A 144,179-nucleotide genomic window follows, 5' to 3' on the forward strand; every position below is an offset into this window, starting at 1 on the left:
GCTCCTTCTCCCACGGCACTGTCCTGTCTTGTTATTGCACACACCTGGTGTCCGTTCCCTCATTAGATCGCATATATAAGTTCCTGTGTTTCCGGCTGTCTTTGTGTGGTATTGTTCTATGTTCGGTGTTAACATTTGTGTAAGCTGTCTGCATGCTTGTTTTGCGCCTGTGCGCTCTGAGTTTTTTATGCGTGTCCTTTTGAGTGAAGAATATAGAGATTTTAAACTACCTCCCTGCGTTGGCTCCTTATTCACGCACCTCGACTACACCGGTTACAATTTCAGACCATATATTCGATAATGTGTATATTGTAAAAGCTTTCCGTTACCAGCACCGATGATTTATTCGCATGTTGCACTAATCTGATTATAGGATATGTTTTTTAAGTGTAACATTGTCTGATCTTAAGAATTTATTGGTTCATAATATCACAGAAAATGTTATTACAAATGTATGGCACATTCTCATAAAAAATTACTTTGATTATAAATTATATTTTTGTGTTTGATATGGTAGCCTACGTTAGTTATTACAAAACATGACAGATTTCCAAGATCAAAATTGTAAGACTAACTTACTCTGAATGTCACCTAATATTAAAAAATAATTCATTTGAGAATCCTGCAAAATGATTTAGTTAAATGGTTTAGTTGTAGAGACAATTTTAATGTGGATATCAAAACTGTTGCCCTCCCACCCATCTGGCTATCTGGTATTGCTAGCTGTGTTATACCAGAGAATTCACAAACCAAATCTTCAGTCCACTAGGCCGAGATAATATGCACAAGTTACTAAATGAATAGCACTCACATAAATCTCCTTATTCCTTTATATGTTTGAAACGCTGAGAACAACATGTTTTCAACTTGGCTACATGATAATATGTTAGGAATGGTTTCCCAAATATTTTGGGCAAGCCTGTTTTAATGTGTTATTGTGAGAGAAAGTTTTTAGGCCAAGCTCACGGGTTATGCATAACCTCTATTTATTATATTCATCATTGGCATTTTTAGACAGGAGTTCTTCATAGGATCCGAAATTAATATTCGAGTCAAACTGTATCAATTAATCACCCATGAGATCCGTCAGTTCTTTAAGATAATTACCCAGAGTGCGATCCAAGGTTGGTCCGAAAATATGCAAGAGATGAGGGTTAAACGGATTGAAATTATTTAGGACTGTCAAAGCAAAAGTATCCGAAAGACAGAAAATGTAGCCTATATATGTTATAGTCCACATAAACCCGCCAAATTAAATTAACATTTCTGGCAGTGAACATTAACTTTTCACATGCATTTTGTTTACAGCTCGGCCGATCAAATACATGGTTTATGCTATACTGTTTCGTTTTTTTCATTACGTCATCTCTAATTTAATGAGACAAGTGGTCTGTTTTAAGAACGCACTACGCATCTCTTAAGGCTGGGTGTCTCTGTAAAAGCACTTAGTGACAACTGCTGTTGTTAAAAGGGCTTTATAAATAAAATTGATTTAATGATTGATTGATTAATTTGTGTCTAACTATAGCTATCTGGCTAAAACCTTTCTACTATGCAACCAAAACTAGGAGCACAGAAATGGAAGGACAAGTCTTAAAGAGAACGTCTAAATATGTGTAGCAGTTCAGTAATGGCTGATTGGGCCTGAGTAGGTTAAGAATTGAAAAGATGTGACATAATTAATTACCTGTGTTGAAAACAAAGGGATTTGAACGAGGCCTAGTTAGGAATTAAAGCATTAAACAATAAAATGTTTGACTTATTTTTTGGACAGTCATTTAATTACTATTAATACATTTTATGGCCCGTAGTTTGGGTCCTAAATGTTAAATTCTGTCCCGGACCGTGTCATTCCTGTCGGCGTCCCTGAACAGATTATGCAATGACAGGATCACCAATGTGGGGCTCCAACACCTCCCAAATCCCAAAAATGAGGCCACCTGTTTTGGTCAAGCATCCTTAATTAAATGTCCATCAATCTGCGCAAAAAAGTTGGGGATTTAGCAAAGCAGCTGATGCAGTCAACACTCATTGTCCGCTACTTTAGGTTCATTGGCGAGTTTTCCTAGAAATGTAATTAATCAAAATAGACTATAAAATATAAATAAACTATTCACGAAACCAATATAATCTACTCAAAATAATTTATTACAAGCTTGTAGGTGATACAACAGTTGTTACACAAAGTGTTCTGCAACATATGACATCAATGTACAACCTCAGTGAAAGAGTAAAGGGTATCACCATGAAATACTGCTTGGGAATTATTTTGTAATGAAACATGAACCAACTCGAGTTACCTCCCCTGACCTCTCCACTGAACATGAGTGTGTCTAGTCTTGGCTTAGGGCCCATCTGACAAGTCTAATTCAGCTTACCCATACCTGCCTAACCTCCTCCCTGTGTGTCTGATCACATGCCAACACGGAAATGTCAAAATTACACAGATGCTTCTGTTTTCTCCATACAGGTTCTAAGGTTATGCCTTAATCACCCTACCTTGAGTCATGAATAGATCACTCTGTCATACAGTATGTTGTCAGGAAATAAAGACTGTAACATGTCAATGATCAAAACTCTTGGAAATTGTAGACAAGAGTGGCTACTCAATACTAGTCTTGTAATTTTCAGGTTAGTCTTCCACACAGCCACAATCTCAAATATCTTCCAGAGCTGAAGCCCAAAACATGGGTCCCTGAACGTTTCAATGGTCATATGCATTGAAAAGCCTACTACAGAATGGAAACCACACAATAACATTTTTTAATTGCAGTTTCCTATGTGACTAGGCAATAGCAAAGCAATAGTAGCCTAGGCAACAATAGCAGAAATAATAATAATAACTAGACTATACTTTAACTTTATTGTTAAAGTGCCTGCCTTAACTCTTTGAATAAAAAAAATATTCTGTACTGTTAAATTGTTTTTCTGAGCGAGTGCAAGAACGAGTGCCCAATCCCAGTCTAGCATGGTATGTTTAGCCTATGTGGCCAGGTTTTAGAAGTGTGATAGCTTACCCATATAAAGTCTACGAGCTATAGACCCTATGCTCCCATACATTCCCTGCCTAGCATATGGTACGCGAATTTACAGCGCATGACTGCGAGATGGGTCCTTGACATTGCTTCGTGCTTTTGTCTGGCATTGTTTCCGATTGAAGAACTGAATGGGTGGAAAGATCGCTCCAGTGATACATTTACGATACAGTTGTAGTAAAGCTATGTATCTTTTGACAACCCTGGAGATGGACCATGGCGAGTTCTCAGTTATATGGACAATAAAGGACTCTCTATTGCGCCCCCGTTAATGCAGCCCCGTTGGTGCGCGTACCCTCTATACAGAGCAGAAGCGTTGCTAGGATTCCAATAAATTGGAATAGCTTAGCCCAGAGTCCACACCTAAAGTAGCGTGGGTCCGGGGGAATTCTTCCCTGGATGAAAAAGGAAAGAAAAACTGATCTGAAGAATTTCCAGCCAACAGTAACGTTGGCTAGCTAGCAAGCCAGACTTATACACTTTCAATCAGACATCAACTCTTTAGCTGTAATTCTGATTTTGTTTTTGTAATATTTTAATTAAATCTTAAATATCTAGCTTAGCTATAAGCACTCACATTGTATTGAAAAACACCCTAACGTCTACCTTATGTCTCTTTGCTAGTTTCATCTTGATGCTTAGAAACACATTGGAAAGCTATCTGGATACCTTGCCACATTCAACGCCATTAGCTGATATAGGAGGTCCCACTCCCACCAGTAGTACTGAGGTAAACAGCACACAGGTTTTCTAGAAGCAGCAACCCTAGAGCAGTGCCTCCATTTGGGAGGACCCAAAACATACTAAAGTAAAATGTATATAAGATGTGAGACACTGTGCTCTAACTAAAGGTTCCAGTCAGGCGTGTAGGCTGGCTTTCAAAACATTAAATTAAATAAACAAAATTAGCACAGTAATTCAACTTCATTATTAATTTTATTTTCAGCAGGAGTAAAACCCTAAGTAAAAATAAGAGCCTTGGCGTGGATGAAGCAGTCGTATGCTAGATGGTATGTTGCCAATGCTTTGTTCAATTTTGAAAATTGACCAACCCTGGTCTCTTAGCTTCTGCTTCTACAGTATTGTCTGACAGGGGCTCCTTTTGAACTCTGACAAATTTGAACTTTGACAAACTGTGTTAACTCTGTGTCTTGCCAATCTCATACTCTCTTCTTCACTTCTCCAGTAGTTCTTCTGGTGTCTCATCTATCTGTTGCCCTCTTCATCTCCTCTGCTCTATCCTGCTCTCTTCTCCCCTGTCCTGGTCATATAAAGGATGCAATCAGAAAATGCCAATCCAAAATTCAAATTTTTTAAACACGTTATTTATTATGGCAAACCATTAATGCACTATTCCATCCCACAGGGGCTAAGTTGTAATCAGTGCTAATTAATCCATATGGGCTGACAGCCACACAACAGAGCAATACTACTGGATGCAAGCTACAGGCCAATATTCAATCCAGCAACAGAAGTACATTAATCAGCATTATATTGCTATTTATTACTGCAGTGTAATCAATGGATTCTGTGCTCTCTCCATCTGATAACATCTATCTTTAAGTCCTCATACCTTCTTCTTTTATGCTCTTGTTGCTCTTTCAAGTTCTCTCTCTCTCTCTCTCTCTCTCTCTCTCTCTCTCTCTCTCTCTCTCTGTGTCTCTTCCGTATTGTATCTGTTAACATTGTTGGTCTATGTCTTCTCCATATCTTTCCACTCCACACAACTTCTTTGTTATCTGTTGGTGTCTCTGCCTTTTCATGTCATGTCTTTCCATCCCCAAAATCTTTATTCTTCTATTGTACTCTATATCCTCTCCTCTCCTGGCCATTGTACTGTAGTGTTCAAATATATTAAAAAAAATCCAGGGAGAAAGCATCAGGGTGTAGCATCTTGATTTCAGCTGGGCGAATGTGTCAATTACTCTGTCATCATCAAGGCCTCCAACCAACTCTCTCTCTATTGACAACACTGCAAGATCATTGAGCCTCTCCTGGCCCATGGTGCGTATGAACCAAATATGTAGTCGTAGAAGAGCACTAACTCTCCCAGTAGCTGCTTCTGACCAGTATGGTAAGGGCTACCTGTTAGACTGCCTTCAATGATGGGAAGATCATGGGATCAAGGGGAACACTCAGAATTTCTTGGGTGTCTTCTGGCCCCTTCCTGCTCAAACTACTACTCTTCTTGGAGTAGATGGAAGTAGTAATGCAAGGCTAATATCTCTAGGGACTGCATTTACAGGAAGGTTTCAGAGGCTGGGTGACATGCTTGGATGCCAATCTTGACCTCTGCCAACACTGGAGAAACAATTCACCAGCTAACCAGGGGTAGAAAAGCCTCTGCTTGAGATGCTCTGAATCATTGAGCGGGACTGAGCTGGATCTACAGGACACCAGAATAGTCTTCCAGGCTCTTCTTTTTCCTTCTCGGACCGTGAGAGGACTCCTGGATGTTTTTCTCCTCACATGTTTTCTTTTCCATTGCAAATATGCCTTCAGCCACCTGTGCAGTTTTCCTGGCTGACCAGTGTGTCATGGACAGCACTTTTGTAGTACACAACCCGTGCCAAGTCAACGATTTCTATCGGAAGAATCTTGTGAAACCCTTCAGTGATGCCAAGCAACTTTTTGAACATAACCAACAGGTAGACCACAGGGAGTTTGGATATTTTTGAATGTAGACCTAGTGCTGTTGGTGTTTTGATCGGATGAAGAGATTTCATGACAGCAGGAAAGTTCTTCAGGATTGCATTACCAGAACGCAATTGACATGACCATCGGATGTTTCATATTTGTTGAAGCTCACACTGCTCAGTGTGGAATTATTTCTGAACAGCAGCAATGGCTTCAGCAATGGCCTTGCAGGTGAGGTAAAGGACCAGGTTTTTGTTCATGTGCATACCAATATACAGACAGCCTCTGGATTTTTTACCTAGAAACGAACTTGCACCCCTCAAACAGATCCACTCATCACTGCTGCACCGTCATATTTTTGGGCCACAACTTTCATGTCATCAATGTTGTTGGACACAAGATCCTGCTCGAATGCATTTCCTTCAAGCAAAGGAAACGTTCCTTGATGTTACCTTCTGGTAGAACATAACACACACATAGTGAGTTGTTCTGTATGCCCATCCTGGCTTCGTCTGCCATTTCTGCATTCATCTTTTACTCCATTATTTCTTGAATTATCTGTGCTGTGACCTCTGTGGTCACATTTTGAGAAACAGGTGAGAGGTATCTAATATTAGCAGGATCTTTGTATCTCTGCAGGAAAGGGTCAAACTTTTGCAGCAGCTGCATACATTCAAGGAGGTTCCCTTGGTTGGGGCTGTCATCCATGTCACTGTGGCCATGAAAACAAATGCCCTCTTGTGGCCATGAAAAGAAATGCCCTCTTTGGCCAGAAAGGCAGTAACCAAAACAATGCGGCAGTGATACTCCTTTCTTTCACTGATCTCGGCTACACTAGCAGTTTGAAGTTGCTCAGCTACATCACCATGGACCTGGCTTGTTAGTGTCGTGGAAAACCCAAGTCCACAACGAATAAAACAAAGAGCACTTCAACTCAGAAACTTGTGAATCCAATCGACTTTAATGAAAGATCATACAAGAATGACAGACATTAAAGCCAGGTCCTTCTGCAGATACACCCCCTTCTTACTGAGCTCAGGACCGTGGCTTTTATACAAAAACTTCTACCCAGAACGCCATCTGACCATCTTTTAGGAGTCCCCTGAGGTGGGGCCCTCTTCCTTGTTCTCTGTATGTTCTTAATTAAGATGTGCTTACTCTTGACAAACTTATGGTTCATTTTTGGGTCGCCCCTCCAATGAACTCACAACCGTCGTAAATTTTCAGGTTCGCAACTGTCCGTGTGCCGGACATGTACAGAACTTATCCTTTTAGGGAGTCTTCCTGTGGCGACCCCTGGGTCAACATGTACACATGTGCACACCTCATGGTAAGGGCCCGGCTCACTGTTCAGCTGCGTGGGTGGGTGGAATATGTCACGTGGGAGGTTGCTGCCGGTATGTCTGGGCTTCACATTGGTAACATTTCTTAGGCAGCAGTGTATTAGAAGCTTGAACTTAAACATGTATAATGATATATTCATAATACAAGAGATTATAAAGCATTTCATAAACTTAAACTTAAACATGCATAATGATATATTCATAATTCGTGGGATTATAAGCAAATAGATAGAAATTCTCTCACATTAGCTCATCCACGCTGCCATGGAGGCCTTGTGTAATGAAGTCTTCTCATTGTCCCTATGAATCCTGAGCCCTCCTCCAGTTGCTGTAGCCAGTAGTAGAGCCTAGACAGTCTATTTTGTGCCTAGATTGCTGCTTGCTGAACAGTCTGCAGCAGAAGCAGAAGGCGGAATCTTGTCTGATTGAATATTCTGGGCAGTTAAGTGTTGTACCAGCCCTTCTGAAAGGATCTCTTCAGAAGCCCAAAATGTTTGGTAGGAAACTGGATATGTTTTACTTGCTTTGGACCTGTGTCTGTGCTTCCTAAATCTGTTTCATTAGAGCCGTCTCCTGTCTTTCCCTCATCTGTCCTCCCTGGCTCATCTTCGAAGCAGCAGTAACCAACATGTTTTAGCCCTCTACTTTTACATATCCATCACAAAACTCACGTTAACTGTCTCACTTGTTCTGTTTTTTCCTAGTTAACATTTTCCTTTTATAATTACACATTTTACTAATCTGTTCCCTTTTACAGTCTCCTATAATAGTCTACATTTGATTTATTTCACACCTGTTATGCCATGTGTCTAATGAAATCATCAGCATGTCATTTTTACGCCTCCTATTTCCTCCTATATGAAATGTTTTGAACAACTTTTTATTTATTAAATGTGAAACATCATACAAATAAAGTTATTATTATTATAAATTCCTTATTGTGCACACACATACATTAACTAGTCTATGTAGTGTCTTCAGATGTCCAATAGATATCATTAGTCCCCGATGAACAAGTAGTATAAAATGGTACGTAAAATATTATCTTCATAATGGCATACTTTGAATACACATGCACATCTATGAATGGCACACTAATATGTAGGGGCAAATTACACAAAATAATTGGTAGATCTTTTTCTTCTATGTAATAAAAAATTACACTAACTGAGGAGACGTTTTTTCATGTAGAATGATGGAGTAATTGAATATAAATAATATTCATATTATAATAATAACAATAGTAATAATAATCATAATAATAAGTGATAATAACCAGCCTACCTTGCTGCTGGCAATGGAAGGATGTAATGACCTGTTGCTATCTTGACTGCTTGCTATACAGAGTGACATATGGTAGCCTTGAAGTTATCTGGTTAGCTTCCCCTTCTGAGTGGAATACGTTTCAATCACCAAATCAGTTGCAGAGTTGCAAATGAGTCATACATACAGGGGTGTTTCTAAGCATAGGCAAACTAGGCAGCCGCAGCAAGGGGAAGGGGGGGTGGCACTGTTTTAAAGAAGAAATGTATCAATCTATTCATCAGTCATTCTGATCATGCATTAAAGCCCTTGAAAATAATATGATATCGCTGATCAAAAACGCATGTATGTTTTGGGTCCTCTGTGTCATTCAAGACGCAGATCTACTTCACACTACTTGGGACATCCACATTTAATGAAAGGGGGGAAAGTGAGAGCACTCTGGTTAAAAGGCTTGACGTTGTTGGGATCTGGTGGTAGCTAATTCTCTAAGGCAAGACTTGAATTGAAGGGCGACTATGGATATTAAATGAAAAAGGATCTTTTTTTTTTCAAAAAGTAAAAGGATTATGAAGGCAAGGAGGCTCAGGCGGTGCTGGAGGAGGTGGAGGACTGTAGATGTAGCAAATGAGTCAGAATGTGATAATGCCACGTCCTTATCTAAAGTTACAACATCAGGTTGGGGAAGAGGGCTCTTTACAGCTAGCTGGTCTAGCTCAGTGGCTCTGAAATGTTTTTGTCACAAGGCACATCATTTATGAAAACAAGTATTTCCAAGGCACCCCTTTACATATGATTATAGCTATGTAAATCATCATTGTCAGGTCCTGGCTATGAGGATGCCTCTAGCCATCTCTACCCTGTCTGGGGGCCATAGTCAGGACCTGGCAGGGAACAGATGCCTCTAGCCATCTCTACATTGTCTGGGGGCCATAGTCAGGATCTGGCAGGGAATAGATACCTCTAGCCATCTCTACACTGTCTGGGGGCCATAGTCAGGACCTGGCAGGGAATAGATGCCTATAGGCATCTCCATGTTTAGTGTCAGGTGTTGCCAGAGGCAGCTGGCCTGCGTTGAATACTCCTGGATAATTGATAGGTTGTAACTGAAGAGTTGTCCCAACTTCCTCAAATGTTTACATCACTATAATACTACTACTAATAATAGTTCTAACAGTGTTTCTTATCAGTCCAGTATGAATGCAGGTATTTGTATTTACATCCAGCAATACTAGGAAAGGCCAGTATGTACTGTACACTGTGCGGGTGAAGTTTTTGTAATAAAAATGAGCATGGTGCGATCTCATCTGAAGTAATCTCCACTGAGAACCATCACAAAGTCGGTCTCAGAATAGAATTGCCCTTTTTATTTTCATTTTTCTCTTACATATATATAATTATAAAATATGTGCCACTATAATAGCTTTACAAGAACAAAAAGCTCTAAATAAGTACAGTTCAAAATGCGAAAGAACTACTTCAAAGAATAACCCAAATATATCAACCAAAAAATCAACCACGCATTCTATTTGCCATGGTCGACAAGCATACAAACCCAATAAAGCAGATAGCATCAGAACTCATGTCCACTGTGAAATTTAATGAATTTGCGTGTTTCTTTAGTGAAAAAAGTATTAGTATTAGATGGACCATCAGAACTACACAGTCTAATAAGGACTCTGTACCGTCACTACGAGCACCAAGACATACACTCACCTAAAGGATTATTAGGAACACCATACTAATACTGTGTTTGACCCCCTTTTGCCTTCAGAACTGCCTTAATTCTATGTGACATTGATTCAACAAGGTGCTGAAAGCATTCTTTAGAAATGTTGGCCCGTATTGATAGGATAGCATCTTGCAGTTGATGGAGATTTGTGGGATGCACATCCAGGGCACGAAACTCCCGTTCCACCACATCCCAAAGATGCTCTATTGGGTTGAGATCTGAGATCTGGACTGTGGGGGCCATTTCAGTACAGTGAACTCATTGTCATGTTCAAGAAACTAATTTGAAATGATTCGAGCTTTGTGACATGGTGCATTATCCTGCTGGAAGTAGCCATCAGAGGATGGGTACATGGTGGTCATAAAGGGATGGACATGGTCTGAAACAATGCTCAGGTAGGCCGTGGCATTTAAACAATGCCCAATTGGCACTAAGGGGCCTAAAGTGTGCCAAGAAAACATCCCCCGCACCATTACACCACCAGCAGCAGCCTGCACAGTGGTAACAAGGCATGATGGATCCATGTTCTCATTCTGTTTACGCCAAATTCTGACTCAACAGAATGTCTGAATGTCTCAACAGAAATCGAGACTAATCAGACCAGGCAACATTCTTCCAGTCTTCAACTGTCCAATTTTGGTGAGCTTGTGCAAATTGTAGCCTCTTTTTCCTATTTGTAGTGGAGATGAGTGGTACCCGGTGGGGTCTTCTGCTATTGTAGCCCATCTGCCTCAAGGTTGTGCGTGTTGTGGCTTCAAAAATGCTTTGCTGCATACCTCGGTTGTAACGAGTGTTTATTTCAGTCAAAGTTGCACTTCTATCAGCTTGAATCAGTTGACCCATTCTCCTCTGACCTCTAGCATCAACAAGGCATTTTCGCCCACAGTTAACTAACTGTATGCTGGATGTTTTTCCCTTTTCACACCATTCTTTGTAAACCCTAGAAATGGTTGTGTGTGAAAATCCCAGTAACTGAGCAGATTGTGAAATACTCAGACCGGCCCGTCTTGCACCAACAACCATGCCACGCTCAAAATTGCTTAAATCGCCTTTCTTTCCCATTCTGACATTCAGTTTGGAGTTCAGGAGATTGTCTTGACCAGGACCACATCCCTAAATGCATTGAAGCAACTGCCATGTGATTGGTTGATTAGATAATTGCATTAATGAGAAATTGAACAGGTGTTCCTAAGAATCCTTTAGGTGTATAATTTAAAAGAAACTTACAATTTATTGTATGTAGAGTGCGTTGAGAATGGACATAAAAAACAGGGTTTAAAACATTAAAGAGGGAATTCATTGATTTAACTGGAAAAAATTACATTGATTTTTTTATGCAAAGTGGCTCCTGATTGGTTGTTAGATTTGTAGATTCTTTACAGGTTGGTTTAATAAATTCTAGGATGGTAGCTTTTGGCTTGCTCTGTAGTTTGAGTGAGCGTTTTGCCTGTTTTCATTCACAATGGCTTACGTTGTCCAGTAGAAGATAACAGGTATGGATTGCAAACACTGTTTTTAGAAATTGTAGACGAATGCAAAGTAATGTGATGTCCTATATTCTCATTAGTACAGTCCCAGATTTGTGTTTAATCACAAAAACAACCACATAAATTAAGAAAAAAGAGTCATTTGATTAAATAATATTAATCTCGGAAGCAATCACCCTACATCACAATAAATAATGAAAGTAAAATGTCAAGGAGAGGCAATAAGAGAGGCAAAAATGTAAGTTACAAAACAACAATGACACGAAGAACAACGTTTCTTGCTTTTTTTTTATAAGAAAGAATCGGCACCACACAGCAGACAACATAATGAAAAATGAGGAGCAGGTGTGTGTGAGGTGCGCTTGCTGCCATCATCCCCTGCCGGCGGTTAGTACGCTGGCGAGGTGGGGCGGCGGAGAGGGAGAGGGCAGGCATGCCACACAGAGCAACCGTCACAGGGAACAACATAGGGGTCAGGTGTACACAAGCGTGACGAAGTCAAAGTGATGCAGACAGTGGTGGAGTAAGTTCCTTTGAATTGTCACAAAAGGAAATAACAACTGCCACCACTATTCCAACACCTGTGTCTTCGTTGTTTGTGTTGTTTGAGATTAAGGCCTCCCTTTGAACTGATTCCATGGTCAAAAGCTTTAAGATTAGTTGAGGATTCAGGCATTGATTCAGGCTTTTCTGTTCAGTGTTAAAAAAATATGAAATGTCTCGGGAAGCCAGATTAGAGGTTTGCAAAAACCTTTCCTACCAAGCGAAATCAGGTTTTTCAATTTAAAGTTTTTAAAAAGAAGAATGTCTCGTAAGTCCTGAGTACAAAGTCAGTCTGCACATAAAATGTTGCGCCCCACCCTAACTACAACAACTGAATGAACAATTGGCTTGATATTTTAATTACCATGTGAAATGGAATCTGCCAGAACAGCTTTTTTTAAAAAGCATAAGAAACTAAATAACATGTTTCTGCATTCCAAGAATTACTTCCGTCCTGCTGAAAAGGAGGTATCCTGAGTGACTCTGCTGGCCACTTTTTGTACTAGGTCATTTTGTATACTAATGGTATAGTTATGTTTCACAATGTCTTTTTAAAGGGGCCATTTGAACTACTAGCATGAGTGACCAGAACACATCTGCAAAGAAAGTTTGAAGCTAATAATTAAATAATTATTGGACATGAGATATTCACCATTAAAACTTTTACATCAATCATTGTGAATTCTGTTATAGTCTCCTCATAATCGCTTATAAAACATCCTCATGACACCACTACGATTGTCAATGTATTATTTGGATGTTGGATTTCCATCAGTTATTCTATTCAGCCAGTAGCTGTTGGGCTGTAGTGGCACAAGCACTTGGAACAATGTAAACTCCACCCAAAATGGATCAGAATTTGCAGTGTGAATAGTAAGGTTTTGCATTAGATTCAGGTGAGCAGAATTCATAATTTATTGACATCCCTGCACCAATTATGATTGATATAAAAATACACTGCATATCTATGAATAATGGTTGAGTTCTCTGTTGTCATCATAAATATCGGAAATGTAGTCATACAGTGCATAGATGCCTATTCATGTTTTTATGAAGACAGACTCTTGGATTGATGATTTATTTATGGATATGTTGATCTGTATAATTAAAGACAATAGACTGTTCAATATAAAAATGTTACTTTATAAATAGGGTATTGTTAAATATTATGAAATACAGTTTATTGGTGCAACACATCATGTCTTAATCAAAGTACTAAAGAGGATACTGTAATCTGCCCAGCAGTTTTAACAGCATTAGCATTAAGTAGCATGTAAAAATAGGTTATTATAGTTTGAGCATACTCAATTTGCTTCATATAATATCACATCAGTGAACCACCGGGAATAGAAAATTGGAATCAGAAAATGGAAAAAAAACATTGTACAATTTTGATTTCTCCTCTGGAAAATTATAAATAAGGCAGGCAGTACAACTTTCTATGTCAATTTCCATTAGTCTTCACTTTAATATAAATAGTGTTGTTGCTCTGTTAATGTCTTTTAATTCACAATTCAAGAGACCATCTTGTTAGCGTAGTAAAGAGTATGGGTAGCCAAATTGCAATCCACCTGTTGATTGTCAAGGTGTTGACTCCTGAGTTACTGGCCACTGAGGCTGGACCTGCTGTAGTTGGGGCTGTAGTTGAGGCTGTGATGGTAGCAGTTGTTGTGGCTAAATGGGAGGAAAAAGTGCAACAACATTAAGATGTATTACTTTGCTCAAAACAAACTGTAGGAATAGCAATAAAGACAGCAACAGGAAAAGGTATACATTTTAGAACTACAACAGACACCATTACTTACATGCACTAATGGAGGTTGGATCAACATTTAAGAAGGTGTGATCATCAGCCAGAGACAGGGCCAATCCCTGCTTTACACTTGTTACATTGGGAACCACTGTCTGGTTTACAAAAACAAGGGTCATGTTGACAATAACAGAGCCACTCCTGTAAAGAAAGGAAAATATAATTTTTTTATACATTTCTTGCTTGTCATTGGAGGTCATAAGTGTCATATTTGGAACGTTATTCCACTGTTCAGGTGTCTTGGTTGGACCAATCCCCTCTTAAAATATAAAACAACTTAAAATAAACAAGTTATTTGTCATGTTTATTTAAATTTCAACTTGAAATGACCATGTACAGTACCTCACAAAAGTGAGTACACCCCTCACATTTTAGCAAATATTTTATTATATCTTTTCATGTGACAACACTGAGGATATGACACTTTTCTACCATGTAAAGTAGTGAGTGTGCAGCTTGTATAACAGTGTACATTGGCTGTCCCCTCAAAATAACTCAACACACAATCATTAATGGCTAAACTGCTAAACGGTGGCCAAAACCATACAGCGGTTTAACAGAACAGGTTCCACTCAGAACAGGCCTCGCCATGGTCGACCAAAGAAGTTGAGTGCACATGCTCAGCGTCATATCCAGAGGTTGTCTTTGGGAAATAGACGTATGAGTGCTGTCAGCATTGCTGCAGAGGTTGAAGGGGTCAAGGCTTAGACCATATGCCACATACTGCATCAAATTGGTCTTTATGGCTGTCGTCCCAGAAGGAAGCCTCTTCTAAAGATGATGCACAAGAAAGCCCGCAAACAGTTTGCTGAAGACATGCAGACTAGGGACATGGATTACTGAAACCATGTCCAGTGGTCTAATGAGAACAAGATGAACTTATTTGGTTCAGATGGTGTCAAGCATGTGTGGCGAAAACCCGGTGAGGAGTTTAAGACAAGTGTGTCTTGTCTACAGTAAAGCATGGTGGTGGGAGTGTCATGGTCTGGGGCTGTATGAGCACTGCCTGCACTGGGGAGCTACAGTTCATTGTGGGAACCATGAATGCCAACATGTACTGTGACATACTAAAGCAGAGCATGATCCCCTCCCTTCGGAGACTGGGCCACAGGGCAGTATTCCAACATGATAGGGGTGTACTCACTTTTGTTGCTAGTGGTTTAGACATTAATGGCTGTGTGTTGTGTTATTTTGAGGGGACAGCAAATGTACACTGTTATACAAGCTGTACACCTACTACTTTACATTATAGCAAAGTGTCATTTCTTCAGTGTTGTCACAAGATATAATCATATTTACAAAATGTTAGGGGTGTACTCACTTTTGTGAGATATTTTATATTGTGTTTCAGACATTCATACACGTACAGAAACATATTTACTTACGTGAATTGTAGGATCCTAGACCTTAGGTAAGTTAAGGGGTATAATATTTTGTAACCACGATTCACCTGTAATGAAAAAAATCTATTAGTATTCATAATGTCACTCAATAGTTTCAGCAGTGAAATCAGAGGAAAACCATTCTTTAATGAAAAGCTGCTTACCTCCGTAGTAACATTTGCTGCCAGTTCCTGATATGCTGTGGTAGAAGAGTTGGAATAATCATCCATGAATGTACGGATCATTCTAAATCCTAATTCCACTGACCCCTCATTTGCTGTAGGCTTTGCTGTTGAGTCTGTAGTTGCAGTTGTGGCTGCAGTAGTTGGGGTTAGTGCTGTGGTTGACGTGGCACCTGCCAAGTTTGTTGTTGAAGGAACCGTGATTTCTGTGGTACCTGCAGTGTTTGTTGTTGCAGCAGTTGTTAATGTTGGAGTAGGTGTAGTTGATGAGACAGCTGTAGTGGTTGATGTTTGAGCTGTTGTTGTAGTTGTTGAAGCTGTAATTGTTGTTGGAGCAGATGTGGTTGTTGTAGTGGCAGATGTGGTTGCTGTGACACCTGCCATGTTTGTTGTTGCAGTTGTTGTTGATGTCGCAGTTGTTGTTGGTGCAGGTGTAGTTGATGAGAAAGCTGTAGTGGTTGATGTTTGAGCCGTTGTTGTAGTAGTTGCAGCTGTGGTTGTTGTAGTGGCAGATATAGTTGTTGTGGCTGTATCTGTAGTTGACGTGGGTGCAGTTGTTGTTGATGTGGCAGGTTCTGTGGTTGTTGTGGCAGTTGTAGTTGTTGAGGGAAGTGCTGTGGTTGACGTGGTTGCCGATGTTGATGTTGGAGCAACTGTGGTTGTTGTGGCACCTGCCATGTTTGTTGTTGCAGTTGTTGTTGATGTTGGAGCAGGTGTAGTTGATGAGACATCAGTAGTGGTTGATGTTTGAGCTGTTGTTGTAGTGGCTGCAGCTGTAGTGGTTAGAGCTGTAGTTGTTGTTGGAGCAGGTGTGGTTGTTGTAGTTGTTGTGGCTGTATCTGTGGTTGACGTGGGTGCAGTTGTTGTTGACGTGGAATGTTCTATGGTTGTTGTGGCAGTTGTAGTTGTTGTGGGAAGTGCTGTGGTTGACGTGGTGGCTTCGGTTGTTGTTGGAGCAACTGTGGTTGTTGTGGCACCTGCTGTGTTTGTTGTTGCAGTTGTTGTTGATGTTGGAGCAGGTGTAGTTGATGAGACAGCTGTAGTGGTTGATGTTTGAGCTGTTGTTGTAGTAGTTGCAGCTGTGGTTGTTGTAGTGGCAGATGTAGTTGTTGTGGCTGTATCTGTAGTTGACGTGGGTGCAGTTGTAGTTGATGTGGCAGGTTCTGTGGTTTTTGTGGCAGTTGTAGTTGTTGTTGTGGGAAGTGCTGTGGTTGATGTGGTTGCTGCTGTTGGAGCAACTGTGGTTGTTGTGGCACCTGCCGTGTTTGTTGTTGCAGTTGTTGTTGGAGCAGGTGTAGTTGATGAGACAGCTGTAGTTGTTGTTGGAGCAGGTGTGGTTGTTGTACTGGCAGATGTAGTTGTTGTGGCTGTATCTGTGGTTGAAGTGGGTGCAGTTGTAGTTGATGTGGCATGTTCTGTGGTTGTTGTGGCAGCTGCAGTTGTTGTGGGAAGTGCTGTGATTGACGTGGTTGCCGATGTTGATGTTGGAGCAACTGTGGTTGTTGTGGCACCTGCCATGTTTGTTGTTGCAGTTGTTGTTGATGTTGGAGCAGGTGTAGTTGATGAGACATCAGTAGTGGTTGATGTTTGAGCTGTTGTTGTCGTGGCTGCAGCTGTAGTGGTTAGAGCTGTAGTTGTTGTTGGAGCAGGTGTGGTTGTTGTAGTTGTTGTGGCTGTATCTGTGGTTGACGTGGGTGCAGTTGTTGTTGACGTGGAATGTTCTATGGTTGTTGTGGCAGTTGTAGTTGTTGTGGGAAGTGCTGTGGTTGACGTGGTGGCTTCGGCTGTTGTTGGAGCAACTGTGGTTGTTGTGGCACCTGCTGTGTTTGTTGTTGCAGTTGTTGTTGATGTTGGAGCAGGTGTGGTTGTTGTACTGGCAGATGTAGTTGTTGTGGCTGTATCTGTGGTTGAAGTGGGTGCAGTTGTAATTGATGTGGCATGTTCTGTGGTTGTTGTGGCAGCTGCAGTTGTTGTGGGAAGTGCTGTGGTTGACGTGGTTGCCGATGTTGATGTTGGAGCAACTGTGGTTGTTGTGGCACCTGCCATGTTTGTTGTTGCAGTTGTTGTTGATGTTGGAGCAGGTGTGGTTGTTGTACTGGCAGATGTAGTTGTTGTGGCTGTATCTGTGGTTGAAGTGGGTGCAGTTGTAGTTGATGTGGCATGTTCTGTGGTTGTTGTGGCAGCTGCAGTTGTTGTGGGAAGTGCTGTGGTTGACGTGGTTGCCGATGTTGATGTTGGAGCAACTGTGGTTGTTGTGGCACCTGCCATGTTTGTTGTTGCAGTTGTTGTTGATGTTGGAGCAGGTGTAGTTGATGAGACATCAGTAGTGGTTGATGTTTGAGCTGTTGTTGTAGTGGCTGCAGCTGTAGTGGTTAGAGCTGTAGTTGTTGTTGGAGCAGGTGTGGTTGTTGTAGTTGTTGTGGCTGTATCTGTGGTTGACGTGGGTGCAGTTGTTGTTGACGTGGAATGTTCTATGGTTGTTGTGGCAGTTGTAGTTGTTGTGGGAAGTGCTGTGGTTGACGTGGTGGCTTCGGCTGTTGTTGGAGCAACTGTGGTTGTTGTGGCACCTGCTGTGTTTGTTGTTGCAGTTGTTGTTGATGTTGGAGCAGGTGTGGTTGTTGTACTGGCAGATGTAGTTGTTGTGGCTTTATCTGTGGTTGAAGTGGGTGCAGTTGTAGTTGATGTGGCATGTTCTGTGGTTGTTGTGGCAGCTGCAGTTGTTGTGGGAAGTGCTGTGGTTGACGTGGTTGCCGATGTTGATGTTGGAGCAACTGTGGTTGTTGTGGCACCTGCCATGTTTGTTGTTGCAGTTGTGGGAGCAGGTGTAGTTGATGAGACATCAGTAGTGGTTGATGTTTGAGCTGTTGTTGTAGTTGTTGTACCTGTAGTGGCTACAGCTGTAGTTGTTGTTGGAGCAGGTGTGGTTGTTGTAGTTGTTGTGGCTGTATCTGTGGTTGACGTGGGTGCAGTTGTTGTTGACGTGGAATGTTCTATGGTTGTTGTGGCAGTTTTAGTTGTTGTGGGAAGTGCTGTGGTTGACGTGGTGGCTTCGGCTGTTGTTGGAGCAACTGTGGTTGTTGTGGCACCTGCTGTGTTTGTTGTTGCAGTTGTTGTTGATGTTGGAGCAGGTGTGGTTGTTGTACTGGCAGATGTAGTTGTTGTGGCTGTATCTGTGGTTGAAGTGGGTGCAGTTGTAGTTGATGTGGCATGTTCTGTGGTTGTTGTGGCAGCTGCAGTTGTTGTGGGAAGTGCTGTGGTTGACGTGGTTGCCGATGTTGATGTTGGAGCAACTGTGGTTGTTGTGGCACCTGCCATGTTTGTTGTTGCAGTTGTTGTTGATGTTGGAGCAGGTGTAGTTGATGAGACATCAGTAGTGGTTGATGTTTGAGCTGTTGTTGTAGTGGCTGCAGCTGTAGTGGTTAGAGCTGTAGTTGTTGTTGGAGCAGGTGTGGTTGTTGTAGTTGTTGTGGCTGTATCTGTGGTTGACGTGGGTGCAGTTGTTGTTGACGTGGAATGTTCTATGGTTGTTGTGGCAGTTGTAGTTGTTGTGGGAAGTGCTGTGGTTGACGTGGTGGCTTCGGCTGTTGTTGGAGCAACTGTGGTTGTTGTGGCACCTGCTGTGTTTGTTGTTGCAGTTGTTGTTGATGTTGGAGCAGGTGTGGTTGTTGTACTGGCAGATGTAGTTGTTGTGGCTTTATCTGTGGTTGAAGTGGGTGCAGTTGTAGTTGATGTGGCATGTTCTGTGGTTGTTGTGGCAGCTGCAGTTGTTGTGGGAAGTGCTGTGGTTGACGTGGTTGCCGATGTTGATGTTGGAGCAACTGTGGTTGTTGTGGCACCTGCCATGTTTGTTGTTGCAGTTGTGGGAGCAGGTGTAGTTGATGAGACATCAGTAGTGGTTGATGTTTGAGCTGTTGTTGTAGTTGTTGTACCTGTAGTGGCTACAGCTGTAGTTGTTGTTGGAGCAGGTGTGGTTGTTGTAGTTGTTGTGGCTGTATCTGTGGTTGACGTGGGTGCAGTTGTTGTTGACGTGGAATGTTCTATGGTTGTTGTGGCAGTTTTAGTTGTTGTGGGAAGTGCTGTGGTTGACGTGGTGGCTTCGGCTGTTGTTGGAGCAACTGTGGTTGTTGTGGCACCTGCTGTGTTTGTTGTTGCAGTTGTTGTTGATGTTGGAGCAGGTGTGGTTGTTGTACTGGCAGATGTAGTTGTTGTGGCTGTATCTGTGGTTGAAGTGGGTGCAGTTGTAGTTGATGTGGCATGTTCTGTGGTTGTTGTGGCAGCTGCAGTTGTTGTGGGAAGTGCTGTGGTTGACGTGGTTGCCGATGTTGATGTTGGAGCAACTGTGGTTGTTGTGGCACCTGCCATGTTTGTTGTTGCAGTTGTTGTTGATGTTGGAGCAGGTGTAGTTGATGAGACACCAGTAGTGGTTGATGTTTGAGCTGTTGTTGTAGTGGCTGCAGCTGTAGTGGTTAGAGCTGTAGTTGTTGTTGGAGCAGGTGTGGTTGTTGTAGTTGTTGTGGCTGTATCTGTGGTTGACGTGGGTGCAGTTGTTGTTGACGTGGAATGTTCTATGGTTGTTGTGGCTGTTGTAGTTGTTGTGGGAAGTGCTGTGGTTGACGTGGTGGCTTCGGTTGTTGTTGGAGCAACTGTGGTTGTTGTGGCACCTGCTGTGTTTGTTGTTGCAGTTGTTGTTGATGTTGGAGCAGGTGTAGTTGATGAGACAGCTGTAGTGGTTGATGTTTGAGCTGTTGTTGTAGTAGTTGCATCTGTGGTTGTTGTAGTGGCAGATGTAGTTGTTGTGGCTGTATCTGTAGTTGACGTGGGTGCAGTTGTTGTTGATGTGGCAGGTTCTGTGGTTGTTGTGGCAGTTGTATTTGTTGTTGATGTTTGAGCTGCTGTTGGAGCAACTGTGGTTGTTGTGGCACCTGCCGTGTTTGTTGTTACAGTTGTTGTTGGAGCAGGTGTAGTTGATGAGACAGCTGTTGTTGTTGTTGGAGCAGGTGTGGTTGTTGTACTGACAGATGTAGTTGTTGTGGCTGTATCTGTGGTTGAAGTGGGTGCAGTTGTAGTTGATGTGGCATGTTCTGTGGTTGTTGTGGCAGCTGCAGTTGTTGTGGGAAGTGCTGTGGTTGACGTGGTTGCCGATGTTGATGTTGGAGCAACTGTGGTTGTTGTGGCACCTGCCATGTTTGTTGTTGCAGTTGTGGGAGCAGGTGTAGTTGATGAGACATCAGTAGTGGTTGATGTTTGAGCTGTTGTTGTAGTTGTTGTACCTGTATTGGCTACAGCTGTAGTTGTTGTTGGAGCAGGTGTGGTTGTTGTACTGGCAGATGTAGTTGTTGTGGCTGTATCTGTGGTTGAAGTGGGTGCAGTTATAGTTGATGTGGCATGTTCTGTGATTGTTGTGGCAGCTACAGTTGTTGTGGGAAGTGCTGTGGTTGACATGGTTGCTGCTGTTGTTGTTGGAGCAACTGTGGTTGTAGTGGCACCTGCCATGTTTGTTGTTGCAGTTGTGGGAGCAGGTGTAGTTGATGAGACATCAGTAGTGGTTGATGTTTGAGCTGTTGTTGTAGTTGTTGTACCTGTAGTGGCTACAGCTGTAGTTGTTGTTGGAGCAGGTGTGGTTGTTGTAGTTGTTGTGGCTGTATCTGTGGTTGAAGTGGGTGCAGTTATAGTTGATGTGGCATGTTCTGTGATTGTTGTGGCAGCTACAGTTGTTGTGGGAAGTGCTGTGGTTGACATGGTTGCTGCTGTTGTTGTTGGAGCAACTGTGGTTGTAGTGGCACCTGCCATGTTTGTTGTTGCAGTTGTTGTTAATGTTGGAGCAGTTGTGGATGTTGTAGTAACAGATGTGGTTGTTGTGTCAGGTTCTATGGTTGTTGTCATTTCAGCTTGGGTTGTACTGTTATCAGCTACCGTTCTCTGCATTGCCATTGCCATAATTACTGGATGGAATGGAAATAAACAGATATTTATTGGACTGTTTTCTGCATAAAATCCTTTACACTTTACATCTTTCTATGAGTTCAATAAAAAAATTATTAAAAAAAACATTTGCTTTGACTTTATGTTTAAAAAAAAATCATTGCCTTACCTATTAGGAATAGTAGAGTAGCTCTTCTCATGATTTTGGCCATTTATCCACCAACTAAGATAGAAGAATGACATCAGGTTATCATTTTGTTGCATGACAGGACTAATTGTTATGGAGACTGTTGTTGGATTATTTTTCATTAATTTTTTAAACTGTCACACCCTGATGTGTTTCACCTGTTGTCTTGTCCCCGCCCCTCACCAGGTATTCCCGGTTCCCTATTAGCCCCGTGTATTTAAACCCTGTTCTCTGTTTGGCAGTTGCCAGATCGTCTTGTCCCGTACAGTCGTTTCCAGCGTTCTATGTGTGCATCATCCAGTCTACCTGTCCTTCCATTCCGCGGTTACGACCCTTGCCTGTCTTTCGAATTACGAGCCTGCCTGCCCTCTCCTGTACCTTCGACCATCTGACCGCCCGACAACAAACACTGCCTGTCCCCCACCACGAGCCTGCCTGCCCACTCCTGTACCTTCGACCATCTGATCGTCCGATAACGAACCCTGCCTGCCCACTGCCTGGTTGTTCAATAAATACTTTGGACCGCCCTCCTCTGCCTCTGTGTCCGCATTTGGGTCCCCACTCGTTCATCGTTGTGATATAAACAAGTTTGATATTTGCTATAGTGTTAAGTATTTTGATAAATAAATTGATCATCTATATATATATAATATTACATTATTATTCATGATTAAATACATGTATTTATACTTTTTATAAATCTTTGTTTTATTTTCCATTAAAATCTAATTTCATTATTTGATAAGAGAATACTTTTTAATTTAAAACAAATCTTAATTGACTTAACAGTTGAAATCAAATGAATAAGCATGTCTGCTCAAGCATCAGTATTGTTTGATTGAACAATATTGATCTCTGAACAGTACAGAAAACTATGAACACCCTCTGGATGGTTTGTTAACTTCAAAGACATAGTGCCAACAAAATAACAAAATGTTAGAGGGATATTTTGATATACATTAATATTTTATTTGCAACTACTTGTTTAACCATATTATCAAATTAATAATTTTCTGACTTACCTGCTCGCAAAACTGTAATTGTATAACCTCCCAATATTGAACAATAAACACTTTGTTTTCAGAATTCTGCACACTGATTCAGTTAAATGTCTTAGGTGTTTGTGAAGTCACCTTTTTATGTGATTCAGAACTATGCTGCCCTGCCCATGTGCTTGTGGCTCTTTCCAATGCACAGTCAGAATCACATTCTCTGACGTATGTACAGTATAACGTCTGTTCATGTAGGAGTGTTTTTTGAGGTGAGCACAAAAATCTTTGGATTGTTTGTCCTGATAACAGCATAGGGGTAATTTCTCTGCTTACGTATAACGGCATGACAGTAAAAATGACGCAGAGAAACCATCTTTGGACCAGTAGATACATATTTGGGCTAATGAACAATCCATGTAATTTGGTAAATGCCAGAAATCTCCCATCCCCATGGAGGTTTTAGATGGAAATAGATGGAAAAGGTCCTTAGTATTCAGTGATCAAATAGCAACACAGGCATTTATTTTAAGGAGTAAGGAGTGATGAAAATGTTATTGGTGGTGAACTGAAAGGAACAACCGCCAAAGGCAGCATTAACATTAGGAATGACCACTGTGAGGTATCTACGAAAGCACAGCTTTCTGTTCTAAATTTTGAGGGGCAAGTTCATGGGGAATTTGCCAAAAGGAGGGTTTCATTTAACCTGCTATCAGTGAATCTGGCGCCTTGTGTGAAGGGATGGCCAATGTACCTGAGTGTAAAGATTACAGAGATTAGGATTTTAGTAAGCACGGGTGACAAAGGCACTGGATGTCGTCTTATTTATTGAAATTATTATTAGACAAAGTATTACAGGTGACCTTCTCTGTGTTATACATCGATCAGCCGTAACATTATGACCACCTGTCTAATGTTGTGGAGGTCCCGCTTTTGCCACTAAAACAGCCCTGACCCATTGAGGCATGGACTCCACTAGACCTCTGAAGGTGTGCTGTGGTATCTGGCACCAAGACGTTAGCAGCAGATTCTTTAAGTCTTGTAAGTTGCGAGGTGGGACCTCCATGGATTTGTCCTCTTTGTCCAGTACATCCCACAGAGGCTCGAATGGACTGAAATCTGGGGAATTTGGAGGCCAAGTCAACACCTTGAACACGTTGTTGTGTTCCCCAAACCATTCCTGAACCATCACACTGCCTCCCCTGGCTTGCCTTCTTCCCATAGGGCATCCTGGTGCCATGTGTTCTCCAGGTAAGTGACTCACACGCACCCGGCCATCCACGTGATGTTAAAGAAAACGTGATTCATCAGACGAGGCCACCTTCTTCCATTGCTTTGTGGTCCAGTTGTGATGGTCATGTGCCCAATGTAGGCGCTTTGGGCACCCTGACTGGTCTGCGGCTACGCAGCCCCATACGCAACAAACTGCGATGCAATGTGTGTTTTGACACGTTTCTATCAGTACCAGCATTCACTTTTTCAGCACTTTGAGCTAGAGTAGCTTGTCTGTTGGATACGACCACACGGACCAACCTGCACTACCCACGTGCATCAATGAGCCTTGGCTGCCCATGACCCTGTCGCCGGTTCACCGCTTTTCCTTCCTTGAACCACGTTTGATAGGTACTGACCACTGCAGACCGGGAACACCCCACAAGGGCTGCAGTGTTGGAGATGCTCTGACCCAGTCGTCTATTTTACCCTTGTCAAAGTCACTAAGATCCATACGCTTGCCCATTTGTCCTGCTTCTAACACATCAACTTTGAGGACAGAATGTTCATTTGCAGCGTAATATATCCCACCCACTGACAGTTGCCATAATTATGAGTTTATCACTGTTATTCACTTCATATGTCAGTGGTCATAATGCTATGTCTGATCGGTGTAGTAAAAGGTGGAATTGTCATAGGATTGGAATTTCAAGAATGCTGTCTGAACTTCTGAGGCAGTCTCATAATAGTCACTTTCCCAAGTGACTCATGAGTGCCAACTCATACATGAGGAACTGTATTGCATTGCTGTATTTGTGTTCTCTACGTAATCTGTTGTAACACATGCACGTCTCTCAGATTCGGAAATGCGTAGGTTTATAAAACACTAAAGTATGTTATGGGATGTTTTCACATAGATACTCAGGGAGAAATAGGTTGGATATCTCTGGGGTACCTCTGTTACTTCATTAAATTCAGTTTGATATGAAATCAGGAGGCCCTATCTGGGTAAAAAAGGGTGTCTGCTGAAAGCTGAGAGTATTGCCTTTCCAGCGTTGCCTTCTAATCTTTGGTGTGAATTACTACCATAGAAATCTACATTTTTGTTATCACACAACCTATTACACAATTAATTGGGGTTATTGTGGATATACCTCTGAATCGGTAAAATAGTTGAGCAGGGTTTTGTTTTTTCTTTTGCTATTGCCATATTAATTGAATGTGTTGTAGTTTATTAAATCTGACTCCATAATATGTATCAGTTATGTCAAATGTTTTTGCTTCAACATACGTATGTATAATTATGGGATTAAACAACATTTAACATGGAAGTCTGTGTTAGTAGCTATATTTCATGGTCTAAAACTCTACACAGTATACCATGAGTATAAACACTAAGGCATCTACTCGTGCCAAGAGAACATGTTAATGATAATCTCTGTAGAAGTCTAATGAGTAAGACATTGAGTTCTGTAAAACCTTTATGTCCTGCTTTTTAAGGGTGAACTCTAATCTCGCCCATAGCTGTACATTACCATGGGCAACACATTTGCATGAACACACTGAACACACTGAACACATTGAACACATTGAACACACTGAACACATTGAACACACTGAACACATTGAACACATTGAACACATTGAACACATTAAACACACTGAACACATTGAACACACTGAACACACTGAACACATTAAACACACTGAACACACTGAACACATTGAACACATTAAACACACTGAACACACTGAACACATTGAACACACTGAACACACTAAACACATTAAACACACTGAACACATTGAACACATTGAACACACTGAACACATTAAACACACTGAACACACTGAACACATTGAACACACTGAACACATTAAACACACTGAACACATTGAACACATTGAACACACAGAACACATTGAACACACTGAACACATTGAACACACTGAACACATTGAACACATTGAACACACTAAACAAACTAAACACACTGAACACACTAAACACACTGAACACACTGAACACATTGAACACATTGAACACACTGAACACACTGAACACACTGAACACATTGAACACATTGAACACATTGAAAACATTGAATACACTGAACACATTGCACACACTGAACAAACTGAACACATTGCACACACTGAACAAACTGAACACATTGAACACACTGAACACATTGAACACATTGAACACATCCACATTTGGTCTGGTTTCTCTGTAAGTAGTCTTGCCCTATGGTAGATAACTGCCCGTAGGAAATCCTACATGAAGGTACAGTCCTTTTAAAACATATTGAAGGATTCATCCCTTTATGGGACACACATAACAAGTCCCAAGACAACAGTTGAACCGACAGCAGAAACATAATTGACATAGAGGAAATTGAAAGATACAGTCAAACAGCTAAACTATGGGAAGGCGAGAGACAGAAAAAGACTGAGAGGTGAGGTGAAGCAGGAGAGACAAGATGAGGTGAAAGAGAAATCACAGTTGGCCAGGAAGAGAAACTTAGAAATGCAGTCTAGTGATTTTAGTGATGCTCAAATGTTCTTAGACCAATGGAAGGAACCGCCAGGTTTAACCAATACAATGATCTTGTTTGTTGGGAATTACTTACATATGTTGAAATTAGATAGGACATTTAGAAAGTCCCTCTTTGCCATGAAAATGAACTTAATCCCCCCAAAAAAGATTCCACTGCATTTCAGCCCTGCCACAAAAAGACCAAGTGACATCATGTCAGTGATTCTCTCGTTAACACAGGTGAGATGTTGACAAGGACAAGGATGGAAATCACCCTGTCATGCTGACTGAGTTAGAATAACACATTCTTGTAAAAAGGAGGGTGGTGCTTGGAATCATTGTTCTGTTAACCATGGTTACCTGCAAGGAAACACGTGTCGACAAAATTGCTTTGCACAAAAAGGATATTGCTGCTAGCAAGATTGCACCTAAGTCAACCATTTATCGGATCATCAAGAACTTCAAGGAGAGAGGTTCAATTGTTGTTAAGAAGGCTTCAGGGAGCTGTGATGGCAATTTCTAAAATCCAAATAGTTCTATGAAAATGGTAGGCAAGACAGGAGAAATCAATTGCGCAATAAACGGTTTTAATCTTGCTTGCAAGGAGAAAGTATGCAGGTTACAAGGTAACGGTGAATAGTTTCTAAATAAAAACATCATTTCGACAGTATTTATTACATAGGAAGAAGGGGTGTGGTAAGATGCTGCCATCTGTTTCATGTCAATCAAACACCTTTCCCTTTGTTCTATCACACACGTCAAATGCTATCTTCCCCCACCTTATCCTTCCTGCCATAATGTTTACTGTAGTGTTTACCCAAAGGGGCCAACTGACCTTACTGCCCCCCTTGCTGTATCTTCTCCTATCCTGTCCTAAAACCCATTGATCTCCATCTGGACAGACAATAGATGTCCCCTATGCAAATACCAGGTCCCACACATTCCTGTACCTATCTTAACAGTGGGACTCAATCCTTTACTCAGTGAGAATACATTGTATAAGAAATTTCCACAACAGAGCCCAAGAAAGTCAAGCAAGCGCCAAGACCGTCTCCTAAAGTCGATTCAGCTGTGGAATCGGGGCACCATCAGTGCAGAGCTCAGGAATGGGAGCAGGCAGGTGTGAGTGCATCTGCACACACAGTGAGGCAAAGACTTTTGGAGGATGGCCAGGTGTCAAGAAGGGCTGCAAAGAAGCCACTTGTCTCCAAGAAAAACATCAGGGACAGACTGATATTCTGCAAAAGGTACAGGGATTGGACTGCTGAGGACTGGGGTAAAGTCATTTTCTAATTTTCTCTGATTCTCTGATCCACTTTCCGATTATTTGGGGCATTCAGAAAAAAGCTTGTCTGGAGAAGAAAAGGTGACCGTCTCTGGCGCAACACCTCCACCCAGTGTACCAACTGCCGGCCGGAGACGATGGCAAACGCACCCCTAACACCCACACATAAACCTGTATTGAGTTAGTCATTATGTTGTCTATTTTAGTTTTTACCTCACAAAATATGTGTTCACAGATTTGGCACAAAATGTATATCCTTATCTTCTTGAATTGACCATAGATAAATTCCAAATTGACAGTCTCTTGTAACGTGACTCTCTGAAGTGAATAATTGTTCAATATTCATCTTGGGAGCATTTTGTATTGATGAGTGATTAAAGAGCGTTAGTTGTTCTCTTAGATAATATTTTGTCAAGAGATTATTCAATTTAAATAATTTGGAAATAATTATAAAATTCTGAATAAAGGCTTAGATTTCAATGATGGAACCATATTTCTAGGGTCGTAGATAATGCCTTGAAAGCTTATCATCAGTTGCTTCCAAGCACACATCAGATGAGAATTGCAGGAATGTTGTGGTTTTCTATATGTAAATTCTATACTACTGCTGACTAACGACGCACCGGTTTGAAAGGGATTGACAATTGTCCGGTTGAGTCTAAGCACAAATCCAAATGACTAGTACTACGGTATTCTTCAAAATATTTTGGCCAGTTTAAATTGACTGTGCAGTTGGAGGGACTTTATGTAGAATATTTGTGCCCCTGTACCACGGACCCATTGAACCCTCAAGTATTTTTGTAGTGCCCGGCACTCCGTTTGGTTTTCTTTAATTTTTGTTTAATAAAAAAGGGGAAACCCTCGAACTTCTGCGCCTGCCTCCGTCTCCAAATCTACAACCGTGACACCTACTGGATGTTTTTCCCTTTTCACACCATTCTTTGGAAACCCTAGAAATGGTTGTACGTGAAAATCCCAGTAACTGAGCAGATTGTGAAATACTCAGACCGGCCCGTCTGGCAACAACAACCATGCCACGCTCAAAATTGCTTAAATCACCTTTCTTTCCCATTCTGACATTCAGTTTGGAGTTCAGGAGATTGTCTTGACCAGGACCACACCCCTAAATGCATTGAAGCAACTGCCATGTGATTGGTTGATTAGATAATTGCATTAATGAGAAATTGAACAGGTGTTCCTAATAATCCTTTAGGTGAGTGTAACTTGGTTATTATGTCGCAATTTAATACAATTGATCAGAAATCCCTAGGAGAAACAGTTTGACATCTAAAAGCTTCCACATGTTGTCTCGACACACTGCCATCTGACTTTTTTAGATCTCATTTAGACGGCCGGAGTTACTTTGTCACCTTTGGTAATCATGAATCTGATAAGGTGGCTATGACATGCAGAGTTAACCTCTTTGTTCAATCTCTATATGCTACCTCTGGGTCAAATTCGACAGAACAACTTTAACTACCATAGCTATGCAGATGATACTCAAATATATATGGCTCTCAAACCATATGACAACAGCTCAATAGACTCTCTGTGTCACTGTATAGAGCACATGAATACCTGAATGGACCAAAATAATCTACAATTAAACCAAGATAAAATAGAGCTTATTGTATAAGATATTATAGAATATATTTATATATTTCCCAAAAGCTTTAATTCACTATTTTTATATATATTTAAAACAGTTCTGACCTGGGGCCCGGCCGGGCCCAGCCTGAACGAGCGACATGGGGCCGCCCTCCCGTGGGCTCACCACCCACAGGAGGGACCATAAGGGGCCGGTGCAGGGAGGATCGGGCGGCAGTCGAAGGCGGGGGCCTAGACAACCCGATCCCTGGACACGGAAACTGGCTCTAGGGACGTGGAATGTCACCTCGCTGGCGGGGAAGGAGCCTGAGATCGTGCGTGAGGTTGAGAGGTTTCCGACTAGAGGTGGTCGGGATCACCTCTACGCACGGCTTGGGCTCTGGAACCACACTCCTTGAGAGAGGATGGACTCTTCACCACTCTGGAGTTGCCCATGGTGAGAGGCGGCGGGCTGGTGTGGGTTTGCTTATAGCTCCCCAGCTCTGCCGCCATGTGTTGGAGTTTCGGTGACCGAGAGGGTCGTTTCCCTGCGCCTACGGGTCGGGGATAGGTCTCTCACTGTTGTTTGTGCCTACGGGCCGAACGGCAGTGCAGAGTACCCAACCTTCTTGGAGTCTCTGGGAGGGGTGCTGGAAAGTGCTCCGACTGGGGACTCTATCGTTCTACTGGGGGACTTCAACGCCCACGTGGGCAACGACAGTGACACCTGGAGGGGCGTGATTGGGAGGAACGGCCCCCCTGATCTGAACCCGAGCGGTGTTCAGTTCTTGGACTTCTGTGCTAGTCACAGTTTGTCCATAACGAACACCATGTTCAAGCATAAGGGTGTCCATCAGTGCACGTGGCACCAGGACACCCTAGGCCGCAGGTCGATGATCGACTTTGTTGTCGTTTCATCTGACCTGCGGCCACATGTCTTGGACACTCGGGTGAAGAGAGGGGCGGAGCTGTCAACTGATCACCACCTGGTTGTGAGTTGGATCCGATGGCGGGGGAGGAAGATGGACAGACTTGGCAGGCCCAAACGTACTGTAAGGGTCTGCTGGGAACGTCTGGCCGAGTCTCCTGTCAGAGAGATCTTTAACTCCCACCTCCGGCAGAGCTTTGACTGGATCCCGAGGGAGGCTGGAGATACTGAGTCCGAGTGGACCATGTTCTCCACCGCCATTGTCGAAGCGGCCGCTTGGAGCTGTGGCCGTAAGGTCTCTGGTGCCTGTCGAGGCGGCAATCCCCGAACCCGGTGGTGGACACCGGAAGTAAGGGATGCTGTCAAGCTGAAGAAGGAGTCCTATCAGGCCTGGTTGGCTTGTGGGACTCCTGAGGCAGCTGACGGGTACCGACAGGCCAAGCGGGCTGCAGCCCGGGTGGTTGTGGAGGCAAAAACTTGGGCCTGGGGGGTGTTCGGTGAGGCCATGGAGAAGGACTATCGGCTGGCCTCGAAGAGATTCTAGCAAACCATCCGGCGCCTCAGGAGAGGGAAACAGTGCCCTACCAACGCGGTTTACAGTAGAGGTGGGCAGCTGTTGACCTCAACTGGGGATGTCGTCGGGCGGTGGAAGGAGTACTTCGAGGATCTCCTCAATCCCGCCGTCACGTCTTCCATTGAGGAAGCAGAGGATGAGGGCTCAGAAGTGGACTCGTCCATCACCCGGGCTGAAGTGGTTAAGAAACTCCTCGGTGGCAAGGCACGGGGGGTGGATGAGATCCGCCCTGAGTACCTCAAGTCTCTGGATGTTGTGGGGCTGTCTTGGCTGACACGCCTGTGCATCATCGCATGGCAGTTGGGGACAGTGCCTCTGGGATGGCAGACCGGGGTGGTGGTCCCTCTTTTTAAGAAGGGGGACTGGAGGGTGTGTTCCAACTATAGGGGGATCACACTTCTCAGCCTCCCCGGGAAAGTCTATGCCAGGGTTCTGGAGAGGAGAATACAGCCGATTGTAGAACCTCGGATTCAGGAGGAACAGTGTGGTTTTCGTCCAGGCCGTGGAACACTGGACCAGCTCTATACCCTCTACAGGGTGATGGAGGGTTCATGGGAGTTTGCCCAAACAGTCCACATGTGTTTTGTGGATTTGGAGAAGGCATTCGACTGTGTCCCTCGCGGCATCCTGTGGAGAGTGCTTCGGGAATATGGGGTCCTGCGTCCTTTGCTAAGGGCTGTCAGGTCCCTGTATGACCGAAGCAGGAGCTTGGTCTGCATTGCCGGCAGTAAGTCAGACTTGTTCCCAGTGCATGTTGGACTCCGGCAGGGCTGCCCTTTGTCACCGGTTCTGTTCGTAATTTTTATGGACAGAATTTCTAGGTGCAGCCAGGGGCCGGAGGGTGTCAGGTTTGGGGACCACACGATTTCGTCTCTGCTCTTTGCGGATTATGTTGTCGTGTTGGCCCCTTCAAGCCAGGACCTTCAGCATGCACTTGGACGGTTTGCAGCCGAGTGTGAAGCGATGGTGATGAAAATCAGTAACTCCAAATCCGAGGCCATGGTCCTCAGTCGGAAAAGGGTGGCTTGCCCACTTCAGGTTGGTGGAGAGTGCCTGCCTCAAGTGGAGGAGTTTAAGTATCTAGGGGTCCTGTTCACGAGTGAGGGAAGGATGGAACGGGAGATTGACAGACGGATCGGTGCAGCTTCTGCAGTAATGCGGTCGATGTATCGGTCTGTCGTGGTGAAGAAAGAGCTGAGCCGCAAGGCGAAGCTCTCGATTTACCAGTCAATCTACGTTCCTACTCTCACCTATGGTCATGAGCTTTGGGTCATGACCGAAAGGACAAGATCCCGGATACAGGCGGCCGAAATGAGCTTTCTCCGCAGGGTGGCTGGGCGATCCCTTAGAGATAGGGTGAGAAGCTCAATCACCCGGGAGGAGAGCCGCTGCTCCTCCACATCGAGAGGGGTCAGCTGAGGTGGCTTGGGCATCTGTTTCGGATGCCTCCGGAACGCCTTCCTGGGAAGGTGTTCCGGTCCCGTCCCACCGGGAGGAGACCCCGGGGAAGACCTAGGACACGCTGGAGGGACTATGTCTCCCGGCTGGCCTGGGAACGCCTCGGTGTCCCCCCGGAAGGGCTGGAGGAAGTGTCTGGGGAGAGGGAAGTCTGGGCATCCCTGCTTAGACTGCTGCCCCCGCGACCCGGCCCCAGATGAAGCGGAAGATGATGACATGATGATGACATGACAGTTCTGACCTTCATGGGTGCCACCCAGTGCACCCAGCTCATCTTATCCAGGCAAAGGGTAGCTATCTGATGATTACTGACATGTTAGCTCTGGGAAAGCTGAAGGGAGCCTGCCTGTCTAGCCACACAACCCTAATGCTCACCAGGTGATATACACCAAGTTATAAGAAATCATGATTTGAATAGGTTGACGATTTAAATACGAATGCCAATTAGAATTCTTTCCTCCAAAACCTTGTTTTTCCAAGCCCTAGTCTTAGCTAACAGCTTTGATGATCTCCATATGTTATAAGTGCACCCCTGAATTTGCCATTTGTGATTCTTAAGAGACACTAAAACAGGCAACTAAAAGCATGCTAAAGCCATGTCCTACAGGACTCTAGCTTTCAAGTTATTTATGTTTGTTATATTTCTCCACAAATGTATTTATTTTCATAATTTTACCTTAGTTGAAACAAGCAAGTTAATAACTAATTCATATTTACAGCAACAACTGGGAGAATCGACATACCTGAATGAACTTGTGATGCAGTGTTAGTAGAATGGAGTCAACCTGTTGGCAATTAAGGTGTTTCACATTATTTCATGTTAAATACACCTGTCACTGTGATGTTCCACATTTGATTAGTACAATGCCTAAGAAAGAATACATATTATCAAGACAAATGGACATTCTAAGCAAATGCAGAATAACGTTATTCAAAAGCAGCAATTAAGGATAGGGTACAAGATCATTTCCAGAACACAGTAAAGTTAATTATTAAGATATGGACAGATTATGAAACAAATGTGGACCTATATAGAACATAACTTCCTTTGTTTTCATGTACATCCTATTTTTGTGCACTCGTTTGACTCTCCAAACCACGCAAGCAGATTTTGGAAGGTTTTGGAATGCAAATAAGTGGAAGAATGTGCTTTTATTTTACAATCCAGTTGTCCTGAAATTATTTAAAAAATGTAACAAATGAATATAGAAATAATTGTTGATTAGAATAATCAACAATAAGTGCAACATTGTTATGAAATATTTTTCATAATGTCATTTTAATTATATACTGTATATTATGTTTTATATTGAGACACAGTTTTCCCCAATGCTCATGACGGATGGTTTCAGTAGCAAAGCTCTGGCACACTCCACAATGCTAATGGAAAACAAAAATGTTCATCTAATAGGATGGAGTACAGGTATGATGCAAATCTTATTTGTTCAAAATGTACATATTGGTGATAATGTCTTTACATATAGGTTAATGTAAATATTCCTATTTACAAGGATTATTTCTTAGGGTAAGCATACAAAGTAAGGAACATTAAACCAAACAGTGTGGTTTAGGTTCTGAATCTAATGATATTGCTATTTGTTGTTCAGTTATCCTTTTAAAAACTTTATTAGATATACATTTAGAACTTGTAAACATAAAGGGCACTTTTCAACTTTTCTGATAGCATTAGTTTAATCATTGCCTGCCAGGTTGACTGGCAGTGTCTCATGTTTGAATGTGTACCCGAAAGAACAATGTATTGTCCCGCCTGTAAATTATTCCACTAGCATAATACAAAGTACAGCACACAGTAGCAACATCAGTAACAAGCATTGTGTACTCAATATATTCAAAATGATATTCAAAATAATGACTGGCTGTTGTTTATCCACTGCAATTCAAATTAATGTGAATCTATCTACAGAATCTATCTAGTCAGGATGTTCTTTACTTTCCACAGGCCAGCATAACTAACGTTTCAAAAACTGAGTATCCAGGTGAGAAGGTTGCTTGTCAGGGTGGCCATCAAGATGCCTATGGCAACTCTAAATGAATCGCAGTTTTCCATGGCCAAGCTGGGAGACACTGTGAACAACAGCTTTGCCTCTCAAAAGTGGCCTCTGTGAGAGAGTGACAGAAGAAAGCCACTGTTGAAAAACCTCAAATCATAGCTAGAGTTTGCCAGAAGGCATTTGGGAGACTCAGATCAAGGGGAAGAAGATTTAGTAGTCTTATGAGACCAAAATAAAGCTTGTTGCCCTCAAGAAACAAGCTCTATTTTGGTCTCAAGCCTAACATCACATCAACCTAGAGGGCCAAATGGATGCAACAAAGTTATGAAAAAACCTGCTAAAATCTGCAAGAGACCTGGGACATAAGATTCATCTTCCAGCAGGAAAATAACCCTAAACATACAGTCAAAAATGAAATGTCCAGGGGTGGCCCAATCAAAGCCCTTTCTTCCGTTCATTTGAGAATATGTGAAAAGAGTTGAAATTAGGGTTCAATCGATATTCTATGTGGATGCATTTCCTGGTCCTGTGGGTCCATGCTACTCATGATTAGAACTCCCGCTACTACACCCAGAAACTCAAGGCTGAAATGCAAATGAGTGGCACAACAGGCTTTTGTTTTACAGATCAGTTGTTATGAGAGTGATATTATTGGCTCTTGTGGGTTTGACTTATTTCCATCTTACATTCTTCCTACAGAAGAAAGTCTCTACACTCCTCAAAATACATCAGTGCCTGGAGTTTGCTAAACATCATTGGAACATTGACTGGAACCTGGTTCTATGATACGGTGACAGATGTAGCGTTGACCACAAACCCCAGAGGTTTGGTCAGGCACTGTGACGTATGGTGGTGGAAACACCCAGGTTAAGATACAGGGCATCATAGATTCTATGAAGTACCTATGCCTCTGCTAAGAGGCTAAAACTAGGTGGTTTTGGATCTTGCAGTGCAACAGTTATGCAAAGAATTTCACTGCATTCACAAAAAAAATATCACAAAATCAAGCTTTTGCATTGGCCATCCCAGTCCCCGAACCTGAATCCTATAAAACTAAAGGGAGTCCACAAACAAGAACCAGTGACTCTGATTAATTGGGAGATTCTCCATGAATTAATGTTCCCAGATCCTTTGCTGAGTTCTCTGAACTCCAACAAGAAGACTCTTAACTTGGCAAGGAAAGGCTGCAGGTGTGTGGGTGACAATAATCTACGTGAGAAAGAATATTTAGTTATTAAGTTAAGAATATTATTTTCTTTAGTTAAGATTTGAACATGAAATCAAGCTGACAAACAACATTTTAGCATGTCAATTTGCATATCTTTACCAAGGGTGCCATGCATTCTGGGGGGGTACTTTTGAGTATACAGTATGAGCAACATTTGATATTTCTTATGTGAAATTCATGCTCCAACAAATAGAGAAAAATAATGACAAATAACTGGCTTTAACATTAACAACTGCGAGAGAACAGCATCCTTACCCTGAGTGGTAAGGTAGGGTAGAGATAATTCAACACATCCGCTTTTCTAATTACTGTCTTGTCTCTACCCTACTTAAGCAACCTCAGGCTGAAATTTAGTTTGAATCCTAAAGACAAAGATTAGTTTGAGCAGAACCCTCAACCATAATAAAAATGCAGTTCATGGTCCAGAGGTCTGATTATAGCCTAGGTTCAGTAGACTTAGTTATTGTAGATTCTCTGACTGGATCCAAAATGCAGTATGAAATGTAGAGATCAGCCTATTGTTCTGTGCCAGTGTGTATGTTGTCTCACGGTCTAGGACTTAAAGATTTTTCTGTATCACAGTGCTATTGATTTAAGTGAGTGTATACAATGGGATATTATTGTGCAATCCTTTAAATTACCACTGCATATTTGAATATTTTTTGGCCCAGAAAAGGGAGTAAAACACTGACACTGCTTTGAGCTTGCTTGCGCACCTGTGTAAGTATGAAGCTGGCAAAATAAACATTTATACCTGCCAAACCCAAACAGTGGAAGACCTGAAAATTATATAGAATTTAACCATTAGAGCACTTGGCTTTCCTCTTAGCAAGCCTAATGACCTAGCTTTTACAAGTGCTTTCCCCTAGGTTAAGCCAGAAGCAGTGCATACTGACTGGGATATTTATTACACACATAACTAGCAAATTCTGTGTATAATATAAGTAGCAAAATGTCCCTTTGCTGGGGCCTCTTGTTAAGTGATGCTGGAGAAGACAGCCAGGTTTAAACTAGCTTCAGCAGTTTGGTAAGTGTCCTAACACGCTATCCCAGCTCACTTACACAGTAAGCCACGTCCATGAAAACCAAACGAAACCAAATAATACAGTGTCTTACTCTTAATTTCCTTCCTCAGCTTGTCTCCTTATTGAGATTCTATCCTCTGTAAAAGCCCCTGACTGGATTTCCCTTCCTTACCTGCATCTAAAGTTGGCACGACTCACAGCCGTCTAATGCATACCCAATCCATTATCCACCGTTATGCTAGTATCACAGCGATGAACGAGTGGGGACCCAAATGCGGACACAGAGGCAGAGGAGGGCGGTCCAAAGTATTTATTGAACAACCAGGCAGTGGGCAGGCTCGTAGTGGTGGACAGGCAGGGTTCGTTATCGGACGATCAGATGGTCGAAGGTACAGGAGTGGGCAGGCAGGCTCGTGGTGGGGGACAGGCAGTGTTCGTTGTCGGGCGGTCGGATGGTCGAAGGGACAGGAGTGGGCAGGCAGGCTCGTGGTGGGGGACAGGCAGTGTTTGTTGTCAGGCGGTCAGATGGTCGAAGGTACAGGAGAGGGCAGGCAGGCTCGTAATTCGAAAGACAGGCAATGGTCGTAACCGGGGAAAGGAAGGACAGGTAGACTGGATGATGCACACATAGAACGCTGGAAACGACTGTACGGGACAAGACGATCTGGCAACTGCCAAACAGAGAACAGGGTTTAAATACACGGGGCTAATAGGGAACCGGGAACACCTGGTGAGGGGCGGGGACAAAACAACAGGTGAAACACATCAGGGTGTGACAGCTAGCCCACATGAATATGCCAACATCTTCTGTAGGCCTTCATTAATAATGTTTTGGGGGGGATATACCTTTGATTCTAAAATGATTTATATATTTCTTTATATGTAATTAATTATCGTGTAGTGTAATGAAAGACGTGTTTTGGAAGGTATGTGTAGGTGCCATGTTGTCTGGCATCTCAACTCAGTGGGACATCTTTATCTCAGACCAATGGGCCTATTTGCTTCCTGAAAGGAATGGACTTACACGGTGGGGGTCAAGGTAGCCCCATCTGCTCAGACAAACCAGATGTGAGGATGGACAATTCAACAAACTATGACTTCAGTTGGATTAACCGCACTGATGTTTGGTCTTTTAATGTGTGTTTCATAAAGGGAGGAAACCTGCAATAGGTTTCAATGCTGTACATGGTATGGGTCGTTTGTTACAGGTACATGTTTACCAGATGGAGAATCCGGCAAGACCAAGGGTCTAGCTTTGGATGGTGCTAATTGAATATATGTAAATGTATTGGTTTCGTTGTTTTCATTGTTTTAGCCAAAGTGAGGTGATCCTTTTATAGATGCATTGGGGGAGTTTGGAATTGGTCTGTCTGGGTGGGATAAATAGTGAAGATTGAATTAGTTCTGGGAGTCTATCTTTAACAGAAAGATAGCAAACCTTTGTGCTATAGTGTCTTAAACACTTATGGTATACTTAGTAGACTGTTAGGCTAGTTGGGAGGATGTTGAAACTATGTTTTGTATTGTAACCTTATTACTTATTAATCTAGGCATCCCTGAGTCGTAGGTTTCGTAACATTCTGTGTAGCCTTTCGAAGGGGTTTACTTTTATTCCTCCATACTACAATCGGGGCCCCTAGCAACCGAATGGGTGGCCTTAAGGAACAGCTTATGCCTGGGACCGCCCCGTCTGTGTGACATGTTGTAAGAAAATGTAATGTGGATGATGCTGGAATCCTCATAGAAAATGTGTTCTCTCACCAGAAAATAATGTCCCCACTGTTTTAGTTATTATATATTTAGAATATTCACAGTAGCTCTTTTTTGCTTCATCATGGGTCCCAAACATTGGCACCTGACTGTTTTTAGATTTTATGTTCAAATAAAACAAAAAGTGTAAAAAAATAAAAATAGCAATTCAACATATTTAAGCAATTTTATTGATGGTAAGAAATTGATGAATTTGACTATGAACGGGGAAAAAACAACTTTTCATATTTCAATGGTCTTAGGATGATGAACAGCATGATATCATTTTTGGAATAACTTTTGAGTAAGAAACCTTGACATACCAACATGGCATAAGTATGTATATACAATGCAGTACGATAAAGAGCATAATATCAATGACAGTTCAAAAAAATTGTAAAAAAATGTGCACACATTTGCCCAGGTAAGTGTTGAGGTAATGGTTTGAAATACAATTCAGATGACTGGGCAGAGAATATACACTCATCCATACAAGGAAAACAAGAAGAAGCTAGCCTGGTTCCCAGATCTGCTGTGCTGTTTTGTTAATCCCTATGGTCACTGATAAGCCAAAATGTACCACCAAGTCTGGAACCAAGCTAATGAAAAACGTTGGATATGACACGTATGGTCCCAGGGCCCATTGGATTCTGGTCCAAAGCAGTGTACCAGTCTTGGCACAAAGCTGGTCTTAAGAAGCTTTCAATTTCACTCAAATGTATGACACAGTAGGAGTGGCCAGGTAAAAAAATAAATAAAAGAAAGCATGGATTACATTCATACCTTATGAACAGAGTTCTATTAGTAAAACAACTTGTAATATTTTTATTTGGGAAATAATCTCTTTGACCACAGACACAATAGAACTTACGAGACCAGACAGTATGTGCTTTGAAAGAATGACTCCTCTTCAATTGCTAATCAAACTCTCTTATTCTATTCTGTTTTCAGGAAATACACTGCTGTGGATGAATATTTGCCCCCTGTATGATTTTTTTACACAGTTGAACATTTTGACTTTAAATGTTTTTTCTGGGGTGATCTAGAATATAAATTCGGAGAAATAAATGACAACGATATTAGGTGCATTTTTTATTCTTTTGGTGAAAAGATTTGGTAATCAAACAATTAAAAAAGTTCTTCCCATCTAGTTAATTCAATTAAATGAAAGGGTTTATTAGGGTCAGGTGTTTGAACACCTTGGTAAACAATCAGCCTTAATTTGGGTAAACCCCAAAATATAAATCAGATTATACTTGGCCCCTGCCAACAGACTAAATTCCTGAAAACCTTTGGACAACAGATACAAATCAGTCTGGAATGGGTTACAAAGCAATCTTTAAGGCTCTAGGGGTTAATTGAACCACATTCGGAGCCACATTGTTCAAATGAAGACAGTTTGGGACACTAGTAAATCTACCCAGGAATGGCTGTGCTGCCGAAATGTCTCCAAGAACAAGGTGTCAAATCATCCAGGAAGTTACAAGGAAACCTAGAACATCCAGTGACCTGCTGGTCTATCTCACATCAGCTACGGTCCATGTTCATGACCTTCTTCAGAAAGACAGAGGGTAAAAATGGGATTCATGGAAATGTAGCAATGCATAAATCACTGCTCATCATCAATATGAATGTTCATCTTAACCACCTGGATGATTTTCAACAGTTCTGGCACAATATTCTGTGGACAGATGAGACATAAGTGGAACTTACGGGTTACAAGGGCCCTGTTATTTCAAAAACCAAACACTCTACATTAAGGATCTCATAACAATGGTCAAGCCATCCGTCCATGAGCTGAAGCTTAAGTATAGCAAAACAATGACCTAAAACACAACCGAAACTACATGAAACTAGGAATGGCCTAGTCAAACTCCAGACATAAACCCCACTGAGATGTTGTGGCAGGACCTGAAATGACAAGTTTGTGCTAGAAAACTCACCAAATGTCACAGAAGGAAAGCAGATCTTCATTGAGCAGTGGGTCAAAATCCCTCCACAGATCTGTGAGACATTGATCAATAACTACAAGAGCCTGATTGGTGTCATTGCTGCTAAAGGTGACTTTTTTGAGTCTAATGAGGCAATTACCTTTTTACATGGGGGCTTTACATCTCTTTAATAATTATATGAAATTAATATCAACATTGGGTTGTTTGTTCACTCAGGATCCCTTTTAACCTAATATTAGGTTTGGTTTAAAGATCTGATAAAATTCCATCCAAAGAATAAGCATAAAATGCAAAGAATCTGACAGGGGGAAAATACCTTTTCACAGCACTGTACATATTATTTCAGCTTGAGTTCTTTTGTCAGAAAATAGATCTAGTTGAGAAGCTTTTAAACAACTGAACACAACTATATAAATACTCGCCAATACCTAGTAAAGATCATGTGAGCATAAGGACATGTTGGCGTAAATTAACTTCAAAAGCACTTGGAATGCGGTTAAACCACATAGATAAAGGTTAAACCAAATAAGTTGACAGCCAATGAGAGAGGTATGATGGATGTGACACATAAAATAGGGCCTGTATTGTATGACACTCCATTGCCATTGGCTACTGGTCATAAAGTGTGCTACCTTCTGGCCTCTCATTGGCTACCATTCAGTTTAACCAAAATCAACATGACCATGTACAAGAGCAACTAACCAATTGCTTGGCATGACAGAGGAAACCATGGAAACAGCATGATGATATTGACTGGCTGAAAAGTATACATTTTTCATAATGTTACAGAACCCCCATGGGCCTCTAAAAGCGCTCTATAAAAAGTGCATTGTAATAGGTAAAATACTGAGAAATAGCGTTTTAAACATTAAAAACTGCACTCTATTAAACATCAGTATTATCTTATTTTTTTCCGACTAGTGCAACAACAGACTTCTTAAAAATAAAATACAGCATAAACCTTTGCAAGCAATCTTAAAATCTTTTTAACATCTACTTTATAATTATAGCCACTACAGCAGAATACAAGAAAGGCAACGTGATGATTAATGCATGAACACAAACATGCCCACATTATAGACATCTCTTTTTATAGAAATAAATAGCTCAAATAATCTTTATCCTTTCTTTCTTAAATAATTTCCATCTCTATAGCACACTGTCTCATGAACATGGAATATAAAGTATCTATAGTACACAACTTCAAATGTCAACACTACCGTTATACATAGTTAATATAGATGTACCTTTCCTTTCCACTTTGGATTGAAAACGTTACAGAATTGACGTTTTCTCTATATTTTTAAGATCCCCATACTTATGACCTTAATTATAGAACACCAAATGTTTTTTTTTTCTATTATGAAACCACTTTATGTACAGTGTTTAAAGTCTAAAAGGAGACAAGATTGTCAGGAACTGAAAAACTCAGATAGGATGCATGAGTGCATCCCAAATGGAACCCTTCGTAGTGCGCCACATAGGGGTGCCATTTGAGCGCATTTTAAATAAACAAGTGAATTGTTTTCTCGATTTGTGACAGTGTCATTAAAACCACCTTTTTGATCTCAGGAGGGCAAATCTTTCAAGACCATATAGTCTTGACAAAACCACCAAAATCCCATATTCAGTATAGGAAAAGCACATGGCGAGACAGGCAACCACAATCGCAAAAATTGTATTGTCTAGGTGGTTCACTTGCTCCTTGGTGTTACACATCTGGCAGCACCTTCCTTTCCATCATATTTGCTGTTCCTCAATAGTCTAAAATCACTGTCCTTATTTCATTTCCTTGATCCAAACTGACAACGATTGTATTACCACATTATAACCCAAAGTAGACTATTGAGATACATCTCTGGCATGCAGGAATGGTTTGGGTGACTGGGCATTCTTGCCCGAGCTCAACGACTTCAATGCTCGAAGTGATACCGGTACAGTAATACTAGGCGGTAGCGACAGACTTTTCATTCAGATTAAGGAAAAGACACAAGAAGTGGATGGTTTCAGGCAATTGAGATTTATGTCCCAAATGGCAGCCTATTCTCTATAAAGTGCACTACTTTTGCCCAGGGCCATTAGAGAATCGGGGACCAATTTAGGCCATATATTTTGATAGTGAATCCTTGGATCCAAAAGCTTGTTTTTGCATTGTATGCACTATTTTAAGGAATTTCGCAACTTTAAAGTAGTCGATTAGTTTTGACTGCCTGGATTAAGGAGGAATCACATAAATCAGGTCATGAAAGGCAACAAGCCAAATCGTTTCATTTGTGATTAAACATGGCTGCAGATGGCATTAAATGACCAACTTTGCCACACAACACATTCCAAGTGGCATTGTGCACACTTTCATTTGTTTACCAACATATAGACGTCGTAAAAGAAATTCAACTACTAAAAAATTGAGAACCTTAATAGTGCTGCCCGTGCTTTCATAGACTGCATAATGGGACAACAATGACATGAGAGAATGTTTTGTTTGCCTCTAGACCACAGGAGTCAAACTGATTCCATGGAGGGCCTAGTGTAATCTGGTTTTAGTTTTTTCCTTTACATTTGTTCACAGTTCTGACCTAAACAGCCAGGTGAGGGTAGAACCAATAAGGGACCAAATTAATCAATCAAGTCCAGTGAAAACCTGCAGACACTCAGACCACCGTGGAACCAGTTTGACACCTGTGCTCTAGACATTACTGTTTATTTCTTGTGTGAAACCTGCATTATCTATTATGGGCAGCAGAGGGCGCCAGAGAGACAGCAGTCGCACACTGACTTCAAACTGAGTTGGGCTGCCAGTTGGGAATGCAACAAAAGATATGTCATTCAACTCTTTCCACTGGGCAGAAATTAAAAAGTCCTTGCTCTATGCGTATGACAATGTTACGTACAGTCGTGGCAAAGGTATTGGCACCCTTTAAATCTAAATCTAAGTTGAAATTATACAATGTATTTTATCTCCACAATACTTCCTCCCTGGTTAATTTTACAGAACCTTTTAAATCAGAAAGTGAACAGCCATGGCTTTGACAAAATTATTGACACCCTAAACTCAATATTTTGTAGAATAGTTTTTGGCCAAAATAGGTGCAGATATAGTAGGAGCTTCCAATAGCCATGGAAGTACAAACTCCACCATTCTCCCAGATTTGAAGTTTGCCTTCCAACTGCTGATTCCAGATCTCTCCAAAAGTTTTCAATATGATTTTGGTTAGTCCAGCATTTCATGTTGAATCATTCCTGTGTGCTTTTTGAAGTGTGTTTTGGATCATCGTCCTCCTGGCAGACCCATGACCTTCGATTAAGACACAACTTTCTGACACACTAAAAGGCCTTGGTATTCTCCTGATTTCATGCAAACATTCAAGGCACCCAGTGCCCAGAGGCTGCAAAGCAACCCAAAAATGGCACTGAACCTCTTCAATATTTGACTGTTGGGAAGTTTTTCTTAACGGTTTCATTTTGTTTTCCGTAAACAGGAATGTAAAACAGGAATAGGAACAGAAAGATTGGGGCATGTTCAGGTGTGTTTTCGCAAACTTCAGGCTTTCTTATCGTCCTTGCAACAACGTCTCCTAACATACAAACCCCTTTTTACGGATTTGGCGATAAATGGGACTAGCTCAAACTATCATACCTTGGGCCTGAAGGTCAGCTAGAATCCATGTGCCAGTTGATCGAAGCGATTTCTCCACCATTCAAAAACTCTTTTGTTGCGATTTCCCATCAAGTTTTCTTTTGCGGCGAGGTCCATGGAGATTGGCACCAGTGGCATGGGTCTAAACCTTCTCTGCAACATTACATACAGTGGAAATAGGAACATCAAGGTCTCTGGTAATGAGACTTGCAGCCTTGAAGTTGTCCACGCTGGGCTATAATCTTGTGTCTGACTTCCTCATTCAATTCGGTTTCTTTTCTTTTCTCCATGCTCATTGCGGTAAACACAGTGACACAAAACATTGAATGAGTCACGTTCTTTAGTCAAACTGGGATAATGACTGATTTTCATATTGCACACACCTGCAATCCACCACAGGTGAGTTCAGTGACAAAGTAGATGAGAATGATTTGCTTGACATTGAAGTATCTCTAACTAATTCTAGGAGGTGCACATAATATTGTCCAGACCATTTTAGGATTTGTTTGTGGAATTTAAAATGAAAACCAAATAAAAAAATATGTGGATACCAAAACATGTTTTAAGCTAAACCGTTTTCTAGAAGAAATGTTGCATTATTTGAAGTTCGCAGGGGTGACGATACCTTTTGGCATTACGGTATATGTCATAAAATAAACAGCTGTACCATGTATATTACTCAAATATACCTGGGGACACAATTGCATTCTGTCAATATATGATTTGATTTTTTGTTTGCATTGTACTGTATGTAGGCTATGTAAGATATATGTAACCCACTGAATCTTACAGAGCTAGTCAATGGTCATTTAAATGACTGCTGCCTTTATAGATTTGTGGCACACTGGAGAAAACACTTGACAACATGATCTAGCAAGCACAGCTACAAATGGCACTAGTTGAAAGAAAGGCATAATGAATTGACTGGCAACCCTGTTTAAAAACAAAGAAAGGCCGATAGTATTAGAGTTCAGCAGACAGAAATAACTGACCGCAGGAAATCCATGAGTTTGTGAGATAAAGAGACGGCGCCCTGCTGTGATGAAACTGCCATGTGGGGGAGGAGCCAGCATCCACTTATAAAGACCCTGTAATGAACATGTAAAAAGATGCATTCACGTTTTTATGTGAGACCTAGTCTGAAGTTGGTATGTTTCCATCATGGGTCGCTCTCCCTTCCGCAAGCACACACACACTTATAGTAAGAGTGGGTGGGGATTTTTGACCTATCTGGTTCAAGGCAGGATAAAAATGATAAAACACAATGCATATCCCCACATCTCCAGACAACCTCCTTGCCTGTTCATGTGCATTAACACAGAATGTGCTCTCGGTTTAGCGTACTGATAAAAATAATCTTAGACCGTGTTCCTAAAACGCTCTCAATAAATAAAGGAGATAAAGAAAGCTCGCTCCACTACGACATCAGTCCTCCTGATTACAACTCTGTTGCTTTGAAATAAAAATGGCCGCCAACATTGCCGTCTATGCTGACCAATAGTCCTGTTGGGTTAATGTTTCAAATCCCCTTCGCAGTTCACAGACGTGGATCCCTGTTTGTTTTTGCTTGGACTTACCTGCCGGATTATGTCTTTACCACACTGTAGAGTTGGATTCCAGGACACACAACTGACTTCAAAAAAGCATCAGTGCAAATGGATGAGCTATCGGGTACATCATTTCGGACGACCTCCACTGGCTTTGTATGCGATAGGATCAGTTGCGTGAGGGCTTCTCGCTTTTCTAGCGCCTGTCCTTAACTGGCTTTCAGTCTGCGTGTCAGTCAGCCGGTCGGTCAGTCTGTCTGTGGTGTCCGTTTGTCGGGGCTGTCGGCACAGTATGTGGTGTCTGTCTGTGTCCGTCTGTCCGTCAGTATACTTGTGCGTCTGTGGTTCCGGAATGTGGTGTCAATCCATGGGGGTCTGATCTGCCCGTGGCGTTTGCCTGTGGTTACAGTCATTGGTGTCCATCGGTCTGTCTGTACTTACGGTCTGTGGCGTTGGTCTGTCGCTCAGTCAAGGCTACGGGCCTAAAAAGTGTAGGTTTTTTCTTTGAAAAAATCTGCCAGCTAGATATCAACTTTGTCTTTCTGCAGGAGTTGCTGAATTCCCTCTTCAAGTAGTATGTGTGTCTGACTGGTACTTCAGGCCACTCCGCCCTCGTGCCCTGTCAAGGGGTTATGAATGGCTAGATCGGTTCTTTTGGTGTGGCTGGAAACAAAATGGCCGACACTTCTTCTTTGGGGGTCCTGAATGGTGGAGTGGGCTAGCAGAGGATGTCTGCCTTCACGTGCAGAATTTTGGAAAAACCTGGTCTCTTTTTCAAGGCCTGTAGTGGAATGGAAGGATGGTGGAAGGAGAGAAAGAGGCATTAGGCCGCTGCATGCACTTATACATTTACACAAATAAATGAACAAATGTGCTGGTTCCTAGGCTGAAACAACTGATGTTTCACTGACTATACAGAACAAATCAGAGGTGGGGGACTCGAGTCACATGACTTGACTCGAGTGTGACTCGAGTCACAATTTTCAGGACTTGTGACTTGCTTGATTAAAGTATGAAAATGACTTGACTTGACTTTGACTTGAGAACAAGTTACATGAGACTTGACTTGAAGTGGAAGACTCGACAATGACTTGAACTTATAATAAACAAACAGCAATAAAATTATTTTATATGTTGTGACATCAGCACCACTAATCAGCGTATGTGCCTTTAACGCTGCACAATTCAAACCGCGGCAGACAGTAACGTTAGTCGAGCTCCACAAATAGTATCGTTTGGATACAAGGACTTTGAACTGGACCGTGTGAATAAAAAAAGATTTGCCAGATGCTAAATATGCAACAACGTCAAATTTCATTCGTTATTTTAAGAACCACAAGGAAAGGTAAGAAAGTAATCTCTTTATATTCAGTTTCACTAAGATCTATAACGATTAAGTTACTAATGTAATGAATTAATCTTTTGTTTGTCATAATTTGGCCTTGGTTGCATATTATGTTTGTTTTTTTCTTATTAGAAATGTGACCATTATCATTACTGAATACGTCTGGTAAATAGATGTAAGGGAATTTGACTATAACAGTGGCATAGTATAATTAGTTTATAAGGTTGTTATTATTAGCCCTTATTACATGGATTGGCTGAATTCCAGTGCAGAATACGTGCTATTTCTTGATAACAGACCGTTGCCATGAAAAACAGCGCGTTGCTATGGACGCAGCAGGATTCTAACCAGAGACGGAACGGTATTTGATTTTGAAATCGAGCTTCGCACCGAGCGCACGTCAGAAACCGAGGACATTGTGTGTGTGTGTGTTCATCTCTTTAGTACTGTGACTTGACTTGACTTGACTTGAAACTTATAAGGACTCGACTTGACTTGCTTAGGGTGAACCCTTGACTTGACTTGACTTGCTTGATTTATCTGAACTGTGATTTGAGACTTGACTCGAGACTTGATGGTTAAGACTTGAGACTTGCTTGGACTTGACCATGTGTGACTTGTCCCCATCTCTGGAACAAATACATAACTCCTAGGTTCACCCAGGACAAATAAACAGAGCAAATTTCTCACAAACACACACACTTTTAGCTCTCTGGAGTTAGTTACCTAACGGATTATGAGCAATCTAGCGCAGCATCCGCCAATGAGCAAGGGACACCCTCCTCACTGACTCACAGAAGAAGAGAAGCCTTCCACTCCCACACTATTCACTATTTAGTGCACTACTTCTGGCTAAGGCCCATAGGGAATAGGATTTCATTGGGGACACAGTGCCTGCTGTGGGCGAGTGACGGCCCTCGCTTCCTCCTTTCCGGAAGCGGCATCCTCGGAGGTCCCGCTGAACTGCCACGTGGAGTTGAGAGCGGTCGAGCTGTAAATATCGACTCCATTCGCTCACCCACCTTAACGGCGGTTACAGGATGTTACGAGAGTCAGTCATCTCCAAGATAAGGGTGGGAGAGGCGGGCAGGAAACACCCGGCTTCCTTCGAAGAGGATCTGGACAGGCTTAGCCTGAATTGGCTGTTGAAGCCACGACCTAGAGTGAGCAGTATTGGGAGGCCTCCATTTTCAAGAGGATTGAGATTTCCCCTTTCCCTTTTTATGAGCGGGCGAATTCCATTGGGGGCGGGTCGTGCGGGTGTTTGCGCGGCGTTTGGTCGCAGCTAAAAGCGCGGGGGACAATCACCTGGAGCTTGTTCACCATCTCGTCAAAGAGCTTTCTGGCTTCCGGGCTGTTGGGGTCCTCGAAGTAATCTTCTATACCGATCTGCACCACGATGGACTTCAGATTACGGCACACACCTGGACAGGAGAGAGCACACGGACTGTCACGAGGAAGCAGCAGACCCACTAGGTCCAAGGACTATACCCTCTCTGTTAGCCAGATCTAAAACCATTGACTAGATGTGAAACATTTGAAATATTCAGACAAGCACAAATGCTGTGCTGACTTAACACTCCAAGCGGTTGCTTGAGCGGCAAACAGCCAAACAGGCAGAGTTTTGCACTTTTGCGATTATTGACGGCGTGCAAAATCCCGATTAAAAACAGCCCATCTCTGCGGCCTCCAGTGGTCTAAGCTGCTGCGTACCACGCGTTTGTATTGCCGCAGCACGGGTTCTAATCCCGCCCTCATTCAGCAAAAAAACTCTTTCCCCACTGTGTCTATCAATGACGCGCAAGCGCCAAAAGAGGTTTCTTTCATTACAACACACGTTTAATATAACCCGGGCCTGATGCAGTTGCATACTCACTGTTAAAGTGGAGCAGGGCCTTGGGGGTGACGGGGGTGGAGGTGAGAACCAGCATCTCCAGGCCTTTCAGGCCCTCCCTGCACACCTCAGCTGCCACTTCCTGGTTGACCTCGCTGACGTGGTCCAGCTCAAGCACCTGCAGACGCATGCAGTTTCTCGCTAGGGGAGGAAAAAAAAACAACTCAGTGCCCGCGAGCTTGTCGGTTTTATTTCCGTACAGCACGCAGGTTTGCTGAAACGGGCTCGTTTGATCTGAATAAAGATGTGTGAGAAAGCCACCTAGTTTAGAAGAGAGTTTTTTTTCTTTTAAACACTTTTTTTGACACCTGTTTTCTTCAAGTTGTTGTGATATCCCCCGGGGTGTTTCTTCACACGCAGTGAATCACTATCTGAGTACACTGTCTGGTTGCAAAAAAACTAAGAATGATCTGCTCGGTCCTAAAACACGAACTGTAGTTTCTGTCTGATTCTGCCCAGAAATGTGTGTGTGTGCATGCGTGTGTATACTGTGCATGTATATATATATATATATATATATATATATATATATATACACACTCACCTAAAGGATTATTAGGAACACCATACTAATACTGTGTTTGACCCCCTTTCGCATTCAGAACTGCCTTAATTCTACGTGGCATTGATTCAACAAGGTGCTGAAAGCATTCTTTAGAAATGTTGGGCCATATTGATAGGATAGCATCTTGCAGTTGATGGAGATTGGTGGGATGCACATCCAGGGCACGAAGCTCCCGTTCCACCACATCCCAAAGATGCTCTATTGGGTTGAGATCTGGTGACTGTGGGGCCATTTCAGTACAGTGAACTCATTGTCATGTTCAAGAAACCAATTTGAAATGATTTGAGCTTTGTGACATGGTGCATTATCCTGCTGGAAGTAGCCATCAGAGGATGGGTACATGGTGGTCATAAAGGGATGGACATGGTCTGAAACAATGCTCAGGTAGGCCGTGGCATTTAAACGATGCCCAATTGGCAATAAGGGGCCTAAAGTGTGCCAAGAAAACATCCCCCACACCATTACACCACCACCACCAGCCTGCACAGTGGTAACAAGCCATGATGGATCCATGTTGTCATTCTGTTCACGCCAAATTCTGACTCTACCATCTGAATGTCTCAACTGAAATTGAGACTCATCAGACCAGGCAACATTCTTCCAGTCTTCAACTGTCCAATTTTGGTGAGCTCTGGCAAATTGTAGCCTCTTTTCCTATTTGTAGTGGAGATGAGGGGTACCCGGTGGGGTCTTCTGCTGTTGTAGCCCATCCGCCTCAAGGTTGTGCGTGTTGTGGCTTCACAAATGCTTTGCTGCATACCTCGGTTGTAATGAGTGGCTATTTCAGTCAAAGTTGCTCTTCTATCAGCTTGAATCAGACGGCCCATTCTCCTCTGACCTCTAGCATCAACAAGGCATTTTCGCCCACAGGACTGCCGCATACTGGATGTTTTTCCCTTTTCACACCATTCTTTGTAAACCCTAGAAATGGTTGTGCGTGAAAATCCCAGTAACTGAGCAGATTGTGAAATACCCAGACCGGCCCGTCTGGCACCAACAACTATGCCACGCTCAAAATTGCTTAAATCACCTTTCTTTCCCATTCTGACATTCAGTTTGGAGTTCAGGAGATTGTCTTGACCAGGACCACACCCCTAAATGCATTGAAGCAACTGCCATGTGATTGGTTGATTAGATAATTGCATTAATGAGAAATTGAACAGGTGTTCCTAATAATCTTTTAGGTGAGTGTATATATATATATACACATACACACACAGTGCTCCAAAAAATTAAGGGAACATGTAATCGTCACAGTATAACACAGGATTAGTCAATTAAACTAATTGACAGGGATATCAATCTGTCCAGTTAGGAACAGGTAGTCCTGCTCCTACAGGATGACACATCCATACATGCCATCGCAAGAAAGTTTGTTGTGTCTCCCAGTACAGTTTCAAGAGCATGGACTCAGAGTTGGACAGGGCCATAGAACCCAGCTACAGTACCAGTATCTGCTCCAGGGCACATGTGATAGACATGAAAGAGACTAGAGATGTCGTGGTGAATGTTATGACCTCCAAAGGGCTACTGGTGTGCATGTTGTTTACCAAACTGTCAGAAACAGACACCATCCAAAAAAGTTGAAAATAAAGTTTTGAGTGAGGAACAGAAGCGTTTAATTTGCAGTGCTATCTTAATTTTAACCCTTCTCTTCCTCACTCAAAACCTTCCTTTTTGGCACACAGTTCTCCAGATAACAGGGGCTGATATGCGTTTCATACAGTAGATCTTGATGAAGAACTATGTATAATGATAGCAGATGGTAGAACTATGGGATCAAAGACCAGCAACCTTCTGTTTAGATTTACAAGGGATGCCAGTTAGCCGTGACATACACTGGTCAAATAGACCAACTTAGAAAAAGACAGCTTCTGCACTTCATAAAATTTAATTTCAAGTCAAGCACTGTCCATATTTAATATTAAAATGGGTATATCTTTAACATAATGCACTGCTTTTTAAAATGAAATGTGTTTATTCATTGTCAAAACATTAAAGTGTGATTAATTGCCATTTACAACTGAATATTATGCAATTAATCACAATTAATAATTGTAATAATTGGACAGAACAATTGTTTTGGTAATTGATACTTTGAGGGTTGTACAGAAGAAACATCCAAGAAATTTGAATGAACTAGGCCAGTTGAAGACAGAAAATGCAGCGCAAGACTGAAAATGATGTCAACAATCTGATAAGCAGTACTTCTTTGAGTCACCGAAAAAACTGCAGTGAAGTGCTTGCTCAGCATCTGGCATCAAAATGCACGCTTCGAAACATGATTAGTCTTACATGTAACGGCAGTTTTTGACTGGTTTGCAGAAACATATTTTTTATCACGATAATGAACTCATATATACTACCCTACAAATACGACTAAGACCTATTTTGGAGTGGAAGTCGGCAGACTGAAAACACAGAGCATAAGATTGGGAACCTCAGAGCTCCAACCTCAACATGATTGAATCTGTGTCAGTTCACTAGGGTAGGAAAAAGGATAAAAACAGCCAAAGCCTACAAAAGAGTTAGGGCAAATCCTGCAAGCTTGGAAGAATGTACCAAAGCACTACAGATGGACTACAAAAGCACTACAAAACACTGACTTATTTAATCACAAGAAACTTATTATATTAAATTAGATTGATGTTTATTTGTGATTACAATGTTTAACATTGGTGTTTTTTCGTACAAGTAAACCCTTACTGTTCAGACAAATAGCTTTGAAAAATGTCTAGCTGGCCTAAGACTATTGCCCAGAAGTAGATGATTCATTGGGACAGAACGGGCATAGTGTTTCATAATGTATCGCTCTAGGTGGCATAATGAGTGAGAATAGCTTATTCCCAAAGGACACCTAGGTCCTTTTATAGCACTCTACTTTTGTTTGACCAGTGCTCCTAAGAACCACAGTGTGTAAGGAGTACCAGATAGGAGGCACCATAATGCTCTTTCCTATTTCCACACCTCATCGCACCCCAGCTGACGAGTGGATAAAAAGACAAATCTATTCTCTGTCTCTCAACAGGACCACTATTCCTTATCAGTCACAACAGTCATTTACCCCCTTCTCTCCCCGCATGCTGTGAATCGTGTGTAGGAACTCAATAGCGAGGTTACACAGACTTCTAACTTGGAGCGTATTTTGCGGTTGCACACATCCAGTCCCTCCCAAGAAATCACGTATTTCTCAGTGAGAGAAAACATTTAGAAGAGAAAAGCGATCCACCAGCAGGGTACTGAATAAGGTAGGGGAAAATGCTCCCTAACACTTCTTAATAAGTCTATGGACTAAATAAAAGTACATATACTCAGTATGTGCCAGTGTGCAAATGTGGCTGCGGGAATTGGAGATTTGAATTGGCGAGCAGGCATGCTACTTGGTCTAAGTTAGTCACTGTGTGTTCCAGCTTTTGAAATGAATCCATTTAAGAGTAAACACACTTTTGCGAGATTCTGGATGGCATGCTTTCCCCCCCGAAGATCGCCAGTTAGGATTTCACACACAGAGATGAGTGCCACACACATGCAAACTAAATAACCGCGGCAGCATTCGAAGTTACATGCACTCTGTTTTATTCTTTAAGCAGTAAAAGTATCCCGAGGGGGTCTGAAATGTAACTAAATATAGTGAGTTGGTTGACTGGCAAAAACAAATGCACCAGCTTATACTTGGTGTGAAGGATGAGCGATTGTTTTTTCCTTCAACCAGGGATTTGTTTTAATGTATTACCAAAATATTTGAGCCACACAAATGGGGTGTATCCCTGGATCTTCCTAAAAACACAGCATTTCGCCTCGCCTACATCTCAGTGGGCGTGGGATGTACATTACTCACCCAATGAGGCTAGCCCCTGAATGCCACACCCTGCGCCGCCCACTCCCAGGGCTCGAAGGTGTGGCCAGCATCTGCCAATCGTTTGCAGGCATCGGTTGCTGAAGCGAGCTGGTTGTTGGCTGGGAGGGTTAGAGAAAAACAGTGAGAGGGAAGATAAAGAGCGAAAGCTATGTAACAACAAATGCGGCGTCACTATTTATAAAATAACATTGTGTGCCAAGAGTTGCCTCTCACCATGGATGCAGTGGCGCCACCTGGAGGGAGATAATATCTCTACAGCCTGCTCCTAGAGCCCATATCACTTCCTGTCCAACTGGGTCTGTGGCACTCCTGAAGAAAAAACACAAAGTCACTACGCTGCATAGATCCAGATACCCATTCTTAAGTACACATCAGGAGTCTCAAACACACAGCCTAGCGGGCCAAAAGCGTCTCGTCAGACGAGGTGATATGTTGGACTTAATATTAGAGACTAATGGACAACGACCTGTAAGGTACACTCCCAGTACATACTGAAAAACGAAAAGTCATATTTGTTAAAATAATTCCGTTTGGTATGCAGTTCATTGGCGTGTGAATAGTTTGAGCGCTCCGTGGTGTTCCTCCAGGACGGTACCTGTATGTGACGGCCTGCAGGGAGCGGCAGTAGCAGCTAGCCAGCCACAGGGAGCGGTCGGTCAGGAGGTTGGGACAATGAGACACTTTGAGGATCAACAGGTTCCCACCTGTAGCCTTCAGCAAGGACTCCAGACCCTCTTCCAGACAACCACTGGGAAATAGAGTGAGGACCGAGAATGAGCAAAGGACAGATAGAGTTAGGAACCACAGCCATTATTACGGAAGAGTAACGGTACAGTGTTGTTCCTAAATTAAACAAGGCACTGCAACAGTGTGTCTGGATTTGTTTGTTCACACGGTAGAGAGGTAACAATGCCATTGGGCTGTTCTGAACAAGACAGTTGCGAGACGTTCAGTATTAAAACATCAGTTTTGCGTTATGCTTAGAGAACAAAACGCCCCTTTAAATTCGCTAAGGGAGGATAGCTGAAGGGAGCGAGCATCCCGCTGCACAATTCCAAGGGCACCGCAAGCGAACACGCACACCCACTTCCCCCACGCGCATGTGCACAGATCGAGCCCAGGTCTTTCTGACCCCCCCCCCTTACCGTGTCGCCCAGAAACGCTCCTCCTCGTCCTCCCACTCACCGTGTGCTCTTCAGGTACTCCTCCTTGGTCTCCTTCTTCCCCCTCTGTCGCGGTTTGAGGTTCTGGAGGATGAGGGAGTGCGTCTGGGTGCACCACTGGGACATTGTACTCAGGAACTGTCGGGGGGGAAAGGGACACATCGGGGGGGGGGGGTCATTTGGCTGACCTCAAGGCCCTAACTGGAACACAACGTCCAGGAAGTCGGGAAGGGAATCCGTCTCCATCTGAGCGCGCGAGCGGTGTCGCGGCGTGTTTGTGTGTCCGCTTGATGCGCGCTAGGTCCGGGCCAGCCTACCTTGGAGGACACGCGGGCGTTCTCCAGCAGCACGCGGGTCCACACAGCCGGGTGACGGGCCACGAACCTCCAGTCCCTGCAGACCTCGGCAGCCCTCAGCAGGGTCTTGGTGTCCAGGTAGGTGAAGATGCAGAACAGAGCCGCCCGCATCTTCAGAACCTCCGGGCTGATAACCTCGTTGTTGGACCGGGACGGGCTCTTGTCGCGGCGACACGGCTTGTTGCGGTGGTAGCACCCGTCCGAGCGCCCTGCCCCAGTGGGGAAGAGGGAGAGGGGGGGACCGTAAAGGGCAGGAGAGAAGAAAGAGACAGGTTTACCTGAGGAAAGTAGGTTTGCCTGAGGGTTAAGGCAAGCGATGAGAAAGAGTAGAGGGTCAGGTAAAAGTCAAAAAGAGGTGAAATGAGGTTAATTTAAAACAAAAACAAAAAGAGCAACCATCGTCAGCCGGAGAAATAGTACAGTGACATCTCAGGTGCTGTCCACAAGGTGGAGCCAACGATCCACTGGAGAGGAATGGCATTCACTCTCGCGCACCGACGCAAGCACCACAATGATCCGCCGTGGTAGGCATGTACTGTATTGGCGATTGATTCGAGCACATCAATTCCATCTCTCCCAGCAGGCTTCAGTCCAAGTGATGAGTCACTGCCCGTATCATCGTGTTGGCCTTGGAATACAAGCAAAGGAGGCTTTAGAAGCAACAGGCCCTTGCAGCCAGAGCCACCGCGCCTACGCTAGCTAGCGCTTTAACAAAGCTCACTTTAACAGCCCGATTCTGAGAGAGATACTGTGATACTGTGTTTATTTGTGCCATTCCACACGCAGAAAGCCTGCGAGAATCCATCATGGTGGACGAAGACGGAGCGAAAAATGCAGATTACATGACGAACACCCTCTTGCCTATTTGCCGCACCAGGGCTGCAAAGCTCCTTTGCCAAGTACTGTTGCTTCGGCCAAAAGGACCAGAGGAATGAGTGCTGTGTTTTGCCAGTCATTTGTAAGGGAACACAGGCACGCGTTCCAGTAGCTTCTGTACTACTTTTATGTCTGCATCCAAAAATATTATTTTGTTATCCCATCACAAGCATCCTGAAATTCATTTTATTTTGATTATATTTTTAATATGGGGCAATTTGGGTACAAACAATGTGTTCATGAATGAAACGGAGGCCGCAAGCCAGAAATCACAGGTTGGAGAAGGCAATCAAGTGACAGATTGACATTTGCTGTATCGTAACCAACAGTGGGGAAGGTAAAGAGTTTTTGGTAAAGAGTGTCTGAATCCCAAATGAAACACTATTCCCTGTATGGTGCAGACATACGATGTAGTCAGGAGGATATGTGGCTTCTTGGTTCAGTAACCGAAAGGTCGCTGGTTTCGAATCTCTGTGCCAACAAGGTGAATAGTCTGCCGATTTGTCCTTAGGCAAGTCATTTAACCCTAATGGCTCCACTCAGTCCCTCTGGATGGGTGTCTCCTAAAAAAGCATAATGGCTTTATACATTGAGCCACACTATCAATTATTGGTATAAAGGCTGGGGAACGGTACAGTTCATGTAAGCACCCACACACCCACACACGACAACCCACTAGGACTGGTTTTCAATAGTTACGGAGTGAATACGCAGAAACACAAAGGATGACCACAATGGGGGCTCGAGTTTGACTCGTATTTCTACGCCTTAAATTTGCATCCGATCAGGCAAAAACCAGGTAAAAAAATGTCCCCTGCAGGAAATGTGTGATCTGTCCGGGGGCAGGGTGTGTGAGTAGAGCAGTCTGTTGATTAGTCATCGCCCTGTGACAGGGCAACCCCGAGGCTGATCCAGAGTCAGTCTCCGGAGCGCTTGGATCGTTAGTCATCTCTGGGTGACACAGCCCTTCCCTGGTATATGGACGTCCTCACACAGGAACAGCTGAGACCCAATTTCACACCAGCCACCGCCCATCTGTCTTTCCCTGAACAACCTGACTACTTCCGCGTGTGTGTGTGTGTGTGTGTGTGTGTGTGTGTGCGTGCAGGGAAAAACCGCGGCTCTGAACTGTGCGGAGCACTCTCTTTCCCTGTATTATAATGGTGCCATTGGCAAGGACATTCTTACCTTAACTGTTGCCTTAACTTAAATGCGAGGTTACGGGTTCTACAGGCAAAGTACAAATCAGCACTGTGCAAACCATGACTTTGCCCGGATCGCACACACTGATTCTAATCTAATGGAGTGAGTTGACCATGTTGTAAATGGTTGCCGTTCGTATAAGTGCTTGGAAATTGCCGGGCATGTCGACTCGGCAGCTACTGAGACGAAACAGGCGGGCTTCCCAACTACGACCATTCACAGACTGCTGTGAGAAGAGCCTGGTTTGGCGCTTACAAAACGTTTATTTTAAGGTGTACCAAATATGGCGGATATTTATATTTGGGGGATAAGCCAGATGTGCAGGTGCTTATCTTGGAAGTGGCACACTGGTGTTGACTTACACATTTGGTACTCTGGAATCTCAGGCTTGCTCACAGGCTGACAGTGTGTGGCCTCCAGATTGCAGGTCTAAAATCCAAGTAGAGCCAAGGTACTGCTCAGTAAGTCTAGTCTAGCCTACCCTCCTACTGTAATTCCAGTGGAACTAGACACGGACAGGATTGGCAACATAGCGTGGCGCCCTGCTATAACTGTAGTGTAAGTAAACACATCATTTATATAATTTAGCAGACACTGTTACCTCGAGTGACTTCTGTTGGAGAGTGTATATATATATATTTTGTTTCCCATACCTGCCCCGTGTAGAAATCAAACCCCCAACCCTGATGTTGCAAGCACCATGCTCTACCAACTGAGCTACACAGGGCTCGGAGAAGGTGTGGATTAGCGCTCTAGCGTCTCCCGTCTGGTCCTACCTGTGCCAGGCCGGTATCCAGACTGTCTCGGTGCGCCGGACTGCTGCGTCTCGGCCATAGTGGCCCTCCTCTCCTGCTGCTCCCACATCTCCGCCTCCGACTCGGTGGTCCTGGAGCCCATGTCCGACACGTCGCCCTCCTCGCCCTCCGTGCTGTTCCGGTAGGGCCGCCGCTGCCAGTTCTGGATGGCCTGCTTGCGGAGCCCCCAGCTCCGGGACACCCCGGCCCGCTCGTAGCACTGTCCGCCGCCCCCGGGACCGCCGCCCTCCCCCAGCCGACACTGGACGTGGTAATACTGGCCCTCGGGGCACTCTTCCATGGGGTGCATCTCCACGCTGTCGCCGCTGTCGTAGCCCCCGCCCGAACCCTGGGAACAGGTCTTGACCCTGCCCGAGGCTCTGAGGACGGTTGGAAGGATCGAGAGAGGATGAGTTCAACGCGTCTTGAAGACACCCTTAAAGCAACTTTAGTGGACCCTTCAGTTACAGCCAAGCCTAGTAAGTGAGCAAGCAATAGGTGCTTAAATGGATAAGGGACATTGGCGAAAGGTAATGTCTCCTCGTCTGTCCTAACGTAACTTAAAGATCATTTTGCAAGCCAATGCAACCATTGCACACTGACTGGAGTAAAGGCTAGCATATACTAACGCTAGGAACCAACTACACTAAAGGTATTTGGAAATGATTCTCCAACTGCGTAAATAATGAATACCATCAAGTATGAATTGAACCGTTCATGAAATATTTCAGCAAGCTTCTCAGAAAACACAGAGGATTACTGCTTTACAGTCATTCTATTTATTTAAACTTATTGCAAATGACCAACAGCCATTCTATCAATTGTTTTAGGGTGTGACTATCAACAATGTGACTGTAACCCAACTCCCTTAGGTAAGGACCACCGTAAAAAGAAAATAGAAATCAGTGTAAGATCAATATAAAATATGATACAGGAACAGAGTATAATACTCACACAAGACCTGTAGACAACCGCTTAAACATCATTATGTCTTTTAGTGACCCGTTAAGTAGAGTATAACATCCTCCCAGAGAACTGTGGACTCAACAGTGCAAGAGAAATTTGAACTTTAGAGAAAGACATGGCTCTAAATCGAGAGGGAGTGTTTACATTATGCAGTGTGTGCTAGACAACTCATCTGTATAGTGAATGATATTGGGGTGTCTACTGGTTTTCCTTGGGCATTTGTTTAGTAGGCAAAGTATCTCCACACTGCACACATTCTCTGTGACGACCAGCGCGCGCTGTTGAGACGGTTGAGTTGTTGCCCTTGGGGGTGATGATGGTGTCTTTCTGTTCTTCTTGCAGAGGTATGACATCATTTTGGTACGTATGCGGTTATGCTCTGGTACAATCTGTGTGCCTAACCTTAGATTAACATGTTCGATCACACTGAGAACATTGTTTTGGTATTCTCAATCCAAGATGTACTTTTGGTGCAGATTTCCTTTCAGATTTTCCAAAACTCACATCCGTGTTTAAATCACTTCTGCTTTTAAGGCCACACAAAGTACGGGCTAGGTTCTAAGGGTTGAGCTACGCGGTGAAGGACTGAGGGATCAGCCAATTCAGAGTGACGGGTGGTTCACTCACAAGGCATCTCTACCCTGACTCCATTTTAAGGAGATCTTAAACCAGATGGTTCTACAGAGGAGGGCACAGAGAAATTAGACTACAAAATGCTATTCCAAAGTAAGCCAGAAAACAATTGGATTAATATCATCAAAACCAACCGTGAAGAACTGCTGCTTTAATGCTAGTGGCCATTTTCACGGATATTCATATTCGTATCCATCTCCTGTGTTCTGGAGTATTACTGAGTTAAGTGGAGATCCCATGCATGTGATCAGCGGAAACATAATATTAGCCAGGGTACAGAATAGGACAGACATCATTACGGACAGTGACCTTTTATGAAGAGCATCCGTTACCCAGTAGAAGAGTATAGTATATCACAAATCCCTATTCAGTCGATCAGCAGAATGTATTCGTAGGCGTGCTCTCGAGGACCACCGTTCCTGGAGTGCCAGAATATAACATATCTAGCAGCAGGGCCTCGCAGCCAGCACAGCTCTTAGCACAGAGGCTTGACTGTGTTGCCAGCTGACGGGTGGCTGGGAAGCCTGGTGGGAGATGAAGATTGGCACGTAGCGACTACTTCACGCAGCTCTGGCGCCTGCTAAAGCTACAGTAACTGTGGTTGTCAGGTGAGAGAGTTGACCCATCCACGTGACTTCCTGGTTGGTTGACCAGTATGGAGGGAAAATAAGTGGTTTGGTGCAGAGGCTTTTGAGGAAGACCAAATCCAGTCTTTGTTGCCAGATGGGAAAGTTTCCTGCCCAATTGGGCTATTCTTACAGATGGGGTTGTATAGAAAAAAGAGCATTTGGGTGTTTTTTTGTGGAATCCGCACACGGTTTACTGTCAATAAAATATGACAACCCTGTTAGGAGTGGTTCCAGTGACACAGGCCTGATGGGATACAATGGGACATATCTTATTTGGGGAAGGGAATATGAATATAAAAGGCAGTATGCGAATATAAAAGCACTGAAATTATTTCTAATACTAAGTTTTTACTCAACTGAGAGGGGAATTTTGGAGTTCAAAAGCTTCTGTGCAACATTGAGTGTATAGTGACTTGATTTGTTTTGGTGCTGACTAGATGCTTTTAAACAACAATTTTGGACTGGATCAAAATGTTGCCTTATAAAAATCAGTTCAGGGTAAAACAACACTGTTTGGGTTTCTGATGCAATTCCAACTAGACCAATTTAGATCATGAGAGGAAAGGGATTGCTTTTGGGCCAACTGCGTGACTGCTTCTTGAAAAAGCTATTTTGTGAGGAAGCAGCCAATGTGAGAGAGAGAGAGAAGAGAGAGAGTGATAGAGAGAGAAAGAGAGAGGGATGAAGGAAGAGGGAAAGAATGAATAAGCCGCTAAATTACTGTACCGTTAACTTTCCCCCACACAATAGAAAAATAACGAGGAGTTTCGAACAGGGAGAATCATTCATCATTCTCCTGCTTGTCTAAAGACTTGCAGGGAGGCAAAAGCACGACAAAAAACCCCCAAAGACTTTGACATCCAACACAAACGTCCTGTGGTTCAGCTAGCTAATTAGTGTCTGTAGCCAGTGTGTCCTGAATTCAGAGTGAATGTAAAACAGACTAGGTGATTATATCACGCTGCTTTTCAGCTCCAGTAATGGACTGATCAGAGCATGGTATGACAAGGAGATGAGGTGAACCTGTAAAAATCTACATCAGACCAGGAGCCAAAATATAGTTTCTTGATTTGAAATTAATGACTTGTTGAGCTCATGCAGGACATTAAAGGTCAATGCATGGTCATTTAATGTATTTAGAATGTACAGTATTTGTGCGCTGGCTATAAATACAGTTGAAATAAATGAAGATACTCAGCATAGAACTGAAATCCCTGTGTTTTTTCCTTGTTTTGTGGTTAGCGTCGTATCCATTAACAGTGCATGTGCTCACCTCACCTCAAGGAATAACGTGGATATTTACTGGGAGTACCAAGTCACTGTGCAGTGACATGGATCAAAGCATCAATAAAGCAACAAAATAAAATTATTTTACACCCAGTTCTAATGTAAAACATCCTATTTCTCCTCAAAAAAGTGCGAAGAGGATCGGGCGGCAGTCGAAGGCAGGGGCCTAGGCAACCCGATCTCTGGACACGGAAACTAGCTCTAGGGATGTGGAATGTCACCTCGCTGGCGGGGAAGGAGCCTGAGTTAGTGCGTGAGGTTGAGAGGTTCCGATTAGAGGTAGTCGGGATCACCTCTACGCACGGCTTGGGCTCTGGAACCACACTCCTTGAGAGAGGATGGACTCTTCACCACTCTGGAGTTGCCCATGGTGAGAGGCGGCGGGCTGGTGTGGGTTTGCTTATAGCTCCCCAGCTCTGCCGCCATGTGTTGGAGTTTACCTCTGTGCTAGTCACAGTTTGTCCATAACGAACACCATGTTCAAGCATAAGGGTGTCCATCAGTGCACGTGGCACCAGGACACCCTAGGCCGCAGGTCGATGATCGACTTTGTTGTCGTCTCATCTGACCTGCGGTCGTATGTCTTGGACAAGAGAGGGGCGGAGCTGTCAACTGATCACCACCTGGTGGTGAGTTGGATCCGATGGCGGGGGAGGAAGCTGGACAGACTCGGCAGGCCCAAGCGTACTGTAAGGGTCTGCTGGGAACGTCTGGCCGAGTCTCCTGTCAGAGAGATCTTTAACTCCCACCTCCGGCAGAGCTTCGACTGGATCCCGAGGGAGGCTGGAGATATTGAGTCCGAGTGGACCATGTTCTCCACCGCCATTGTCGAAGCGGCCACTTGGAGCTGTGGCCGTAAGGTCTCCGGTGCCTGTCGAGGCGGCAATCCCCAAACCCGGTGGTGGACACCGGAAGAAAGGGATGCCGTCAAGCTGAAGAAGGAGTCCTATCAGGCCTGGTTTGCTTGTGGGACTCCTGACGCAGCTGACGGGTACTGACAGGCCAAGCGGGCTGCAGCCCGGGTGGTTGTGGAGGCAAAAACTCGGGCCTGGGAGGAGTTCGGTGAGGCCATGGAGAAGGACTATCGGCTGGCCTCGAAGAGATTCTGGCAAACCATCCGGCGCCTCAGGAGAGGGAAACAGTGCCCTACCAACGCTGTTTACAGTAGAGGTGGGCAGCTGTTGACCTCAACTGAGGATGTCGTCGGGCGGTGGAAGGAGTACTTCGAGGATCTCCTCAATCCCGCTGTCACTTCTTCCATTGAGGAAGCAGAGGATGAGGGCTCAGAGGTGGACTCGTCCATCACCCGGGCTGAAGTCACTGAGGTGGTCAAGAAACTCCTCGGTGGCAAGGCACCGAGGGTGGATGAGATCCGCCATGAGTACCTCAAGTCTCTGGATGTTGTGGGGCTGTCTTGGTTGACACGCCTGTGCAACATCGCGTGGCGGTCGTGGACAGTGCCTCTGGGATGGCAGACCGGGGTGGTGGTCCCTCTTTTTAAGAAGGGGGACCGGAGGGTGTGTTCCAACTATAGGGGGATCACACTTCTCAGCCTCCCCAGGAAAGTCTATGCCAGGGTTCTGGAGAGGAGAATACGGCCGATAGTAGAACCTCGGATTCAGGAGGAACAGTGTGGTTTTCGTCCGGGCCGTGGAACACTGGACCAGCTCTATACCCTCTACGGGGTGTTGGAGGGTTCATGGGAGTTTGCCCAACCAATCCACATGTGTTTTGTGGATTTGGAGAAGGCATTTGACTGTGTCCCTCGCGGCATCTTGTGGAGGGTGCTTGGGGAATATGGGGTCCTGGGTCCTTTGCTAAGGGCTGTCAGGTCCCTGTACAACCGAAGCAGGAGCTTGGTCCGCATTGCCGGCAGTAAGTCAGACTTGTTCCCAGTGCATGTTGGACTCCGGCAGGGCTGCCCTTTGTCACCGGTTCTGTTCGTAATTTTTATGGACAGAATTTCTAGGCGCAGCCAGGGGCCGGAGGGTGTCAGGTTTGGGGACCACACAATTTCGTCTCTGCTCTTTGCAGATGATGTTGTCGTGTTGGCCCCTTCTAACCAGGACCTTCAGCATGCGCTGGGACGGTTTGCAGCCGAGTGTGAAGCGGTGGGGATGAAAATCTGTACCTCCAAATCCGAGGCCATGGTCCTCAGTCGGAAAAGGGTGGCTTGCCCACTTCAGGTTGGTGGAGAGTGCCTGCCTCAAGTGGAGGAGTTTAAGTATCTAGGGGTCTTGTTCACGAGTGAGGGAAGGATGGAACGGGAGATTGACAGACGGATCGGTGCAGCTTCTGCAGTAATGTATCGGTCTGTCGTGGTGAAGAAAGAGCTGAGCCGCAAGGCGAAGCTCTCGATTTACCAGTCAATCTACGTTCCTACTCTCACCTATGGTCATGAGCTTTGGGTCATGACCGAAAGGACAAGATCCCGGATACAGGCGGCCGAAATGAGCTTTCTCCGCAGGGTGGCCGGGCGATCCCTTAGAGATCTTGACATTCTCACCTTTTGTGTCTCTCCAACTCATGGAATGTTCCTTTAGATTTATAGGAAACTCAACTGACAGAGCTGATGTGTACCCGGGCCTCAATCTTTCATTCCAAAGTCATTGTGTGTCTATTCTGAACTAGCCTAATAACCTGTTTGACTAACCTTAACTGGAGACATGAAAGTGAACCAAACATGCCAAGTTATTCATGAACACACCCAAACACAGTGCCCTCGGGACGCCGCAACCTAATTCTCCCCTTGGTCACAAAGCCACACAGTTCCGTCTAATGTTCAGTCTAGTGGTATTTCGCATCTGTCTCTCACACCCACTCAACACTCACTCTCTCACATACACATCTTCTCTCTTCTCTCTTCATTCTCAGTTCTCTTTCTCACATGCTTTCTTTGCAAAACAGAACCGTTTGTTCATGTGTTATTTTATCCGGTTTCCTACAAGCTCCTGCAAAGCAGCGGCTACCCTTCCTGAGGTAGCCAGTGTTTGCAGTCCTTGTTGTGCCATGACAATACGTTTTAGAATCTTTTAAATTAATCAGGAGGTTTCCTCAAGTAATTCATGATGAGTTCAGTGTGACGATGGCTCTGTACCGCGCTGTGTGTATCTGTGAGTTTATTATAGATGTGGAGCCTGAATTGACCCCTTATGACATATGTGATTATGTAGACTATTAACATGTCCCTATCACATGGGTTCATACGTTCGCCTGGGACCCCCCTCGATTACAAGCTTGTCCGATAGCATTCGCAGGGCGAGGGAGGGAGGGGCAGAGCCTCACTTCAGCGCTTGGGAAGGAAGACAGGGCGACGTGTAGTGTTTGTGAAAGGCCAGGCGGCCGGCGCACTGTTTTTCCAGTTTTTTCCAGTGACGATCCAATAGCCTTTTAACGTGTTCAGATTGTGTTCCACTTTTTGTATCAAATGAAATCTGTGTGGTTGTGCTGCCTGGTTGCTCTGTCTCCACTGATGTGCAGCTCCGTTTCATTGTTTAGGGCCTGTAATTCATGAACGAGCTAGCCTAGGAATGAATCAGCCAGTTGGCTTGATGTGCACCGAGAGTTGTGAGCCAGAATCACCGTTTGACTACATATAATATGGTATCCAACACCTTGGTCTTGGAGCGGGCTGGTGCCTTGAATTCACCTCCCTGGGGAAGTGGTTCTGAAGAGCCAGAAGCACAGATGTTGGCCGGAGGCCATTTTAGTTTACAGGAAGACTTGTCATATGTGTCAGCACCAAGAATGTTCTCGCTTGCTCCAGATTCAACTAAAAACTGAGTGTTGTGTAAATAATGGCAAGTTGGATGCATGGTTGTTGGGGTTCGTGTAGTTCATGCACACTTCTACTTTTTTGTATATTTTATATCTTATGACGGTTTTTTATGCTGTCTGGCTTGTTTCTCCAGCCACTGGAAGGAGTACACTCAGCACTTCATGACCTACAAGATGTAATCATCCACATCCTGAAAATATGTTCTTGTTGTTGGGCTTGTTTGTTTGTTCTCAATCATGCACCATTGCTGCATGTTCTGTTTTGCCATCTGTAGTTTTTACAACCCTATTTATTTTATTTTGCACAGCGCTGACGGGACCTTTTTTGTAGATTTTGATTGAGGTTTATCAGGGCCCGTTAGCTTTTGTTTGCCCTATCTGCACTAGTTGTCAGAGTCAATGAATAGTCTTTCAGTGGCTGCTCTTTTTCTTTGCCCAGTCTGCGTCAATATCAAAAAGTCTGCGTCGTAGATATTAAAAAGTATTGTAACGCCATCCGGTGGAGTCCTTTGGAACGGCAGCTCAGTATTTCTTGATAAACCTTTGCAAAACGCCTCTATCACTTGTACTAAGCATACACCGTTTGGTTCTCATATTGACTTGCATGTCTGACAACGTGTTTCACAACCTGTGTTGACTGTAGTACAGAATATAGGCATTCAGCAACCATTGTATACTAGTTATCAGCCGCCTCTGTATCTAGCATTGTGTCAGATATGTCATATATGCTTCTGCATCATTATATAGCGATGCCATTTTCTTTGTTTAGAGATGCTACAAGGAAACTTGGTGTTCTATTGACAAATATTTTTCATCTTGAGCAGGGTGGTTGCACATCAAACACAGGAAAATTCAGATAACAAGCTGCTGGGGTACTGTACTGTACATTGCTAGCAATTTCAGTCCTTAGCGTAGCTGTCGCATGTATTCACTCAGAGGCACTAAATTGATCTATTATGTCGTATCTTTCTTTTGCACGTTTCAATCTACGGCAGTTGTAATGTCCCTCTATGTTATACGACTTATGGTTATTTGAATTGAGGTCCGTTTGTCTCAACAACTTCCCATGGATTGGGGCTTTTTTGCCACACTGCTCTTCCAATTATACTGCAAATGAACTGGTTTTTCATATGGGTTCCAACCAGAACCCTCAGGTTTGACACTAGATCAGTGTAAAGGCCTCAGGTTTGACACTAGATCAGTGTAAAGGACTGACTTACCCAGTGCTTGGAGAGGAGCGTCTGTCAGAGACGTGGTACATTCCCCTGGATGTCCCCGAAATACTTGAGTTCCTCTAAATAAGAGGTTGTTAGAGAGAGAGAGAGAGAAAGGGAGAGGTGTCAATTCATGATCCTTTCCCCATGCTGCTACATGGAAGGAAAATGTTGTTGTGTTAAGCAATTATACTATTGTTCAAAAGTTAGAGGTCCCTTAGAAATGTCCTTGTTTTTTTGTTTTTTATCCATTGAAAAAACATGAAATTGACCAGAAATGCATTGTAGATATTGTTTATGTTGTTATGACTATGGCAGCTGGAAATGGCTGATTGATTTTATTTTTAATGGGCAAAAAAATTGCTTTTCTTTCAAAAACAAGGACATTTCTAAGTGACCCCAAATTTGTGAACGCTAGTGTACATTTACTGTTGTATTATGTTGACAGGACAGTTTGTTGTCAAGACAACACATCCCACTGCTCAACTCAACTCATTTCATTTTTAACCTAATAAACACAATTTCTACAAAACACCCACACACCAACCACACTGCAAAACGGAAGCCCATAAAACAGCTCCCTAGATCAATTTTTATAAAATGTGAGATACCTTACAATCACTGTCAGAAATGTCAATGACTCTCAGTGAGTAGGACAAGCACTCTGGTTCAAAGCTAAAGGGAAAGGTGTGGCTTCACATTCGAGTGGCTTCACATTCAACCGAAAATAGGAATCAAAGTCTCTTCTTATCTATAAATACCTCAGCCTCACTGTGAGAAGCCACCAGAGATACAGCAATAACATATTATTACACACAAACACACACACACATACACAGAGATACAGCACTGTCAGCATTGTTCAGACCACTGTTTGAGTGGTTTAGGTTTAAAACAAGGGCTGAATCTTGTTAGTAAAAGGTAAAAACTGTTGTACATACACAGCTTCAGCACAGGTTCAGAACCGGACTGCTGCCTGTCCTCCCACCCACAGCTTGTCTGAATGCATGTTTTATATGAAGTGGCAAAGGCTGAAATTAGGCAGAAAGTTACCCTTAAATTACCATTGGGGAGACGGTGCTTAAGCTGGGACAATGATTTTCAATGTGTGTGTTAAACAGATCCAGCTAATCTAGATTACACTTACACAAAGAAAAAGTTGGCTTCTTTGTAAAAATTGAGGAAAATTAAAAAGGAGCTTTCTCCTCATGATATGCTCTGGTTGAAATAGCAAAAAGGGAGGTTGGCCTAAAGTTTCCTTTTGGGAGGACAATTAACTCTAATTACAATTGTTAATGGAACCCAACCCCCCGCACCCCAAAAAAAAGAATGAAGTAAGAAACCAGCTGTTCAAACTTTCACAGCATGATTTTTCTTCTGGTTAACCAAGATTTAAGACCCAACTTGGTCGTGAGAAGGCCCTGGCAGGCAGGTGACAATCAGTCACCTGTAATGTTCTTCATGATCAATACCACCATGTCCTACATAGAGCCAGAACCCCCCTCGTTTTTCATGTCGATTGACATAGGCTGTCCACCATTTGGAAACAACACTGTATACGTGTCAACTTCACCCAGCGAGCGATACAGTACCACAGAGAGCAATTAGTTTGACACAAATAGGACAAAGGAGAAGATGAGAAATAGACTCTGAGAACGCTTTTATTACTTGATTTTGAGCCCTCATTTCATGAACAGATGAAAAAAAATAACATGGGTAATTCTGAGTGATACTGCGATCATGAAAGGCATTGGCAAATTAGTGAGAAAAGAAACATTGGAACATGCACACGCGCACAAAGAACTGCAATGTTACTACATACGAGGGCTGACTGAGGTTTAGGGATCATTATCAGTGGCAGGCCGCAAATTGGCTGAGGCTGAGGAAGTGAATGGAAGCTGTCACAATAGGTTCCAAATGGCACCATATTTACTATGTAGTGCACTACGTCTGGCCTGAGTGGGTAAAAGTAGGGCACAGCTATGGGTAGATGGTGCCTTAAGATTCAACCAAGGAGTGTGAAAAGGGAGGGAGAGTGGTCATTCCCTTTCTACACAAGGGGGTATTCAAAGGTAGGGGCTTGGGCGTCGGCCTGACATTTCCCTTGCTCTTCTAGTTTCCCTCTGTTTGTATATCCATATTTTCCTCCCCCCATTTCTTCCCCCTCAATTTCCACTGGAATAAACCTCGCTTCCTCTCCTCTAACCGAAGCAGAAAACACTTCGCACAAGTCATCTCAAAGTCATCTAATATTTCAGTACATTTCAAAATCACTTCTACAGAAGTTAGAGATGATTAATACAGATTCATAGATAAGGAAAATGTCATTAGGAAAAGCGTACAAAATAATATCCAAGTGTTTGGATATCCCCGAGGCAACAGCTGGATCAATTAATGGGAACGAAAGTTGCATTACACCACCACTTAGGCACTGCCAAGAAAAGGCCCAGGAGTATATTAATGGGACACCTGTCAACACAATCAAGCCAAGAGATCCCAAGCACAAGGCCAAAGCAACATTGGAGTGGCTCAGTAAAACAAAATTGGTTGTCTTACAGTGGCTCAGTCAAAGACCTGATCTCAATCACTGAGAATCGGTGGCACTATTTGAAGATTGGGGCCCACAAGCGTTGTCCAACCTGAACGACCTGGAAAAGAACAGCAGAGAAGGCCCAACAGTCCTACATTTAGCACAATTCTCTATACTCCTTCTCCACTACTAGGTCTGGCACTTCCACTTCCGTCCTCCTTTCAATCTCCAAGGTAATTCCCTGCAGGGACTTCCCAGATCAGTCTGCTTTACTAACCTTAACAGAACTGGCGGAAGAGAGAAAGACGAAGAAAGAAAGAGAGCGAGGAAGCAGGAAAACCCCCCAGAGTAGAAATGACTGGAACGTCAACGGACTGTCTGATCAATTTCAGACAAAGGGGCAACCCAGGGGTCTAGAGATACTGGAAGAATGTACACTCCTTTCTTTCTTCCTCTCTTTTCCTTTCCCTTTCTCCCGATAAAATCGTACACCATTTCCCTCAGACTAAATGTTTCTACTTTAGTACATTTCTAAAAACAATGCAAACAATGGAATATATAATGGACAAGATCAAATGACAATAGATATGAAAGGGAATGGTAAGAAAAAATGTGATTGAGGTTTACCTGCTGATGTCAACATTGATCATGGGGTTGGCCTGCGTGGCTCAGGTCAAAGAGCTTTCCACACACAACCCTGGTATTGAGGGTTTGATGCACATGTTCTATGTAAGAGCTCTATTTAGGAAGCTAAAAGCTACAGTTTACGAGTCTAGCTTTTCACTTGTGTTAAGAGGCAGTACTCTTTAAATTGTGTCTGTGGTAGTCTAATGTTTGTGTTCTGGTGGTCATGAAATTGCTTAAGCTCCGTCAAGTTGGATGGGGACCTAGGGTGGACAGCAATTTTCAACTCTTTTCAAGTATTCTCAATTGGACAGATGGGCAGGTTTTGACTGGGCCACTCCAGAACATAAACCGTTTCCTTTTTAAGCCACTCTAAGTTGGCGTTGGCACTACGTTTGGGATCATTGTCCAGCTAGAAGAGGAATGTTCTCCCAGGTCTCAGGCCTCTGGCAGATTTAAGCAGGGTTTTTCGAACATTGTTGGATCAATTCATTAATTCATTCATCTTCTTCCGCTTCATCCGGGGCCGGGTCGCGGGGCAGCAGTCTAAGCAGAGATGCCCAGACTTCCCTCTCCCCAGACACTTCCTCCAGCTCTTCCGGGGGGACACCGAGGCGTTCCCAGGCCAGCCGGGAGACATAGTCCCTCCAGCGTGTCCTAGGTCTTCCCCGGGGTCTCCTCCCGGTGGGACGGGACCAGAACACCTTCCCAGGAAGGCGTTCCGGAGGCATCCGAAACAGATGCCCAAGCCAACCTCAGCTTGGATCAATTCATCCCCAATATCTTAAAAAGCTATCCTGGTCCTTACACAGACAAGCACCCTCATAGCACAACGCTGCCACCACCATCCTTCATGGTAGGGATGGTGTTCCCAGAATGATGGGCTCAAACATAGAGCTTACCGTTGAGGCCAAAATGCTCTATTTTGGTCTCACCAGGCCATAGTCTTTTTTGCCACTCTCCTATGAAGGCCACTTTTGTGAGGCACCCAGGCCATTGTTGAAGTGTACACAGTGTCTCCCGGCTCAGCTGCTTTATAGTTGCCATTTGCCTGTTGGAAGCCACCCTGAGACAGTCCTTAAAGTATTCAATGCCATGGAGGTGTCCTTATATCCTACCCGATTGGTGCTTTTCGAGGACCAGAAGAAGAACTTGCTAGGAATCGTACAAATGGACTGTTTTTAACCTGAAATTACGTGAAACACTTTGAATGCACATAGGTTGCCTCCATTGACAATTCAACTAATGATGTGACTTATAAAGACATTTGGCTGCACCACAGCTCATTCGTCATAGGAAAGGGGGTGAATACTTATGCAATCAATTATTATGTTTATCAATTCAGAGGGAAAACCCCACATTTGAGTTTAAACATTTATTAGAGAATGTACGTACAGCCCTGTCTGTACATGCAAGTATTGGCATTAGGTTCTGCTCCTTTAGGTTAAATCATTGCCATCACATGATCTTGTACATGATACTACCACAATAACATACCTTTGTTATTATTTATGCAATTCCCATGGCAATGAGCAAGGTAAACACTACCGAACCCCTCCACAAGGAACACAGAACCACACAGGTGAAGGCAGTAGTGGTGGGTGGACACACACCCGCATGCTAGTACAAGCTAGTGAGTAACCTGGTGGTTATATAGACAGGTTTACAATCTGACATGTGATAAGAGCGATTCTGCATCAGCTGATGCATAGCTGACCAATTACCACTCAGGTTTCCTGGCTGCACTGGCTATGCTAATCTATTCGATTTTTCTTTTAACTTTGACGTGATTTTTTTACTTTGTCATTATGGACTTTATCTGGACATTATCTCTGATCAGATGCAAAAAAACACTCTATGTAATAAATGTTTATTTCATGTTCTAATATAATAAAATATGAAAAAGTCAAATGGGGGTGAATACTTTTGATTGTCACTATGTAAGATATGCAAGTGAAAATGAATTACAGAGACTAACTCGGCTACCAGCTGACCCAAATGATTTAAATCGAGTAGAGCCACTGGTGTGTCTCCATGGAAACACGGTAAGAATGAAAACGGATGGACACAGGCCATCTCTTTCTCCTGATCTCTCAAAACTTGAATAAAATCTGCAGGGTAAGTCACATCAAATGAACACAAGGTCAATATGAAACTTGAATTTGGTCTACATGCATTTTCTACGGGTCTACGGGCAGGATTATATGTGGGGGCAGATGGAACAACGTGGAATTGTCTCCAGAGGATTCCTTGAAATCCGTAAGTCATGCTTTCACATCTTTGCAATATTATAGTAATATTTTCAGACCGGCAATGTTGCACATAGGAGGAGCTTTGGTTACAGGAAATCTGTTTGTCAGTGAGGTTACACAATAGCTTTATTACTGCTGTCACTCAACCATCTGTGGAGAATGTTTTGGTAGTGCCACTGAACAGACTGCAAAACACTTTTGAAGCGTTTTCCACCAAATCCAATTTGTCCAAAAATCCAATATGGTGCAGTCCCATTGGCAAAAATGTTCCCTGTGAGGAAATAGACTTATGAACCAACTTTCAAGACTCTAGGTCACGTGACAGGGGCATGGTGAGTGTGCACATTTGGCCACTTTGGAAGCTTGTTAAAGCCACCATGAGGCCTATTTGCATGGCAGTGTACAAACAAACTGTGACCCTTATGCCTGTACAACCATGCAAAAATGGGCCCAGTGCTAAAAAACACAAAATTAACTGCTGAAATAATATATAAAATAATAAAAACAAAGTCAGTTTACAAAGTTTTTAATTAGCATTAGAACAAGTAAGGGAATAACAAACCTCAGTGGTCTGAAAAGGCATGAGGCTGAAGGGTAAGAATTGCGTGGCACAGTCTGTCAAATGTTAATGTTGTTATGAGGATGTCATTACTATATGTGAAAATGAATTGCTGGAATTCCAATTTCTAGCTAAAAAGACTGCATGTTTTATTGCATACCACTACTCTGACTGTTGCTATGTTACAATGCCATATAGAACAAGTCACATGCATTTTTCATGTCCACGTTGCGAGCTGTTCCCACTTTTGTCCCGTTTTCAGATATATTTGTCAAGTACTTTTCTAAATTTGGTGGTCAGAAGATGACGTTGCCATGCATTGGACACATGACTGAAAATTAACTAGTCATGACTAAATGTTGCAAGTGTATAATCAAAGATAGCTAAGCTAACAAGCTGTCTCATAATTATGTTAGCATTCATTTTCGATGCTAGCAACATGTACAAACATTAGCTAGTTATCATATTATAATTATTATGATGAAAAAGTGCTTAACATATTCTAAAGCTGAGAGATTATTCAAGTCCTGTAAGTAACTATCACATCTTCCTCTGCAACAGTATTAATGGGATGAAGGAATGTTAGGGGTCTTTAAATATGTTGATAATCTGGTTTTATGGTTTTGAGGTGAGAGAGTGTCAGCCATGTTTTTTGTTTTGGTCAGGCTGGTCTGAGTTGGGGTATGGATACTTTGACAGCACTATTTCCAGTGAAATAGCCTTCTTCAGACAGTGCAGAAAACAGGAAATTGTAGAGCTTTCAGCTCTATTCAAGACAATCAAATAGCAGATATCTCAGAACCTGTTTTATTATACTGAATATTCTAAGCTGGAGAATAATGCTTAGGCCTGAAAAATTACTGATGTTTTTAATGTAATGTTTTTTTTAAAGGTTATCAGTTGTCGCTATCGATGTAAAACTGCAGCGGCGTTCAATGTCTGAAAGGGTACAACAGTAGATTAAATGGCCAATCTGTGGATCTGTCTTTAATCTAATAACAGGCTAAATGTAATCCTAAGGGCCATCCCATATGAACAATTATAGACATCACAATAAATTGCCTAAATTGATGTGATAATGCTAAATCAAGATATATACAACTATATTTGTGGCATGTTTTTTTCTACTTATCTTTCAAACTACAACTAACAGTGCTCAATGATTAACCAAAATAAACACTATAGCTACCAGTGCTTTTTTCTTGATCATTAAATAAATGAACAGCAGAGTTTAAAGTAATAATCAAATAAAACAGTAATGTACAACAATAAAATATTTTATTAAAGAATGTGAATAAATTATTGTTAATAAATGACTATAAGCACTGCAGTAATGGGCAGTAAACCTACTCTCTGTGTCCAGAAAAAGGCATTTAATGCCTGAGGGAGGAGAGAAAAAGGTTGTCAAGAAAGAGAAGAGGAGATATACAGTATAAGAATGTTCCTGCCCTGTCAGCATCTTATGTGGAGTACAAAAAACAGAAATGCAATATGCAGTGCATGCAAAACAGAATTCAAGTCTTTAGTAGGGAACAAATCATAGCCGCACAAAATAATGTGATGTTACAATATCATAACGCAATGATTCTTTTAACAAAACCGTAATCGGACATCTTTATCATTTTCTGATGCTCTAAATCGAAACAAACAAGCACTAATCGCTCCACACTATTAGTTTGCTGGTTTCAGGTATCGATAGTCCAATAAACAATAAACCAATTCAGAAAATGAAAATAAATATTTCATAGTACAGGGCTAGTTATAGTACAGGCATACCTACTGATATCTGCAAATTGATAAGTGTATCCTAGCTCTACTGGGCTGGCAACAGTGAAGTATGTAACTCTACCTGGTTGGCAAGTAGCTCAGTGAAGTATGTAAGTAAGAATGCATACAAACATCCAGGCACACACCCACCAACACCCCCCAAATCTCCACCGTACACGCTCGCACACAAACCTACTTTTTCCAATTTAATCATTCACAGTCCAGCGCTTCCCCAATCTGTTGAATAAATATTTAACACATACTCACTGGAAGGCGGTATTTATCTCTCCAAATCAAATTAAACACACAATTACAGTGAGTCGACGCATACCACAACACGCCCATCTTGCCTGTTCTCAACAACCCAAAAGATAGATATGAATCCCAAATGGCACACTATTCCCAATAGTGCACACTACACTGGACCAGGGCCCATAACTCCCTGGTTGGAATGAATGCAAAGAATAGGGTTCAATTTGACCCTTAGTTGTAGATGTCGACCGTTAACACGCCTGGTTAAATTCCCTGCTAAGATCCCCCAGCATTTCGCTACAAAACATGCATTTCATTTTAGTTACTGATAATGAAAATGATTCCAATGCCATCCCCACAAATGACCTCAATTATATGGTCTGGAACTAATATATTCAGTAGGACTAATTAAATGAGTAATAAAATAGAATTGTGAATTAATTATGTACCAAGGCAAAAGTAAACAGGTTAATGCATCTCCCCTTGGTCCATCACGTCATTTTGTTGAATTCTTGGGATCTATTACAAGATGCATCATTTACCCAAGTTTAGTCATCAGTGTTCCGGCGGTGCTTTAAATATCACTTAGCAAGACTCACATCCCCAATAATTTCTGCCAAATAACATGAATCGAAGTCAACCAGATAAAGAGTTATAAAAATGTAAATCTTCTTTGAGTCTTGTGTTTGAAACGTGTATCATTTGTTACCATATGAGAATCCTTTATCGATCTAAATGCATTTTTGTACAAGAACCCCGAGGTCAGTGGGGATTTTCTGTTCAATATAATTTTGAATAATTCTGCATTGAGTGATATTTCTCCACTGATGCAGCCTATCAAGTCTAGTTCAGATTGATGACAGAAAAGCAGCACGATAGGCATTTCTTTTCCCAACATTCTAAAACACCATAAAATCCATCCTCTTAAAATGTTTTGTTTTCTTGTGAGAAGTACCCACTGTATGTACTGAATTCCATGAGACTTTAAAGAATTCTACTTTTTAATTGCTCGTTATAGCACTAAATAATCAGATACTAAATGTACTTAACCCATCCTTCTCAGATTTACCATCTCTACACCACGTTAAGTCCATCAAGGGTTTGTCCTGTTGAATTTACTGTGGCACTGTTCAATTAAATCAATACCTATAAATTATTCAAAATAAAAATTGACTGTGACATGGTGCTCCTTAAACTGTTCCCCCAAAAAGCTTGGTAAGCAACAATGGATTTGGTTTTAACAACAGTAAGTGTTTTATTTGCGACAACGCCATTGACCCAGGTCATATAAATTGGTGTCCATCCTTTCTCACTTAGCAGTTCAGACAGGAAACACCACATCGTGTTTTAACCGTTTATTCGAGAAACAAGGCACAACAATACACATATGATATCTTGGCGTGAGGTTCTCTTCCTTTGGGGTAACTAACCTCCATCACATGATCATGTATGCAATACAACTAATAACACTAACACTGTAATAAAATTAACAGCAAAACCTATGGCAATGTGCAAGGTACACAGACAAGAGGAGGCTGCGGTGATGGGTGGGTTTAGCAACCGCATGTAACCATTATTGGATGAAACACAAACCTCACCTTAAATATGTGTCAGGAACAGTCAACTCATTAGCACACCTAGCATGGCATAGCATTGGTTCTCTTTTTGGAGCCCAGCAGTGCTATGTCTAAAATCAGATTACTTAGCGAAACTGAACAGCTCACCTGGCGTCCGTTGTTGGAGTCCTTGATGGAGCCAGGCAGGCTGCAGCGTCCCAAGCTGCCGTTGGGCGTGGTCCCACAGCTGCTGATGATCTGCAACTGTTTCTCAGCGCGGTCTGCGCGGTCCAAGAGTTCCTCGATGAACTGCTGCAGGCGCACCTTGGCATTGGCCTCTCTGGCCGCAGTTTCCTGAAGGAACTGGTCTATCTGGGCTACCTCCCTGGCGAAGAAACAGTGGACAGAGTAGTTAGGGGTGTGCCTAAGAAGTATGCTGTATTTCACCAAAATCCATCTTATAGGCCCGGGAGGAATAGCAGATCAGAGTTCCTGTGTGGAGATGGGAGAACATTCCAGAAGGACAACCATATGTGCAACACTCTACCAATCATGCCTTTATGGTAGCGTGACCATTCGGAAGGCATCTTTTAGTATAAGGCACATGACAGCACAGTTGGAGTTTGCAAAAAGCTAACCTAAAGGATTCTCAGACCGTGAGAAACAAGTTTCTCTCGTCGGACGAAACCAAGACCTGAATGTCAAGTGTCACCTCTGGAGGAAACCAGGCACCATTCACCACCTGGCCAATTCCATCCCTACAGTGAAGCATGGTGGTGGCAGCATAATGCTGTGGGGATGTTTTTCAGTGGCTGGGACAGGGACACAGAATCAGTCAGAAGCAAGGGAAAAATGAACAGAGCAAAGTAGAGACAGATCCTTTATGAAAATATTTTACAGAAATCTAAGGACTTAAGACGGCGGCGGAGGTTCACCTCGGAATAGGACCACCATCCTAAACACATAGCCAAGATAACACAGGAGTCATTTTGGCACAAAACTCTGAATGTCCTTGAGTGGCCCAGACAGAGCCCAGACTTGAACCCAATCGAACATCTCCGGAGAGACCCAAAATAAGCTGTGCAACCACATTCCCCATCCAATCTGACAGAGCTGCGAAAAAGATCTGCAAAGAACAATGGGGGAAACCCCCCCCAATAGAGGCGTGCCAAGCTTGTTGCTTCATCCGCAGTAAGATTTACAGCTGTAATCACTGCCTAACATGCTTCAAGGGGTGTTATTACTTCTATAAATGGGATATTTCTGTTTGTTAATATACATTTTAAAAATCTCAAAACCTGTTTTTTGCTTGGTCATTTAGGAGTATTGTGTGTATATTGATGAGGGGAAAGAATTTACAATAAGGCTGTAATGTGTGGAAAAAAACAATGGAATCCATTTTAAAATAAGGCTGTAACCTGTGGAGAAAAACACTGGAATCCATTTTACAATAAGGCTGTAACGTGTGGAAAAAAACAATGGAATCCATCTTACAATAAGGCTGTAACGTGTGGAAAAAACTATGAAATCCATTTTACAATAAGGCTGTAGCGTGCAGTAAAAAAAAAAGGGCTCTGCATTCTTCCCGAATGCACTGTAACTTCCTGGGCTCTTATCAAGACTTTGAAATCAGATTTTTAGATCAGAGTGATCCATGAAGTGTTGAGGGCTGGATCAACAGCCCATGGAATTTAAACGTCTCCCAGGGGCCTAGTTCCAAGAAAGTAGTGGGCGAAAACACGTGTGGAGACCGACATACTGTACATCATACATATGGTTGATTTGTATGTACATTATGTATTCTGTTTAGCCTTTCCACCAAGTTAAACAATGGTTATGTGTAGATTTGCTTAGTTCAAACTGCGTGGGCAATAGCATATTTTGTTTGTCTAATCTAATCCAAAACACTGGATAACTACCAAATAATTACTACACTGACAACCCACTGTAACCGTCCACCTGCAGTTGTAAGGATTGGTCTGAGTTCTGTGCTTTTATCGGTCTGGGTTTGGGGACAACAAGAAACCTCTCAACTAAAGACTGCTGAAATCAGGCTGAAAAGGAGTGAGCAATGAAGATGACTACAGATTCTGGTACAGCATTTTAATATTTTAACCTGTCTTAATACGCTAAATAAGTGAGTTGCGGAGACCTAAAGCAGCACCAGCCTTCTAAGAGGTGTCAGTAAACTCTGGGTTTTAGGAAAAAGATGACTTAACTATAAAGTGCAGGTTATGGGCAAGATTGTGCAGGCTTTAGGCATGGCGTTTTCTTGAAAACTAGCAAATGTGATGTTTTTGGAATTCTGTAAGCCTAAATCTGTAAATCATGCTGTTGTAATACCTTATTGAAGAATTATGTAGTTTAATAAAAAAAAGTATTTAGAAAAACTACTATATTATGAAGTAAAGATGGGATACCTGCACACAGATAAATACATTCACAGTTTATTGTGTGTTAAAAACTGCAGCAGCATTTATCAGTGTGGAGGCAATCATTTTACATTAATTAGTTAATTTTTTGAGTAGACAAGATTTTCCAACTAACTGAGCGACATACCTCCCTGGGAACCTACTGCAGAGAAAGCATGGGATAGGGCCATCAAGAAACATTTTAAAAATTTGTATTCAAAACATTTTATTTTTCAAACCTCTGACCCTAAACATAACCTACCCTAAACTTAACCAAAGCTGAAATCCTTAACCTAACCTTTACATTAGCCCTAACACTAACCCAAATCACTAAACCTAACCCTCAACATTCCACCGTGTTTCATGTAATTTCAGGACATTTTGGGGATGAAAATATAATAAAACTATAACACACACACACACAAATACAAACACTTCCAACATGGACAGAAACCAGATGGTTAAGAGTAAGCATACCAGACTAAAGTCAATATGTACATTCATCACCATTTCCTTCACCAGTTCAAGATATGGTGTGCTTAGGCCACTAGACTCTTGTCTACACACTAGAAAGCTGTCAGTGTTGATTCATGAGTACCGGCCTTTATGTTTATATGCATCGGATCCATTACATTACACAGTGCCAGACTAAACTACGCTTGATTTATACTGAAACCAAGGGAACATACAGTTCAGAGGAGCAAGACGTGAAGCTCTGAGCTAAAACAGTCTTACGCACACATAGAGAACAGAGTAGATTATGGGATTAAATCAAGTACCGTGAAATGTGGCTCCCATATTTAGCAACGCACACATACTTATACACACACACACACCAGGTGACATGTAGACCCCATAATGTATAAATTATACATGTGATTACTGATATTATATCTGCAGGTTAAAGTTACAGACTCTACACATCTATTCAAACACACCAGGTGACATGCATAATACATATTGTTAACACATTTGAAAGTGTCACGTCTGTAAAGGAGTTAGGAAGCGGTTGCGAGGACGTTTTGCAACAGGTCGAGAAGACCAAAAATGATGTAACTTATATCTACAGATATAAGTTACATCATGGAGGAACTCGAAGTGCAAACGGCACAAAACAAGGGCACACAATAACACTGACAATAAGCGACAAGAGGCTCGGGGAACAGAGGGATACATTTCCACAGAATGAAGACCGGACATGTGTAATGAAGAGGCAACGACAAGTCAGTCTGAAGAACTCTGAGAGAATAAGGAAAAATATCTTCTGGTCTGATGAGATCAAAATCAAACTATTAAATCTGAATATGTCTGTCAAAAGCTCGTCTCCTGACTAATACCATCCTTACAGGGAAGCATGGTGGTAGAAACATCATGCTCTGGGGAGGCTTCTCCGCGACAGGGAATGGAAGACTGATCAGGATTGAGAGGATGAACGTAGCAAAAGAAGTCCTGGAGGAATCTCATAACGCCCTGAAGCACACAGCCAAGACAACACTGGAGTGGCTTCGGAACAAGTCTGTGAATGTCCATGAGTGGCCCAACCAAAGCGTGGACTTGAAACCTATTGATTAACTGCCAGGTGTGCAAACCTGATAGAGTCATACCCAAGGAGGCTTAAAGCTGTGATCCCTGCCAAAACACATCTACAAAGTACTGAATGAACGGACTAAATAGGTATCTACAGTACATAAGTTGTTTCAGGTTTTTATTTTCAATGAATAGGCACACATTTCTAAACTTTTTTTTTGCTTTGTCATTATGGTGTTTTGTGTGTAGATTGATGGCAAAAATCGGTTACAATACATATCTTTTTTTTTTATTAATAACAAATACTCAAATACAAAAGTATTTGAACCCAGGTCAACTACTTTTGCTTTCACACACACATAACACACACACTCGCACACACACTCATAGGAACCAACTGAGTACCACACTCACTATTCCAATTTCATACATACATTAACATGCATTATGTTTCATTTCCACATACTGCAGATTTCACAACGTTTTCTTCTCAAACTCATCTGCTCTCTCTACCTCCCTCCCTCACACTCAGCTCTCTCTACCTCCCTCCCACACACTCAGCTCTCTCTACCTCCCTCCCTCACACTCAGCTCTCTCTACCTCCCTCCCTCGCACTCAGCTCTCTCTACCTCCCTCCCTCACACCCAGCTCTCTCTACCTCCCTCTCACACACTCAGCTCTCTCTACCTCCCTCCCTCACACTCAGCTCTCTCTACCTCCCTCCCTCACACTCAGCTCTCTCTACCTCCCTCGCACTCAGCTCTCTCTACCTCCCTCCCTCACACTCAGCTCTCTCTACCTCCCTCCTTCACACTCAGCTCTCTCTACCTCCCTCCTTCACACTCAGCTCTCTCTACCTCCCTCACACTCAGCTCTCTGTACCTCCCTCCCACACACTCAGCTCTCTCTACCTCCCTCCTTCACACTCAGCTCTCTCTACCTCCCTCACACTCAGCTCTCTGTACCTCCCTCCCACACACTCAGCTCTCTCTACCTCCCTCCCTCACACTCAGCTCTCTCTACCTCCCTCACACTCAGCTCTCTCTACCTCCCTCCCTCCCTCACACTCAGCTCTCTCTACCTCCCTCCCTCCCTCACACTCAGCTCTTTCTACCTCCCTCGTTCACACTCAGCTCTCTCTACCTCCCTCCCACACACTCAGCTCTCTCTACCTCCCTCCCTCACAATCAGCTCTCTCTACCTCCCTCAAACACACTCAGCTCTCTCTACCTCCCTCCCTCACACTCAGCTCTCTCTACCTCCCTCCCACACACTCAGCTCTCTCTACCTCCCTCCCTCACAATCAGCTCTCTCTACCTCCCTCAAACACACTCAGCTCTCTCTACCTCCCTCCCTCACACTCAGCTCTCTCTACCTCCCTCCCTCACACCCAGCTCTCTCTACCTCCCTCCTTCACACGCAGCTCTCTCTACCTCCCTCCCTCACACTCAGCTCTCTCTACCTCCCTCCCTCCCTAACACTCAGCTCTCTCTACCTCCCTCCCTCACACTCAGCTCTCTCTACCTCCCTCCCTCACACTCAGCTCTCTCTACCTCCCTCCCTCACACTCAGCTCTCTCTTTTCATCTCTTTCTCTCTGCCCTCTCTTCCTATTTCATTTTTATGCTTGTTTATGTGGACCAGCATTCTGTAAATCCCAGAAGGACGCAGACTTCACTGAAAATGGTGAAACAAGACAGCTTTTCCTTCACTTATCTCTATGGTCTATATTCGTAAACACAAGCAGCCACTCCCGTCCAAACAATCTCCTCAGAAAAACCAAACAAGAAGCACATGCATACACACACGCAAACACACACAACATCCTACTACCACTGGCTTGTCATTGGTTTGACAGGAGTAAATGAACTACCGTCTGAAGTTTATTTGTTGCATGCTTGAGTTATGACTGTGTGTCAAATAATAAAGCACTACTTTTCACCAGGGCTCGTAGCCAACTGGAGTGCACTTTGTGGAATAGGGTCTCATTTGGGATGTCAACTGTTTCGGTGCCCCTGAAACTGGGGACAACACCAATCGTGTGGAGTTTTGCCCTAAAGGGACAGGAGGCCAGACTTGAGAGAGATGCTTGGCGTCAGAAGATTTTCTCACATGAGACTATTTAGATTAGTAATGGGGGAAAAAACATTGGTTAAAAATGAAAGCTGATGTGGTGATCAAATGGGTGTATAAATAAATAATCAGATGTGATAAAGCTGTATCAAAAGAATGTTTCCACACACATGCACAGCCACACGCACACACACACACACACACATTTAAACATTAGCTTTATGTTGGACTTTAAGTTAATTATAACAATCGTTATTATTATAGCCTTCTTCATGATGGTCATATCCTTTAATAACCTTCCTGCACGCTTTTTTTCTGACACTATTCATCTCATTCCCAAGTTCTGAGTAGGATAGAAAAGCGAATTAGTGTATCCTTAACTATAAGCCCAGAGAGGATTCCGTCTCCTTGCTACTAAAACGGCTCCGGTTACATGAGCTTCATGCTCCTTCCCTGATCTATTTTTCTCTCCTCCCTTAATCTATTCCTCTTGTACCCATCTTTTTATTCCTCTCATCTCTCTCTATTCCTTGTCTCCGTCGTCCTATACCTCTCCATTCTGCTGCTTTTCTCTGTCTCTTCCTCCCTCCTCTTGATTCCTCTTTTCCTTCCCTCTACTCCTTTCGTCCCCCACAGCTCCTCTTCTTTCTCTAAATCGACAGGCACTAATACCATCTCAAACCTGCCATTTTGTATTCCTATGGCTGGTATAGGAGTGTGTTTTAATACTCAGCGTGTGTGCGAGGAAAGAGGACACAGGCGCACGCGCGAGTGATAGGATTTCAGGCAGCCGCCCTCAAAACATCAAAGAGAGGTCGATATCAAGACAGAATAGGTCCAGCAGCTGGGGCAGATTTTCCTCTACGGGATGGAACAGACGTCATCAAAAGGGGAGGGAGAGAAAAGGAGAGTCAGCATCCAACATGGCACATTATTAACTACAGGGATGGGAGAAAGGAAAATCAATACCGTTCCACACAATATTATTGTTTATTTTCAAGGCATCATCAGCCAGCATTAGTCTCCTGTATCTTTGCCAAAACGTCTGCACTTGTCATCCAATACCTTGTCCTCTCTATTCTTAATGAGAAGAGTGCATAATGTTTATAGCGCTTTTATTTCTATGACTGATCAAACCTCGTTCTTATCTGTCACTCTGCGGCAAACCCGGCGAGCAGTATTTCGAATAGTGTCACGTCCGTCACGCCAGTACCACAACGAGCACAGTCCTCCGGTTCCCAGCGCACCATGCCCCGTACCTCAGTTTCCCAGTTGCCACGATCGGCGTCTCCTGTTTATTGAGTGCACCTGTAACGTTTGTTTTCCTACACTATTTTAGGTACCCCTCTGTCACGGATTCATTGTTGAGTATCGTTGCGGTCAGAATCCAGGTCACTCTCTGTCTCAGTTGTTTATCCCATTGCTTATATCACTCCAAGGAGTGTTTTGTGTTCACTGGAGTATTCGTTTATTAAAACCTTTCTTTAAGCACATGCATCCTGAGCCAGCGGCGATATTCATTAAAAATAGTCATTTTTTGTAACATCGGAATCAATTAATTTGCAAAGCATAAAGAATCATGACAATCTCTATATCAGCACCTATCATGGTAATATCATAACAGCATGAGGTCCCTTGCTGGTTCCCTATAGTCCTAATTATCATATAGTGCACTACTTTTAGCCAGATGGGCAAGAGTATTGCGCTCTGAAGGGAATAGTGTGCCATTTGGAACCAGAGAACAGAGGGTGATAGAGAGGTAGCTAAATATATCCCAGGATCCTTCATGCAATATGAATAAAGCTTATAGTGTTACGAATAATCTGGTTTGCAGTGAGAATTGAATCCTCTCTTCAGGAGTGCTCCAGAATTGTGGGTAGGCAGGATTGCGAGAATTGCAGTGGCTCCCCAGCCGCCTTCAAATCCAAGAGGATTGTGGTCCACCCTTGTCAGCCTTGAATTAGAGATGAGGGGTAAGGTTTTGTAAAACCACTGTGCATAACGCCAAATTGAATACGTAAAGGGGAATCACGCTGGCTGCTTCCCGAAAGGCACCCAATCCAATATAACATGTAGAGTGTCTCTCAAATGTATTCACCGCACTTGGTCTTTGTTGTGACATGTTTACAAAATGGATTTTAATAAGAACTCATCACAACTGATCAACACAAAAAAGCCCATAATCCCAAAGTAAACACAGAAAATAAGTGATGGCACAAGTATTGGCGCCACCACCATGCTTCAACATCGGTAGGGTGTTCTAGGGATGATATACAGTATTAGGCTTGTGCCAAACATATGAATGGCTCAATTAGGCCATTTAATCTTCATCCACTCGATATCTGACAGATGTTCCAACTTGCCACACGCCTTCTGGCAAACTGTAACCAGGACGTGATGCGAGTTGGTTTCTTTTTGCCACTCTCCCATGTTTTGTGAAGAAAACAATCTGTTGTGGGAGAATGCAAAGTGTCTCCCAGCTCAGTCATGGTAGACTGTAACTCCATTAGAGTTGCCATTGGCCTGTTGGTGGGCTCCCTGACTAGTGACCTCCTTGCCCGGATACTCAGTTTTTGATGGTGGCTTGTTGACAGGTGGCCTGTTGACACAGCCATATTCTGTCCATTTTTTTATAACATATTTTACTGGGGGATATTCACCGCCTTTGAAAGGTTCTTTCAAAGATCCTTATTCTTAATTTGCTTTGAATGTTCCTTCGTCTGCATGATGTCGTTTTTGTTAGGAAGTGTATTAACTGTAAGTGTATTGGCTCCCAGATTTAACCCAAAAAAACAAACTTTTTCAAACGTTCAACAAATGATGTGACTTCTGAAGATGTTTGCACCACAGCTCATTCTGGAGTGTAGTGGCACAGGGGATGAATACTTATGGAATCAATTCTTTCTTGTTTTACATTAGTAATTAAATTAAAACAAAAAATAACTGATTCAGATTATATTTTTTTTAAAAGTTCACTGCCAAAAATCACTAATTAAATACAATTAATTTTGTTTGATTGTAACACAAAATTTTGAAATGTTCAATGGGAGGTCAATCCTTTTGAGAGCAACTATATGCATAATACATGCATATAAGCGCAATACTTCTCACTAAGGCCTATACGATTCTGGTTGAAGTATCAAAAGAAGCATCAAAAGACAGTTATCGTACTGTGATATGTTGGGCACTATCCCTTTACACAGCGGTAAAAAGTTTTCTAATGCCAGTGTTCATCTTTATGGTGACGACAATGCAACACTGAAGAAGGCATTTGAAACACTGCAGTGTGCCTTCACAATTGGTCAGACTCAGCTGAAACTGCGTTCAAATGGTGATAAAACAAGGTTTAATGAAATATAAGATGATACCTCAGTCTTCCATGTATAGTCACTACGCAGGACAAGAACCGAATGTTTGTGCATGCCCTGTGGTGACCTATACAGACACTTTGTACTACAGGGTGTTGAGGTTGGAAACACGCCATCTGTCACACAGACGCTAATAAGACTATGCTCCTCCCACAACAGGACACCTCCAAACTGTAAACTAGATAGCTGCACTACACCGCTCTCAAAACTCAACTCAAAGATAATTTTGCAGAATTTAGATACAGTACACAGATACTTTATCTCATCTCATCTTCATCTCCACTCATCATACTTTATATGATATTTATATATCTTATAAGCTTACCACATGTTGTGTACAATTGTGTCAACTTTGTGTAATCCGTATCGTATTTGTCTACGACTGGCACCACTGTTACTCTGAGTATAATTCTTACTGTGTGTAAGTGTACCCCAATATGTGAGAGTGGGTTGAGTGCCTGCCTCAAGTGGAGGAGTTTAAGTATCTAGGGGTCTTGTTCACGAGTGTGGGAAGGATGGAACGGGAGATTGACAGACGGATCGGTGCAGCTTCTGCAGTAATGCAGTCAATGTATCGGTCTGTCGTGGTGAAGAAAGAGCTGAGCCGCAAGGCGAAGCTCTCGATTTACCGGTCAATCTACGTTCCTACTCTCACCTATGGTCATGAGCTTTGGGTCATGACCGAAAGGACAAGGCGGCCGAAATACAGGCGGCCGAAATGAGCTTTCTCCGCAGGGTGGCTGGGCGATCCCTTAGAGATAGGGTGAGAAGCTTGGTCACCCGGGAGGAGCTCAGAGTAGAGCCGCTGCTCCTCCACATCGAGAGGGGTCAGCTGAGGTGGCTTGGGCATCTGTTTCGGATGCCTCCGGAACGCCTTCCTGGGAAGGTGTTCCGGTCCCGTCCCACCGGGAGGAGACCCTGGGGAAGACCTAGGACACGCTGGAGGGACTATGTCTCCCGGCTGGCCTGGGAACGCCTCGGTGTCCCCCCGAAGAGCTGGAGGAAGTGTCTGGGGAGAGGGAAGTCTGGGCATCTCTGCTTAGACTGCTGCCCCCGCGACCCGGCCCCGGATAAGCAGAAGATGATGGATGGATGGATGGATGGATGGGGTTGGGCTACCTTGAGCTCTTTGCAGAACTTGTCTTAGATAATAAGCTCATGTTTTACCTGTGTACCTACATTGTCCAGCAGACAAATGACAACTGTTGCCTACATTCCCATGATTTTATTTTGTTGCTTAAGGCACAGAGTTGGGGAAATAACATTCCAGTTCTCTGGCCCTTTCACTTGGAACAAACTGCAAAAGGGTATGAAATTGCAGGAGCTTGTTTCTCTGAATAACTTTAAAGCCCGAGTTAGCTTTAGAGCTTGAGAAACTACTGTATGAGTTGGGGGAAAACAATACTTTGACCACTAGTTGCCCCACGTGTACCCAATGAATATTTTACTGATCCTAATTTGTCTACTTCATGTTTCAAACTAAAATGTGTTTTATGTTGTAATGTGTTTTGAAACCACCAGGTCATGGATAAATATCTTTTGGAAAATGCACGTTTTATTTATTGTCATTTACTGTACATTTATCCTTTTTTTTTTATAAATTCTACTATTCAAGTACATGTATTTTTGAATACACTATGTTGATAAGAACAACTCTTCAAATGCTGGATGGAGAAGAACTGCAAAACAAGTCTCATTTGCTTGAGGCCAAAGCTGTGTTGGATGGTTGCCATGAATAATACTTTGTGGTGTGGTCAGGCGTGTTGGAAGGGCTTTCAAGGCGCTAGCGGGCACACGCAGATGCAGACACAGACACACACACAGGTATACACACACACACACACTCTCACACAGATATACACACACATGCACCACATCCAGTCCAGAGCAGACACACCTGTGAAGTTGTAAAGGCAACAGTGAGGGGAGGCAGCCAGAGATTAGAGATGTTAGCATACTTGAGTGTGTGTGGGGGGTGTGTGTGTGTGTATATGTGCACTCATGCACCTCCACCAGATTGTTTTATTAAGAGCAGTAGAGCATTCATTCAGGACAGACATACATTCACCTGTCTGATTTCTGCAGATTTTTGTTTTATTATGAGCAGTAGAGCATTCATTCAGGACAGACATACATTCACTTGTCTGATTTCTGCAGATATTTCATTGGCTACCGCATATCAGTACCAAACACCTATGGAATAAATAAGCAAGGGAATAAAAGTATCTGCAGTGCTAAGACCTGTTCTTATGCCTAACACACCGCGGAGTGCCTGGTCACAGCGCTTAGCCGTGATATATTGGCAATATGACACAAATCCTGAGATGCCTTATTGCATTTATAAACCGGTTACCAACACAATTAGAGAAGTAAAAAGTGATGTAATTGCATACCCGTGGTATGCGGTCTCATATAGAATTCAAACCACCCAGTTTATAAACAGGTTGTGAGAAAACTACAAACAAATGTAACATTCCCATAGCCCTATAACATTGTCGCCAAGGAGGAAATTCCAACAAGTTACAGGATTTGAGTCTTCCCAGCTTTTCTGTAATAAAAGAAGTCGACATGGCAATGCAATGAAGATATTAACTCTTAACCTAAAACGATGATTGATTTAAATAGCTTGATTTATTTAGCTGTTTACTTGAAAGAAAAACTGTAGCTGTACATTTGGATGAAACACAATAAATTAGTCAGTGTACATTTTCTGCTTTCAATTCAAGTGTTAAAGCATTTTGTAAAAGTTAAAATAACACACAGTTGTGTAATATAACCCCCACTATGTGTTTTAATAACCAATTATTGTTTATCATGTTGGAGAGTGAAACACAACCATTTTTAACATATTCCCAGCATGCTCTACGTTTGATGTTTTAGGATCTTTCTGAGTTTTTGCATTTATGTTTGTACAGTAATAGCTAAAATCAGTTAGAATTATCCTGACCGTCATGAATGCAGGGTGCAGGTGAATGAAAATTTTAACTCCATCTATTTGCTATCGAGTCATTGCTTGATGCAAATAGTGTAATTCGAGTGGAATTACACATCTCTTAGAAAGCAGATGACTTAATGACATGCTGGCCTGAGGTGGCCTATAAAATAGGACCGTATTATGCTAAAACTAAGCCATTAAATTGAGGCTTATGTAATGTATTGGCATATCATATAGTTTCATTTTAATTATAAGATTCAAAACTGAAGGCCTTTAAAGAGAAAGAACTCAATTGCAAAGTAATAATGCAATAATGCAGTACCTATCAAAGCAGTGAACTAACAAATTTTTAAGAAGACTGCAAAATCAGATTCATTTATTAACTGTTAATCCTTGTCCATGCTATGGCGAATGTCATGGTTTTACTGTTAACTCATTTTAAACAGACAGTACTGTGCATGAACTTGCTCATAGTTATCTGTCTGTATTTTGCTGCAGAATATTCCATGGTCACAACATATTGGTCTTCTTATTGTTCCTTGAATTTCTAAACAAACAGTTTAAGGCAGAGCATTCTCCTAAATAGCTCAATTTGCATGACATAATCCAGAAACAGAATCTCCTTTAGCGACTTACATTAACATACATATGATATGAATAACATACATCTATATGAGAGGTGAGTATATATCATACATGGATATACAGTTTATATACACAATTACAGTTGATGTACTCCCTGCATCTACTCACCAAGATACCAGGAGACGAGCAGGGTTTTGAGTTCAAGTGAGACATGCAGACTCTGTTTACTCTGTTGAAGACTCATCTCGTCAGCAGGACTTATGTTAGAGTGTAGTCTGGCCCAGGGATGTGACAGCGCATGGCAAGGCACTGAATTCATGAAGCGCCTTCGCCGTCACTGCCTGGCAAGCTTCCCTCTCCACTGTGATACTCTGTCACTGACCCTATTATGGGGAAGAGTCACTGGCTGAACATCATGTCTTTTTTCACAAAATAATGCGAGTGGACTGAGTCACTGGCTTGATCTTTCTGTCCTGGTTTGCAACTCCCAGACGTTTGAAGCGGGATAGATCTTAACAGGCTATTATCAGCCTTGCCTTCAGGTAGTTAGTTAGTTGGTCTGTTACCTTTCCATTTTTGGAACTGAGCAGGCAATTATCCAGAGCTAATCAAAAAGAGCCTTGGCCAGCCATGCGCTAGGGTCCAATGACAGATGTTTCACCTTGTCCGCTCGGGGATTCAAAACAGCAATCTTTATGTTACTGGCTAATAATCACTAGGCTGCCTGTTATCTGCCTGTTAACGTTGCTGTAGTGGTGTGGGGTCTATGCTCGGCTATTTCCTGCCTGGTTGGCCACGTCTACTGTTCTGCAGGTATAGGTGAGACCATGATATCCCCCAATCCCCTTAGGTATTCTTCCTCTAATTCTCCTGGGTCACAAAAATTAAATATCCATGGTCACTTTCTGCCTCTCTCACTCAAAATGTAGTATATACTATTAGAATCTCCACCTTCCAAAGCCATAAGAGGTGTGTCTCAGTATCTGTATATGCCCTGTGGATGGATCATAATTCTGATTTAACCAAGGAAATTGATTGCATTAGAAGCTCTTGGTGTTGATTATGGTTTTTAGACTACAAGACCTTTGCACTTTAAATTAAATGATATTCAGGATGATGTGCTCATCATGGTGTTTAATATATTTTTTCCATGCTGAAAAGCCAATGAAAATTAAAGCCATTGTGTGAAGCGCCATAAAATTGTTTAAATACACTCACCTAAAGGATTATTAGGAACACCTGTTCGATTTCTCATTAATGCAATTATCTAATCAACCAATCACATGGCAGTTGCTTCAATGCATTTAGGGGTATAGTCCTGGTCAAGACAATCTCCTGAACTCCAAACTGAATGTCAGAATGGGAAAGAAAGGTGATTTAAGCAATTTTGAGCGTGGCATGGTTGTTGGTGCCAGACGGGCCGGTCTGAGTATTTCACAATCTGCTCAGTTACTGGGATTTTCATGCACAACCATTTCTAAGGTTTATAAAGAATGGTGTGAAAAGGGAAAAACATCCAATATGCGGCAGTCCTGTGGGCGAAAATGCCTTGTTGATGCTAGAGGTCAGAGGAGAATGGGCCAACTGATTCAAGCTGATAGAAGAGCATCTTTGACTGAAATAACCACTCGTTACAACCAAGGTATGCAGCAAAGTATTTGTGAAGCCACAACACGCACAACCTTGAGGCGGATGGACTACAACAGCAGAAGACCCCAACGGGTAACACTCATCTCCACTACAAATAGGAAAAAGAGGCTACAATTTGCACAAGCTCACCAAAATTGGACAGTTGAAGACTGGAAGAATGTTGCCTGGTCTGATGAGTCTCGATTTCTGTTGAGTCATTCAGATGGTATAGTCAGAATTTGGCGTAAACAGAATGAGAACATGGATCCATCATGCCTTGTTACCACTGTGCAGGCTGCTGGTGGTGGTGTAATGGTGTGGGGGATGTTTTCTTGGCACACTTTAGGCCCCTTAGTGCCAATTGGGCATGGTTTAAATGCCACAGCCTACCTGAGCATTGTTTCTGACCATGTCCATCCCTTTATGACCACCATGTACCCATCCTCTGATGGCTACTTCCAGCAGGATAATGCACCACGTCACAAAGCTCGAATCATTTCAAATTGGTTTCTTGAACATGACAATGAGTTCACTGTACAGAAATGGCCCCCACAGTCACCAGATCTTAACCCAATAGAGCATCTTTGGGATGTGGTGGAACGGGAGCTTCGTGCCCTGGATGTGCATCCCACAAATCTCCATCAACTGCAAGATACTATCCTATCAATATGGGCCAACATTTCTAAAGAATGCTTTCAGCACCTTGTTGAATCAATGCCACGTAGAATTAAGGCAGTTCTGAAGGCGAAAGGGGGTCAAACACAGTATTAGTATGGTGTTCCTAATAATCCTTTAGGTGAGTGTATTTAACACTTTTTTGAACAGACGACTGTGAAAACATTCTTATTTATAGCAACGGCGGTAGGCCAATTAAGGGTTACTTCTTCACTCAGGGACAGAACAACTCAGAGATTCAATCTATTCCATGACTGGTCAGATGTTCTAACCCCTAGGATATCTGCAACCGAAATCCTGAACTACCACTTCAAATAGGACCTTGGTATGGAAAGATACAACAGTCCTCTGAGAGAAGGGATGAGTCTCTCTTCCTTTAAGAAGTGTTGCATTAATGCACCATGCTGACTTATTGCCTGACTGACTGACTGACTCCTCACTCAGAGTTCAAACTAAGTTTGAATCAGAAAGAGAAAGTAGGAGGTTCAGAGAGAGAGAGAGAGAGAGAGAGAGGGGACTGGGAGGCAGAGAGAGGGGGGCGAGACAGAAATACACATGGCCAGAGATGAAAACAGCCAGAGGGAAACAGAGAGGTGACAAAGAGCCAGAAGACGTGAAACACACACATACACACAGAGACAGGCGGACGGACAGACAGACATTGACAGACAGACACCGTCAGTGTGTGAAAGCAGAATCTAGGCAGAAGACAAGTTGTTGGTTTCTTGTCGTTAACTTTAATTAAAACACAACCTCTCCGTCTATCTCTTGCTTGCTGTCTGCAGGCTTGAGTCATCGTCTCCTTTAAGAACTAGCGCCTCCAGAACAAGTCGCCAAAATACGCCCACATGTTCACACCGGCTCAGGGGGAGTTGAAAACCAGGGATGTATTTGCTGTGTGTGTGTGTGTGTGTGTGTGTGATGGCATGGTGCTGGGGAACAGCTGGTGAGGCCATCTGTTCGTGAACTCGGTGTTAACAGGTAGGAAGTAAACGCTTTCCCGACTTCCTGTTCTCTCCTCTTCCACCTGCTCCCTCACGCTCTCTTCACATCTCCACTCTCTTTCTCCCCCACCAGCTCTTCCCTGTCTCTCTTTCTGTCTCTCTCACTCCTAAATACAAACACTTACCTCTAGTCTGAATTTGTGTGCCATGTGGTATCCTATTCCCTTTTTATATAAGCACACTAAATGTATTGCAATATATTGGTAAACAATGTGTAAATGTTAAGGATGTCTGGATTATTTTAAATGATGGATACATGGCAGCTTGTCTAGCAGTTAGAGCATCTAAGCAGTAACTGAAGGGTTGTTTGGTTAAATCCCTGTGAGAACAGTAGTTAATCCTAATTGCTCCATGGCTGCTGTTAATAAGAATGTTTTCTTAGTTGACTTGCCTGATATAATAAAAATAACCTAATAATGTTAATACAGGTAATACATCTTTAGAACAGCAGGAATAATTAAATGTTTTTAAGTACCTCCGCTAACCGGTTCATTTCCAGCAGTGTACAGATGTTCAAATAGTCCATATCAGGTGGGCATAAAATAATGTGGAAAGGTAAATCCACTAATAAACTTATGTCAATTTGATCAAAGCCTTTATTATGATGCAGTTTGTTGCTGACCTAAAGTAGACAACTGACTGAATTCTAATGTTAGCGTACTAGCTAAAGATGTTAGCATACCAAACAATGATGTTAGCATACTAGCTAATGATGTTAGCATACCAAACAATGATGTTAGCATACTAACTAATGATGTTAACATACCAAACAATAATGTTAGCATACTTGTTAATGACGTTAGCATACCAAATAATGATGTTAGCATACCAGCTAATGATGCTAGAATGAAGAGCAGTCCCTTCTAGTCATTCTACTAAAACACAACAATGGATGGGAGTGGGAGCCAGGAGAAAGGGAACAGGATATTCTATGGTGAGCATTTCAGCAGTGCTTTCTGAAGGAGATAATGGTATGCTCTGGTGTTGTAACATGAAAAGAGTGTCGCACTGACAGAAGAATAATGATTTATTTTCCCATGGAAGAAGGAAACCGGGGAAGAACAAAAAGTTTTTGTTTGTAGATATGAAGCACAGCAGAAAATACATGAACAATATCAAGGCTTGTCTATCTATCTGTCTAGGGCTATCTGCATGATAAAGGAGCCAATGAATAGTCACACTAGCTTCCAGACAGCCACTATCACTTCATAGGACATCCAGAACGACTGTGTCCAAAGTAACCCACTATTCCTTATTCAGTGTATTACTTCTGACTAGAGTTGTGTGACCCGTGTTTAAAAGCTGTACACTACAAATGAAATAGGGTGTGATTTGTGACACAAACCTACTATGAACACCCAAGGATCCAACAAGCCACAATGAATAAGGCACGGAATGCATTCCATACAGCGCCCTATTTTAGTCCATTACTTTTGGCTAAGACCCATAGGGTTCTAACCGAAGGTACATAGAACATAGGGTGCCATTAAAGAGGCCGAAATGATCTAAAGTAGTACTGTTCATATGTTAATTATCTTCAGAGGTCAGCTGCCTATCACAGCTGTCATGATCACCGGCCATTAATGCCGTGTTTTTCAGCATTGATATTCATGGTGTGAAACAATTAGGTAAAAAGCAAGAATGACAGACAGATAGGAAAGACATTGTTTGAACAGGTGCTTTGTGTCGCCCAGACAAGCACAAGGCGCCTATTATGGATTCTCACCTGGACAGAATAACAGGAAATGTCTTTTTTTTTATGCACGCGCACGACACGCGCAAGCACTCAAATGCGAAAGCGCACACCAACTCACACACACACGCACGCACGCACACAGACACACACTTCACATAAATACACATTCATACTCCTGGTCTATTTAATGACACTGAACAGTGAAAGAACACGTACAGAAAGACTGAGGTGGGGAATGAGGCGGGGGGAGGGAGAGAATGAGCGATAGAGACAAAGACAGAGAAAAGCGGCAGCCTTTGGATGGTAGGACAAGGTGAAAACAGAGCAATGGTAAAAAGGAGAGGCGTTGAAAGGAAGAGAGCGAGAGGGAAAGATCCAGGCAGAGATGAGGTGGATAATAGAGAATGTTCAGCTAGCGGCGAGGAAGGGACCAAAAACTCTGTGCGCCTGAACCTTATCAAGCAGTGTTTTCGAAGCTTCACTGACTTTTCCAGAAACCCCTAAATCCAAGCTCCGGTGATCGCCTTTATTGGATTATAGTGAATATTTTAGGTGGCTGACTGAGCCTTCCACACCCAATCTGCACTCTTCCAAAGTTCCCAAGGAACACAGTCTGTGTAGATTTCCCGTTTGGCATTGCTGTGTATATTTTTCCTTTAGAATGTTGTCAGGCGATTGTCAATGAAATCACAAAATGGCTGAATCAAGACTATCAACTTATTCTTTACAGTATATTCCCATAACCCGGTCCAGAATCTCTGCTTCTACTTTTTTAAAGAGTACCAAGAATAACTCTTAAAACACCAAACCCCCAGTTTTGCTGGTAGCCACTAAGACCATCTGCTTAATTGTTACGCCTTTGTCCACCATGCTCTATCAAAATATGTATGTCATGGCCTTTGGCCCTGAGAAAAGACAAAGTTGAATGGTTAATGGTGAAATAGTCATGCTTCTAAGACTGAAATGAAGGGCAGTTTCATTCTCTTCTCTTTTGGTTTGAGCTCAACATTCCGATTGTAACGGGTGAAAGGGGAGGAGTGTCACTTCTCACCTTGTGATGTCAGTATCCGACTGTAGCAGGGGAGAGATTACGTGGACGCACAACACCCACGCATGTACCTTCACACGCCCACACTAGCACACATACTGTCTCGCAAGCTCACATTAACACCTACAGCCATGATTTGAGCCTATGTCATGGCAACACGATCCACTTGCTTCCCGAGGATGTGACCAATATCACACCCGCCCTGTTTGCTACTTCGAAGGAGGGCTATACATGCACCCCAACCACGATTCTACTGTGTCTTTACAGTAACTTTACACCCTCGTTGTTTGCACTTATTCACAATGACTGTGTGTGTGTGTGTGTGTGTGTGTGTGTGTGTATAGATATCATTGTACTGAGCCCTCCAGAGTTACTGGTGTGGTGCCCTTGATGAAGATGAGATGTTTCTAAATTTGACACTGAAAATAGTGGATAAATCTAACATTTAATTCAGGTAGGATTGTTTAAAGAAAAAAAAATATATATGAATCTAGAAAAACATATGCTTCAGAAAGTAACTATTTTTGGTACATCTTAAGAATCTTAATCTTCCCATTAGTGTAATTCGTTTACACGTTCATCTGAGTCATTATGATCTTTTAAGTAGTCATCCATGACTGCCTGTTTCACTCCAGTATAAATATTAGGTGACTTATTTCTTTACCCATCTCCACTATTCAATATATACATTTAAAAAACAAGAAAAATCTACTAGAGCTGTGATAAATGCCTGGAATGGAACCAAGTGTATTTTGCTATCACACACAATGAAGATGATTAGTGAGGTAAATATTGTTCATCAGTTGGAGAATTCCAGAAAGTCTCAAAAACTATAATTAGACACTTTACCTCCATGCCAACAAGCTAATTGTATGTCTTGCCAGAAAAAAAGCTTACATGCTCATGAAGAAATTAACATCAGCGTCCAGACTTGGCTGCATATCCTGGCAACTTTGATTAGACAGGCAAAATAAAAATAGAGCTTTTAGGCCATAAACATCAGAGGTGGTTTAGGCCCAGGAATCCTGTTTAGGACACATAATATCATGAAATCTGTAACAGGAAACTTTCAACCAAACTCTGCTTAACCTGGGTCGTCACTAGATCTTCCAGCAAGACAATGATCCAAGGCATTCCCCCAGATGCACACAAACATTTCTCTATATCAAAATGAATGGGACATTTATTCCACATGCTATACTTGCCCGTAACTTGCAAAGAGAGGGATGAAGCTGCTTGTCCCGGTTCGGATTCTCATTTTATTTTTGAACTTAACTTGTGCGTCTGACCAATTACGTTTGACTTCAGTTTTGGGTTAACTGAGATGACACAAAGATATAGGAAGGAAGGAAGGTAGAGATGTGTCAGATGTGCTCTCTGTTCTGCCCTCCCTCCATCTCTCTCTCTCTCTCTCTCTCCCTCCACTCTCTTCAAAGCTTCTCAGCTTCAAGGACCCACAAATCAACCCCTCCATCAACTCCATCCGTCTAAGGGTGAGACGGACAGAGCTTCCCCATAAATCAGGCTATAAATGTGGGCTGGGGTTCATTACCTACTCCCCTACCTCTCCGCTTCCTCCTTCTTCATCTTTATGCTTAGGACATATTACTTCAAGTATAATTATTCTTAAGCGACTGCATGTTTTATACCGGTGCCCTCAGTTGATGTTATCAATACACATCTTTAAAAGGATTTGGTTAAATGGGCAATCTAGTATTGCATGCGGTTTCTTTTACCTTTCGGTCCTAAAAGTATATATCACACCTGAGTGATGATGTCACCCTACTACTACAATTATTACAAATTACAAATGACATTATAGTCAGTTAGCGGCCTGTCATATCTAGATCCTATCCAACACTTACAGTGGTGACCGGATACATTTTGATAACTTGTTTTGTCCTAGCCCCATCCGGGAATCGAACCAGCAACCCTGGGGCCACTAAGAAACACAGGACCCCAACATACAATACACTGGAATATAGAAATATTTGAGACAAATTCAAAGGAGTGTGGTGTTAATTCAATTCACATAGCATACGTTCCATTTACACACTTTGATGTCTCTCTCTTTTTTGTTATCTCATTAAGAAAAGCTTTCACATCTCCCACTCGCTGGGTATTAACCTTGGCCGAGTGCTAACAGAATGTGTCTCATCTGTGTTCTCTCTCATCTGCGTGTGTGTGTGTGTGTGTGTCTCATCTGTATGTGTCTGTGTGTGTGTGTTCTCACCCGCTGCTTTAACTGCCCTCTCGGAGACACTGGCCGTTAATGAGGTGAGCAGAGCCTGCACTCCTCCCTGACCTGACAGTCAGTCACATATTGCATTCTGGGAAGGACACAGCCTGTTTCCAAGGCAGCGGCGGCAGCGATGGTACCGTGTATTATTTATTTTTTGCCACCTCTCCCTCCCGCCCCCCCGTGTCCATCCGTGTCTTGAGGGAACGAGAGTGAAACACGCTCAACTAAATTGGCAGCTGAAGAGTAGCTGTTTAGAGTTTTCACGGGGTGATCATTCCGCTAAGCCCGACTCCACTTATCCCCCGACTGGGAGCAGGGCATAAATCAAGTCTGGGGACAGGGTAGGTAAGAAGGTCCAAAAGGATTACAGGGGACTATAGGGGATCTCTCTTTGTTTGTGTATTTCTCTCCCTCCCTCCTGCCCTCCCTGACCACATCTGCTCTGAACTTGACGGCGATCCCGGCGGCCCTGTTATCAACGACCCCTCCCATGGCTTTCCTCTCATGTCCTTTGACCTTAACGCTGGACCACAGCATGAACAAGCCAATCACCACGGCACGGCAGACGGCGACAAGTCCCTCCTTATTATCGGCCTACTTATTTACCCAATCAAAGACCGGCGCTGCCATTGCAATGCAAATGACTTCAGCAATCTTGCCTATTGCTTCTGTTGACAATATCAAAGTGGGTTATAAAAAGAATATCCCTCTCGATTCTCCGGCACAATGAGGCAGCTAGTGATTTGCATCTAAAATGTACTTCCTGTGTGAGTATGACAGAGAGTTAAATAATATCTTGGTTTGCAGAAGGAACACACACACTCACACAAATACACAAACACACAAACACACACACAAACACAGTAACAGCCGGTCACAACCTGAACCGTGCCAGCTGTTGAATTTATATGTTCAGTGTCCTTTGGTTCTGTTTAGTCTGTTTCAGTGGTCTTTAATTAGTTTCACCTGTGTCTTGTTTAACCCTCATTATTATTTTTATTATTATTATTATTTAAGATTCTGCTGGCCTGGTGTTTCTTGTTAGTTACCGTTCCATCAAGAATTAGAGTCTCATGTTTAGGTGACGTCTTATGTTAGTACACAAGTTCTTGTTTATGAAAGTTTATTGTGCACCTGCCTGCATCCTGCCATGATAAAAAAACACCATAAGTTGTCTAGTGTGTAGCGTTTAGTGAAGAGGTACGCTACTTCTGTAGCGTATGCCTGAATCTGTCTAACTGCTCTTTCAGCAAGAACCCACCTCTAGCTTTTCCCACAAACCTGTCAAATGAAGTGTAAAAATACCTGAAAATCTAATAGCGTGAATACTGAAATTATCATTTCAAATGACAGCATGCCAGGCAGAGGCAATCTTGGAGCCAGCGTCGACCCCTGCTGAGTCATCCTTGGAGCCAGTCCGGGACATTCACAGACAGCGATGTGCTTTTTCCATCTCTGCAGCTAGCCTGCATTTCACAGTCAGAAAGAAGTCACTGTTGAGTTGCCAGCTTTTGTTCCAAGCTAAGACAGCCAAATTGCAACACACTCCCTATTTATTGAGCTACTTTGGACCAGGGACAAAGCTCTGGTCAAAAGAAGGGCATTATGTGCAAGATCGGGGCCCTGGTCAGGGGTACTGTGCTAAAAAGGGAAGAGGGTGTCCATTTGGTACACAGGCCAATGTCTTTGCCATAGCAACGAAAGCCAACTCAGTTTAATGTTAGTTCATAGTTCTCTTCATAGAGACTGTCTTAATTACCGGATATTCCTCATACTTACAATGACAACATACTGAATCAAAACAGTAAATAACAGGTAGAAAGTGCTGGCAAATGGTAATAAATAAAAGAGGCATGCAAAACCTGAGACAACCAGGCTTACGTTTTGTCTTGGAGTAAAACCCTGTTGAGAACCAAAGGCAAAGCAAACAAATGTGCCTGAAACAACAAGGACTTAAAGAGATACCGTCAGTATGAAACAAAACAAAGTACAGATTAAAAAAGAGCTTCCATAGCTTTCAAAAAACATTGTTAGTACTGCATTGTACGTTCACAGCAGACAAAACATTGGTTACAATGATGTCATTGCGAGCAGTTTTGGCCCTGGGATTGTCCTTTCTCATCTACATGGGAAGTTGGCCTCAAGCCTCGCTCTGTGTGTGCGCGCGTGTGTCTGTCTCTGCGTGTGTGCGCGTGCATGCACACTGGTATTTCCTGTGCTATGGTTGTAATGTGGCTATGATGACATCCCAAGCCTTGCTCTGGACTCCTTCCTGCCTGCCTGTTGGTCGACTGGTACAGACTACCAACATATTATCTTGCTCTAATAAACAAACTGCTGCAGATTCAAAGTCAGGAATGGAGGGGTAGAGATAAAGACAGGCTGAGAGTGGAACAAAATGCGATGGCCTCAACAACTTACAATGTGCAACCATGCGGCTGGTGTTTCTGTCACTAATGTATTATTGTGTCTTGGATGGAAGAGCGTGGCGCTTGCAATGCCAGGGGTTTGATTCCCATGGGGGACCTGTAAGAATGAGTACTCAGGCTTGTGTGCACTCACTAGTACAGAATGTGCCGGAAGAGAACATCTGCTTACATTACTCAAATGCCAGTCTTCTATTAAATGCTAGCTGAGGTGTACCAGAAAATGGCAATCATTCTCATTGTAAAGGTAAAAAAAATGTATTGTAAGTTATTGAATTTACCAGCTACTGTCTCTTTTCTGACTGAAATTAATATACGTTAATATAATAACCATGCTGGGTACAAGCATAATAATTATCATGTAGATGATATACACAGTAGGCCAGGCAGGTTGAGCACCTGGGCTGAATCCAAGTTGTCTCCCATTGGCCAGCTGCTCCTGTCCAAACAGTCCTTCAGAATGACCGTCCAATGAGCTCTCAGCAGCAGTGACTGACATGAAGGCATCGGCCAATAGGAGAGCTTTTCTAGCCTTGACATGTGGATGTGGCAGCCAAGCAGATACACTTACATCCGCCAGACGGGCCGAACGCAGACCGGGATCCTCGCCATAAAACAAGACGAAGAGAGGTTTGTTTGTGAGTGTGTTTGTGTGTGCGTTGTAAAAAGCCAAGGTCTCTTTTCCATTTACGCACAGAGTGGAGCCATGCCTCACTAACACTGACACAGCTGCGGTGTGTGAACGGGGGGGGCAATGAGCCACATACGTCGCACGCGCAGAACAGTGTGCAAACAGGGAAAACAAGCTACACACAGATATAGACACACGGCAGCTATCACCGACTGTGAGCTGATCATAAGGGTTCACCCTAACGCCCTCTGACTCTCGGGTGGATTCAGACATCACAGCGGATCTTTCCACAAGAGCAACTGAACTCAACAGCCTTCGAGATTACTGAAGAGAGTCACTAGCCACAAGTAAGACTCACGCTTCTAGAAATGTTACTGAGACGCTCCTGATTGAGCTCATCCCAAACTGCCACAGTTGCACCAATTGGATGGGCTTAATCAAGCACAACTACAGGTTTAGCAGAAGTTGACCATAATAAATTATAGCTTTTCTTCTCCTAGTTTCATATAAGGAGAAGATAGTCAGTAGATGCCATTTGAGGGTGAAATCTTACTGCGGGAAGCAGTAAAGCTAAAATGTGCCTTTTGGTGACAACAATATATATTATAGTCCTGAGAGGAGATGCTACAACACTGAACATATGGAACGGGGGAGCAATCATTATCAAAAACAAAAGGTTAAAGGGATCCGTCTCTGCTACTTTGTTTACCTACATATGTCTGTTAATATAGTATTAAAATATCATATCTGTCGTCGAAATTGTGATTTGTTTTCCTCAGGCGCCACAAATACAAGCGTTTCTAAATTTTTCACCCAAAGTCTTGAGCATTTGATTTGGAATTCTACACACCTTCTATGGGTTAGAGTTAGTGTATCCACGAAAAACAGAAGGAAGGCAAACACAGCCACCTGTGTTAATTAGCTATCCAGCTTGATCTGGACAAATGTAATGGAAACAGACGGTCAGAAAATGTGTAGCAGACTCCCATTTTGTTAGAAGTCGGTGAAACAGCGTAAAATTCATGTAAACTTAGCATTTGTTAAAATAATTTATTGGTTATATAAAACTGAACTCCTATAAGTTTCCAAAACTTTACAGAGCTCAAGGCAATTTGCGTTTTGAACGCACTTTGGTTCAACCTCCATATAGGTCTTCAGGGATGAGCCCTAAATGTTCTTACATTCTGGTGGCAATCCCCTGTTGGACTGTGAATCTGCCCTGAGTTAATCACAATGGACATTGAATGTCTGACACTTTTACCACAGTAAAAACAGGGTATTAGTAGTCCAACATAGCAAAAGGTAAACCCACTCACTGTTGTTTGTTGTTGAGCTCTTCCTCCTTGCTGACCAGGTCCTGCTTGAGGTTGGCCAGCATCTCCACCGACACGTCCACCTGGCGGGAGAGCTCCAAGGCCTTGTCCTCTAGGTCCTGTTTCTCCTGGCCTAGCCGCTCACTCTCCTGCTTGGCCCGCTCCAGCTCTCCGCTCTTCCTCTCCAGCTCCGCCTGCAGACGGCCCACTCGTGCCGCTATCTTCTGCTCCACCTGATTATGGGAGGGAGGGTTATTGGTTACAGACCAGAATCACAAGATCAGAATCAGAAAACCAGAATAAGAAGACCAGAATCAGAATTCTAATACTCAGATTTTCTAGAACCCATAATTCTCCCAGCAGTATAGATGGGAAGTACTTCTTTATTTTTGTTTGTTGGTACATGCACTGCTCTACATTAAATAAACAATGCTTCTAGAAAAATAAAAGGGGGGGGGGGTGATCTTCCAGGGGGGTGATCTTCAGAGTGTGAGCGGTGGGACACCATTAAATAAATCTCCTGGAGTGTTGTCAGCAGATCCACATCGCCTCAATTAATGAGTTCAGTGGGCTTGGTGATTATTTCACCGAAATAAATGATCACGAATACGCTCAATAAGTGGATTGGCTTTGGGAAACATTGAACCAAAGGAATAAATGGAAGTGATTATTACCATTACCTCCTCTGAGAGTTTCTCCAGCCTCTCATCAAGGTCCAGACGTTCGAATGCCCTCGCCTTCAGCCTGGCCAGTCCCTCCTCGTAGGCCGCCTCCACCGCGCTCGCCGCCACGTTCGCCGCCACAGCAACAGCTGTGCTGGGGTTGCCGTGGTGATCGCTGGCGGAACTCATGGCTTTTTTCACAAAGATTTCCCCCAAGGGGAACTCCACATTCGGGATGTATCGAGCCGCGGTGTCCGTCAAACCGGCAAAGTCGTCCGGACAGGGCAGCTCGCGGCGCGGAAACCGGCGCTCCTTGAAAGCGGACGAGCGGAGTTGAAGGCCGTCGAAAGGGTCGCCTATGTTGTTGTTGCGGTTGCCGGCTGGGGCAAGGAGAAGGTCTCCGTCGGCCACTAGGGGGAGCAGCGCGGCGGCGTCGCACACACTGTTGGATTTGGAGAGCACGTAGAGCGTCTCGTAGGTGTGGTTGTACTCCAGGTGGGCGCGGAGGGAGGAGAGCGAGCGGAAGCGCTTGTGTTCCCCGCAACGAGGACAGCGATAGGGCAGGTCCAGAGAAGCCATTCCGCGAGAGGCCGCCGGGGGTGGGGTGGGGGGGGCCCTCACGCGGTACAGCACTCAGCGGCGCCGGCACGCCGCGGGCGTACTACTCCCCGGGGACCGGGCGAATCCTCGCATTGTGAAAAATGGCGGCGGTGAGACAACTGGCGATGGGAGTTAGATGAAGGAGAGAAGACAAGGCAAGACTGAGGAAGACCGCAGGCCACTCAAACTGTCACGCATACTGATGAACCCACACCCTCAGAGATTCGGGGGCCTTCTGGGAAATCGGCCTGCTCCACGTCGTCGATCGCTTTCCCCTATTCACCGGATGTTCCACCGCTGGCCCTGAAAGAGACAAAGACAACAGGTTTTAGTTCAACTTTCTTTAAACCGCCTAAAAGCAAATCCATACCCAAAGGCAACAGTGTAATGGTTTATAGGAGTATACTGTGCGACACTTGATGCTCTAGTGGGCATCTAGTGCACGGTCGTGCCACTTTGACCACCCAGTTTAGTAAGTGGTTCAATCAGCAGTGTTTGGCAGGAATAGAGCATAGGACAACAACCAGAAGTCTTATTATGGTGTATCATTTCTTGCTGCATTCACTGGTTTCCTAAAAATAACCAAACTAGCATCTCACAGAAGACACTTGTTTGATGTTGATGTTTGTTGGAGCAACGTTCCGCATAGCTCATGCCCGAAACAAGAACACGAACCATGAATCTGTGTATTTCCCTCCTACGTTGCTGCCAATCACCCGTAGGGTTCTTGTCAAAAGTAGAGCGCTATCAGAATGATTCTATACACAGGAAATAGGCTGCAGCTTGGAACACTAGGACTCGTAGAGGGAAAAACTTACAGGCTGAGCTCATTTTTAGAAAAAACATCTGACATTTCACCGCGACAAGGTCCATAGACTGCTGAGGCTGGAAATCACTGCCGACTGAAAAAAGAGGAGTCATTATTTTGACCTTCCCCTCCCCGTCATTCCCTTGTGAAGATTTGAAATATAGGACGATAGCATCGAAAAGATGTCCATCGTCCCCTAATTCTAGATAGGAACATAACGAGGAGATAGGATTTTGTCAAACGTATTTACTATCCAAGCCTTATCCAACGCATCTCAATTCAGCTAATAGTCTAAGGGGCTAATTTAATTATTTCTAGACATGCCAACACTAATGGATTCATGGTTTTGTAACAGTTAAGTGACCCTGAAAATGCATTCCCATTAAAACATCTGGACATACACTGCCCATTTGAACAGACCCATTAAGTAGCAGACAACAGAGGAATTCTGGAGTGCTGGAACCCTTCCAAGACAGTCTGTCTTTGTTTGTCTCGCTCTCCTCTCTCACTCCCTATCCCCTCCCCTCTCTCTGTGTCCTTTCCTCTTTCCCTCTTAGTTGTCTATTAGTCCTTCACTAGCTCTCCCTCTCTCAATCGCTCTCTCCTTCTGACAGTGCACTGTGAATGGAGACGAGTCTGTAGTGCAGATGGAAAAGCCAAAGCCCATTAGTCTGTTCCAGTTTCCTGCCATCCTTTGCCCGGTACATCTTTAGGGTGACCAGGCCAAGTCACAAACAATAAAGTCTAGGAGGTTGAGTCTGCAGGCATATCTGGAACAAGGAAATGTTTTAACACTGCACGCCTCACAATTCTGCTCACGTAGTGGCGTCTTTAATTGACCCAGGTTTCTTTCTCTTTTTCCTGTCCTTCCTGTCCTTCCCTTGCAGGCCTCAAATCACAGATTTTGGCTCTCTGTCGTACTAAACTAGCCGGGTCCTAGGTATTTTGACAGCGAGCCACTGAGTTGGCAAGACAACACAATCTTGTAGTTGGCACAATTCAGACAAGGGTGACTGACGGAAAGTCCCGTTCCAAAACCTAAACCGACAGCTGATCAAGCACGTCTTTTCTGAGGCCTTTCCTATTAAAAATGAACACATTTAATATATCCCTGAATACCAACGCAACAGTCAGTCAGGCAGTCATTCATTTAGAGTGACAATATCAGCCTACAAGAATAGGGTCCATATTAATGGGATTTAACATTCCAGTGAGTCCACCCAGCCAACTGCCAAACTCCCCGCTGGTCAGACCACCATCTCCCGTCGTGTTCAAGTAAGCTGATTGAAAACTGTGCCACCTGTTTAATTCAATCCCATATCATTTCTATGGTACAGTAGGTTATTTCAGTGACTGTCATCTGAATTGTTTTTTTAGCGTGTAGAGAGGTAGTCTGCTGGGCTTTGGCATGCAAGATGTAGGGGTCTATAAGGGGTCGCCTGTAGCACATTTGGTAAGAGCATGGTACTTTGTAATGCAGAGGTTTTGTGTTCAATTCCCACAGGAGACGATGGTGAAGGTTGGCACTTATACTTATACTATGAGATGAGAGACTGATGGTTCGAGCTTTAAGCTAAGTTGGATCTGACAGTATTGATTGTGGGATTCAGTGGACCGGTATATATTGCTTTACTGACACTAACCACTCTCAAGCAAACATATTTTTTGTATTAATTTGATCATCACAGATCATCACAGTAGACGTCAAGACACTTGAACCATAAAATCCAATGTAGGATTTAATCCTCCTGTAGACAATTGCGCTTGTTATTCTTTGGATAAATGCCACTGCAAGTAACTACTGTCCCACATTTTATCACATGGTAAAAATCCATCAGCCATATTACATTATGTCTTATGAGGATACGTTCACACGAAACAACAGTATTCGCTGTTTGCACATTAGTGAGTGGCGGTCAGAAAGATGAGCTTCACCACCCATCGCACCCAAAGAACAGCTAGAATTTCAACTCCCATAATGCCATGCTAATGTAAGGCAAAAAATCTATTCAAATTACAGAAATGTTCAACCTCTCCCCAGCAAAATAAATCACAATCTGCTCTTGTTTAACAAATTGCGTTCACCACAATTAGACTTTAGCATGTTAGATTGAGCTGCATTAGTAGCTCTGACATAGTGGAACATGACAAGGAGAAAGAAAATCTTACCGAATCAATACTGAGTGGTCAACTAGACACTGATCCAATAGGTTACGCATCTAAGACACAGCAAATTAAAAAGAGCAGGATTTTAGATTCAGCAGGATTAGGCAGGAGTGTAATTGAATTAACCTAACGGGCTTGATGGGTATAATAGACAAGACACTCTGATCCATAACATTAGATTGACATTCCATCAAGACTTAGTAGTGGTCATATATATCGTGATCCTTTGACCACATCTAAGTTTAAAATGTGGATAAGGTGAAACAAATCAATGTAGTTGCGTATTGTAATATTGTTTCTGACAGTACTATTTTTGATGACATCGTATACACAGTATTGCAGTATTTTTGTTTCACCCTTCAATGTCTGCTCCAGATTGATGGGTTTATGCCTTTTGAATTGAAAGAGAACATTCGGATCAAAAGCTGCCAACCTAGACATTATCTAATATTTGATATTTGCTGGAAAATCAGGATGAAGAATGGACCTTTGCTTCATGGAACTTTGTTTTTTACACTAGATGTTGCATTTTTTTTAAGTGATTGGCAGCAAAAAAAATAATAACAACCAAAAGTTTGGAATTGGCAACACTACAATGCCTTTTGAAAGTATTCAGACACCTTCACTTTCTCCATATTTTGTTGTATTATAGACTTAATTTATAGTTTAATAAATAAATATATATTGCCATCAATATACGCACTAACAACTAACAATAAAAAAGTGCCAATTTATAGAAAATAAAAAACGCAAATACCTAATGTACAGAAGTACTCAGACCAAGGTCCAAAAAACCCTGCCCCACCTGGCATTCCAGATGAGGTCAATCAAACACTGACGGTATGTGAAAGAAAACCAACATTATTTGAATCCATGTCTGGATGAATGGTATACTACTGGATGTCTCTAATTGGGGGATCCTCCCATTTAAATAGAACCGATTTCCTCTCAATGTCTTCAGACGCAAACACACTCCGACTATCGAACATTCTGAACCAGGGACAAAGCTGCCGTTGCTGTTGGCTCTAAGTCCAATATACTGTAACCATGGTGACAGTTCCATTCACAGGGAAAGACATGTACACACACAATCCAGATTTATGAGCAGCAGGCACTCGAGGCGTCCAGTGTTCTCATAATCATGCAAGCCAGCAGTCTACGTATTGTGCAGGGTAGTGCAGTCCAGTACATTATATTTACTGCCTGCAATTACTGTACTGTACTGTAACATATTTCCTTGTATGCACACATCACAGTTGTTTTCTAATGGACATTCAATGTTGTGTCCGTGCCTATCCAGCATGACTGTTGTGCCAAAACGCAACTCATCAAGTCTAGACTAGGCCTTTCAAACAATGAAGGGACCTCTAAACCAAGACGAAGTTTAAAGAGCCCTCCCTGGCCGGCAGAAAAACCGTAACAGTCACATAAAACCTTTATTAGCAGCTGTTCCTATTCCGACCTCCTGAAGAGACAGAAATTAGACAAGATTACCCTGGTGTCCCAGTAAAATAAAGCAGTAAAGTTAAGTTCACATTTTCAAGACCTAGGATCTAAGCGAGATGGATGTAAACCGATTAACGTCCAGATTGCTTCTAAAATGCCACCCTAGTCCAAATGGGGACCACACTGCGTTTGAACGTTATGTGGCATGAAGTGGACCAGCGCTCCAAGTAGCTGCTTCCAGTGCACATGTACTGCTGAAGTATGGCTTTTGAATCGCTCTTTCAGTAAAACACTACAGTATGTTTCCTCAATGTCTCTGTTAAAAAGGTATAACATGTCTGTTTTAAAGAGAAAACAACATAAACAGATCTAAGTGTATCAAAAATGGAACTCAAGAGATCAGTCAATTCATTAAAAAGTAATTTATTAAAAATTTAAAAACTGCTAACAGCGCTGTCATCCAAAACATTAGACACTGGTAAATTTTAAAACGTTAATATCTTTAATTTAAAATAAAAACAATAATACACATGTACAGCCTTGCGAAATATTTCAAAAGTAATATTATTGACCGAGGTGATTAGTAAAGTATCTCATTAGGAACTGTAAAATAGGCTGTCTATGGAGTACCGGGGCCACACTATAGGTGCAGCCAAAAGGCGTTCTTTCAGGCCAGACCCCGGTCACCAGATCTGTTGAATGCTAAAACAAAGTTCAAACGAATCACTGGTGAAAGGTCAGAGAGAGGGAGAGAGAGAAAGGGGAATCAGAAAAGCTGAAAGAACTAAAGAAAGATCAGCAGAAAGAGGGAAAGATGAGTGCAGGAAACTGGGCACGGACAGCGGAGGGTTTGAGAGCCATGGGAGGTGGAGAGGAGGAGCAGAGGGAGGCTGGGGCACGCAGGGGGTGGGAGGTTAACAACAGGGGGAGGACGGATCGAGAGACTGAGTTTTAAGTGAACAGAAGATTGACGTGAAGTTAATAATGGACTGTAGCAGTAGTCTGGCCCGAGGGGCACTAACATTTGTGTATACATTTCGGTCCAGAAATATTTGGACACTGACTCCATTTTCATAATTCTGGCTCTGTACGCCACCACAATAGATTTGAAATAAAACAACTGAGATGCAATTGAAGTGCAGACATTCAAGATTTAAGATTTAATTGAACAAAAATATTGCACGGAACGTGTGGGAATTGCAACCATTTTCATACACAGTCCCTTATTCCAGGAGCCCAAATGTAATTGGACAAATTAACACAATCATAAATAAAATGTAAATTTTTTATACTTTCTCAAAAATTCTTTGCAGGCAATGACTGTTTGAAGTCTGGAAAACAGGGGGCTTCATATTAGAGTGTTGAAATTCCTAAACCCTATGTGAATACCCTCAAATTAAAGCTGTGAGACTGCACTTTAGGCCCATATTCATTATTTAACTGTAACTTGAATATATCTCGGTGAACAGCCAAAATAACCAAATCTATGTGAGTGTCCAATTATTTCCATACCTAACTGTAAGTGCTGTATAAATGTATTGTACATTTTTGTACAATATATTGCCATGGTTCCACGTACCTCACCTGGTAATTTGTGGTGCTTGAAACACAATGGTTTTGAATCTTGATAAGATGCTAAATTACTTAAATATAAGGGTAATGAATGTAGACAGGTAATATTACGTACAAATAAAGTATCTAAATACGGTCACATTTTAGATCTCAATTGGGTTGGGGTCGGGTGATTGTGGAGGCCAGATCATCTGATGCAGCACTCCATCACTCTCCTTCTTGGTCATATAGCCCTTACACAGCCTGGAGATGTGTTTTGAGTCATTGTCCTGTTGAAAAACACATGATAGTCCCACTATGTGCAAACCAGATGGGGTGGCGTATTGCTGCAGAATGCTGTGGTAGTCATGCTGGTTGAGTGGGCCTTGAATTCTCAATAAATCCCATAGTGTCAGCAAAGCACCCCCACACCATCACACCTCCTCCTCCATGTTTTATGGTGGGAACTATCCATGCAGACATCATCTGTTTACGCACTCTGCATTACCCAAAGACATGGTAGTTGGAACAAAAAAACTCAAATATGGACCAAATGACAGATTTCCACCAGTCTAATGTCCATTTCTCCGGTTTCTTGGCCGAAGCAAATCTCTTCTTATTGACGTCCTTAGGCATTTGGGTCTTTGCAACTATTCATCCATGAAAACCTGATTCACAAAGCCTTTTCTAAATAGTTGATGTTGTTACTTGTGTCTGTTACTGTTAGCATTTCTTTGGGGTAAAATCTCAGCTGCAGTTTATTGCCTATTATCCTTTGCAACTCAGGATGGTAATTTTCTGTAGCATTCCTCATGCTAGCCAGTTTCATCATAGAACTTCATGGTCTTTGCAACTGCCCTTGAAGAAACTTTAAGTTCCTCTGACCTTCATGTCTTTAAGTAATGATGGACTGTTGTCTTTCTTTGCTTATTTGTTCTTGCCAAATGATGGACTACAGTACAGACATAATGAACGTCTTCTGTATACCAACCCTAACTTGTCACAACACCACTGATTGGTTAAATTAATGCATTATAAACTTTTAACAACACACACCTATTAATTGAAATGCATTCCAGGTGACGACCACACAAAGCTGGTTGAGAGAATACAGAGTGTGCAAAAGGCAAAGGATGGTTGTTGGGCCCTGTCCAGGGCCTCCCCCAGGTAGCCACAGTGTCGCCGGACTCCCCTGTCTCAGTTCCATGGTCTTACGCTGCTGTACTATTGTGCTGGGGGATTGGGTCAGTTCTCCTTCCCCACTATAAATCGTTGTTGATATGAGGAATGCATTTTCAGAATTTTCCCAGACTGCTCCCGTTTTAAACTTTAGGAGGGCATGAGGTCCTGGTCCACACCTGCGGAGCCCCTGGTTTGGGGGGTCCGTTGCTGTCCCTGTCCTTGTCCATCTGGTCATACTTCTGACCTAGTCTAAATTTAAATAGACTTATAAATGTAGATAAATGTATTAGTTATTCCAATTGGACTCTTAATATCTCACCCGGCACAGCCAGATGAGGACTGGTCACCCCTCTGAGCCTGGGTCCTCTCTAGGTTTCTTCCTAAAATTCGGCCTTCTTCTGAAATTCAACACTACTGTTGTTTGCTCCTTGGGGTTTAAGGCCGGGGTTCTCTGTAAAAGCACTTTGTGACAACTGCTGTTGTAAAAAGGGCTTTATAAATACATTTGATTGGTTGATGGTAACTTTGATGAATCTACAATATACAATGTATTTTAATCTATTCTACACATTTTTGGTTGTCTTCATTATTATTATACAAATTGTAAACAGTAAAACCAAAGAAATACCCTTGAATGCACAGGTGTGTCTAAACATTTGACTGGTACTGTATGTGAAACAAAAATATAATTCCCAAGTTGAATAGATCATATGCACAACGACTGCAATGCATTTACACGAGTTGTGAGATTCACAAACAACACAAACTGTAATTCTGTTCCTTTCCATCGGCACATTTGTTCACATCAACGTGTTTTGTAAAACTGACTGTAGAAACGGTTAGAAGTAGCCCTTGTTAAAGGAGTACAAGAAAAGCAAGCGCATGTATCCTTCAGTGACGGTTTAGGATTATTTGGATTCTTGTTTTGTTTTGAAGGAGATTATACTAATGACGCTATTTTTGTAGAATGCATGTATGCCATTGCGATCCAGCCTTGACTGGAAGGCTACAATGAGGGGCCAAACAGGGACAATATTGTAGTTTTTTATAGAATAAAGTACATGTTCCAGTACACAGGAATTGACCTCAAAAGTAATACACTGTACACTGAACATCTTTTAAGCAAACCACAACGCTATCCACAGTCCCAGGTTTTTATGCTGCAATGGTTTATGTGTCAGGGGACAATGTTCACTCTCAATTCTACACTGAGATATTCCATATGATCTAAGGAATGCTGCCTCTAATTCTTTTGTGTCCTATTTTGTAGGACCTGAGTCCTCGGACCAAAATTTAGGACTACCTGGTTGCGCTGCAGATCCAGTTTCTACCTGATAATTCCCACTGTCACTGGCCATCTGAATGTCCAGCTGATCTGGATTCTGCCAAAAGACAATTTATTCAACTGTTGGTCATCTGAACATGCAAAGTTATTAATGTGGCCCAAAATTTTTATTTATTCTTACAATCTTCACTCAGCACAGCCAGAAGAGGACTGGCCACACAAGAGCCCGGCTATCTTCCAGGTTTCTTCCGAGGTTCTAACTTTACATGGGAGTTTTTCCTAACCATTGTGCATCAACTTCTTGCTGTTGCTTTCTTACTCGGGTTTTTAAGCTTGGTATCTGTATAAGCACATTTTTACAGCTGTTGATGTAATAAACACAAAATAAATACATTTGATTGAGTAGGGCCGTAACAGTTAAACAAAAAAGGCATTTGGGATCCTTCAGAATCATCTCCGTATGCCAATCACCAAGCGGATGTGAAATCACAAATGGCAAATCAAATGGCTCCCTAAGCTGTGCTGTCGCATTTAAAGGACCCTGAAATCTGTGCACTGTGTCGGGAATAGGGTTCAATTTGAGAACGCTCCGTAGTACCTCTAGCAGCCTCACCTCTTCTTTCTTATCTGTGAAAAAGCATTCCCCCATTCACTGGGGGTGTGGTGGAAAATAGACTGGTTGCAGCTTATAGAACTGGCACAGTCCCTTCTGCTTCAACAGTGCTTTACGTGGAGGTGGCATGACATTCGGCTCTGGCGCTCTGCGGTATCGTCGAGCAGCAGTGCTAAGACTGTGCCGCTGTGCCACCAAAGCATCTGCCCTCAACTAGTGAGTTAAATTGCAACCGTTACACTCACATTTGCGACCCATACCGATGAGACACGAAAAAAATGTTGGGTGGCCTCCATGCCGGGAAGAGTCACAGAATGTCTCCAGTCATAGCAGGATTTATTACAACAGAAATGAGCACTGAAAATAAAACTTGACATAAGTATTTGCCAGTGACACTGTAGGTCGGCCACTCTTACGGTCTCTACAGTGTTCAACGGGAGAGATATGCATTTGAATAAGCACAAGCATGAGGCTCGCTTGAAATGCTTGTGCAGTAAACCCTTTCTCCTACCAAAAGACACATTTTGTTACACAGAGGGGCGTTGTGCTCTGTGAAATCCCACTGCTAATGAACAGAGTAGTATACTAAGAGCATATTGGGTCAGGACACACGCTTCAGTGGAACACGTTGTGAGAGTCACGGTTAAAGAACAGCCAGGTAGAAGCTACACTTCGCCTATGTCCCGGTTAGACACCCTCTTCCAAAAGTTTGCGCTTGCAAACATTCCATTGTGGATTTAAAAGGATTTCTTAATTTTCAGAATAGATAAGCACTCTCAGGGCAAAGTCATATTATTAAAATGCATATAAAATGTGGAGAGCAAAAGCTAATCGCAGGAAATTTGCTTGAAATTGAGTCTACAAGTGTATATTGCCCAGAGGGAGCCTCATAATGTGTTCCTGAAAATTCAGCACCACTTACGAGACAGCCACGCCCATTCCCATACCTTCTAAATATTTGAACCTGCCCATTTTGATCCAGAAGAAACCCTGTGTGATTCTGTAACGGATGGAGAATAGAGACAAAGCTGGGAGGATATGGGAGGACTGTGGCTGACTTGACTGCATGGCAGAAACACCAGTAGGCTTGTTGCCATCCTGCCTCCACTCATCCACTGTCTCCTATTGATCCACTGGACCCTTTACAAAGGCAATTATCCAGTGTTACACATAGATCACTAACACATGCCCTGCCCAACCCCCATCCAAAAGCCCATTCTACAACCGTGTATCATATAGTCGTGCAGTTTGCAAACGATTCGTTCGTTTTGAATAAATCTTTTTAGTGATTCGGGACTCACAAGTCCTTCTTCCAAGTGACTCGTTCAATTGTATCGTATCGAACATTTGACAGCGGTCCTCCAGCTCAGTTCTCCCATCAACTTCTATGTGCATTCGCAGAGAAAAATAGATCAAGGCAGGAACATCATAAAGACATGTTTATAACTGATAATTGAACACACACTATAACAATTAATATAGTAAGTTGATTACTGATGCCATAAAAAAAAAACAGACAAGCATGGAGCCGCTGCCTTTCCCTGAGTAAAAAGACGACTGACTCAGTCGATTTTATCGTTCAATTGAGTAGTTGTTTCTACCTAACCACGTAACACGCTGTTAGTTTAACTTTTGCAAAGAAAAACAGACCAAGACATTAGCATATTAAAGACATGTTTGTATCAGATAATTGGCAGGTCTAAAATTATTAATGTGGTAGTTGATTTTTGATTGTAATGATAAACACAGATAAAATCATACACTGAGCCTTTGCCTAAGTAAAAAGACTTGTGAACGACTGACTCGGTCAGTTTTATCATTCAATTGAATGGATGTTTCATTAACCGCTGGCTTCCAGCTCAGTAGCCTACTCTCTGTCCAACAGCTGTTAGTTTGACTTTCTCAAAGAAAAGTTGATCTAGTAAGAATAGATCCACTTCTAATTATGTGACAGATTCAGGTTGCCAGTTTACAAAAGGTTTTGTTTTTACAGTATAAGCCAATATATAGAATAAATTGGGCTATTTGTACATGCAAGTTAAAAATGTTTGGCACCTCTAGTAAACAAATAGGATTGCATAAAATAAACAGTGAGTCACAGTGCTTATGGAAAGTAGTCTAAACCCATTAAATTTTTCTTTGCATTTTGTTGTGTTAGTGCTTCAGAATTTTCTTTCTACTTACCTGAACACCTCCACACTTTAATGAAATTACAGCTGAGAGTTCTCTGCCATTTTTGCCTACCTCGATTTGGTAAAATTAGACCATTCTTCTTTACAAAACTATTCAACCCCTTTAGAATGTTCAGGCGGCAGGTAAGCCTAGTGCTCAAGAGTGTCGGTCCAGTAAAACAAAAGGTTGATGGTTCAAATCCCAACCGACAAAGTGAAAAACATTGTTTTTCCTTCGTTAACTGCCTGGGACAGGTAAACCAGATTTCCCAGAGGTCATTGTTGTAAATAAGAATCTGTCCGTCATACTTACCCGGTAAAAAAATCGGTGGGGTACCATTGATGGACAGCAATCTCAGTGGCATGCCACAAATGTTTGATTGTATTTAGGTTGGGGCTCTAATGTTTTTATTCCGTAGCCATTCCATTGGAACTTTGGCTGTATGCTCTAGGTCATTGTAAGACTGAAAGACTGAAAGGTAAACTTCCATTCCAGTTCCAGCATTCTTGCAGTGGGCAGCAGGTTTGAATACGTTTTCTGCACAAGGTCCATTCTGTAAGAGAGACATAGAGAACGGACACATGACAAGTGTTCAGGGCCCTGGAGGGTGTTTTATGTACACAAATACAGGAGGAACGGTAAAGAAAATTGAAACTGAAAGGCAAACCACACTGGGGCAGTTTGTCAGGGGCGAGCTGCCCCCTTCATCTCCAGGCTGTCTTCCTCTTTTTCCATCTCTCGCATCGCTGGGACAGTGCAGCATCAGGACCTGTGAAGTATGGGTTCATGCTCTTGCATCACTTCTCCTTCTGCTTCCCCTGTGAGCTGCTATCCTTGTAATACCCAGCCTGAGGAGGTCCTGATGGGGGGCACCTTTGTAGTGGAGGGGCTAGCTCTGCTAGCTGCCTCCAGAATGTTCTGGCATCTGCCAGCGTTTTCTCTTGGTGGCGGCAGCCTGACGCTGATTCTGGAGAGGACGCATCAGCGACACAACTGAACATCACTACGGTTACCACGGTCGTCAGGTGTGCCACAGTCTGGCAAAATGGCTTACTCAATCATTTCTGTAACATTTCTAAACATAGCTATAGAATATCTTCCATGATATAGATTTTGTTTTGGTGTGGACCCGTTGGGAGAGGCAGAAAGCCTCCAATAAGACTAAATTGTCATCAGTCGCATTCTTAAAATATCCATTCTCATATGATAGACAGCTGCATTCACATTCAATGGATATTAGCAAATGTGTCGCAACAGAAATCCAATGGGTTCCATCTGAATAGTTCCAGAAACGAACTGGTCGGGGATCATGAGCCAGAACACACATGCTTAAAAGGACTATTTCATCAGATCAACCATCAGTATGATAGGCCTGCTCTGATCTGGCTACGGATCACACGATAACTGATTTGACGTTCTTGCCATGGAAGACGTCGCAGAGCAAAATATAGAAGGCATAACAGAGCAGCAAAAGATTTCTGTTTAAGTTGTCAGGCAAGGTACAACCTTGGATTACTAATAAGGCTAGATATGATTCAGACAAGGTATTCCATATCATTTCAGCTTGCCTGGAGATCCAGAATTGGCAGGTGTCCCCACCCTTTCAGATGTATTAAAATGATGCCGGGCACGCTGAATCAAACGCTTGAAAGCGTTTGAATGATTTCGATGCGAACACAGGTCTGAATACATACAGTACATCTTCAAGGCGGGTCGGACTCAAAACAGCTGTTTGCATAAGAGACTCCCAGATGTTTCAGCGCCCCCATTGGGATCCCTCTCCACTTCCGTCCGCCTCTGTGCCTCTCTGCCTCTCTGCCTCTCTGCCTCTCTGCCTCCTCCCACTGATCCAACCCGCAGATTCATCCCACCTTGTCAGATACACAGGCTGCTCTCTCTCCATTCCTCTCCTTCCCTCTCTGCCTCACCTTTTCACCCCTCTGCCTGATATCTCTTCATTTATCTTTTTCTCTCCTCCCCAAATCCACTGTCGGTGTGGTAATTTGACTGGCACGTCTAAACCTGAGGACTCAGTGAGGTGGGAACTGATCAGTTGGTGAGGGGGCACCGACTGACCGGTTTTCTAAATAATTTGGGAACTTATTGGTGTGTTGAATGTACAGTGTGTTTGAAACAATGAATTTGCATAGTCATCCACCCGTCATATTTTCATTTCATTTCAATCAGCACCACCAAAAAATGACATCAGGGTCGAAACTTCAACTTCAACGTCATAATATATCTAATATACGTTAAATGTACTTTAGAAACATCAGATCTTCAACATGATATATTATCAGATAAAAAAACATAAACCTCCAATGGGTGAGTTGACTGCAATTATAACAACGGTAATTAGGAAATCTCTTAATGTATAAATATATTATACTACGGCCACATTGAGGTTACTGCAATTGTAAAGGTTATTTTCATTTAATAATAGAAAGTGTGAAGGCGTAAGATAGCAGTCAAAGGTTGATGTACCCAGTAGGAAGGCTATCAAACAGGCAATTATTCAGTGTCAGATGGACACAGATTATATTCCACTTCTGACTAGGGGAGATAGCATTAATTCAACCAACAGCAAAGGTCAGATCAATAGGACTCACTATTATTGGGATAGAGGTGAAAACCTCTCAAATCTCAAATGTAAACAAAACAATATCTTGTTACTAGCATCTTGAAGCAGCATAGTCAAAGGGACAGCGATTATATGAAAAACTCCATATTCCCAGGACCTGGGTAAGAAAAAATATATTACCCTGTTATTAAAAGCTTATTTTGCTATGTATTATAGTATGTTCAAATCGAGAGCCCAAAAAAACTGTTTTGCTTATATTAATTTAGCAGAGGTGGGCCATCAAAAGTCAAAAACACAAGAGCAAAACATTAATTAATGTCAAAAAATAATAATAACATTAGGGCCAAATTTGTTCTGGCCGAACAAGAACATGGCATTAGCCTCGGAAACATTTAAATGTTCTTTAAGTCTGCCAGGATTCAGGCCCCATTGCAAAATGTGTTAGAATGAATGCTTTAAAATAGTAAAAAAAAATCTCTGCTCAATTTGTTGCTTCTACCGTCATTTTTGATTGAAGACTGCACCATTGGCCACAAGAGTACCTAGATGTCCCAGCATCTGACATAGACTCATGTTGCCAGATCATAGGCAACAGCACAAGGTCAGGTAACAATGTTAGCCTTTCTCACATAAAAATACTTAGAAAGTGTTCACTGCAGCAACAAATTATTTGGTTTTTTACAACTTTCCCCTGTATGTTTAATTTCCAATATGTCCACCCCCACGTGTAAATAGTCAAAGCAGCGCACATCTGTCTTAACTGCAGCCATTCCGGAAGTAGCTGTCTGGCTCCAGAGACTAAGTCTGGCACACACACACACACACACACACAGTTGGGAATACTTGACACCCTGCATGACAGGCATTAAAACATTTCTGCATAAGACTGACATTTCACTGAATATGCAGATTCCCTCTGTTGTAGCTAGACACTGAAAGATTACACTACTAAGAGAGAGCTCATGGGAAAACCATCTGTCGCTATTGTCAAAGAGATTTCCTTGAAAAAGTTTGGGAAAGTCATTCACCTGGGTCACTCCGTGTGAACATGGAGCAGAAATTTTCCATGAGAATGTTTCCATTTCCATTCAGAATTCTATAAAAAGAAGAAATAGCCCAATTCGTTTTAATTATTTGCTATCCCAGTAAACAGAAACAAAATGGAAAAGCCTCTGGTCAATTGGACAGTATACTCAGCATAATTAAAACTGCAGGGGCTACAGTAATGCACAACATCTATGAATCTGTTATGAATATGGTACATTTAACAGATGCTCTATTTCCAATAAACTTGCTGCAGAAACAAGGTTTAAAACCCTCGATCAACCTTTCGGGTAATGTCCAAATGTCCAAACAAATGAAATCACATCGTATAGTAAGGCCGATGCCCAGCCGAGAAACAATCTCACGGCAACGGCTACGTTTAAGTACAGTATTTTCCATAGCGCAACGGCTACGTTTAAGTACAGTATTTTCCATAGCGCAACGGCTACGTTTAAGTACTTTCCATAGCGCCAGTCACACACACAAACAACCACTTCCCACCGTCAAGTCTATCTGTCACTTCAGGCAAAGTGCTGCTGGAGCTTCAAGAGCTCTGGGGCAGATCTGGGGAGTTTACTAGGTGGCAAAATAAAAGCAGTGCATGATGTCAAGCCATGCTTTTCCTCAGAAACTTTTCCCTTGAGTTCCGGTGTATTTACTGGAACAGCTGGTGGTAGGCCTGCTATGATGTTCCTGGCTGGGCAGTATGATATAATATTGTTGTTTTTTGAATTATGCTATGTTGAATTATCAGCGGGTCCCCAAATATTATTGGATGTTTTGGCACAATTACCTAATATAAATGTATACATGAGAATGTTTATTGAAAGGCTAAACTACTTAACTGGGCAAAACTACACGTTATCAGCAGACCCCTGGTTCCACCGGAATCTTTATGTGATGCTGTGATGGGCACGCATGAGATTATTCACAACCAACGGTGTCACGTAGCCTACGTGAGTAGCAAATTAGGCCGGTGAGTGTGACAATAACATTGGACATTCATAATTAGTACCCTTCCAAATGTTTTTGATTGAATACTGATTGTGTGACAATACAGCATGTGCAAAGAATAGCTATGCATATTAAAAGCAGCCATCGCTATGATTGAATAAATGGGTGTGAAGACCCAAAGGCAAGTCTCAGGTAGCCCACCGCAGAATGAACATACCACGACTGCCTGTAGTCTATTATTGATTCAATTGAATAAGCGGAGCAAAAACAACATTACCTCGGGTACAACTTACAAATGTCAATGCAGTGGTGTCGATAAAAATGGCAACGTGCAGAAGGCGTGTTGAATGCCCTGCGCGGCAGGGTAACGCTAGCAGCATGCCCTGATTTTCTTGCCTACCATTTTCGACAGCGCGCAGGCTATCACTTGTGTGCCTCGCTGCAAGGTCTAATTTTGCGATCTTTTCAGCTATTCTCTCGTACATGATGTCAATGGCATTGTTCTAATGACACCTATGCTACTCACAAACACTAACCACTGCCATTCACCAAAAACATGATTAATGTAGGAAAAAAGGCGCCTCTCACCTCGCAATTTCTCCCCATTTTTCGCTCAAGCCAAGGAGCCGCTCCAGCGTTCGTTGACGTCACGCGCCCCACTCTGCAGTAGAATACAGTAGGCTTGCAGAGCGCGAGGGCGCAATGGGAGAGGAAAGGAGAGAGGGAAGGAGGGGAAGAAGGATATTCTCGCTCGGCGAGAGATTTCTTCCCACCGAAATAAGCGATATAAAAGGCATCCCTCTACCTTTGAGTTTACTAAGGAGCTGTCATTGCTGTTAACACAGGAGGGGGGGACACTTTATACTATAGAACTACGAAATTAGATACATGAACGCCATGCATAAAGCAAAGAGGCCTACAACAATTCCCCCTTTATGTTTTTTAAAGCATGTTATTATACTCTCCCAAAAACTGCATGTACCAGTGATAATGGCAATCTGCCAACTGGGCTACAAAACTGTATTCATTGTAAAAGTGTCCATTGCAGGTTCTCCCATCTTGTCATTGTGCTGTCCGTTGCAGTTGACTCTTCTGATAGTATTTTTCTTTGCATTAGTCAATGAGGACATTAGCTGTAGGAACCAAACAATTCCTGAGATTTCACTTACTAGAAACAATTGGAATACCAAGATGGCCCAACCCAAGGCCCTGTTTCATAGCATCAAGTTGACCTAGCTCTAGGTTTGAGCGTGACTGTTCCACTACAGTAGCTGACCATTTGGTGGAGGGTCAGGCATTGTCAGCAGCAATTTCCAAGTCGAATAAAATGTAAAAAAATAAAATTGACCATTTTGACGACAGCCTAAACCAGAAAGATGAAGTTATCAAGGTCTATTGAAGTTAACAAGCACATTGCCATTAAAGGTATCTACACATTTAAGGTAGTCAGAAGGGTGGAACGTAATAATAGAGTGGGTGGGACTATGTATGCCGAGCCTTTGGAAAGTATTCAGAACCCTTCACGTTCTACACATTTTGTTCCGGTGTAGACTTTATCATTTCTTGTTTTGCCTTCAATCTCAGAGTTTCCGAGTTTTTGGAACAGACCGGTTGTCCTTTTAGGACAGTGTTTCTCAACCCTGTGTGTTCATCAGATCAAAGGACATACAGTATTTTCACCAGTCTAATGTCCATTTCCTGGGATTCCTGACTCAACACATCCCCCATTCCTATTGGTGTCCTTGTGGTTCCTTTACTTTTACTTAACCATGAAGCCCTTATTCGTGCAATCTCCTCTGAACAGTTGATGTTGAGATGTGTCTATTACTTGAAGTCTGTGAAGCATTTATTTCAGCTGCAATCTGAGGTGCAGTTAATTGCTGATTTCTGACTTTAATAAGGTGACTCTGGCTCTTCCTTTCCTCTGGCCTCACACCTGTCTGACCTCATGCCTGTCCTCAGCCTGTTTTATCATAGTGCTTGAAGTTTTGGGTGATTGCACTTTTCCAATTTCCTGATGACTGACAGTCATGTCTTAAATTAGTGATGGAATGTTTCTTTTTGCTTATTTGAGCTGTATATGCACTACTACAGTACAGACAGAATGAGGGTCTTCTGTACACCAACACTACCTTACCACACCACAATTGACTGGCTCAAACATTAAGAGGGAAAGATATTCCACAAATTAACAAGGCACACCTTTTAATTGTTCTTTAATAGATTTGATGTCTTCACAATTTTTCTGAAATGTGGAAAATTGTCAAAATAAAGAAATACCCTTATATGAGTAGGTGTGTCCTAACTTTTGACTGGCACTGTATATACAGCTCCGGGGAAAAATTAAGAGACCACTGCACCTTTTTCTTCAAAAAAGTCCAAAAAGATGGTTTTGAGTGAGGAACAGAAGGGTTAAAATAAAGAGACCACTGCAAATTGAACCCTTGTCTTCCTCACTCAGAACTTTCCTTTTCGACTTTTTTGGAAAGGAAAGAAAAAAGGTGCAGTGGTCTCTTAATTTTTCCCGCAGCTATATATATATATATACAGTATCTCACAAAAGTGAGTACACCCCTCACATTTATGTAAATATTTTATTATAACTTTTCATGTGACAACATGGAAGAAATGACACTTTGCTACAATGTAAAGTAGTGAGTATACAGCTTGTATAATAGTGTACATTAGCTGTCCCCTCAAAAAAACACAACACACAGCCATTCATGTCCAAACCACTGTCAACAAAAGTGAGTACACCCTTAAGTGAAAATGTCCAAATTGGGCCCAAAGTGTCAATATTTTGTGTGGCCACCATTATTTTCCAGCTCTGCCTTAACCCTCTTGGGCATGGAGTTCACCAGAGCTTCACAAGTTGCCACTGGAGTCCTCTTCCTCTTCTCCAAGATGACATCACGGAGCTGGTTGTCACAGTCGTGATGGGGGTAGAACACAGGCGCAGAGACAGAATGATGGAAGTAATCCATATTTAATTAAAAAAAAAGGAAGACAAAACAAAAGCAGCAACCAGTGACGTAGGGTATCCAGTGGAAAACATAAAACCCAAATGAACCACACCGGGTGTGGCCACACAGGGAACATAAATAGGGTCCCCAATTGGGGGCAACGATCTACACCTGCCTCCAATTGGGGAGACCAAAATGATCGGAGGTGGCTAGAGGCACCACCTTCCGTCCTGTCCTGACTATGGCCCCAGCACAGTGCAGAGATGGCTAGGGGCATAGCCAGGACGTGCCAGTGGTGGATGTTTGAGACCTTGCGCTCCTCCACCTTTCTTTTGAGGATGCCCCACAGATGCTCAATAGGGTTTAGGTCTGGAGACATGCCTGGCCAGTCCATCACCTTTACCATCAGCTTCTTTAGCAAGGCAGTGGTCGTCTTGGAGGTGTGTTTGGGGTCGTTATCATGTTGGAATACTGCCCTGCGGCCCAGTCTCCGAAGGGAGGGGATCATGTTCTGCTTCAGTATGTCACAGTACATGTTGGCATTCATGGTTCCCTCAATGAACTGTAGCTCCCCAGTGCCGGCAGCACTCAGGCAGCCCCAGACCATGACACTCCCACCACCTTGCTTGATTGTAGGCAAGACACACTTGTCTTTGTACTCCTCACCTGGTTGCTGCCCCACACGCTTGACACTATCTGAACCAAATAAGTTTATCTTGGTCTCATCAGACCACAGGACATGTTTCCAGTAATCCAGCGAGCTTTCATCTTTAGAAGAGGCTTCCTTCTGGGACGACAGCCATGCAGACCAATTTGATGCAATGTGCTGCGTATGGTCTGAGCACTGACAGGCTGATCCCCCCACCCCTTCAACCTCTGCAGCAATGCTGGCAGCACTCATACGTCTATTTCCCAAAGACAACCTCTGGATATGACGCTGAGCATGTGCACTCAACTTCTTTGGTCGACCATGGCGAGGCCTGTTCTGAGTGGAACCTGTGCTGTTAAACTGCTGTATGGTCTTGGCCACCATGCTACAGCTCAGTTTCAGGGTCTTGGCAATCTTCTTATAGCCTAGGCCATCTTTATGTAGAGCAACAATTCTTTTTTTCAGATCCTCAGAGAGTTTGTTATGAGGTGACATGTTGAACTTCCAGTGACCAGTATGAGGGAGTGTGAGAGCGATGACACCAAATTTAACACACCTGCTCCCCATTCACACCTGAGATCTTGTAACACTAACGGGTCACATGACAGCGGGGTGGGAAAATGGCTAATTGGGCCCAATTTGGACATTTTCACTTGGGGGTGTACTCACTTTTGTTGCCATTAATGGCTGTGTGTTGAGTTATTTTGAGGGGACAGCAAATGTACACTGTTATACAAGCTGTACACTCACTACTGCACATTGTAGCAAAGTGTCATTTCTTCAGTGTTGTCACATGAAAAGATATAATCAAATATTTGCAAAAATGTGAGGGGTGTACTCACTTTTGTGAGATACTGTATATATAAATATACAGTTTCTCACAAAACAGTATATATACACTACTGTTCAAAAGTTTGAGGTCACTTAGAAATGTCCTAGTTTTTGCAAGAAAATAAAGAAAATGGTGCATTAAAATGACATAAAATTTATCAGAAATATAGTGTAGACATAATTTATTTAGTAAATGATTATTGTAGCTAAAAATGGCAGATTTTCAATTGAATATCTACATAGGCATACATAGACCCATTATCGCCAACCATCACTCCTGTGTTGCAATGGCACGTTTTCTTTGCTAATCCAAGTTTATAATTTTAAAAGTCTAATTGATAACTAGAAAACACTTTTGGGATTATGTCAGTATTGCTGAAAACTGCTGTGCTTATTAAAGAAGCAGCACAATTGTCCTTCTAAACACTAGTTCAATATCTTCAACATCAGTGTTTCAGATTTCGATTACAGGCCCAAAATACCAGAAATAGAGAACTTTCTTCTGAAACTCATCAGACTATTCTTGTTCTGAGAAATGAAAGCTGTTCCATGCGAGAAATTGCCAAGTAACTGCAGATCTTGTAGAAAAATGTGTACTTCACATAACAGTGCAAACTGTCTCTAACCAGAACAGAAAGAGGAGTGGGAAGCCCCAGTGCACAACTGAGCGTGCACAACAGTGCACCGTTTGTGAATTGGAGAAAAACACATCAAGGCCTTGAACGCTTTTGAACATGAACATACACGGGTCATTGAAAGTGCTTGAATTAGCATATTACGCGTAAGAATAGAAAACCACGTAGTCTGCCGTCACTGTAACACAGCACAATTGAGAAGTGTTCACACATTCAAAACTCTTTTTCTAATTGTTGTCTGTGAGCTTCTGTAAAGCCTGCTAGTTCTCATTATATAAATTCTTGTTGTAACAGTAATTAACCTTGATTTATGTCTCAAACTGTGCCACGTTGGGTCCTTGAATTTGAGAGAATTGGGCCTAGAAAGTCCTTTGAAAGTCCTTGAATTTGATGTTTATGAATGTGTGGGAACCCTGATTAGAGTCTCTAGTTTGAGAAACAGACGTCTCGCAGGTCCAAAACTGGCAGTTTCATAAAATAGTACCTGCAAAACATCAGCCTCAATGTCAACAGTGAAGAGGCGACTTTGAGATGCTGGCCTTTTAGGCAGAGTTCTTCCTCTGTCCAGTGTCTGTGTCTTTTGCCCATTTTAATATTTTCTTTTTATTGGCCAGTCTGAGATGTGTCTTCTTCTTTGCAACTCTGCCTTGAAGGCCTATTTAGATATTCCATAGAAAATCAGCTGTTTCCAGCTACAACAGTCATATACAACATGTCTACACTGTATTTCTGATTTCTGAGTACACCACATGGTACCCTGACTGCTTTTAGGTACCGGGATAAAATCCTCAGACCCATCGTCAGACCTTGCACTGGTGCAGTGGGCCCTGGGTTCCTCCTGGTGAAGGACAATGCCCGGCCTCATGTGGCCAAAGTGGGCAGGCATTTTCTGGATGATGAAGGCATCGATGCCATTGATTGGCCCTTACGTTCCCCAGACCTGAATCCAATTGAGAACCTCTGAGACGTTACATATCGGTGCATCCGACACCACCAAGTAGTGCCACAGACTGTCCAGGAGCTCACTGATGCCCTGATCCAGGCCTGGGACAAGATCCCCAGGACACCATCCGCCGTCTCATCAGGAGCATGCCCAGATGTTGTCAGGAGCGCATACAGGCACGTGGGGGCCATGCACACTACTGAGTCACATTATGAGTTGCTGTGATGAAATCCATGCAAGTTGGAACAGCCTGTGATTTCCCTTTTTTTCCTATTGAAGTACATCTATCCAACTACACCGATGTGTCCTCTGACCTCCACATCTCGTCTTACATCTCAGGAGGCCTTTTTATGTGATCCGTTACAATGCACCTATATAAATGTCTAGGTAGGCCAAAAGAAGTCATGCTACCAATATAGAAAACCATGCAAAATAACTCCTTGAGTATGAAGAACATGCCTGCCTGCACCTTTCTGTTACTGTGTGTGTGTGTGGGTGTGTCTGTGTGTCTGTGGGGCTGTGTGGTTGAGTAATGTATGTGTGTGGTGAATGTGTGTCTGTGTGCGCAGGTGTGTGTGTGTGTGTGTGTCTGGCTTTCTGTCACTATACAAGTGGTCCATTAGCAAATTGCTATACGGTATGTTAGAGTGACATAAATCTGTAAAAGGAAAGGAGCAAGTCAAATATTTCTATTCAGCTTAGTCAATTTCATTCCTATAGTTAAAACAAATGTTACCATCTATATATTTCATGTACACAATCTTTTTGTATAGCTGAATTATTATGGAAATCATGGATGAATCCTAGTGTCCCATTCTTTCTAATTTCCTAGCATTGCTAGGATTTCCCTATATATATACATATATATTAAAATAAAACTTTCATAAAATGAGAGGTATTTATTAGTGCAATCCAATTACAAAACAATGTACATCACAGAAAACTTATTTGAGTTTCCTATTAGGCAAGTTCTGGTACTTACTCCCAGTTTCAGTCTGTTTTCATTTATTTGGAGCCTAATGAATGGATGCAGCCAGGACACAGTGTTTGCAATTTGTAATACCAAGCATGGACAATGCTGCCGATGTTGCCTGTCAGGGTCAATGATAAAAGATCATTGACATGAAATCTATTTTAATCAGGAGGCGCAGAAGCACCACCTTGTGGCCAGATGAAAAGCAGGCTGTTCACCATAAAGTGGCAGTGTAGTTTAAAAGAGATATGTTAAATTTCAGCCCACTATTGGCATGGGATAGTAGAAACAATGTGTTTAAAACGGTATACAGCCCTGCAGCTAACTTCATACATGTTGTATGTAATTTCTCTTGTTATAGCCTATCCTGCCTGTGGTATATAACTATAACCAAGCAAACACTATTTTAGTGTTTTGTAGGCTGGTTGTCCACAAGCTAGATAGGTAGGTAATTAAGTAGCTAGCTTGCTTCTTCATAGACGGATGCAGAAGCAATCTACTGAGCATGAATATATTCTGACCATAACAGTCTTTGTAAAGTTATCTTTTTCAAATAACTTCAGGCTCTCTTTGAAATGTAATTACAACGTATCTGGTGGAAGTCTTACAAATGTTTGTTAAAACATTTCTTTACAAACGTTTTGGTGAGAGGGAAATATTTGCCAATATAATTTCTCATTATCATAGAATTATAAATAGACCAATGACCCCAGCCAATTGAAGCTGTTTATGTAAATATATTTCAATTAGTTTCATTTTTTTTTTATGCAAATGCATTTTTTTATAAAAATGCATGTTTTTATAAAAGTACAGAGAGATAAATTGAGAGACCATTCTTAATCATAAGCAGTACTGAAAGACATTGGAGGAAGTCAACAAGGAGTGGAGGCCTATACGCTTCCAAATTCACCAGATCAACCCCAGTATTTGTCAAGGATACGTAGGTGTTTTGGTGCTGGTTGCACACACTGTTATAACTAAAAGCAGTGTCTTCCACAATTGGGGCGATTGTGGACATATCCCGATGTCTTTGGCATTGTGTAGGAGCACTGCAACGCAGACCTCATTCGTTGTTAATGACAACCACCTGAATATTTGAATACATATGAACAGGGCTGTGCCTCAAATGACACCCTGTAACCCACACCCCGCTCTACCCGTACGTCCCCGTATAAAACACTAGTGCATCACATAGGGGATTAAGACTGGGAGAAAATGCGACCAAGCAGCTGTGTTCCTGGCAGGTTCCTTAAAACTGGCCAAGGAAGTGAGAACAGTAGGGAATCCCGTTTGGAAGATAAACATATCCATCCCAAGGTAGTGTAACCCCCGCCCTTCACCCAATGACAACAAATTCACAACAAATCAATGTCTGCGTTAGAATACAACCTTTCAATGTATTTTTTATTTTCACAGAAACTGCTAACTTCATGCATTTCATGAAGGGGGGGGGGGCGGGGGGAATACATGCCCTGTATGCTGTTCATTGATCTGGTCCTGCCTAATGCTTGTGATAAATGAAGGCGATACTGTACCAAAGTTTCAAGACAATGTTGTCAAAGTACTGTGACAGATTTAGATCAGACACGTCACCCATCTGTTCCTTTCATTCCATTTTTTTATTTGAAGTGACAACCCCATTGACTGCTGGATAATTGTAGGGCTGTTGAACCATTATTGTCTCTTGATTGGCTGACTGAGACATACTGTGCCTAGGTCTGCCTTCATTGTCACGCCAACCTGCTCGATTTGTCTAGATATTATTAGTCACTGTTAGCATAGCAACCATAACACATGCTTGACATTCCAAAACAATTATGTGGTTTTCTTCTCCACCCAGGAGTTTATTCAAATGGAGCTTGGTCGTGAGAATAGAGGGATAGCAAAATAAATAGAAGAAGGAAGGAGAAAATACCAAATGTTTTTAAACCTGCTTACAAATACATGTATTTGAAAAGACCATTCATACCAAAAGACATTTAATGATGTCAGTACAACAAAGACAATAATGAATACACAGTAAATACAACACATAATACAGTGAATACTACTAGTAAAGAAAATAAAGATAATACAGTAAAGGAAACTCAGATAATATTGTAAATATTACATCAAATCCTGTTAAATGGTTTAATACAGTGTGTAGAGAATGTCAGTAGATTAAAATGTATAAATGACAATTGTTCAATTAATCTATATGACCTGAAGTACACAGTTGTTGGTTTCCAGGTGGCACCAATGAAACCACAAATCTTTATTCTGGTAGAATAGCATACAGAAAAAATACAAAAATTCAACTTCCAGACTGTAGGTGCTGTTTCTGGGCAGCAGAGGGCAGCATTACTGAACAAATACTAGCAATGTCAACGAATCATGATCAAATAAAAAAATAAATGTAGTAAAATGAACAGCTTTATTTTAAACTTCTGCTGCTTACACTTAAGAGGATATGAAATCTTGGAAAATTGACACATGTAATTCATTATACAATTTATGCGTTCTGAATGACACTATTTCCCATCTAGAGCACTACTCTTCACCTACTACTTTTCAAAGGGCCTAGGAGAATGTGTGTTCTAAATGACACTATTTCCCATCTAGAGCACTACTTTTCACCTACTACTTTTCAAAGGGCCTAGGAGAATTTCTCTGGGCTGATGTGTGATGAGGAGGTGAACGAGATGTGGCATTGACAGGATGAAACAATGGTTATTTATAGGATGTTGGGGCCACATGTACGTAGAGAGAGAGGGAGAGAGAGAGAGAGAGAGAGAGAGAGAGAGAGAGAGAGAGTGAAAGTAGGAGAGCCATAGAGAGGGTGGCAGAAAGAGAGTGGGAGAGGGAGCGAGAGAAAGAGCGAGTGGGAAAGAACGAGAGTGGGAGAGTGAGGGAGAGAGAACTGAAAGATAGTGAGAGAGATAGAGAGGCAGTTGTTTGGTCATGCTATCATCTATACACAGAGGGATTTGTAGGTGAAAAGTATACTATATTTTAGCAGCATGGCACCAGGGGAATATAAGTCTACACATCTGAAAATGTAGCTTTGTTTATGTAAATGATCAAATCAAGACAAATCAGGTCAGACATTTGAACACCTTTACTAATTTCTTGTAACCAACCATGTCTAAGTGGGGGAAAAAATTGACAATTTCTCTGTTTTTTTTAAAATAACAAAAACTTTAGCATAAATGTGCATATGACCTTTATTACTGGAATTGTATTTGTGTTCAGATTTAACCAATCACATTGCAAATCAGATACTATAATAATTCTGATTAGTACTGAATAAAATCCACTCTTCCTACAAGATTTCCTTGGTTTCCCGGTTGCATATTGCAGCGACAAAAATTATCCACAAGGAGCTATCAAAAATATATTTGGGATGTTACTGTTAAAAGGCACAAATCAGGAAAATTATATAAAATAAATTTGAAATATTAAATATACTTTGAAAATAAACATTAAATATACTTTAAATACACTGTGAAAACCATTATTAAGAAGTGTAAGCCAGACAGCACAACCAAAAGATTGCAGAGATCAGGACGTCCCTCCAAAATTCATGACTGTGCAATTAAACAGCTCAGCAAGGCTATCAAGAGGTCAACAGTTATCGTAAAGTAACTGAATTGATTTCTGGCAGGAACTAGGCATTCCCTGCATACTACAAAGCTCAAGTCTGAGTTTGGAGTAGGTTGGCAAGACCGAAGCAATTTCTCACAAAAAAAAAAAAACATCTAAGTCTGTATACATTATATAAAAAGACATTCAATCCTCCAAATCTATATGGTCTGATTATATTATTATATTATTATTATGTACTGGGTACTTTCAGCTCATCACCGAAAGTACCCAGTACACTATCAAGCATTGGGGCAGCAGCATCATGCTGTGGGACTTCTTCCTCAGCAGGGACAGGGCCTGAGGTCAGGATAGTGCAAACAATTAATAGCTTTAAGTATCAAAACATATAGGCACAAATCCCTGCTGATCTCCAGAAAGCTGAAGATTGAGAATTTCACCTTTCAACACAATGATCCCAAGAACACAGCCAAATCAACTAAGGAGAGAAACATTCATGTCCTGGAATGTCCTCAATCTCATCGAAAATCTAAATCTGTGAAATTACCTAACGTGTGCTGTGCACTCTTCTAAGAAGAGTGTGATAACATTTCAAAATCCAGTTGTGCAAGAAACCATCCATGCATACTTATTGCTGTTATCCAAACAGACTTACCACTGTTATCAAACAGACTTACTGCAGTTATCCAAACAGATTGACTGCGGTTTTCCAAACAGACTTATTGCCGTTATCAAAACAGAATTACTGCTGTTATCCAAAGAGATTTACTGCTGTTTTCCAAACAGACTTACTGCTGTTATCAAACAGACTTACTGCTGTTATCAAATAGATTTACTGCTGTTTTCCAAACAGACTTACTGCTGTTATCAAACAGACTTATTGCTGTTATCAAACAGACTTACTGCTGTTATCCAAACAGACTTACTGCTGTTATCAAACAGACTTACTGCAGTTATCAAACAGATTTACTTCTGTTATCCAAACAGATTTACTGCTGTTATCCAAACAGACTTACTGCGGTTATCCAAACAGACTTACTGCAGTTATCCAAACAGACTTACTGCTGTTATCAAACAGACTTACTGCTGTTATCAAACAGACTTAATGCTGTTATCAAACAGACTTACTGCGGTTATCCAAACAGACTTAATGCTGTTATCAAACAGACTTAATGCTGTTATCAAACAGACTTACTGCGGTTATCCAAACAGACTTACTGCTGTTATCAAACAGACTTACTGCGGTTATCCAAACAGACTTAATGCTGTTATCAAACAGACTTACTGCGGTTATCCAAACAGACTTAATGCTGTTATCAAACAGACTTACTGCGCTTATCCAAACAGACTTAATGCTGTTATCAAACAGACTTACTGCGGTTATCCAAACAAACTTAATGCTGTTATCCAAACAGACTTTTGAAATTATCCATTTGTTTTTCACTTCAATGTTGTTGTTTACAATGTCTTATTAAAACAGCATGTTTTATGTTTTATATCTGACTATTTAACACGCCTAAAAGTGCTTCTTAGGCACGACACATCAGGATTTGCACAGAAAAAACATTAGGAAGGAGTTCATTTCATTTATTCATATATATAAGACATAACAGAACAGGGGTCCGTCAGTCAAATCCTTTCACTGCCACGTTCATCAAAAAGACTAACAAGTTTACATTTGTTTTCATGTCAATTAGCAAATGGGGGACAAAACAACAAAACAACAAAAAGTCAACGGGATCATTAGTCTCTACTAATTTATTACATCAAGTACCAATTAAACACAATAAGTGGATAAAATGTAATAAATTCAGGTGAAAGGGTTCATAATGACGCACAGTGTTTTATGCATACCAATGTCGATCAGCCATGACACTGCCTTATAGAACCTGGGGTGTAGATGAACTCAAAGAAAACAGTCCATGGAAATTCTAGATAGAATTGAATGTCTTGCATTTTCTAGAAGGATCTTCAGTTTAAAGTGGAAGGGATAAAAATGTAAGTCACAAAAATCTATTTCTTTAAAGAGCCACAGGATAAACGTAGGGCAAAGTCTCACAGATCAATTTCTTTAAATAGGTGTGCGATACAGGATGAACATAGACCTAACTCACCCAAATCAATTGTCATTTGAAAGTGGTACTGACGCTGGTAGAAAACCGTAAGTTGGCCTCTAAAACGTAACAACATGAACCTTAGCCCTGTAGACAGTACGGAATATTGGTTCAGATGCATTCAATTCCAACTGATTTCTGTACCCCTCATACATTTGTGCTCTTTGTAAATGCCTCCAAAAGCCTTCAGCTCTATTGCTTCAATCGTGCATTTTTTCTCCCTAAATGTAGATGACCCTGAATGGATTATGGCCTGACAGATGTAACAGTTCAGTGGATACAGGATATGTAAATATGTACAGCATGCTGTATCTCCACCACAGCTTACAAGGAAAACAAACTTCTTCTCTATTCATAGACCCCTGTACACAAAACCCATTTGACAGTTTGTCTGCACAACACTGTTCAAAAAGCCAGAATTCTCTGTTCCCACAAGGTACGTATTATTGTTTCTGAATACCTGTTGTATCACAAGTATTGTGTCCACTGCATTGTGCCTTGGTTGAACAATTTGTGTGAATACGTGGACCTATGCTATAGACAAGACGTGTAATGGGGCCATGGACGGCGGCCTTTGGTGCAAGCAGTAATTAGAACTTTTCTGCTAATATTGAAAGCTCGCTAATTACAACCGGTTGAAACCAGATTTACTCGACCCAATTTGTGAGAACGACACACGGGTCTGATAGCAAAATCCATGTATCACAATTACAACGATTATACAGACCTCTGCATTCTTCAGCCATACTGTCGATGTTGCCATAGTAACAGAGTATGTCTTATCAAGTGTGGCTCTTAGCATTTTTTTTCTCCACTGGAACTTATTTGGGGCCGGCTTTCAGCGGTGTAGGTATGACAACAGGCGGGTGAGCTGTTGCATTCATTTGCATATTAATATTTCTAACAGGCATTGTGTTCATTTAACCCATGCCTGAGGGGCCACGTCAAATTGCCGTCACATTACCTGGAAGCCAGGCTATAGATATAGGCTTTTATGTAAATTGTGTAGAACCCTCAGGAACTAAAAATAGGTGGTCGTTCAGATGAGAGGTCATATGGGGGGTGATATCAACACCACTTTTTTTCTCATCCAGTGCGGCTTCAACAGGGTTCATATAGGGCTTCTGTTCATCGCCAACCGTTTCGAAGGGCCATTTCGTTTTTGTGTGCAACATAATGCTATTTAAAGCGTGGCGTGATTACTTTAATCAGAGTCACATCACTGCAGTACAGAACATTTCCAAACCCAGTAATGTACAGGACATTTAGATTCCCGTCCATCCCCCAATTGTTCCTTAAGGGTTACAACCTCTAGTAACTTCCTATAAGGTCATCCATTGAACTTTTAGGGATGGGTTCGTAATAGTAGCCCATTTCATAACTCTGTTGGACATTTCCTCTATGAAAAGCATACAAAAAGCATGTGCAAAACCTTTTACATTCAAGGCACCACATTGACAAAGTCATTTGCTGGTTGCAAGTGGCAAAAATGTGCTTCTACCGTCTAGACCACTTAAATGGGTACAACACTTCCACTCACAGGTGAAGCCCCATGAAGCCACATCTCCAATCTAATTTCCCAGTGTGCCTTGCTTTTTAGAGTGAATTGTAGAGTTGCCACCCGTGACTGTTTTTGTTAGTGACAAAGATGTAGCTGTTGAATTCGTTCAATGCACCATAAGTCCTGTGGCCTTCACCGAGTGAATTCCTAGGTGCACCATGCCCTCCAGAGTTATTGGCATCTTTGGTGGAGATGAGCAAAAAAGGCTGTGTTTTTTTAATTTATTATTGTTATTTAGCAGCTTGATCTTCAACTCAAAATATGGAGAAAAAAATCTAACCTTTATTTTGAGGTTAACTCGTTCAAAGAAAAGGAAATTCTGAATCAATACATTTTTATATCTGTCCTAATTATTCACATGCTCAAACTGTTTTATTAATCTAATAGAAGTCTCTTCCCACAGAGGAATGTTTATTTTGTTCTCACCTGCAGCACTACTCTCATAAAGACATAACCATCAGTGTCAGGAGTTTGTTAAATGTTACTGAAACCTTGATTGGGAATTAAAAGAGGGATGGTCATGCGTAAACATAAGACATGAAGTGTGTTGGGGCTTTTTTACTTCCAAAGGCCCAGAAACCTGGTTAGGATACATAGCATCATAGATTCTTCGAGAACCAAGAGATTTTATACTAAAATGTGTCTGCCACATTGGGGAGCAAAAGAGGGTAGTTGTGAAATCTTCACACAGGACATTGATCCAAGGCATTCCAACATCATAGCAAAAATGTCTCACTAAATACGGAATCAAGCTTTTGCAATGGCCATCCCAGCCCCTTGACCTAAACCCCACTGAAACATGTGTTGAAAACATTTCATACACTTTTTTGTGCTAATAATTCCTTAAGGCACTGTATACTATAAGTGAAATTATCATCTTTATTTCTTATTAATGGTTATTTTTAGTTTTATCCTCAGTACGCCAAAACTCATCATTAACAACCCAAATTAGTCTCGCAAGAACGGGTTGCAAAACCGAGTAACTCCCAAAATTCTTAGACTTTCAAGAAACCCTTATTGAAGAGAAACACGGATTATCTGGCAAAGTTCCCAAAGTTTTACAACCTTAACTGCTCGTGATGTCAGACGTGCCTTCCAAGTAATTTCTATTTCCTTTTGGAATCCAGCCAATGTTAGGTCATCCAAAAGCTAAAGTGATTATTTACCCACAGATTTCAATCACCATGGTTGTGGTTGGAGAGGATCTTAATGCAGGCAACTACCTACTGACTGATCAACAAATCACTTTGCATTGTACAATTAATTATTATAGTAGATCAGTCAGTCATCATCAGCCATGACGCATTGGCCATTTCTATCCTCTCAAACAGAACATGTGACGAAACAGGGGTTAGGTACATTGTGAGACTAACTAAGCCATTTAAACTAGGAAGAAGCATTTCAGTAATGGGTGCAGCAACAAAAAAAACTGATTGGATCAGTTAAGGGAAATGTGTATTATTTTTCTTCACGTAGCGAAAGATTGATAATTCAAACAATGTACATGCAGAAATACATATGAAATACAATTTGATATGTATTTCTACCTGCACAGTAGAGCATGCTGTGAAATAGTGATAATGTCGACAATGACTATGGGTAATTCCAGCATTATGGATGTGACATTTTCACATAAAATCTGAAAGAAATTGCTTCATGGAAATTAGTTATCAAGGATGAATGAACATTTAAATGTAAATATTTGTAGAACCCTACAGAGTAAGTTTAGACACAAATTGGTTAAACAATCACAGATACATAGGAAGCAAGTGCGGTTCTGAGCAAAACTTTACTTAGTTAATCAAAGAGAGCGATACAAGCACAAATCAAGAAACAATGAGCAAAACTTTACTTAGTGAATCAAAGGGAGCAATACAAACACAAATCAAGAAACAATGTGCAAAACTTTACTTAGTGAATCAAAGGGAGCGATACAAGCACAAATCAAGAAACAATTAGCAAAACTTTACTTAGTGAATCAAAGAGAGCGATACAAACACAAATCAAGAAACAATGTGCAAAACTTTACTTAGTGAATCAAAGGGAGCAATACAAGCACAAATCAAGAAACAATGAGCAAAACTTTACTTAGTGAATCAAAGGGAGCAATACAAACACAAAACAAGAAACAATGAGCAAAACTTTACTTAGTGAATCAAAGGGAGCGATACAAGCACAAATCAAGAAACAATTAGCAAAACTTTACTTAGTGAATCAAAGAGAGCGATACAAGCACAAAACAAGAAAAATGAGCAAATCTTTACTTAGTGAATCAAAGGGAGCGATACAAGCACAAAACAAGTAACAATGAGCAAAACTTTACTTAGTGAATCAAAGGGAGTGATACAAACACAAAACAAGAAACAATGAGCAAATCTTTACTTAGTGAATCAAAGGGAGCAATACAAGCACAAATCAAGAAACAATGAGCAAAACTTTACTTAGTGAATCAAAGGGAGCGATACAAACACAAAACAAGAAACAATGAGCAAAACTTTACTTAGTGAATCAAAGAGAGCGATACAAGCACAAAACAAGAAAAATGAGCAAATCTTTACTTAGTGAATCAAAGGGAGCGATACAAGCACAAAACAAGAAACAATGAGCAAAACTTTACTTAGTGAATCAAAGGGAGTGATACAAACACAAAACAAGAAACAATGAGCAAAACTTTACTTAGTGAATCAAAGGGAGCGATACAAGCAGAAATCAAGAAACAATGAGCAAAACTTTACTTAGTGAATCAAAGGGAGCGATACAAGCAGAAATCAAGAAACAATGAGCAAAACTTTACTTAGTGAATCAAAGGGAGCGATACAAGCACAAAACAAGAAACAATAAGCAAAACTTTACTTAATGAATCAAAGGGAGCGATACAAGCACAAAACAAGAAACAATGAGCAAAACTTCATTTAGTAAATCAAAGGGCGCGATACAAGCACAAAACAAGAAACAATGAGCAAAACTTTATTTAGTAAATCAAAGGGAGCGATACAAGTACAAAACAAGAAACAATGAGCTAAACCTGGAATACACAGATCTGGCATTGAGCGATACAGGGTCAGTAAGCAACTGGGGTATGTGAAACAGAGGGCTAGATATAGGTGAATGATTGGGGTTGATTAGGACCAGGTGTGTACAATGAGGTGGAGGTTCTGATCTGCGAATGTGCTGAGGGCAAGAAAGAGCATTGCAGGGAGAGAGGAGATGGGGTAGGCATAACACAATTTAGTATTTGTATATAATTGTCAGTAACCCCACTTTATGTGGTATTCAGTTTACCTCAACAAACAAAGGTATTGGCACAAATTTGTAAGTTATTTATTGGAAAAAATTATGTTTCATGCTCAAGTTGACCTGTTAGGAATGTATTTATTTTTTTGAGTAACGCCAAGTGACAAAGCTGTTGGCAGAAATGCATCATTATACCATACGACTGGAATTCAGGGTAGCCCGCTATACCTTCGTAAATTCACAATGTATCAATTTTTGTGTCAAAATGTGATGACATCCTTATATTACTTCATATGTACCTTAATATTTGAAATACGGAGATGCAAAAATGTACTGTCTACTCCATTATTCTACATATTGTGTGTATTTACATCATTAACCAGGGGAACCATACCATCCCCTTATTTCTACGATTGTAAAGTGATTCTCTTTCTGGGACTGCAGAGAAGCAGGGGTTAAAGAGGGAACACACGGGGATTGAACACTGGTTGTCAGTGGGGAGGCATGTATCCTACCACTAGACCATGGACTCTGCGCCAGGGGATTTCCATGTTGATAATAACCACTTTCATCTCCACAGAAAATGTTTGCTCTCTGATCAAAGTGGGATGGGTGGCCTGTCGATGTTGCGTGCATAGTAGAACCACAATGTTCCAACATTATTTGAACTTTGGTTGCTTTGTAGCCAACCACTCGTCGTCTTCGCATACTTTTCATTTCCTTCCTCGTTGAAAATAATGAGCACCTTTGATGTAGGGCTACGCTAGCCCATAATGAGAGGAGTGTTGCTATTCAGGCGACATGAAAGCCCTTCAGTCCATCTGGACCAGTGCAGCGGCCATTACGGAGCTGGATAGAACCATTAGAGCCGGCATGACGGTGTGGTTGCTAACTTTCTAATGGGGGACACTGGAAGGTGACAAAGGATAAAGCTGGGAACATGACCCCTTTTCAACTATTCTAAAGGGATTCATCCGTGATGCTAAATTGATGTTTTAAAAGGAATTCCCACCTCATTCAAGTTTATAGCCAAGAAGAACGTGATACATCCGCTTTATAAAGCGTTTGTGTACACAGGCAGGATTGGAGAATGCAGTGTAAGAGTGTTAAGCTGACAATCCCATGGCCATGGTCCAGTGACACTGCCTCCAGTGCCCATGTACCGCAGTAGCGCAGGTTTGAATCTGACCTACTGCCACAGCTCCGGAAGAAATGAAGAGACCATTGCACCTTTTTCTTTCCTTTGCAAAAAAGTTCAATTTTCAGTGGTCTCTTAATTTGAACCCTTCTGTTCCTCACTCAAAACCTTCCTTTTCGACTTTTTTGGAAAGGAAAGAAAAAGGTGCAGAAAAGGTGCAGTTTCCGGAGATGCATTTCAGCATCAAATGTCCTGCCTTTCACCACTTTCTTTGCCCAGTTGAGCATAAAATAACCAAAATAAAATGTATTAAAAAAAGAGGCCTGGGAAGAATATTCCAAAGAGATAGCACTTCGACCCTTGTCAGTTTTGGACCTCCATCTCGCTGCACTTGGTACAACGCTCCAGGATGTCAGACGGTGGCCCTGTCCGTCAGTGTTGTGTGTGTTTGCCTTTGCTATGCAGAGCCCGTCGGTAAAAAAATAACTGTTCATAGCTTTTAAAATAACAAATCGACTAGCAAACACAAATGGGTTGGTAAATGTTGCATATTGTGGCGGTCTTAAAACAGTAATTATACAATGACATATACTATGCGGTGACTAACAGAACATTTCCAGTAAAGGCAGCCTAACAATCCTAAAATGTCAAGCACTGTTGCTTTCATGTTTTTCCTCGTCTTGTGCGTGAACAATTGAGCCCATGCGTGCGGATCCCCGCGCGTCCATCACATTTGCTACAGAGCGGGAACGACGAGTCCATAAATTCCTCAGCCACGTCAGGCAACAGGAAACGGCGCGTTTGTCAGCCGTCATATCAATCCTGGGCTTAGTGCTTGCCATTCACATGTGGGCCGATGTGACCGTCCTCCGTGGTGAATGAAAGAGGGATCGGTGAATGGGAGAGGAGGGATGGGCGACGGAGGGACCGGGGAGCCTTCGCGGTCCAAGGGGCGAGAGGAAGGACCCGGCAGTGATCCGGTTAATGGTTAACCACCTCGTCCTGGAGGCCTGTGTGATCTGTCACCCCCCAAACCAGGACAGGAGACTGGCTCCCCTGCTCCAGTGTCCTGTACCCAGTTAATGGTTAAACCCAGCATCCTGCAAACCAGCCGCCATTTTGGACCCATAACAATGGAGGACGGGCAACAGATGGATGAATGAGCTGTGGAGGAATGGGGATCCTCTCGTTGTCCTTGTCTTTGCCTTGGCACGCAATGGCTGCTTTGGTTAATGGTTAACGGGTGCACGGATCGATTCATCTCAGTGACTGTCAGGGGACACAAATACACAGACACAAATAGCAAGGAGGGGACGCCATGGAAGGGCTTATCTGATTTGCACGGATCATCCTGAGGGCTTGTTAACAGGAAGCAGACCCTACGCCACCTGAGAGTTGATTGACAGTTGGAATGATGGATGCCGTCCGTCTTTGTGCCGTTTGGCACTTGCGGCGTCGTCAATCCTTCCAGATCGGAGTATGTTTCCTTGGAGGGAGAAAAGCAGCCTTCCATGACTTTGGATCTTTCGTATTCATAGATCTGCATGCGTGTAATTTGATAGGAACGACTGATTGTTAAATGCATGACTGGATGGTGATTGGAAATAGTTATTCATAAAGGGCTACTATGAACATAACCAATGTATTTGGTTTGTACATCATCAAAACGCTATTATCTCAGCCTTTTCTACATTTTGTTGATCAAATAAATCTTGGAGAGTGTGTTCACTTGAACTGTGAACTATTTTCAATATGTTCAATAGTTTAATATGTTAGCTGTACGCTGCTTTGAATAAGAGCATCTGCTTAATGACCAAAATGTTAAATGTGTAAGTTATTTTGTATCAATAACATCTATTACTTAAACTAGATGGTAAAGAATGATGCAACTGGCCATTCGAATAGCCTCGTGTTTGTTAAGGACAAACTGTATGTTTTAACTGACATTTGAAGCATACATTTTGAAACCCATTCTCCTGTTAAGAATTTAATTTCCAACATATGTATCTGTTTGGCCCGGTTATACCCTCTTCGGTGTTCGCCCGACTTGAACTCCTAATCACCTGAGCCGCAAATGTAATTACCCAACATTAAACGTTAATTCACATTGTCACACCATCCATGGGAGTGCTATTGCAGCAGCCCGAGACAGGGGAATTAGCCACAACGACGAGAGAAAGCGCTTGGATTTTCCAATAGCCAGCAGTGATCCAAGTCATGCATACAAAACACCATTTAATAGCAACAAAGACAAGAGCCGCTGGACGTCTTTTCGGAAGGCTCGGATCCGGACGACGGCTTCAGTCTGTGATGCGGCCGGGGGCCCAGCGTTCAACACGGGCCTTTGAGTGGGGGGGGGGGGGGGGGCAGCGTGGCCCCAGCATGTGGTCCATAGACTCAGCACAGAGAGAGACGTCACTCTCCCCTCTCCTGCCCCCGGTGAGGGTGACAATCGATCACCAGCCCAAAGGGCCTGGCTCTGGGGGAGGAGCAGGGCTATTATGTGTCAATGAGGGGAGGAGGAAGGGGGAGGGGGTGTGTGTTACTGTAGTGAGGAGTTTACAACTGTAGTTACACGTCTTTGAGGACAGGGATTCTCTAGATGCCCACTAGAACAACAGCCTGACAGTGTTTCTCTATGTAGGCTTGTGTGTGTGTGTGTGTGTGTCAATGGCAGACTAGCGAGAGACACGTGTGACAGTGCCGTTTCGGCAAGGGCTTCCACGTGCTGTTTCATCCGGAACTGTGGTGTATTGGCAAGACACACCGAATCAGAATCACCTTCATTAAAAGATGATTCTAAATAAAGGTGATTGTGATTTGGACCTGATTCTCCTTTGTTCAGAATCACCTTTATTTTAACATCAACCAATACACGGAGACTGACTTTGTGAAAAGGTGCCGCAAGAAATACACAATATACAAACAGAACATAGAATACAGTCACAAATCCACAGACAAAACGCAATATGCAACTGCAGAACAGTAAAGAATAACCATACAACTCTGGGGTGTAGGCTAATTACACCTGGGAATACAGTGGGTATATCTGTGTTAATATGCCGACAGAGTCATGCCGCTATGCTGGATATAGTGGATATACTTGGTTGTGCCGAGGTGGATAGAGCAATGCAATATAAAACGGGTTTCTCTATTTCTTCTCTAGCTCTTCATTTGCACTATTGATTAGCCCCATCAGCTCCTATCAACACGTGCATGTGATCATTGGAAATGGCAATGCCCTTACGGACTACTTTACCATAGAGCCCTAGTCAAAAGCAGTATGCTACGTAGGGAAATGGGGCACCATTTGGAACGCGAGCAATGTCACTGGAAGACAAACACACTGAGCACTGGCCTCTAAGCAAGTAGTTGATGGAATATATTTAGATACACTTGGCTGTTCTAGGGAGGACCAACGGACTACACCGCTGGTTCACATGTACTGCCGCAGTGCCTGTCTGTATCTTACATTCTGCTCTTTCCGAAACGTTGCTCTTTCACCATATTCCTGCTCAGTAAACTGAAACAATAGGCATCTTAAAGGGGCACCGGAGAATCCTGCCTCTAGTGTTTACAGGGCTGATTGTTAAACAATGACACCTCCTTCCCTTCCCTGACCAAACTGAAATAAAAACCAGTCCACATGGATAATGAGCTGGTTCGGAGGGGGAAGAACCACGAGTGTCTTAAGGAAGTGCAAGAACACTACAAATCAAGGCAAACTGACGGACGGACTGGCGAGACTGTTTGAATGGGGAACATCTCAGGCACTTAAACCATATCGTAGAGTCAAATATTAGAAACATAAGCTTAAAGAATTCCCTGCAGACGTGTTCTGTTCGTCTATGCTAGCCATACAGTAGAAATGACACAACTGTCCCCTTTCAAAGAATAAAAGAACCAAGACGAACTCGGTAGAGCACGCCCAAGACCACCCACATGGAACCAAACGTACACAAACCGGACAATAATTTGCTTCGGACAAAAGCGTCTGCTAAACGGTGCGTTTTATTATTATAGGTTAATGGGCGACTCAACAGCATTATACCCCAAGAAAAGGATCATTCAGATGCCGCAAATCCTCTGAGGGGAACGACTGGGCTGACACGGTTGGATTTTTCCAAGTCCCCTAGCTAATAGCCATCGTTCAGGGCTATAGCAACATGGTATTTGACACGCACACGCCATATCCCCCGCTAGATTATCGCCGCCGCTCCTACTGTAGTTGGTGCGTTTTGCATACATTTCACGCGGCTCAGATGTGCCGATGCTTGATTCGATGGTTCATCTAGATGCAGGAAACGGAGAGCGGCGTCGAGCCTGGTAAGTGAATGCAAATCCTCACCCTGCTAAAGCAGAGGGTACACTGTACTAGTGGAGCCTGCGTTCCGTTCAGCCCACTCATTTTACACTGCTACTCTTTATGGCCCAGGCTTCACTCTCTCCTCACCCTCTCTCCCTCTCCTGCTCTTTCTCTCTCTCTCGCTCTGCTTTGTCTTCCCTCTCTCCTCTTCTCCCCCTCTCTTTTTCTGGCTCTATGATTCCATCATGCCCATGACAGACGGGGTATCATTACCACACGAGCTCTGTTGCGCGCACGCGCGCACCGAAATGTGAGGGAAAAAGACGCTCGGCGGAGTATTCTCCAGGCCTCTGCCATTTGCAGCGATGCTCAGTGGGTGAGCCATTGTTAGCGAGAGGAGAGCGGTTCGCCGGTGCCAAAACCTTGGCCACGCTACGTCTCTTTCCCCAGTGTTCATCTGAACGGCGGCGGTATACAGCAAGATAGGCCGACAGACAGCTTTGCAGTGGCACAGCCGTCACAAGGCAAGCCTCATTAATGCTCCTCAAATGTCACCCCCTAAAGTCTTCGCTCACTGTTCGCGCCGGAATGCTCGGCCTGGACACACAGTGATACTTTATTTCAGGAGAGGACTTTGTTCACAACGCATGAATATTTCGAGACGGCGGAGAACTTGAAACAGGCTGCCATGAAGCTTGACGCCTTGGGAGCCAGTTGGATGAAGAAATACACAGCTCTGGCCAATAGCGCGTGGCTAAATGTGGTTGCATAACTATGATATACGGTCCCAATCCAATTCCCACATTTTGATACACAAACACTTCGCATCGAGATTCATTTCCACTGAGAGTAAGAAAACTTCTCAAAAGGTGTGAACCACACGCAAACACACACACACACACACACACACACGGAGACGCAGAAACACACACACACAGAAAGTTGAACTCTGCAGACGGTAGGAGTGCAATGCTGAATCAGCAGCAAAAAAAGGGGGGGCAGAGAATATCCGCCTGTCACTGGGTACGGCAGGAATCCACCACTGAGGGGGCCCCCCCAAAAGCCCTATAGCTCAGCCCGGCCCAGAGAGACAACCGGAGGAGTGTCCCGCAGAATCTGTACAATGACAGCCGTCGCCGACGGATCAATCACTGCAGAGGAAAGTGGAGCCGCCGTCGCGGCGCTTGCCGATCCAGTCGCCTTCCACTGGGTTAACGGTTAACCCGTCGCATCCTTTCGTCCATCTTGGATCCGCTGGGTACTGCCCCATCTGTCCTGGGCAGGCGGGGACACAGTCAGGGGGCATTGTTGTGGTTGTGTGGGGGGGGGGCGGGGGTGGGGGCGGAAAAAGTGTCCCTATGCAAGCTTGGGCTACACTAAGAGAGAGCCGTGGGGGGGGTGGGGAGGGGGGGGGTGGCGTTCATTTTTCTAATTGATTTATTTCCAGTCTTGTTGGTTTGGAACCAAGGATCTTGCAGTAAAGCAGACAATCCAAGGTTGTAACTGGCAGCATTTTTTTATGGAATGACTAACAACAGTAATTGAATTTTTACATTCATCCAAATCATGTTGACAGCTTGAAAGAGGCCACAGGTAAACAGAATGAGCACTCTAAAGATGTAGTCGTCTCCAGAGCGACAGTCACTGCATTGGACCTATAGGTTTTAATGCAAGTTGTCACAATACAGTGGGAAAAGTACATTGTTACATACATTAGTGGAGTGCATTGGCCAGTTCCTGGTAATTCATTCAGATTTCTATTAGTGCAGTGAATTAACAAAATGTCAGTAAATGCATCCTGCCACCAGAGATACTAAGAAACTGCATTATCACTCTGGGTTAACACGTCCGCATCCCAAACTGCACCCTTTATCCTTCGTAGTGCTACTACCATGGGGCTCTGGTCAAGTGCATCATAAAGGATTTAGGGCGCCATTTGGGACGCCGTACTTTCCAAGTAGAGCGGACACTGTGTGCAAAGATCTTCAAGAAATGTTTTTTTTCCCCAAGAATGCCTGTCACGGCAGATGTACACTATACTAACGACGCTGGGTTATTATGAAGGCCTTCGCTTTTGACGGCTCCGTCAAGGACGCCGCGGAATTGTCCGGCGGTGATTGAATTGCCTTGAAGTAATTCACCTCGCTCAGAGAAATGTTCACCTCTCTATTGCCGTGCACCATAACTCCTTTGACTTAGTTACCAAGGAGATGTTGGGCGCAGGAATAGAACAGCAGACGAAGACTCCTTGACCCTTCGGTTCGACTCGCAATTTGTCAGGGTAGAGATAAGAGAACCGAGCACGGCGAGTTCTCCCTCCCATCCATCCGCTATTGTGCCTGGCCTGATCAGTCATATTAATGAAGAAATTTGGCGCCCTTCGAAAACAATGGGAAAGTATTAGACACTCGGAGCGCATGTTTGCATAACGAGCTCCTTTTGACGTTTTTGACCGTTTCTCGTCTTAATCACCTGCCGCTCTCCAGAACACCTACACCCTTCTTCAGGATCAGATACGGGGACCACCGGGCTGGGGAATGATCGGAGCAGCGACATTAATCCGCTAAGCCTGATTGCCATTACCGCCGTGTGATTAGGCAGCTTGATTACCGAGCCCTCCCCAAGGGCCGTGGTGAGCCTGCTTCGCGCCTGCCTCTACGCGTTTTCTTGGTGCAAATCAAATTACATGGTGATTACCTTGTAACTGATCAATTGAGACACGGAGGCCAGCGTGGTCATAGACCATATAGGCGAGCGTCTGAAGAAGGATGACTGTGATTATTAATAGGCACTTGAGGTGGCCTGGACGCCACAGTCTTGAACCGATAAATGCGTAATAAAAGCATATACCTGCATAATAAGTTTCAGGAGAGTGATTATTGGATTATTGCTGTATACACAGCCATGTTTGGGGTTCAAGCACAGACAAGAGGGATGTGTTGTGTCCTTGAGGTCCCTAAGGCAGTAGCTACCTACAGTATATATGTGTTCACTTAATTCATTCCAACTCCCCGCAGTATTGAAAAGCTTGCACTGCAGCTAGAGTCCTTCGCTTTGCTTGTACTCTCGGGGTTTTATTGCTGACATTTCTTTTGATATGGAACTGTCTTCATCCAGACCGGAACCCGAGCTAGGTTCTAGGTTCCTACAACGTTTTAGCCATGTTTACATAAACGTCAATTACTGAAGTGAGTTTGTGAGATCAAGTTGGTCTGCAACCAACAACGTTTTAAACAGAATTCGCCAGAAATAACAAGAAAGTTGCCACAAAAAATCCA

At 42.6% G+C, this 144,179-nt stretch overlaps 1 protein-coding gene across 3 annotated transcripts; it reads right to left on the reverse strand.

Moving 5' to 3' along the window:
* Positions 1-42,989: 42,989 nt before the first annotated feature.
* On the reverse strand, positions 42,990-118,630 carry fbxo41 (F-box protein 41). Of its 3 annotated transcripts, XR_002196186.2 has the most exons (15): positions 118,561-118,630; positions 101,583-102,473; positions 100,912-101,141; positions 75,515-75,731; positions 65,813-65,886; positions 57,283-57,680; positions 54,389-54,636; positions 54,094-54,209; positions 53,504-53,656; positions 53,122-53,217; positions 52,888-53,006; positions 48,467-48,625; positions 47,899-48,014; positions 45,276-46,026; positions 42,990-44,786 (listed from the first exon to the last, which is right to left on the reverse strand). XR_002196186.2 is itself a non-coding variant. In XM_020043971.2 (14 exons), the coding sequence occupies exons 2-14, from the start codon at positions 102,147-102,149 to the stop codon at positions 45,964-45,966; spliced, it is 2,550 nt and encodes an 849-aa protein (XP_019899530.2). In that variant the 5' UTR covers positions 102,150-102,473; positions 118,561-118,630; the 3' UTR covers positions 42,990-45,963. The 3 variants fall into 3 exon arrangements, 2 of the variants coding, with proteins under 2 accessions (XP_019899530.2, XP_010900956.2); XM_020043971.2 differs by having other exon boundaries at positions 42,990-46,026; positions 101,589-102,473; XM_010902654.3 differs by having other exon boundaries at positions 42,990-46,026.
* Between the last annotated feature and the right edge of the window lie 25,549 nt (positions 118,631-144,179).

The sequence above is a fragment of the Esox lucius genome, chromosome 25, assembly GCF_011004845.1.
Source record: "Esox lucius isolate fEsoLuc1 chromosome 25, fEsoLuc1.pri, whole genome shotgun sequence".
NCBI lineage: Eukaryota > Metazoa > Chordata > Actinopteri > Esociformes > Esocidae > Esox > Esox lucius.

Coding starts and splice junctions, on each gene's coding strand:
- fbxo41 (XM_010902654.3), bottom strand. CDS start 102,149: ATGGCTTCTCTGGACCTGCCCTATCGCTGTCCTCGTTGCGGGGAACAC. Junction 75,732..100,911: donor GAGCTCAACAACAAACAACA/GTGAGTGGGTTT, acceptor TTTCTTCGCCAG/GGAGGTAGCCCAGATAGACC. Junction 48,015..48,466: donor GGCCCTGCTCCACTTTAACA/GTGAGTATGCAA, acceptor TCTCCTGTCCAG/GTGTGTGCCGTAATCTGAAG.